Genomic DNA, 144,179 nt, shown 5'->3' with positions numbered 1-144,179 from the left:
CGTTGCATAGGGCTATAGGGAATTAAAAAAAAAAACCAATCCTCTGTCTATATTGAAGTGAAATTTGATGTTTACAGGAGAAGTTTTGGTGATGTCAAATATCTGTAGCCACTAGACACAAAGCATTCAAATTACCTCCCATCTCCAATAAAAACAATTTATTTGCCAGATTCTCAGTAATTCTGAATGGAGAAATATATTGCAGCACATTGAATGCACAACCTGAATTAAATTTATCTTATATGTACAGTAAGTTCATAACAACACAATTGAGACATGGACACGCCAGGACCATCTCAACAGCATCATTGGTCTCCAAACAAAGTAATGTTTTTGGGCCCCATACCGGCTGGAAGTATCAGCCCATTAATGTACATACTTAATCTCAAAAATCACAGTACCAGACTTCTATCACAGGGCGCCCTATGGATCTAAGGCCCCCGGCCGTGCCAAATTATCAAGACCACCCTGAGCCATATATATGCAAGGGTAAAGCAAGGTGAGAAAAATATATCTCGATCTCCTCTCTCTCTCTCATAACATTCATTTATAAAATCTTAAATAATTTTCAAGCAACAAAAAAAATTAATAACACCCTAATCAAATGAAATTTACTAAAAAATCCCAATCAAATTACATTCAATTAAAATTACAATTAAACGAAAAAAATCAAAATTTCCAATTAAATTAAACAATCAAAATATTATTAACTAAACTATAATTAAAATATTTTCAAACACCTCAAAGACAACAATTATCCGTAAAAAAAATTAGTACCAATTTCAATTTATTTTTTTAAATGACGTCCTCGTTTCATTCCATTTTTCTCCCACGCCTTTGAAAAATCTAGTCTCAAAAATAAACGCTAAAATGAACACAAGCACAGTCTAAAAATTCAAAAACAACAATACATTATTTCCAGAAAAAATGTTGTTACGTTACGACTAGAAAACACAATTACATTTACGGAAAAATTTCGTTTCCAGAAAACAAAAGGGCAGAGGAAAAAAATCTTTCCAAAACTCGACGAAACGCGTTTACAGGTATTTATAACAATAAAAATTTTGTTTCTTAAAAAGATTCAGAAAACAGAGTTAAGTTTTAAATAAGAATATATAAAAAGTACAAAAAAACAAAACTTCCAGTCTCTCTAAAATAAAAATTTTTAAGGTTACGGTTCCGAAATTTCTTTTTATACATTACGTAACATCAGGAAAGAGAGTTCTTCCTCCCAAAAGATCAAAATATCAACATTTTGATGATGAAAAATGTTCTTTTCCCTTATCTAGTAGTAGATGATGATACAACTTTCCTTACCAAATCCATTGTCTTATACATCTTGAAAAAAGAATTATTTCGAGAAGAAAGAAGAGAAATTGTATCTAATGTTATTTCGAGTTGGTTTATTTTTTATTTCTTATTTTTCCCGGGATTTACGTATCCGCTGTTCGTTTCGAATGAGAAATGAAAATTCCGAATTTATTTTTTCACACAATACCTCGAGGATATCAATCTATTCCTTTCTGTCGTTTTTTATTCTATTTTTTTGTAAATGCGTTCGAGTATGAAGTAAAATCCGTATGTAATAATATCACTGTGTTCAACATGTGATTTTTTTCTTTATACTAAAATAAATTATATTTTTGAATTTAAAATTTTCCTGATTTTTTTTGTTCTACTTTTAAGATATGGAGAATTTCGTTGCATATGTATAGTATGATATTTATATTTATTAGAATGCATGTGTGTCTCATATAATATAGAACGTGAAATTTCAAATATTTTTCGCTTGTTTTTTTTCGTGAGTTTAATCTAGTTTCTTTCCGGAATATGATGTTTTATGAAGAGCCATAAACTCGCTGTACAGCGTGTCTAGACAGTATTAACTACTTCTCAATTAATGATTGTAGATAAAAAAATTTTCTTATTGTAAAAATCTTTTAATTCTTTCAGTACCACAGTATGGGAAAAAAATGGAATAATTATATCTTGAAGTTTTTTCGTAAGTCATTTCAGTTCTAATTAAAGCCTAAAACAAGAAAAACATATTTTTTTCCCAAAAAAATATTAGGTACACAATGATTTAATCAACCTGGTACTTGAAAGTTTCGTCAGCTTTTTTCGCTTACGACAAAAATAAAAAAATACTATTCAAATGCGTTGAATAATGAACAACAATGAATATATTTATTTATTTTACCACGAAAGAGAAAGGCATAATTTGTTTTATACATTCATTGGGGGAACATTTTGTGAAGTCAGTGTTATTATCTGTGTGATGCAGTGAACACTTTTTCAGGGGGGCGAAACATCCAACTGGATTTTTGGTAATTAACATATTTAAAAAGCTAACGATCCTACACTTGCGCTGTCATCTGGTAATCGTAAAGGTTATGTATCTTTTATAATTCAAAATACCAATATTCAACAACGTTTGTAAGGTATGTTACGGGACAGAAGCGTCGACATGAAGAATACATTGGGGAGGTGGGGAGGGCTGCTAGTTGTCCCGTATATGCGGGACTCAAGCACGTACGCAGGACGGGAAGGTGAATTGCACTGTTTTTCAGAATACATTGGGAGGAGGGGCTCAAAAATAGCCTCAGCCCCTAGGTTCTGACACCTATGTTACGGGGATTAAAAAGTTAGTGGTACTTTAAAGCAGTGTTTCTTAACCTTTTTAAGCTCATGGCCCCCATGCATCACATTTTTTTCTCGTGGCCCCCCTGTCCTATCCAGGCCCCCCCCCCCCCTACCCTCATCCAAGAGTGAGATACTTTCTATTTTTTTATTATGAATATGGAACTTTAATAAATCAAATCAATCTCTGGAATCCTGGCTAAGCACGGATTCAAATGGTGGATTATCATCTCTCCCAGGAGTCAAATTATAAGGCAAAAAATGGTAAGTGTAAAATACGGTACGATCCAACGAACATGCAGGATAATTCGACCTACACATCAACCGTTGCTCTGGCGGCCCTCCATACTTAGCTGGAAGTAACATCTTACATATGAAAATCATAGTACCAGATCCCATATAGTGCGGTCCCCCTCCCTCCACTATAGACATGAAGACCCGGGTCATGCCCACGTAGACCCAAGGGTTAAGATGCCCCTGGTTCTATGGACGGATCTGATGATTTCTGAAAGTAGTAATATTTTTCAACCATGTTTCACTTTTAAAGCTTTTTCTCTTCACAGCTCTCTATGACTCCCTTCACCACCTGTCGTGGATCAACTTTCTTCTGATTTCCTCCTGTGCCCCCCCCCCCCCCTAGAATATCCCAGGACCACAAGGGGGCCATATGGCCCCAGGTTGAGAACCACTGCTTTAAAGTACCGTCAGTACTGAAAGGGTTGAATGAGGTAAATGTCCATACATGTAATTATGACACTTTTACGCAAAAAAAAGAAATTACAAAATCACACATTTCATATTTACCCCAAGGCCAGTTTGTGCTTTCAAAAGTTTTATTACCGTACGAGAGAAATATATATTTTGACCGAGGTATTAAATTTTTAATGTTCGAGAGTGTGTGTGTGTGTTTCCCTTTTTTTTAAACTTCGTTTCCTAATCTGTCTTCACCAATATACAAACGGCACAGGTGGCTTTCGACCTTTGTTACTTCCATAGACTACGGTCATCTTTCACTGCCGGGGTAGATCTATTTACTATTCTATTATTACATATTTTACCGCACATTCACTCCGGCCACATCGCTATACGGCACATCTGTCTACTGCTGCCACTAAACTCCACATGAACCTCGTAAATATTCCACTGAGAGACTTCTAAAATGTTGAACTTCTAACGTATGTTGGAATGTACCGCGTATGTGTTCTGTACCTAACGTGAAGTTAGTTTCTGAAGGATGCCTGTTATGTGTTCAAGAAGTTTTGTCATCTACCTTCCGCATTCGGAAGCAAATAACTCGGGAGTTATTTAATTTAATTTTTTGTTATGACCATCTCTATGCCATCAGGGAAGGGTACGACGTGCATTCTTGCGATGCGAGTCCATCACGATTCCCGCACGAACGCATACGAGTCCATGAGGTAATGGAATGGAATAACGAGATAATAATTGAGAATTTTAATTGTTCGTCGGTGAGCCAAATCGTTTTGAGAATATGGAATATGAAACTCTATGTAAAAATGTTTTGGAGAGCCAACTGCTGTAAGCCAAAAACTTATTTTATGACTGGAATCTGCTTAATTGACCATTATCAGAATAAAACGATCTAATGCAGGTAAAGCAACACAAAGTTTTTCCACAGTTTTTTTTGAGCAAAATATTTAAGTTCACTAATACAACAATAAGTCCTTTATAATAAAAAATGTTCCAATGACTGTCAGCGGTTTTTTTAACCCACTTTTACTGTATTATTAATTAGCATGTATATTTTTAAATTCATTAGTTGTGTGTTCCATAGTTTATAGGTAAGGATTAAAAACAATGTTCTCACGAATTGTTTAGTCGTTTCGACAATTCCTAGTTCTCGCCTACTTACGTGAGTCTATTGTTTTCCGATACTTGCAGCAGGGACTCGCACCGAATGGTCCAAAAGATACGGGCTCCTTGCATCTGATGAATATAGTGTTGCTACTAGAACAGGAACCTCATTGTTAAACGAAGCTTGCAAGAGTATCGTCCGCTTACCAACGAAGAATCCTCTTTAATGAAGTGAGAGAAGCTCTTATAACACTGCAGTGAATTTCATTAGCTCTCGCTTGATAATAGCTCGGGTCTTTTTCCCGCTCCTTTGATGTTGTTAGACATGGTTGTTGTTTCAATCGCGACTCCGTCTTCATTTAATTCTTCTCGGATTTAAATCTCAGCTAAAACACCATCCACAGGAATATAATGCATTTTCTCATTTTATTAGAGAAGTTTTAAAACGAGAAATATATCTTAACAGAAGATTTATGTACGGTCATGACTAGAAGTTTCATCGTAGAGTTCTGCAAAAAATAATCTTTAAATATGTCATTTCCATGCATTTTGCTAAGAGCAGAAACTTTATAGCAGTGGTTGACTACTTTTTTTTTTTCAAACCGAGCACAACTCAGGTCTATTGCCATAGGCAATTTACTACCTAGTGAGTTGTGCCGGAAGTGTAAGTGCGTGTACCCAACAGTCCGAGTGCCTATCCAGTGCCGTGCACGACCCCCAGCACCGCCATCCACATCCCAGAAGCGAAGTGAGCGATGCGCAGCGACTGAACACCTGCATTGTTTGTAGGACTGTTGCTCTCTGTGGAGAGACTTTTTAACGAGGAGATCTGCTCGCATTTGCGCCTCGAAGTTGGGAACCACAGAAAACCAACTTCAACTGACCACCACTGTGGTGACGGTGGGGCTCGAACCCGGGTCCCCGCGATCCGAGTCCGTCACTATGACCACTCGATCACCACAGCGGCTAGTGGTTGACTACTGCCATAAATGTTCAAAACTTTTTTTGCGAGTAAAAACTTTTTTGACACGTGGACGTGGAGCCCTTTTTAGTCTATAATTTGAATGGCGCAGCCCCGTAGGACTTTTTAAAAAAAAATTTGTTTATCAAATTTAGTGATTTGTTTTACGGTCTTTGGGTGGCCCTGGGGGCTCTGGGAAGTGCACAAGGAACCCTAGTGGCTAAGGTTAAGACCCCCCCTCTCTGTTTTATAGGCAGTGATTTACGTCAATCGTTAGTGCTCCCGTAATTTTTGGCGGTCTGACTTTTTTATGAAATGTCTTGATTTTCAACAAAGCGTGCATTTTTATGCTTTACTGAAATCAAGAATTGGGATTATTTTCATACAAATAAATATAAATTATATTATGATAAATACGACACTAATATCATCATAATTAATTATAGCAATACAATACGTTCACCTCACATACTTGTTAAAACACACATACATTAGGTTTTGGTGAATCACATTTTAATCTACTGCGACTTGCAATAGCCCCTCTATTACTCACCGTTGGTGATTTTTCAGAATTTTTAGTGATAGTGGGGCCGTTCAAGTATTACGTCATCATCGAGGGGGTGAGGTTTCCGATTTGCTGACTTTTGATGACAAGGGGGGAGGGGGGGGGTTTGGATAATGCTTACGTCATCAACCACCCTTTATGAAAATATGAGTTAGGATTCAGAGAGGCAGAGCTGATGACGAAATTTTGCTGACAGGGGGAGGTCAAAAATGGCTAAAAATTTGCTTACGTAATACTTGAACGGCCCAGTGGGCAACTTTACTTACCTGTGACAATTGTTTTGGCTACAATTGGCACCTTTACTTACCTTTGATAGTTTTATGATGGTAATTGGCAATGTCCCATATGGCTCCTAATTTTCCGTACTTTTAAGAAGAGAATAGGGTCAATCTTTTACTGCTGATACTTTTCCACTGAAATATCTTTCTCGGGCCGGATGGAGTCCCTTGACGGGCCACATTTGTCCGGGCCAAAAATTGTGCAACCCTGTTGTAAATATAGACATCTTATATGATTATAAACAGATAAATATCCCCAAAATGTTTTGAAGTTTTAAATGTCATTCTCGAATTTATAGCGTTAATTTTATATTTCAGTAGCATTAACAGGATATAACTATTACCACTATATCGCATCCATCTCCCTGACTGATGGATGGATAAATATCTTCGCCTGAGAATTTATCGATATGGAAAATAAGTAGAATGTATGCATATATATATAGGGATTACATCAGAATCAACGTTATATATTAAGTTTAACGCTAAAACGAGTTCTTAAATCATCGCGGGATTCTCAAGTTATTCGAAACCATCGGCATGAACTTTGAACGAGAGGCCATCTCTTGTTCTGTACTAGCGTACCTAAATTAATTGCTCTCAAAGTTTCTCACCCATCATCCGGTCTCGGCATCTTAATTATGATTAAGCGGAGGCTAAGCTTTTCGGGAACGAAAGTGTAACTTAATAAACTCGAGAATTGTTCAAAAGGCCATTTCGTGGCTATTATGCACCAGGAAGGAACTTCGTGCGTGGTAAGCGTAATGGAAGCGCACCAAAAGGTCGGATTTATACTGATTTTCTTCCGTCCGTTTTCCATCGCGGTTCTTATCTCTTGTTAAATGCGTACTCGTAACCTGATATGTCATGATATCTATTCGAACTACGCAGTAGTGTAGCTAAGATGCGGACAACACATTGATCCCATCAAAAACATTTCATGTAAAAAGTGAAGCCAAGTCTCGAGATTCTTTAGCCGTAAAAATTTGTGATGTCTGTGTAAAGACACTCTAATGCTGTGACACTTCGATTCACAAATCACCCTAAGCCTGCATAGCCTTTAGTTGAAGAACATTTTGGGACTGGCAATTACGCTGCACATATTACATCTTACTATGTTATGTAAAATTAAGTCAACGCTAAAAGTACACATATCCTTACATAAACAGTATTTGATGGAATTTGATTAATGGCATGAATAATAAAACTTAACCGCGGCCGACACATTCTCGTGCTGTGTAATTGCCAAGTTCCAAAATGTTCTTCGACTAAAGGTGTACCGGCTTGGGGAGATTTGTGAATAGAGAAGTGTCACCGTTGATAACAACATTAGACTTGGCTTTACATCAGATATCACAACTTTTTACGGCTAAAGAATCTCGAGACTTCAGTTTTTACACGAAATGTTTCTGATGGGATTGCACTTCTTTTTGTAAGAATCGTAGTCCTTCCTCTCTTTTGACGTTGCGTGCTTTATATGGACACCGTTTTATTAATTTTTTAAATTATATTTTGTACATTGCTTCACAATACAATGCAAAGTACACGAGTTGGAAGACGCTCTCACTATGGTGACCGCATGATCCGCATTTTAAAGGATATTCGAGTAAATTTTCTGTCCCTACCCTACTTTTAAAAATGCGCGTTCAGGTTTTTCCAGAGGAGCATTTATGGTTTTGACGCCTGTGGACTAAACGAATTCAGTCGTCCTTCTCTCATTCTAGTCTAATTTTCTTGACTTTTCTTCCCTCGAATTCGCCACCTTGTCCGATAACTCGCTTACCCACCCCACTTCAGCAAGTACAACTGTGTCTCACGAGTTCGGCTGGTGAACACACTCACCTGTCAAAGCAACTAGCACTGAAATTAAATGGCGCTGAAGCGTCGTTCCTACACCCAGCCGAGGCAGTAGAGAGCGAAGGAGTGATTCACACTGGCCCAGAGTAAGAGGGTTACTTTATACTAGTCTGATATAGAGTGTCCTGTAAGTGCTAATGCTTCTTTTACCTCATCAACCACCCGTCACAGAGGTATGGTTTCACGGAGAAAAGTTGGGAAACACCAGCAAAAACTTACGGACAAACGCTCCTTTCTCTCATTTATGCTGTGCTTTACCAAATTTACTCCGATTTTTGAATCCAAACACTACGTAAGAGCAATTAAAAACATAGGGTCTCTTTTGTTGGACTTACAAAAGACAGGGCAACAACTTTCTATTTAGAGGACAGGATTCTCCGTATAAAAATTTAGAGTTTTTATTTTGTGACACACTGTATTTCCACTCTCAAAACTTGTGCAGAGTAATGTTGAACATATTCTGAGCATTTTCTAAATTGAAATCATACTTCTACGACAAACGGTTGATGAGATAAAGGCCGTAAAGGCACTCGCAGGACACCCTGTATGAGGGATGATTCGGGAACATCCATAACGAAAATATGCAGAAATTCCCTTCCTGGTAGTATTTTATTGACTTCTTCTCCTCTAAAAGATTCGCCATAACTTAGTCTTAAGTAGCCATTTGTTATGCTTGGAGATCGTATTACTCGAGATAAACTATGAAAAATGTTTCGTTTTGACGCGATGATGCTTATTCTTCGAAGTTGTATATAAGTAAGGGAAAAGTAATGATATGTATACTTTATTTGAGTGTTTCTGGTCTGGCTCAAACTCTTCCATGATGTGGATGCATACATTTTTAAAACCACTTACAAAGTTGCAAAGTGGTTTGCTTTTCCTTCATTCTTCAATTTGACTCTTAATATGACATGAATGTCGCTCTCCACTTGTTAATACAAGAATTACAGAAGACTGGATGTTGTGAAGATATTTGTTACTTGAGATGTTAATTTTTTAAGGAAGGAAAAAACTCATCTCTGCCTCTACCGGGAGTCGAACCCGGGTCCCTCGATTGCCGGACGAGTGCTCTGACCACTAAGCTACAGAGGAGATAGAGATTTTCCTTCGCTAGAGCGTATATATGCCGAACGGAACCGTGCAATGGACGGTGAAACCGATCAGCTAATAGCTCATGGACGACGAGCCACCAGAGGGCTATATATATGACATGAATGTCGCTCTCCACTTGTTAATACAAGAATTACAGAAGACTGGATGTTGTGAAGATATTTGTTACTTGAGATGTTAATTTTTTAAGGAAGGAAAAAACTCATCTCTGCCTCTACCGGGAGTCGAACCCGGGTCCCTCGATTGCCGGACGAGTGCTCTGACCACTAAGCTACAGAGGAGATAGAGATTTTCCTTCGCTAGAGCGTATATATGCCGAACGGAACCGTGCAATGGACGGTGAAACCGATCAGCTAATAGCTCATGGACGACGAGCCACCAGAGGGCTATATATATGACATGAATGTCGCTCTCCACTTGTTAATACAAGAATTACAGAAGACTGGATGTTGTGAAGATATTTGTTACTTGAGATGTTAATTTTTTAAGGAAGGAAAAAACTCATCTCTGCCTCTACCGGGAGTCGAACCCGGGTCCCTCGATTGCCGGACGAGTGCTCTGACCACTAAGCTACAGAGGAGATAGAGATTTTCCTTCGCTAGAGCGTATATATGCCGAACGGAACCGTGCAATGGACGGTGAAACCGATCAGCTAATAGCTCATGGACGACGAGCCACCAGAGGGCTATATATATGACATGAATGTCGCTCTCCACTTGTTAATACAAGAATTACAGAAGACTGGATGTTGTGAAGATATTTGTTACTTGAGATGTTAATTTTTTAAGGAAGGAAAAAACTCATCTCTGCCTCTACCGTCAGAGCACTCGTCCGGCAATCGAGGGACCCGGGTTCGACTCCCGGTAGAGGCAGAGATGAGTTTTTTCCTTCCTTAAAAAATTAACATCTCAAGTAACAAATATCTTCACAACATCCAGTCTTCTGTAATTCTTGTATTAACAAGTGGAGAGCGACATTCATGTCATATATATAGCCCTCTGGTGGCTCGTCGTCCATGAGCTATTAGCTGATCGGTTTCACCGTCCATTGCACGGTTCCGTTCGGCATATATACGCTCTAGCGAAGGAAAATCTCTATCTCCTCTGTAGCTTAGTGGTCAGAGCACTCGTCCGGCAATCGAGGGACCCGGGTTCGACTCCCGGTAGAGGCAGAGATGAGTTTTTTCCTTCCTTAAAAAATTAACATCTCAAGTAACAAATATCTTCACAACATCCAGTCTTCTGTAATTCTTGTATTAACAAGTGGAGAGCGACATTCATGTCATATATATAGCCCTCTGGTGGCTCGTCGTCCATGAGCTATTAGCTGATCGGTTTCACCGTCCATTGCACGGTTCCGTTCGGCATATATACGCTCTAGCGAAGGAAAATCTCTATCTCCTCTGTAGCTTAGTGGTCAGAGCACTCGTCCGGCAATCGAGGGACCCGGGTTCGACTCCCGGTAGAGGCAGAGATGAGTTTTTTCCTTCCTTAAAAAATTAACATCTCAAGTAACAAATATCTTCACAACATCCAGTCTTCTGTAATTCTTGTATTAACAAGTGGAGAGCGACATTCATGTCATATATATAGCCCTCTGGTGGCTCGTCGTCCATGAGCTATTAGCTGATCGGTTTCACCGTCCATTGCACGGTTCCGTTCGGCATATATACGCTCTAGCGAAGGAAAATCTCTATCTCCTCTGTAGCTTAGTGGTCAGAGCACTCGTCCGGCAATCGAGGGACCCGGGTTCGACTCCCGGTAGAGGCAGAGATGAGTTTTTTCCTTCCTTAAAAAATTAACATCTCAAGTAACAAATATCTTCACAACATCCAGTCTTCTGTAATTCTTGACTCTTAATAATTTTCTTACAGAAACATGTACGCGGTACTTCGATAACAATCCACTCGTAAAAGCGAAAGTTCCGACGCCTGGTCTGTGTAGTGATTCCCATTCTATACAGAGTGGTTGTGTTAAAGGTATACGGAAGTTATTGTTTATAGCGAGGGAATATTGCTTCGAGGCACGAATGCGAGCCGGTCTCCAATTTGAAAAAGTCTCTCCGCAGAGAACAGGCAGACCTACAACATGATACTGACATGACACGAAAATTCAAGCCTTTACCATCTTTATTTCAGAAAATGGATGACAGATGGCAGCATGAATGCGAAACAAGCGCAACTCGACAACATAATTACGTTAGGGCCACACATACACTAAGAACACACATTCCGGCATGTGCCGATTCGTTAGAAATTCCGTTGAGCAGCGGTTCTCAACATTTTTCTGACTCGCGGAGCCCTTTTTAGTGTATAATTTCTATGGTGGAGCCCTGTTTAACTCGAGGAGCCCTTTTTAGTATATTATTTATATGGCGGTACCCTTCTGGCCCTTTTGTTTGTTTATCAAATTTATTGATTTATTTTATTATCCTCGAGTGGCTGCAGAGCCCCTCGGAAGTGCACATGGAGTCCCAAGGGCTCTGCGGAGCACTGGTTGAGAACCGCTGCCGTAGAGAAATGGGTACGAGGTGCATGTACGGTTAAAAGTAGTATTAGTAGTAGTAGTGAGAGAACAATCAGTGATTAATTGCAAAATACTCGCTAATTTTAAAATGAAATAACTTGAATAGGGTGATTGATAGAAGAATAAAACAAGTAGTATGTTTATTAAGAAAGCTCATAAAAAAATAATGATGCAGAAGCTTCAAATTTAGTTACAAATATCGCAGACAGATGATGCTGCACACCGAAGTTTCAGTTCGGAGTCCGAGAAATAAGCTTTATTTTATTCAAATCAAGCAAAACTCCGGTCTGTCTTTACCGATTGACTTGAGCTGGAATTTTGAGGATAAGTTCCTATCAGTCTGAGTACGTATATAGTGTTCTGTGTGAATGTTTTGGAGTGCCATCTATATCACAAATTCTGATTGAAGTGTGATGCTTGAATATTTGTGCTGTTTTAGTCCTGTTGCTCTCTGTGGCGAGACTTTTTAACGTGAGATCGGCTTTCATTCGTGCTTCGAAAATGGGCACCACAGAAAACGAGAGATAGGCTATATACTGTCCTTTGTAAGCAGTCGTTACAATTATATCACGATCGATTAAAAATGTGTGCCTTTCGCAGCACAGTTGCCAAACGATCACTACTGAACAGTACGTTGTATTTTTCGGAAACATTTGTCGCCAACGTTGGAGGATCAACGAGGTACACATTCCGGCACTTGTTCGCAACGTTTCCTTCCTCACGTTTGGCAAGAACTTTACGGTAGTTGTGCGTTAAGTATGGACCAAGTTTTTTGAAATTTTGTAATCATCACCACGACCGCTGCGTATTACAGTGGTGGCCAGAAATCTCTAGCGCATGCTGAAAAAAACAAAACAGATTTCTCAATCGATTCGAATCAATCCATTCGTTACGTCATTTCGCAGTGTCCTTCGAACCATCGAAGGAATTTTCTGACCACCCTGTTTATTTTATTATAAACAATGCGGAAATGAATGAAAGCGAGTGAAATATGGAAAGACTATTTTTCGATTATGCGACCAGTGGTCAGCTAATGTACGTACGTAGATATTTATAGCACAGGAATGCCAGTTTTGGAGAAGAAAAGTATAGAAAATGACATCTATCAGTCGGGTTCAACTGAAGCAGAACCAACGGCTCTCTCTTGGGCGGACGAAGGGTCATCACTTGAAAATGTGTCCATAATGGCAAAGGCTTGTCCGAACGTATAGCGTAACAAATTGTTATTGCTTTTCGCCTTGAGACGGTGGGGAGAACTTCGATGCATCTTAAAGGAGAAATGACTTCCTCGTCCGGACGGACATCGCTTTTCCCCGCAGTGAGAAATAACTATCAAGTCGATTTCTCTCAAAAGTGAAAATAGGTGCAAAATGAACAACAAACAACAAAATAATTCTGCTTGGTTTCTTTATTTTTTGAATATTTCTTGTAGTTTTATATGTAAAACCACTGGTTTTTCAAAATAAATATTTTTCGTTTTTCAGTAATAAATGGTCTCGGACAAACTTTACAAACACTCGAACTTGGTTAAGTCCAGTCACAAAAAAGACTACAAATTACAACTTAATCATTAACATCCACATAGGATGATAATTATCAATTACTATAATTTTATCATCAGTTACAAAACTGTTTCCCAAATTTTAATAGTTTATTAATTATAATATATAATTTATCTTAATTGCTGCATAATTCCTCTGTTTTGAAATCGGCATCGCTGCAGAATTAACCATGCTCAAAGCCTAATTTACGGAACCGGTTCAAGATGATCCATTGTGAAACTGTTTCCCAAATTTTGCTTATGCTATTAAGGAAATATATTTTCACTGAAGTATTACACAATCTGAACTTTCCGATACTTTCTATACTCTTAATGACGAGAAAGAAGATTCAGATTTTGAATGTTAAACCTTGATGAATAGGTTGAAAAGCACTATCGATATAAAATGGTACACATTCACGATGCACTCCAGCTGAACAATATTAAAATGGGTATCGAATTATTAAAAAACGAGCCCTAGTGTAGAGAGAAACAGAATTTTCAATCTTTTATAATATTAATTTTTAAAAAATTTTTCCTTCCACTTTGAATTAATCAAAAAATTTGAAAAAAAAAACGGAATTAAACAACAAATTTGAACATTAAATTAGATAGAAAACTCTCTTAAGGTGAATTCGTAAAAGTTCGAATCATCCAAATTCGAATTAACCAAGTTCGAATTGACCAGGTTCTAGCGTAATCATTCAAAGAACTGCTTTATGTGCATGCATTTGTTATGAAATATACTTCAAACTACTCTTCTGAAAATCAGCTCATAAATCAGTGGAATATTAAAATGGTCAAAGGATTTCTTATCTAAAACGGGAGCCATTTGTTGAAAACTAACGTTAGTTCTAGGCATCCTGGAAATACCCTAAAATATCTTTGATCAAATGATAATTTCTTTTTTTTTGTTGAGTAGTATTGCTATAAATCTTTTTAATTTTCTTCCTTAATAATATGACTCCCTAAATCTATTGACAAAGTACATAAAAAATAAAAATGAGACAAATTTTAATCCTCTTTTTTTGTTTGACTAATGCAATCTTTGGAGAGTTTCACGAGTGTTTGGATCATAGCGGAGACATTAATGACCCGAATAAAACACAACACAACAGCAAAACACTAACATGACCGGTAAATTATTAGATTTATTGCATCTCATTAGACTTATATAGAGACTGTATCTTTAGAGATTAGTAAGCACATATGTATGTATCCATTTATGGTCTCATTATCACTCGATTCTGGTAGAAAAACATAATACATATATACATTTCTCCATAGAAGCTTTTGATGTAATTAACAAGACAAACCACATATCGTCAATCGATGCGATTATCACAACACTGTGAATACCAAGCATTACCGTAAAAAAAAAAAAATTAACATTACTCTCAGTAATTGCTAACGAGCTTTTTTCGTGTTAGTGTAGATTTTCAGTTAATGTTCGGCACAAGTTTTTCATCTTTTTTTTTTGTCCATTATACTTGTTCTTTATGTATGTAAGTATTTTTAGTTACTTCGGATAGGGGGAAAAAAACCCTACTTTTTCTCGTCCTCAAGGTATCATTCATTATTATTTTTTATATATACGTAGCAAATTTTTTTTTTAAATTTCTTCAAAGTGCATGAGTTAATGAGATAGTTATCCAGTGGAGAAAGGATGAGAGAGAGGGGGAAAAAAAAGAAACATGTCTCCGGATAAATGCCTAGATAATGGGTACAGATAATTGGATCTTATCCTTTATTTTTTAATCATCTATGTAGGATATTATGCGGACGAAAGAATTATCAAAAGACTTGAAAAAAAATTATTATTTTATTTTTTTAGAAATTTATGGGACTTGGTTGAAGGTACTTAAGAAATGTCTCTTTTTCCCTCGGATGGTTTTTCGTGAGATATCGCGTGATTATGAAATATCAATTTCAATATCGTAGGTTTCTCGCGCCTGTGTTGCTTCGGATTATAATTGTTCGAGTTTTTGTGAGTATTAGTATTTAATTTGTATTGTTGAGAGATAATAAATTTAGAAAGATCTTCATATATGTACAATCTCTGACAATAAAGTTCGATGAATGAAGTCAGACCGGCCGATCTGGCAACACTGGCGGAGCAAAACGCTACACATGCATAGTGGCAGGTATTGACCATCTGCCGCCACCGTTGCTCAGTTGAGCGTCGTTTGTGTTCCGTGAAAGACTTGTTTTACAAAGTGCTTGTTTAGTGCGTTGGTTCTCAACTGAGAATAGGTAAATGAACGAACAAAAGATCAATTTAAAGTTTTGTTTTAAGCTTGACAAGACACCGAAAGAAACTCACGCGATGCTGATACGTGTTTATGAAGATCAAGCACTGTACATGAAGTGTGTGTACGAGTGGTTCGCCCGTTTCAGAGAAGGCCGGGAAAGTGTTTCTGACAACCCCCGTAGCGGAAGGCCGGCGACCTCCGTCAGTGACGAAAACTTTGAGAAAGTGATGAAAATGATCACGAACGATCGTCGATTAACTGTGCGCATGATAGTTGAACTGCAGATTAACCGTGAATCCGTGCGACAAATCGCCCTCACACAGCCAATATCGTCAAACAGTTCCTGGCAAAAAAGGGGGTGGTGCAAATTGAACATCCACTATACTCGCCAGATCTCAATCCTCCAGACTTCTTTCTATTCCCACGACTCAAACTGGCTTTGAAAGGAAACAGATTTGACGATATTCCTGACATCCAACGAAACGTGACGAGGCTTTTGAACCCCATCCCAAAAGAAGATTTCTTGCAAAATTTCCAGGACATGTATAGGAGATCTCAGCGCAGCGGTGCATAGTAATGGGAGGTGACTATTTCGAAGGACAGTAAGGTAACTTTCGTTAATATTTCATCTACGTTAATGTTACAGGACTATCCACCGAACTTTATTGTCAGAGGTTGTATGTCATATGGGACGCCAAAATGCTTTTCAAGAACAATGTGATGAGTTTGAAGGACGAAACACACTACACTGACGTGACGTGTAATCACATCACGTCGGAGACTTTGCGAATTCTGATTCGTGGAAAATTCCCGCGGCACATAATCAGAATTCATGACGACTCTGACATGACGTGAAATCACGTAACGTCAGTGTAGTGTTTCAGCCTGTAGGCATTGATATAACATATTTTAGATTAACGGTGGGTTTTACAAATAGACTGCATGAAAACATGAGATTTCTTAGGGTTGTTATGCCGTACATGAGCCACTTTGTAGTAATTAGATAGGAATATATATATATACCTTCCTATCTATTTACTATATATATATATATATTTATATATTTATATATATTGTATATGACTTGTGATATATATATATATATATATATATATATGTGTGTATATGACTACGATGTCCATGAAGATCTACGAAAGACCAAGGTTAGAGATATTATCTAGAACTCTGAGACACGCATCTGCAACCAGTGTTACATGGAACACCACAGCTGTTATTGAAGCACAATGAAGCTCGATGCCGATGTCTAATTTCACACTTGTGATATATATACTTATATATTAATCGCTCTCTCTCCCTCTGTCTCTTTTGATTCAACAAGTAAACCCCCTCATTCAAATGTTGGGATGGGTAGCTCAGGTCGATAAGACACTCCCATGAAGTGCCAGAGGATGTTTAGAGGTGTCGCTAGTTCGATACCCGATTCGTTGTCAGAAACTTCTCTGACGCGGCGAAAAGGATATAACAGAAACTGTGACAACATGACCACGGAAAACAATTTCTACCGCAGGGAGTCCCACACCGAAGGGATAGCACACCAAACTCTCGGTGAGTATAGAAAAAGATAAATGTCTAGCGCTGCCGTTCCGAATCGGCAATAAATTGTGGGTCCCGGTCTTATTAACCCTCGTAAGTAGAAAAAGACCGTGATGCTACAAAAATGGTCAATCATTGAAATGCTATTAAATGATTAGCTTTACTTTCAATAGTCATTGCCAGAGTCACGTTTTAGGTGCTCTTTTTCCTCATGGACATAGACGGTGACACATGTATCGCAAAAGATTGAAGACCCCGGCCTAAGCTATAACCAACCAATCAGAAGGCACTACGTCACATTAATACTAATACGAAACTCGTCCCACGTCACGCTAGCAGTACAAATTCAACCACAGTTCCAGATGAAGCGTTAGATAGTCATTATTTTCCGAGAGGGAAGACGGCATTGTCTTTTGCCTACCGTCATCTTCACTGAAGTAGTGGACAAAATGTTTCAATGAAAATTGGCTTGACCTCGTTATATCTGTCTGCAAGAGTGCACTCCCATCCTCTATTTAACAACATGTAACTTAACTGCATATCTGAAGCACATGGTTATGCTCGTTGATAAAAATATCACACAGGATCAGAGAGATTTTTGAAAAAAAAAGTAGAGTAAATAAAATAAAGAAAATAATTAGACGGATATAGATGACAATGAAGACAAAGTAATTCCACAGACGCCCTTTCCACCAATAGTACAAGTACGGACTACTTCACCAAACACCAACTCTGGCCATATCGCTATACTGCAATTTACTGCCATTAGTGAGATGGGTTGGAAGTGAAGGCGCTGTCTATCGGTGGTCGCCTCGAGTTCGTTAGGGAAAATATCTTATCTATATCCTCCCTTGGGTTCGAACCCGGGACCCAGACAACAACCTTCACGATGGTAGACGAGTATCTTACCACCATTTCACTCGGGCACTACAAGTACGGACTGGACTGCACCACCTCGCCGTTCACAAAGAAAATAGAAAGTGATCAACTATAAAGAAGACTGACTGATGACACAAGAACAGTACAATGCTGTGGAAATCGAACAATTTGAATTGAAGATGAAACCGATTATGAATTTTATTTCCGATTCATTATTGACTTCCGTAATGAATGATCATGCGATTTAAGATTTTATATTCGAATTAATATTTAATATGCGATATAGGATTATATGTTTGATTTGCGATTGTATACGTAGACTGTGATCTTGCAACTGATTTTTTATACTTATGTTGTGACTTTATACTTAGATTATGATTACATATAATGTATGCTTTCTATCAATAAACTGCCAGAGATATCCAGCATAGGCGGAGATAGACTTGGAAGTCTGGGGGGCACGATGATGATGATGATGATGATGATGTCAATTCATATATACATATATACATTAGATCAGTCGACTCCACCTTTGACGCTGGGGGGCAATGCCCCCCCCCCCCATATCCCCGCCCATGATATCCAGTCCAACGAGACGATATTGCCATATGGTAATGTGACCTGGCTATCTTTCGGTTTGATGTTTGCAAGAGTTCCATGGTCTCATATTAAGACATAGCATTGTTGTGGAAGTATTCTACAATAGGAGTGGGGGGTGGGCAAAAACTTTTGTTCTTTTAATCATTATTATTTTTTAAAATTATTATTAATTATTATTCATTATTATTTTTTCTTTTTGATCATTAATATAAAATTTATAGGTACACAAGTACTGTGATGTCAGCGTGTGACTCGAAGCAACTTTCACGAGCTTTGGTGATAGACGCTAGATGTCATAAGTCACATCGAGAGTTTTTTCTAAATGGTGGGTGACAAATGATTGCCGTGTCCCCAGCACCTGTCAAAACAAAAAATGAACGGCGAATGGTAACAAGGTTGCATAGAATACATACCTTCAATTTCAAAACATTCCTCGATTTTCTTCTAGTTTCTGACAAAATTTCAGGCGACAATGTGTATTTTCAGCCCGATAGACAAAAGTATTCGATGGATAGGGGATCTCGAGGTTGAGCTTCTGTTTCGTGGGGGAATCGCCTTGGAGCAATATGGTCGCAGTTGTTGTGCGATCAAGAAAGAAAGTGAATTTATAGCCGACCATCACCGATGTAATCAAAAGTAAACATTAGCTTTTTGAGAGATCGCTCTTCTATCCCCATCTGAGTTTCTCAGAAACAAAAAAATTTAAACATTTTTAGAAAAGATCTCGGACTCGAATCTCATTCAAAAAAAACACAAGCAGTTGAGAATCACGGTTCTAACACTTGATTCGATGACGAAGACTTGAGGGGGACTCGCATCTTCTAACATTGCGGAAAACTGTGCTCTAGTAGAAATATCATTGAAAATACAATAGAGCAGCGGTTCTCAACCTTTCTGACTTGGGGAGCCCTTTTCAGTACATAATTTCTGTGGCGGAGCCCTTTTTTGTACGTAATTTTTTATGGCAGAACCTTGTAGGCCTCTCTTGTTTATTTTTCTATCAGATTTACTGATTCATTTTATCTTCCTCGAGTCGCCGAGGAGCCCCTGGGAGGTGCACAACCCTTGGGGGCTCCGCGGAGCACCGGTTGAGAACCGCTGCCGTAGAATAAGACTTTAATGTATTTCATTCCCCGTTGGCGGACAGTCTTGATAGCGGACAGTAAAATGAGGCAAACTGTCATTTATTAATTTTTGATCATTATCTGACAATTCATCTTACTGAACTAATATTATGTATAATCCCAAGCTCGTGTTAGTGAATATGATAAATCATCAATTAACAACTTAATTAACTGAACATAACTCTAGTCCAGGATGGTGAATTCAAATGGTATATGATACATTTGAAGAAAGCCAACATTACAAGACTATTGATGTTTTTATCTTCTTCACACTTATTTTTATTTAATTTTTGTTGCAAAAGGCAAAATATTTGTAGTGCACAAATCATCACTGTACGGGTAAAAATATATAGTTTAATGAAGGGAAGAAAGGTTATGAATTTTTCCCCCAGGGCCGTCATTTCAACTTTTTCTAGGGGGGGGGGGGGAGTCACAAAGAACATGTACTCAATGTAGATAAATATATATATTTGTATATATATACCATTTTTAGTGTATTTTCAAAAGCCGGGGGAGGGGCAACGACCCCCCTGGACCCCCCCCCCCCCGAAATAACGGGACTGAATTTTTCCATATTTATCGGACTTCCCAACTTTATTTCGGAACTATGCATAATCGCTGGCAAAAGTGATTAATGTAGTGAAATTTAATGAAACTTTCTTTATGGAGGCGATTGGGGATTATTACCATCGGTGTACAAATTTTACACGTATACATTTTAAAGGAACCAATTGCAACCGAAGGGAAGTGTCGTGTAAATGCGAAAGTCGTATAAACAAGGATCCACTGTATATTGTACGTCCCCATTCGCAGGCACTCTCCGTTAGCGGACAAGATTTTTGGTCCCATGGATGTCCGTTATTGAGAAGTTCTAATATATGAAAACGCTGATTAACTTTTTTACAAATATTACTGATTTTATGTGCTATCCTATGTTAGTATCAAGAGAGTTCTATACATCTCTTATAGTTAATTTTCTGAAAATTTTCAAAAAATGCATTAAAAACACCTTGCGCATGATAAAATAGTATGACATCTCAATGTAACTGAATAAAAAATAATTCAAAATAAAATTAACTGTCCAGTTCATGAAATAAGGCAAAATGATGAGATTTCAATTGACTCAGTCTCATTTTAAATTAAACTTTAAACTAAATATTTTTGCAAAATTTAATTATGTTTGAAAATTTTCAAAAAATTAAATATCTAAAATATGTGAAAGTTTATACCAGCATAAGATACCACATACAAGCAAGAACATGTGTAAAGAATTTGAAATAAGTCAATGGCTAATTAATACTTTTCAGTGATATTTCTACTAGAGAAACTTTACACCATGTTAAGGCATCAGAACCAAATCAAAACCGTCCTCTCTAAGAAAAGAATTAGATATTACCTTTGACTAGAGTTTTGGTTTTTAATGACACAAAGTATGATACGATCTCCGAAAAGCATGGTTTATTTTAGAATAATCCATAGAATATGACGCGGTATCGCAACATATTCATAACCGAGAGCAACAGCATGAGTAAGTTGATTCTATATAAGCCTATTAACCTTGGAAGAGACGACGCTGTTGAAATTCCCACGAAAAATCTGTTGCACCAAGAGTTAGAGAGAGAGAGAGACATGTTTCAGAAGTTCACGGGCATTTCCGAGTATAATAGTCCCTGTCTTAACACGACACATCACTTAATTGAATTTCTGAAAACATGGAAACTAAACCCGGAGCTCTTCATATATCTCGGCGTTAAACAAATTTTAGATTTCAAGAATTAGGAACCTAATTTCTAAACCATGCTTTCTCTGCGGTGGAGAACGTATGAATTAAATCCGTGGTATTTCAGTTAAGCACAACATTCGCAGATGAACACAGCAGTGGTTTAAATATGGCCTGGAATTTCAGCCAAGTTGAAAACTCCTCGCGTGATTTACACGAATGTGGAAGCATTTGAATAAATTTCCTCCCAAGAATTGATAGAATTCTTCGTATATGAAAAATTCAGTTCAGGGACGTGAAGGACACTAGAAAGCTTGGAAAAATAAAACTGAAATAAATCAGAATCGGAGAAGTTTCCGTCAGATGTAAGATAATTACTTTATCGATTATCATTTCAGAGAAATAACTTTTATTTTTTTAGGAGCGAATCTCTTTGAACTTGACTCGTGAATCCCTTTATCCAATTTTAACTTCTTTATTTCGACTTGTTTTTAATTTAATTTCGGAAAGGAAATCGAATAAGAAAAACAGAAATGGAGAAATTAAATTTTTCCGATTCCTTCTCCAATGATTTATCTCCTCGTTTTAGCGCCTTAATAATTATGTTATATGTGAATTTCTTCCCTTCTTCTTTTTTTGGTTGATAGTGGAACATTCAGACGAAATGTTCGATTTTTTACTGACGTAGTGTTCTAGGTCCGGATTCACATGATTCGGAGAATTTCCCGAAATTATTTTTTGTTACCTTTGCTTTCTCAAACCTTATTAACTAATTTATCTTGTCAATACCGTTTTAGTAACAGATGGGGATTGTTTAGTCATGCTTTCTAGCAGAAGGGGGGGGGAATCCTCCTTTCATAATATAGACACACAGAAATAAGGACATAGTTTTTGTTGCACTACTCGTATGTTACAGCCCACGGCTATGGTCATTTACTTGATGCGTCGGTAAAACTTGAAAAACATGAATATACGCAATAAAATAATTTAGTATATTTTGTACAGTGCGTGATATTATTATGCAGTAGCCAACGATGTTTATGATAAGTAATGTAGAAAATTAAGATCAAAGGTGACTCACAGCAGCAAAACGAGCAAGTGAAAAAAGAATCGGAAATGACATCCAAAAATATGTCTTGTACAATATTTATTTCTGGAGAAACGAATACGTTTGACAAACAGGTTTCGAACTCACAATGTACACACGCATCTCACATTGATTTCCATTAGTTGGGGACTAACAATAAAATTATTCATCATTACTAGGAACAAAATAGAATCTTACCAGGCAAAATTTCACCAATTCAGGAATCAAAAACTGATTGCATGGCAAATCAACGCATATCTATCTCGTTTTGTTTTACATTTTGCCGTACGAAGTTGTAATTTGAATAGCAATAAAAGATTTTTCTCATTTGAAATCATTTAGTGCCTCTAGAATGTATTCGAGAAATACGAAAACATTTTTGAAATTAATTTCGTAAAAAATTGGTACGAACACGGTGTCTGATAATATCAAGGCTGCATTAATGAAAAATCCTAACGCATTTCACCCCTTTTTAAAAAGAGACTTAATTCCAGTGTGGTGATAGACTGGAGATAAATGAAGTTTAATCCTCTAAAAACCTCTAATGATCTCTCGTGGATCTGGTAGTGCAAGTAGCGTATTCTTTAAAATAAAGGGTATCCGGGCTAAACGTATCCGAAAGAAAGGGTTATAGCGAGAGAACCACACGTGATTAGTTTTACACTAAGTTGTATATGCTATAGAACTTCTCCAGTTTATTTCCAAGTTGATAAAATACAATGTGCGTAACATTAGTGGCTCTGCAGATGTCCAAACGGTACTATATCTCCTGCCAATACAAGTGTTTATACAAATACAAATACAAACAAAACGCCACGGCAGGCAAAATGCCCGATGGCTGAGAGCATATAGTGAATAAATCGCTGCAGAGATAAGCAGTTTGAAATCATGTGAGAGGCTTCCAATTCCACTCAGATCATATACGACATCAACACGTCACTGATTTGAATTACGTAACCACTCATTACAGGGTTGGACGAATCTATTCTCCGACATGACCGGGGTATGTTAACATTTCGACCGCGCACATCTTTCTATCATATACCTGACCTGGACATATAAAAAAATAAATTTAAACACTTCCATTTTTTTTTTTAATTTTCTCATTGAATATGATGCAAGTGTTCCCACATACATGAGTGAGTTTCTACAGAAATGCTTTCTCCCTCTTTTACACCCATGATGCCAAATTTGTAGTAAACCTATTTTTTTCTATTTTCACGGTCGTAATATGTAGCAGGCCAGGTGCGGTCATGGGCCCTGATATACTGCCACTGGGCTGTTCTGGAAAACAGAAAAACTCACTTCCAGCGGAATAGTATGACATGACGGTATTCAAGGAAGAAGAGAAAATACTTCTTGGTTCATATATAAACAGTATGTAAAGTGCCCAAAAGGTATACAATTTCTGTGACTGATTCTAAAATTCTAGAAAATATTTACGCTCATTTATCTTTCACACAAAAATATCAAAAATATCTGAAAAGTAACCAATCATCAATCACAAAAATATAGGATTCTTACTGCTATCTATCAAATAAAAATTAAACTATCTGTTATAATTTAATCAGTGAAGTTTCTTGTTAGTTTTAAATCAGTATGCAGCATAAAATCGAATAAATTTTTGCTATGATGGCATTTATTATTCATTTTATTCTGTTTCGGTGTGAGATTTATATTCCGAAATACCGGTTAATATGTTTTCATGTTTACCGCTAAATGAGTTTTTGTACACATAAAAAGAAATACAGTAATCGGTATTCTGGCGCATAAAATTTACACCGGTATGCACCATAAAAATTAAACAATATATATATTGTTTCATACCATATGTTGGTCATTTTCACTCCCCACATCGGTTTAAAACTAACAACCATTTTATTTTAAGAATTACAACACGATAGTTCCGTTTCTATTCAATAGGTGACAGCAGGCGTCCAAGCTTAACGCGGTTTCTCGTATTTATAATAGCTAAGTACAAATATGAAATGCAATAAGTCAAAAAAGTTAGGAAATTTTTACTCCAAATGTAAGTTTTTTTTTTTACCAGTTCACAATGCATTTCTTCCAGTTATGATGGTTCGTGAAATTTTTCACCTAGTTTGAGCGGTATGCTGTCGAAGGGTATGCTGTATTGAGTGGAAATGTCGAAGAACACTGAACTACACCACAGAAGGCACCGACTCTTTTATTACCAATAGGTGATTTTATTCACACATTGCCTTACATTTCAACACCACATAATGCTCTCTGAAAATTCTTTTCAAGATGTCCCGGATTCTACCAGTGAATTTGCTTTATGTCCCGGTTTTTCAGTCACATCATCTGGCCCACAAATCCCAGGCCCACGCCTGCCGTAGTCCACGTCCCGTACCGAAAATCGGTTATGACTTTCTAAACAAGGTGCATTCCAACTTTTGGCAGAAAACCCAAATTAATGGTTTGACTAATTTTAGATTACTAATTCGGGACGGCGCGGCGTCCGAGTGAAGTAGTGGTAAATGTTCGTCTACCACCTTGAAGGTGGCTGTCGCTTGTCCCAGATTCATACCCAGGAAAGACTATACAGAGGATATTTTCCCTAGCGAACTTGAGGCGACAACCGATAGTTGACACCTTCATTTGCAACCCAACTTATTAATGGCAGTAAATTTCTAATATATTGGGATGGGCAGAGAGTGTTTGGTGAAGTAAGTATTTCGGGACCACATTTAAATATTCTAATTTCTTGAAAATTTTGCTCAAAAAAAAAAAATCCACTCTTTCGATATTTTTTATGAAAATAAATATAAATTTTTAAATGAATTGAGAATTCAAGGCGTAAAATTTTTTCGGACATGCAAAATATTGATTCGAGCAACTATTATTGCAAGTTACATGATGGACCGGGAATGTAAATTTTTGGAGATGCGAGTCCAGGCCTGACTCACCTCTGACACATGCCCTTCCCCCAACATCCGGGAGCATTGCCCCTAGGATGCGATCTTTTGGGGCCAGCCATACTGAACTTTCACGGGCCCCTTAATGATGAATTTATGGCGTGAAAAAACAAAACATGATGAGAATCGTCCCGGGCCCCAGAGCTGGACCCCTGCCAGCCCAGCCCTTGTGGTGGGAGGGCGCATTCATGGTCCCACCGTCGCCACAGTTATTGTCCGCTGAAGTTGGCTTTCTGTGGTTCTCAACTTCGAGGCGCGAGTGCGAGCCGATCTCCCCGTTTAAAAGTCTCGCCACAGAGAGCATCAGACCAATAACGATACAATTATTCAATCGTCACACTACACTCATAGTTAAAAAATAGATGGCAGATGGAAGCACTACACATAACAAGCATTACACAGAACCAAACTTTACGTCAGGTTCACAACGCGTACACGGACATTCCCACATGTAGCAAGTTCCCCACGGTAATATGAACGAGGTGCATTTATGGTTTAGCTGGCAGTCCGCGCGCTACTGCTACGAAAAGCGTCCCAAAGCAGCTGTTGGCAGTGCACAAGTGTGCAAGGTCGCTGTGTAGTCATGCTGGACTCTCGACCTGAGGATCTAGGTTCGAATCCCGCTGGCATTCTGCGGTTTTCCAGCTTCGAGTCGCGAATGCGAGCAGGTCTCCCTTTTGAAAAAGCCTGTCCGCAGAGAACAGGCAGACCTACAACATGATACTGACATAACATGAAAATTCAACCATTTCCACCTTTACTTCAGAAAATGAAAAATAGATGGCAGTATGTACACGAAATAAACGTAACTCGACCACATAAATACATTAGGGCCACACATACACTCAGAACACATATTTTTCGGCATGTTCCGATTCGTTAGAAATTCCGTAGAGGAATGTGTACAATGTGCATGTATGGAGTGGTTCCATCAGTAAAAACCATTGCGTATGGATATCTTTTATCCTTGATACCTTGTATTAGGGCTCGTGGGGCTTACACTGCTGCAGCCCCCCTTACGTTGATTTTGTTTTGAAAAACATTATTTTTAAGAAATAATTCAAAATATTGGTTCATTAACATTTCAACGGTTGAGGATTGTTTATGGACATTAGTAACGATTTTTTAAACAAATACTGTATTTGTTTACAGAATACGAAAACAAAAAATATCAACCTACACATTTCATCTTGAATGAGAGCTAGTGGGTACTCAGATGTGGTGCTTATATGCTATCTACGGTAAATGTTATGCATCGGTTATTATGAATAATTCGTCAATAGTCTCGGTAAGTTTGATATATTCATCACTTTTACCGGCGAATATGCGTAATACCCAAATGTAGCTGGTGATCGTGGTAAATTCTGAAAAAGTTATCACTTATTGATTATAGTCAAAGCCTCCTAGATACTAGTCTGTCCAGGAGGCTTTGTTATAGTGCGTAATACCGAAGCGTACCTGGTAAGTTTGATAAATATCAAAGAAATTCTCAAGTGAGTTTCGGTGCTGTTTAATAAATATAGTCGGACCCCGATCCGATGTAATGAACTCTGTCCGATGAATTTCACGAGTTAATGATTTTTTCGGAAATTCTCTGCTTGTGCGAATCTGTTGAATGAGAACATGAAAAAATTCGTTAAATCAAAGAATTCGTTGAATGAGAGTTTGTTATTTCGGGATGTGAGCGACCATAAAATTTGTTTAAATAGGAGTTTATTGTAACGGGGTACGATTTCATAATTCGTCGAATTGGAGATTTTCGGGGATGTTAAAAAAAATCCGTTAAATCAGAGATCACTATATACGGTTCACACTAAATAATAAATTCATCTAAATAATAAATTTTATCTCGGCAATGATAAATTTAAGGTCTTTTTACGAAAAAAAAATGCTGATTATGATTCGTCATGTTTACCAACGATGCACGGGTATTATGCATAAGAACCGTTAAAAGAAATACATTCAGGGAAATTTATTGAAACCTATAAAAATGGTCGGCGATTATGCATAACTACCGGTTTCATCACATTTTAGCATAACTGTTACATCAAAAAATTTTCAATGGATTTTTTTTCCCAACTGCAGCGTGCAAGTCAAGAAATACGTAGCTATACGTATCTATATGATTGTCATGTGTCGAATACGTACGAATAAGATAACTTAAAAAAAAGGAATATTAAGTGTTTCAAGAAGATATGTCTTGAATAATTCAGTTTTCGGTAAAAAGAAATTGATTGGAATCTCAATGATATTTTTCCCACGAATCAAAATGACAAAAAAAGTCCATATCATTGAGATTGTGATTGATTATTTCATATCATGGAATTGATATGCAAATGACTAGGTATTTGAGACGCACTGGTTTCATATTAAGGAAGAAAACGTGAATAAATTCAACGCTTAAAATACCGATATCGAGGGGGGGGATTCAAAGCGGAATAAGATTTCTCCTCTCACGCATGAACCACCCAATCATATGCCATTCCTATGGTTATTCATTCCGCCCATAAAAAATAATAATTCTTTCAGGAAAACGGAGTGATAGCGAAGGATGGATATATATACTATCCAGAAAAATTTGCATGTGTTACCCTGTTCAGGAAGAGAGAACTCTCCAGTACTTTTCAGTATAATCCAATAATATTCGGGGAGGAAATCGCTTTATTCCCTTCCCCCCAAGTGAAATTAATCCCTGTTATTTCCTGACTTTCTTTTCCTGTTTCTGTTCTGAGAAAAATAGCTAAAAGAATCAGAAACTTTATATCGAATGACTCTTCCGATACATCTTCCCATTCCTCTCCTATAATCCCTGTCTTTTTCGCAGGTCAAATTACAAAGGCGTTTGGGATATTTCCGAATATTACGTGCCTGAAATTTTGTTTTTTTCCGTTGTAAAGCGCAGTTTCGGAATGAAAATTTGATTATTTTTTTAGCGTGATTATAATTTTTTGGATGTAGTTGAGAAGAAGGTGTTAGGAATTCGGATGGATATGGGATGTTACATCCCAAAAAATTGTACATCATATACAATTTGTTTATAATTTTATGGTTGAGATGCAGATTGTAACTTCAAAAAAATTTTCATTACTTTTTTGTAACAAAGAGATATAGAAAAGTTAATAATTTAAAAAGATGTTGATTGATATATAGAAGATATATGGATGGAGTTCCATCACACACATCTGTATGCAGTATGTTAATTTGTTTTGTACAACTTCTGGAACTTCTCAGCAAAATATATTCATGGTACCAGATTTTTTGTTCTAAGGTGTCTCTTATTAAACGGAGATATGACTGTACTTTTTGTTAAGCTTTTAGTCAAATTTTCTATTTTTTCACCCAAAAGTCTGTAGTGTGATCTCAACACGCTTTTCAATTTCCTTTTATGTTCGTCTCTTCCGTCATCCTAGGCAAAAATTTCTCTGGTTTTAAATTTTTAGACTTCTTTTAAGAAAAAAATAATACTTTTTCAAAAAATGTGAAATATAATGCAATAATCACCCCCCCCCCCACCAACTATCGTAATCAGTTAAAGAATGGATTGTCGTTTCATATGCTATGGGGCCATTCAAGTATTACGTAAGCAGATTTTCAGCCATTTTTGACCCCCATCCACCCGTCAACAAAAGTCAGCAAAACACTGACTCCCCTCCCCCTGTCAGGAAAATTTCGTCAGCAGCTTAGAATATTTCATATCTTCAAAAAAGGGTGGTTGATGACGTAACAACCTTTAAACCCTCCTCCTCCCCCTTGCCATCAAAAGTCAGCAAATCTGAAACCTCCCCCCCCCCCCCGATCCTGAAGTAATACTTGAATGACCCCTATGTACGTGAATCGCAAATGTTTTTTTTTTACATTAATAAAACTACCTCTCCCAATAACTGTCACCTCCCAATAGCGGACAAATTTTCACGGTCCCGTTAATGGCCGTTGTTGGGAGATTTTACTGTATCTCTCTTCTTAAGTCATCAGAATTCAATGAATTTAGAACCGCAATTTAGTCAAAAAATCACAGGAGATGGGAATTACTTAATTTTCACCGATTTCCTTAACAAAGCATTAATCAATAAGACAACGACAAAATACATTTTTTATCTAATGAATTCCGATATCACTAATGATAACACATCAAGATGAAAAAAAAAATCATTCAAACGAGAGAAACTAATTGGGATATAGCATTATGTGTGGAATTTTGACGCATTTTTATCAGTTATTCGAGATAAAAACTCGGATTTACGACACCACCTCATTCTCCATCACCTGTACCTTGTACTAAAGGAGAAAAGTTATCGTATCCGAAACTTATCATGTTTCAATTTCCTTTTTTCCCCCTCAAAATCCTGTAATGAGATCTAAACACGCTCTTCAATTTCCCTTCATCCTCGTCTCTTCTGTCATCCTGGACAAAAATTTCTCCAGTTTCAAAGCCTGAAAAATAAAAATCCCAACTAATTTAGAAGTAAAATGACTCGCTTTTCTCCACATCGTTTTCGGCCGCAATCCGCGGCGGGTCGCTGCTGATGCTGCGATGTGTGTGTGTGAGGGATGTCCGGGAGTTTCGGGATTATTTTCCCAGTGGCAATTCTGCCACCAATAGCTACTGTTGGTTTCACTTTTTTGGAGTAATAAAAAAAAACGAGAATAAAACTTTTTTTTCTCGCTCTTTCGTTGGACCAAAGAGTGGAATCAGAACATGGATCTAGACGAGTTCTTACAAGAAGTCGGTGACCGCGGCAAGTACCAGAACCTTATGCTGTGGCTGGTGTTCTTGCCGGCACAGTTGTCATTCGGATGCCACGCTTACAGTATCTTGTTCATGACGTGGGCACCGCAACACTGGTGTCGTGTACAGGAATTAGCTAGTGTGAACATGAGTGACAGCTTGATCAAACACTTGACCATTCCCAAGTCGAGTGATGATGTCGATAGTTATAGTCAGTGTGAAATGTATGATCTACAGTACGACGTTCGCGCTTCGACGAACGATACCGTAATAAGACTTCAGGAACCGAACTCTTCGTGGAAGAGTGTTCAGTGCCCAGATGGATGGACGTACAACAGGTCCATGATACTGGACAGGGAGACTGCCGTCACAAAAGTAAGCACCTCATACATCTATCAATCCTTGAAATCCATGTGAAAGCAAAATAATTGATGACTGGTCAACATATTTTTAGATTAGCCATCTATGGTCACTTGTACACTTGAAACTACATGAAATATACGTAGTCAAAGAACATCATTATACTGATTTTTTCTCACGATGTTTCTGGTATTTTAGAGAGCACATCCTTAAGTATCATTCCAGTACAAAATATGGCTATATGAGTGGGATACGTTTTGCATCGACGCTGCTCAAAATAATTAGGGGGATATATATTATTTGTTTAAATTTGCTAAATTAATTTATTTAAATTTGCTAAATTAATTTATTTAAATTTGCTAAATTAATTTATTTAAATTTGCTAAATTAATTTATTTAAATCTTTTAAATTAATTTATTTAAATCTTTTAAATTAATTTATTTAAATTTGTTAAATTATTTTATTTAAATTGATTTTTAGTTTAATTGAATTTTAGTTGATGACCAATTCTTTGGTAACACAAGACTGTGTCCGAATAAAGTTCTCTGTCAATATTTTATGAATGAAAATGCTTAAAAATCACAATTTCATTTTCTCTAATTGGTTTTGAGCAGTGTAGAGAGAGTTGATACGTTGTTGGTGGCATATTTTGAGAGATGCTGAAGATTTTCGCGATCAAAGATTTATAAAATTGCACTAAATTGAGGGAATTGGAAATAAAATTCAAGGTAAAACCACTTGTAGCAGGAATATTCACCTTTCCTATGTAATTTTATGTTTATAGATAACACTAAAATCAACGCAAACTGATACTAAACCCTTAATTAACTTCTTCAGCTAATAATAAATCCACCCTAGTTAATAAAATTGTTGTCGATGTATCGTGTCAATTGAAAATATGCCAACAGCACAAATTTACATCCATTTTTGTAATTTTGTATTCAATACGCTTTTCTGGGGGTGAACCATAGAGTGTTCAAATATCTCTGATGAAAAATATTTCTGAGAAGTTTTGTAAAGTAGTCAAAATATCTATATTACTCTGACATATAATCGGTTTACGTCAGATTACGTCGGTTAAATTTATTAAATTAATTTATTTAAATTAATTGAATTTTAGTTAAAAATTCAAATTCCTTAAAAACTCCACCGGCCACTTAACAATCTTTATAACAAGGTTGTTATTTAAAGTGTTTTTTTATTCTTTCTGCTTGGTCCTCAGCTTTTATACAATCCTCAAGAAATATTCAGTTTATTTGAGACGTTCGGAGAAATATTATTCAGGTATCACACGACCTTGAAAGAAATGCATTCAGCTTTTATACACGACAATATAAAACATTCAGTTTTTATATGACTCTAGAGAGATATTCAGCTTCCGAAACACCCTGAAAAGAAATTTCAACTCTTTCCTAAAAACCTCGAAAATCATTAAGATTTTATATGACCCTAACGCAATATTTAGCTTTTACACGAGTAAATTTTGTAAAAATGTTATATTCATAAAAGTTATATGTTGAATGTTTCTTCCCTTTCATATTTTCTTAAAAAAATATTAAGTCACTATAGCACCCTGGAAAGCATTCAGCTTTTACATGCAATTTATACAACCCTAAAAAATCAGTTTCTATAGTAATAAAAAAAATCTGTTTTTCTTATGACCTTAGGAAAAAAGTCAGCTCTATACAACCATCAAAATCATTTAGCTTCTCTTTGACCTTATAAATTAAAGGATTGTTTTTGACTCTCGAAAAATTCAGCCTCTACAGGACGCTCAAAGAAAAATTAAGCGTCTGTAGTTCAGCTTATTCAGCTTTCATGCGAAATCGAAGAAGGAATTCGGCAATTATACGGGTCCCTCGAAGAGATTAAGCTTTCATAAGGCCATCAAATTTGTTATTGGGACAAAAGCCGAGTTATTTATGCATTTCGTAATTTAAAATCTTCTCGTTCATAAGTCCTTGTACACTTAGTCATTGAACATTACGTACCAAAGAATACATGGATGAAATAGAGGTTTGAGAAGACGTTGTTAAAATAAACAACAGCGAGCATATATTTCCAACTGGTATTCTGTGGAACTCTGGGGCTCGGTGATAGCTTTCTTGGGGTTCCACGGAATCAACCGTCACGAAAAGCTTAAAAATTTCGGAAATTGGAGAGATTTATGAAAAAAAAAAAAATAAAAGCAAACTTGTTACAAATAATATTCTTCATTTTGAATTTTGACGGAAAAGTGGCATTTAAACAAATTCAGCCTTATTCGATGACCAAACAACAGAGAAAGATAGCAGTAATAGTAGCTTTTCCGACTTCTCCGGATTTCATCGGTCAAAAACATTTTAACTATAGAAAGGATATTAAACAAAAATATTCGATTGAAATTTTTTTTTCCAAATCATTATTTTGTTTAATGTTGAAAGCTGTTAATCTTTTTTTCCAAATATTGAATTTTCGAACAAGGAAACGTTTCAAACTCCATGCGATGGTAAGACACCATAAATATTATTTTCTATTTCATCTGTAAATCATCGGGGGGGGGGTCACCATATGACCAGTATTTTAAGAGACATTCCAGTATAAAGAGAGAGATATAGACGGCTTTTTTCTCAGCCCACGATATCAAGGAAACGTATATTATTTTCCAAATATTATGCTGAGGTGAACTCGGAAAGAAAAATGATCTTGTCTTGCATACCATGCAAGCATATGCAAGAAAACAAGAGCGCCTGGGTTCGAATTCCGGCGGAGATGGCTTTTCTTTCCGAGTTCACCTCAGTATAATATTCTGAAAATATCTGTTTTCTTGATTCCCGTATAAGTCGTAAAAACGATTAATATAAAAAAAAAATTCGCCACAAATAAGTCTTCATGAATCACAAACTTACGGGACACAATTTATATACGACGGTGGTTCTTATCCTTATTCAGTCATGACACAAAATCAGCAGTACGATAAGCTCCGCGACCCACGGGACTTTGTTTTTCGAAAATAGTGAGACTAGTGACTCAATAAATCCATTTATAGCAAGTCTCTAAGTAAATTTATATCGTAACGACTTATATAGGAAGCTTCTGCGAATTAAGTTTAGGTCGTGACCCGTAGCTCAAGAATCCCTGGCTGTAAGTGTATATATGTGCAACCCTTCCAGGAAGATTTGAGAATAAAGTTTGGCTCGTGATGCGTAGCTCCAGAATTCTCGGCTGTAAGTGGATTTGAATGACCCATTTTAGAATCTCCTGCGACCCACGTTTGGGTCACGACCAATATTTTAAGAACTTTTTAAGTAAGAGGTTCGGGCTCTGCGCAACAGCTTCATAACCGTCATGGGTTCCACGAGAGATTTTACGTTGGAAACCTCTGGCGTAGGTAATCATTCTTAAATAATGAATCGAATAAAATATATATAACATGATATTTTCCAGTCCCATAAAATTTCGCAAAATGCTAATGTTTGTTTATGCAATAATTCGGTTGGCCATAGTTTAATTAGATCTGTATAAGCGAATTAGTTCACTAAGATGTACGGACTTACACTTCGAAAGATGACTTGAAGCTCGTCTCATCTATCCAGATGCATATGAATAATGAATATTTAATAACATTACATGAATATTGAACGAGGTCATCTGTCTCATGTTGACTTCGAATTAATGGAGATATAGCTTTAATATCTGAGACCGGTCTCTGAGAGAGAGAGAGAGAGAGACCAGGACTGTCCAGGTTTGTTCGATCTAATGGGATTGTAGACAAGTACCAACTACCGTAAAATCGAAGCTTTCGAAACCTCTAGGCATTAATTGCCCGAATCGCGTCTCAATTCACGTGTAAACCTGTCGGAAATTGTTACATCGGTATCAGTTCTCTCCCAGTGGCAATGATGATGATGATCAGGGAGTGTAAATACGCCCATCATATATAGCGTCATTCACATATGCCGGTGTTGTGAATTTAATGAGATTTGCTAAGTGTGGTGGATGTGATGTGAAATCTCGCTATGAGTGATTACAAACTATCCAATGTATTTGATCCAATTACACATGAGATATGATATTGATTGAGTCTCAATGTTAGTTCATTGCATCATAATGCATCTTGTCTATTGTGTGTCATGTTCAATCATCGGTTATGTGTGGAATCTTTAACCTTATGAACAATATTGATGAGCTTTCAACTTATGATAGTAGAAGTGTTTGTTCCTGATTTTCTCAAAAATTTCTCTGCTGGGAAATTGAATTTCTACCATGTCGCAAGTAAAAACCAGCTGAAGCCATGTGGCTACTTCGTGAGTCGTGTAGTTACCGCAACAACGTCCGTACCAATAATTCAATGGAACAGGATTTGAATCCCGTTTTAGGTATGAAAGCTATCAAATAACTATTGAGGACGGGGTTTGAAATTCATATTTCTTGCCTAATTCGTTTTCCTCTTTATGCATTGCATGTTGGAAGGGAAAAAAAATCAACGAATGAATTGTATAAACGGTGATGCATAAAGAATTATACAATTTCCAGTTTCAATGATTGCGGATGCGGTCCGTGTCTTCAATGGTTTCGCAGCATCTGGACACTACACTTCGCTATGAATCATCGTGCATAATTTCAATGAAGGGTTTCAATATTCAGTCAATAGTCAATGTTCGAATGAAATTATTTATTCTATTTTTAATGAATTTCAATGAAATTTGAATTAATTTAAAATTAATTACTAGATAATCTTCATATTTCAGATCAAAATATTCCCATAAATTTCTTATATATAGGGTGATTACTTAATTCACCTTACCGGAAAACCGTAGATCCTAGAGGAATACTTCCAGTTAGAAAAATAACTCAAACAACGTGTAGAATTCAGCACATATATTGCACTTGTAAACGTGGATTTTTTTTTTGTTGGCCTCAGGAGAGACAGGCCAAAAACTTTGTTACTGGGGTTTTGAGAACAGGGCGTCCGTATAAAAAGTTAATTTTTTTTTTGTGATACTATAATTTTTCCAACTGGAAGTATCCCTCTAGAATCAACGGTTTGCCGGTAAAGATGCGGTATCCCCGTTAAAAAGTCTAGCCGTAGAGAGCAACGGGTCTACAACGGCATAATTATTCATTCAATATGACTTGAGAAAAAAACTCCATAGTTAAAAACAATGATTGCAGATGGCAGCATTACAGATAACAAGCATTACACAGAAACAAACTTCAGAAGGCTCATTACACACGCGCGCGCGCACGCACACACATTCCAACATGTACCAATTCGTTAGAGGTTACGCAGAGGAATATGGACGAGGTGCATGTCTGGTTTAGTAGTGGTAAAAATGCGGTAAGGTGAACTAAGTAATCGCTCTGCATATTAGCAATTTATGGAATATTTTGATCTGAAATACGAAGGTTAACTAGTAATGAATTTGAATTAATTCAAATTTCATTAAAATTCATCAAAATGAAAGTAAATATTTTCATTTGTATATGGAATACCAATTAAATACTGAAAGTTGTCGGTATGTGGAAACTTTTTATATTTTAATAGTTTTATAACCCTTTGCAACATGAATGACGCGTCTGACTTTTACGCGCTATTTGGATATTTTTTCTAATTGGAAGTATACGTCTAGAATCAACGATTCGCAAGTAAAATGCAGCAAGGGGAATCAAGTAATAACCATGTATATATGATTTATATTGTTTTTTGGATAAAAATAATAGACTTGGGGTATAATTATAGTATGAATTTATGAGAAGTAACATCCATCGTACACACACTTTCTTACGTATAATCCATGGATTATGTGGGAATTGTATAAAATGTCATTAGAATTTCTGAGTGATGGTTATAATTTATACCGATGCATATTATTTGCTGCTTTTTTTTTTCTGAGAAGTTTGAAATAGAGAAACGAATATTTAAAAAATTGATTTGTAAAAATATTTTGTAAGGATTCATAAATGGTGCATTCATATGTGTGGGTTAAAAATTGACAGTTTTTCTACAGGAACTTGATAAAAAACAATTTCCATTCCTTATGCTTTCATTATTCATGAATGAAATTTGCATATATGCTAATGCCCGAAATTGACCAATTCGCGAAGTGGTTGGAGATCCCTACTCAAAGCCCGATAACAAAGGATATGATCGCCATTTGGCATATTTTTTCGTGATAATTATGTCAATGTTAGCAATGACCAACCATCAAACTGCAGTCATCATGCGGCATTCATTTTTTTTCAAAATTTGACAAAAATTTTTTTTTTTCTCTCGTCAAATGAAGCTAATGAACCATATATCAACCGTTGGCGATGAAAAAATTGATTTGGCGCTCACCGGACTGTCTTACATCAGCACATCGGACTTTGTCAAGGGATCTCTGATACTTCGCGAATTGGCTGACCAAAGCTCAAGTCATTTCTGAAAATCGGACTTTGGCCAAAACTCTCGGCCAATTCGCAAAGTGGCCGGCTATATCAAGAATTGGTCGAAGATGATTCATTCCGGAATTGCGTTCGTTAGCCGAAATCTTCGTAAACCGAAACGTGATTTTCCACAGGTTTCTATGGAAAATCATTTTATTCGTTTCAGGTTCTGAACAAAATTTAAAGAAAAGTGTTTTGAAACACCAAGGAAAACGCTGTACAAAAACTGACTGGAGGCTAAAATGAACAGCTTCAAAATTGGTTGAATGAGAATCAACTGGAAGATGAGAAATATTGAAGACACTTTTATTTTATACGCATACTCATACAACCACACAGTCGCATAGTTGACACAACCCAGTCGAGTTCACAAATGCCTCATTCATTTGTGATTTAATCAGCTCATTTTTGTGTATGATACATGCAGATACAAAAGATAAAATCCCAGAATATCTAGACTGTTGAGTTTGACGCTCAGTGTTGCACTGAAAGAAAGCGTACTCTGAAATCATAGGCTACTTTCTGCTTTCAATAAATTTTCCAATGGCTTTATCTTTTATATGAAATGGTCCGAAAACTTTCAGAAAGAGAAGTGTAGGAAGAACGTACATCTGTAAAAGATTCGGGTGCGGTAGCCCAGGTCGATAAGATACTGGACTAAAGTACCAAGGGATGTTTAGAGGTGTCGCGAGTTCGATGCCCGATTCGTCCTTGTAAAAAACTTCTCTGACACAGGGGTACAACAGACAAGGCGACATTACCACGGAAAAAGATTGCTAACGCAGGGAGTCCCTTATCTAGGGGTTAGCGCACCAACCTCTCGATGAGTATACAAAACAGTCTGCCGTTCGGAATCGACAATAAATTGTAGGCCCCGGTCTAATTAGCCCTCGTGTGCAGAAAATGACCGTGGTGCGACAAAAATGATCAAATGATCATGGAAAAGATTCCAAGGGGGACATGAGCCAATCAGGCACAAGCGAAATTAATTCTGATGATTAACACCAAAATCCAGCTCCCGACACGGATGTATAACCTTGGCAGGTGTATCCACATCAAACAAAATGTTCGTTAGCCGAATCCACATTCGTTAGCCAAGGAAGAAAGATCACGAAAGAAACGTTCGTTAGCCGGAAATTCAGTAGGTCGAGGCGTTTGTTAACCGAGGTATTACTGTATTCTGAACTTGATAAAAGAACAAATGTACAATAACGAATTCACATAACAGTTAGTTCCATCAAATTAAACCACAGAAACCATATACATATTTCTGAATGATGCTTGTGCAATGTTAGCGCCCTTTATCGAATTTTTTATAACAAAATCATCCCGTATAAAAAACCATTTTTGCAATATAAACCGCCCTCTCATATAATATTGTTAGAAAGTGCAACAGAAACTATTGTCCCCTGCTCCCACATTCTCACACAATATTCAACACATTTATTTTGTATCTAATTTTGCAATCATTACGAACTTATGGCACATCTAGCACAGCAATATATACGAAAAACAAAGATCGGTGGAAGCTATACTTTTTAAATTAAAAAATAGAAAATAAACATTATTAGAATATTTCTGAAGAATTTCGTGACTTTTATCAGTTTTCCGTAGAATAACAATCCAGCAAACACTAGAAAAGAAACCGAGTGCACACATACTTGTGAAAACATTTCCATCTAGCAAACAAATTTAATAACTGTATTTGCAAACAGTGTTTTTTCAAAGTATATTTTTTTCCATACCAAAACCGTGCGTATTAACATACAGTTTAAACCTGAAATCCCGTTTATTCGAATATCTAAGAATTTCTAAATAGAAGCTATCAATGTGGATATTTATTCAATGTTCTTTTCTAAGGTGAAACCCTAAAAGAAACAAACAATTCATGTTATCTTTGAACGATTCGACCTGATAAATTTAGCAACGTGCAATAACGATTTCCTACCGAAGTTCCCATTTGGGAGATTTTTCCTCTCTTAATTTTGCTGTTGCCCATAAAGATTAACCAGGCTATATCTTCTCGTAAGCATCTTCTAGATGTTGTTCTTGAAGGGGTGATTTGTTACCGAAGAATTCCCAAAAAGAAAATTTATTCTAATTTATCTGTATTTACTTTCGTCGATTTAAACTTTGACTCCTGGAAAAGAAAAAAAAAATTAATGAAAGGATCTTTCTCTCTTCATAGTGAAAAATAATTGTCAATTGTAAAGCTGTTTCAATTTTTTGTAATTTCAAACCTCGGGTTTTTTTTTTTGTAAATTTCCAAGATACTGTTCGAATAATTTCGTTTCCGAATGTTTAAAACGTAAATTATGTTTCGCTGTTTTATCGAAAATCTAGATGCTTTCAAGATTTTGAGTAAATCTTAAACTTCAAGTTTGATAATGAGTAAAATAATTTAGATAAATAATTTAATCTTTCAATTAAGTCTTTTCCAATGAATTTAAACAATCATACATAAACATGGTGCTATAAGTGCATGGAGCAGTAAGCTACACTCTTTACTATTTATATAAAAATATTATATGAAAAGTAAATATATTTCGATGCGAAGTCCCATAAATGTAATTATAGGGTGATTAAGTATCAGTTGAATATAATCAGATTAATTAAAATTTCAAGGATTTATTGCCATGGCTGTATAATGGCTGTCACGTGGCCGGTTTATGTATTTTATGGCCCTTGCCATTAAATAGACATTATCTTTTCAGTCACCATCTGCATGTAACGTCGTAAAGGATGAAATTATAGGATTATAAGGCATAATTCCATTGTACTCAAGTTATTTGTGGTAATGTAATATTTAGGAATTTTTAAACCTTGGTCGTTAAAATAAATTAACACGAAATAACAAAATTGACGAATTTTGAACGAGGGAAGCAACAACGAATCGAATCATGGACATTTAATTATTCTAAAAGAAAATGTAATTGGATAAAATTCAACATCAACATATTTTTTCCACATAATTGTTCATTGGCTAGTTCCGAATCATTTTTTTCCCCTTTCCAAGAAATCAGTATTGTGATACAAATGATATTTTAATCAATTTATTTCGTAATGAAGAAAAATGATAGATTTCATTACTTCAGTACTGACGGTACTTTTTAAGTGCCATTAATTTTTAACCCCCGTAACATCCCTTGCATTTGAGTGTTAATATTTTGAAGTACAAAATGCTGCATAACTTTCTTACGATCATCAGTTGTTAGCACGATTGTGGGACAACTAGTTTTGTTTTTAAATATGTTAATTAATAAAATTCAATTAGATGTTTCTCACTTATAAAAGTGTTACAAAGACAAAAGTATTACACTTCAACGCTACGCAGTAAAATGTTTTTATTTCTTAAATTTTATAAAATGTATCATAACAAATGTATAAAACAAAAAGTGGCTTTTTTGTGATAACATAAACAAATATTCATTATTATGTATTGTTAAACATATTTGAATTGGTATTTTTTTATTGTAAGCGTATAGTACCCACTAATTTTTCAAGTACAATTTAGTACACGACTTTCGTTGTGTACTAAATTGTTTTTTGAATTTTTTCTGAATTCCCATTTCAAATTTATTAATTTCATTCCTTACAAAAATACAAAATGAGAAAAAAATCTGCCAAGGGGTAAGAGAACCTTACTGTTTGACACATTGTAAATTTATAACTTATAGAACGAACAAAAATCAACATCTGAAATAATAAATATCTTCACAACATCCAGTTTCCTGTATATGTTGCATTAACAAGCGGAGAGCGACATCACGTCATATAACACGTTTTGTTTGTTTCCATGCTGCGCACCGGTTTGAAACTAACAAAGAACTTCACTTGGAAAGTCATAACATATAGTTTAATTTTTTTCATAGGTGGCAGCAGAGGTCCAATATTTTTGTGATGGATATTTTTCCGTTATGTTTGTGTGGAATGGAAATGTCCATAAATATTCCTACAATTTTAGAATCGATGGCAGAATTTTTATTTCTTACAATTATACTATCTTTATACTGGATAATATGATCATATATTATATAATTTTTTTGGAAAGATATGTTTTTACGTTTTCGTGCGAACCGTGAGGTACTTCCTATTTTTTGCATGTACCATCAGGGATTTACTATTTCGCTGGAAGTGAAAGTTTTCAAAACAGCCCAGAAGCAGTATACAAGGATCCATGACTGCACTGGGCTGCTAAATATTAGGACCGTGAAAACTGAATGAATATGCTTACAATTGCATCATGCCTCACGGAATTTCACGCGTGTGTGTGTGTGTATAGGAGCACATGCATCATAGTCGATGAAAAAATTAAAAAAAAACCGCCAAGTGTTTAAATAATTTCAAATTTATTGTATTTTAAAAACGAAATCACGGGAATTTAACATCCTCGTATCATTAAGAAATGAACATGATGCTTTTTGGACCACATCGTGCAAAGTGGACTTTTGACCTTTCAAGTCTACCACAAGAACAGAACTGCTAGATGGTCGTGTTGGAAGCATTTGGATTTTCGGTCACCCAACTTCCCCTTGGACCTTTACACTTTCTACCACCCTCATCTTTCAAAATCGATTTATCATCATATCGATTTATTATGCACTAGCTGATACCCGGCGACGTTGCCCACCCCATAAAAAACTTTATATATGTATAGCTTATTAATTATTTCTTAATCAAAAAAATATCTGCATCAAGTAAGAAGAAATTACTTTTGTTTTTTAATATTTCAATTAAAAACTTCAGGCAATCGCTTGTGGCTAATAAACGATATTTTTTGTTTTTCCATCTGGTGTGTGTGTAGACGTATAAATTTTTGAGATTACCAACACGCGAACAGGCGACGAAAAGCTGTCCGTGTGAAAAACAGGGCTCAAGTAGGTTGATACCTGCCACAGCTAACGACTGGCCTTGCGCTGTGTTGATTGTCATGGCAAAAGCTATACGAATTGGAATTTTGCATGTTGGTGGATAATGATGGCGTTGAACATTTTTATTCTCAGTTTTGTCGTCGTAGTTGTTGTTCTCTGTTGTTAGTGACGTCATATGTCCAGCTTGAGCAGCGAATATTATTCAAACGACTTTAAGCATTTTTTAAATTGAATTGAATTGCTTTTTAATCTCTTATTTTGCTTGTGTAAACGGATAAAACATAATTCTTATAGGCTTCCTGGAAGGACAATTGTCCCTTGGGGCCACACAGATGTCTTTATTGTTTGTGTGCGCGCTTAGCGCTCAATTTCATATGTATATTTGTGTATTGTTAAATTAATAAAAAAAAAAAAAAAAAAAAAAAAAAACTATACCTCTACGATGGGCGGTTGATGAGATAAAGGCTAGCCTATATACAGAATACCCTGTATATATGTTAGCAAAAAATACCCGGCGCTACCCGGGTTTTCCTCAATTACTGGGAGGATTGGAAAAGTGACAAACCATTATAAAGGAATATAACTGTTATAATGGCAGCATTAAAGATGTGACAAACCATTGTAAAGACATATATTCGTCTGAAATGCATTGTTGGGAACCACGCTAACCAAAGTAAACGTTCCGAAAGTGATTGTTGAGGCCCCAAAACCATTGTCGCTCGACAGTTTTTCGCCCATTTCGGGCATTTGCCCAGCTCTGACGAACTTTTAAAGTAGCCTATGGTTCATTCCCGGTCCTGTTTGGTATATATGCAAAATCTGGGGACGATCGGCCTAAAACTGTAGATTTGTATAAAGAGCATACATACATACTTTCACATTTATATATAAGACTAGCTGATACCCGGCGACGCGCTGCCCACCCCGTAAAAAATGTATAGCTTATTAATTATTTCTTAATAAAATATTTCGGCATTAAGTAAGAAAAAATTACTTTCATTTTTAAATATTTTAATTAAAAACTTCAGGCAATTGCTTGTGGATACACAGTATTTTTGTTTGTCCATCTGGTGTGTAGATGTACAAATTTTTAGGATTACCAACACTCGAACAGGCGACAAAAAGCTGTCCGTGTGAAAAACAGGGCTCAAGTAGGTTGATACCTGCCACTGCTAACAACTGGCTTTGCGCTTTGTTGATTGTCATGGCAAAAGTTAAATGAATCGGGAACTGTAATCGCTTGAAAGTGAATGGCATTTCTTCAGTGATAATTGTTATACTTGGAATGAAGACGTCTTCTCCTTTGGCACATCCAGTTAGAATCGTTGCTTCAATGATGTAAGTGTGGAATTTCTTCACGCAGAGTCTGTTGCCATTGCAGAGTATCGGTGTCTCCAAATTTCTTAAAAGCATTATAGGTGCTCCGACTTTGAGGGTCAAGTTGTGTGGTGGCACACCCGGAATATCCAGAGTTCAGAAACTCTGCAGGATACATACACATCTGCGCTGTGTCTGTGACAGTGTCAACCGATTTGTAAGATGTGGAGTGTCATGGGATAACTTTTAGGATTTTTTCGTTGATCTTGTTCACACTGTGATTTTTCCGTGCCAGAATCACTCTCTCACAAAGCCACTCATGGTTTCGGTGATTTTGTTGAATGTTTGGGAAGACTTTTGTCTGCAAGTTCTTGAACTGAATTCAACAACTGACAAAATCCATTTGGGAACGTAATCAGTCCAGTGCATGGGTCTACGGGAATTCTTCCATTGCCAAGTTTGATCAACTGACGTGAAAATGATAGCAGTGCTGAGTCATTTTGCAGTTGAACTCGCATGTTGGTGGATAATGATAACTTTTTAACTTCGCACCAGAGTGTTGACTTTGTGCCAGAGTTTTTTAAATTGAAACTATACCTATACGATGGGCGGTTGATAAGATAAAGGCCGCATTATCACTTACAGAACACCCTGTATATAGGCTAGCTGAAATACCCGGCGCTTCCCGGGTTTTCTTCAATTACTGGGAGAATTGGAAAAGTGACAAACCGTTATAAAGGAAGAAACTGTTATAATAACAGAATTAAAGGTGTGACAAACCATTGTAAAGGCATATATTCACGTCTCAAAACCAATTGTTGGAAACCATGGTAACCAAAGTAAACTTTCCGAAAGTGATTGTTGAGGCCCCAAAACCATTGTTGCCCGACAGTTTTTCGCCTATTTCGGGCATTTGCCCAGCTCTGACGAACTTTTAAAGTAGCCCACGGTTCAATCCCGGACCTGTTTGGTATATATGCAAAATCTGGCGACGATCGGTCTAAAACTGTAGATTTGTATAAAGAACATACATACTTTCACATTTATATATAAGATATTCACGCAAGCTATGAACTTGCAGCTGTTTCCTTAAAATAAAAACTGTAAAAGAGGCTTGTACTTGTATATTTTTCGTGACAATGATCGTGAAAAGGTTACTCTCAGCTGAAAATTCATCATCCCCGTCTTGGGACCAATTACTTGTATAATATACGAGGACAAGACATGGAAACAAAGCCTATAGATAAGAAACTAATGGTCGTCGAGTGAAAATTCAATGGCCCAATATTTCACTTGAAAATGTTCATGAGTAGATTTCTCCATAGGAGAATCAACTAATGTCTAAAAAGCCATTTACTGACCTTTCTCGTGTGAATCATATGCTTACATCATGCAGAGAGTTTGGGGATGCATGTATATAAAAATTTAAAAACGTGCATAATTTTCTGATGCTATGAGGACGGTATTCAAAGTGTCTCTAACTATGCAGGTCAATACTTTACACTCATACTCAATCTGAATTCACGAAATTTTATACTGGTGCAGATTGAGTTCGGTTTTAATCAAAAATTTAATGCATATTTTACTCCTTCGCAGCTGCACATATACTGATAAACTGCCCAATCGAAACAATTTCAGATAAACAACAGTAAATAACTTGTCGGGATTAGTGGAAATGATTGAATATCGAATAAGGAAAGAGATACATGATAACTCATTTTTAAATCGATCATACTTCTTATTAGAAAGTCAAACAATGATGCATCAAGGATCAATGTATCGCATTATAATGAGATGTCTGGGAAAAACCTTTGTTATCCAATCGGAAAATACAGCTCCTTCCGCATCATTAAAATACGAAAAAGATGTTCAAAAGAGATTCATGATGGATGTTACACACCTAAAAATCCGACAGGCGTATAAATAGGAAAAAAAAAAACCATCGATGTGGGGAAACACACAGTTTCACTGGTGAAGTTAAGACGCAAGAATTTTCGAGTTTTCTCGTTGAGAAAAGTATAGAAGAGGATGGATTTATACGCGCGAGATGTTTCTCAGAGAAAACTCGAGATTTGCACGGAAATGTTTCTTTGATGGATAGTCCCGTAATGATCGATGGGAATTCTCCCGTTGTTACACCATCCGTGTTATTAAATATTCCAATAACAAAATAATGATGGCAATAATGCAAAGATAAAAAAGGGTAGGAGAGAAACACCACTTGTGTGGTAGAAACAAAATTCATAAGTCTAGTGTAGTTTGAAATTGATAATCTTAGAATAACTTCCCTTGTTACGGATTTTAAACTGTACTTGAAGCATTAAAAAAAAAATACTTTTGAAGGGTAACTAAATGGATGATGGATAGAGTTTCACCGAAGAAAATTATTTGTGGTTTTTAAATGCGAAATTCCAGAAAGAAAATTTCTTATCTTTATATGCTTTTTAAAGAATCTTTTTAATTATTTTGGGCAGTTTTTGAAAAACAAAATCATGTCAGTATTTATTATTAATGATTTTATTTGTTTTCAAAGAATGTTAGGAATCGAAAAAAACGTGTCATAATAACTCTTTTGGAGGGCTATACGGGGACAGGAAGATATGGTTTACCTCAGTGTCATGAACTAACTAAGAGTTGAGGAGTGGATTTTATAAAATAACGGGATGATATAGATAAGGTGCCTGGATTACATAGAATTACGCACTATAGTCAAGCTCTAGTGCACCAAAATAAAGAATTTTCAGAAATGAAGAATTCATAAAGTGAGGTCATATTATTTCCATTTTATGTTTTGATTTGTTTGTCGCAGAGCATGTGTGGCTAGCGTAACACTAATTTGTTGAAATGTTTTGTTTCAATTTCCTTTTTTTTACCTTAAAGTTTGCAATCTGAATTTTGTTTTGTTACTATAATGATTTGAATCATAAAGAATGTAGTTCTATATATTTGGAAAGAAATATCACTTCAATACAATTCATTTTATATGCGATGTTTGTTGCTTTGGACGTCTTCAATAAGACCCTATATAAGCAGGACAATTCGAAATAGATTCTTTTGTGTGATTTTACCGGTTTTAAATACGCGTCGTTAACTATTAAAAAAATTATTAGCTGGAAAAAAAAATTGAGAATTTATGAGTTAAGATGCATTTAAATATTTCCATTTAATAATTCTCATTTCTGCAAGATATTTCAAAACCCTAAGGTGTGAAATCCGAATGAAGAAAAATATTCACCCCTAGAATCTGTTTCAGAGCATAAATTACTGATACTTGAAGTCAATGTAAATGATGGATTTCTTGAAAACTTAAAACCTTGATTGATGATAGGAATCTTGATTGATGATAGGAATCTTGATTGATCACGAGGAATCCTTGTTGAGTGATAATGATAGTGATAAATCTCGTAAAATTGATGAAAGTGACAAATTTCGTAATATGTATGAAGTGATAAATCTTGTAACAAGCAAAAGAATCTTAAATTACTGTGACAAAAACTACCACTGCAATATAACGTAATGTATTAGAAAAATGTATGAGTAAATACTTATTAGAACAAAATCCATAATAATTTCCATGAAGCGTAAATGCATTAAATTTAATATGGTTCGAATACTTTAAAAGCACATATTCTGATATCTATTGCACATTTTCAATTTCGGTATTATGTGTTTGATTTACTAGTAATACCGTTATATGGGATTTTCTAATACATACACAAAATTTTTGGTAATTTCTAAGGCTTTAGATTTTGTGTGTGACAAAGCTTTTAAATTTTCCATAAGTATGGACTCGTTTACACTGCTATTAAATTTGGGGGGGGGGATTCTTGGGTGTTTATTACTCTCGTTACGACATTCAGTTAATGTTGGAATAAAAGATTATCGGTATAAAATGGCTATTCCAAAGTTACATTCTCGAGTGGAATGCAATCACGCAGAAACGTATGCAATTCCATTGGCGATTCATTCGAAATTGCCTGCAGTAATATTTATCATTCCAAAACTCCCGTATTCACAAATATAATCAAACTAACGGAAGTACCCCGACAATGATCGGGTTCTCTCTCTCTTTTACATACGATCGATACTTGAAGAATTTAAAAAGCAATATAAACCAACCTGGAGGATCGAAATTCCCTCTTCATCGTTGAAGAAAGCATTGTATAAGGATGACAGTACTCAAATTACACAAACGCAATTCGAAGTCACGAAACCATTGTTGTCGGACAAACTTTGAAAATTTCGGACATTTCTCAAACGGTATGAAATTGCCTGTATGGGCAATAATGCGGGATCGTGTATGGTTAGCAAAGGGGAAAAACACCCCTCGTGCTATCTGGGTTTCTCTCCTACCGGATGCGACAAAAATTTGTTGAAATTTTAAAAATTAATAAAAAGGAACAGATGATGTAATAAAGTATTATGCTGGACTGAGATCTGAGATAGATAACGGAAAGTGCTGCCTGAATCCACATTCCCTCTCTAATTTGTGTACAGAGCTGTTATCTTGCAAAAGTGTCAATGAAACTCCTCAGAACCCTTCGACTAACGGGAAACTAACAACCTGACGCAGTTGCACGCACGCACACACACACACACACATTATAATACAAATAGTTTTTGCTATAACTTGTGGCAGTGCGAAATCAACTTTGGGCAGTAAATATTTGCACCTTAAGGACAGCTTTTTTAATCAGTTAGCGATTGATAATTATCTATCGCTATTTGAATTATTTCGTTACACAGTCGTCATAAATTGTGTAGCTGCATTAGTTTAGTCAGGAGCAGTCACAATTTTTTCTATACCAGACTTCCTAAATTCGTCCCCCTATGTATTTGAAGGTAAACTCATCATTAATATTCTTGTGATATATCGTCATTATCATCATCAATAACCATTTTCAATCCACTGTTGGATGAAGGTCTCCTCTAAATTTTTCCATTTTGTTCTGTCTGATGCTTTAGCCATTCAGTTGACTCCTGCCACTTTCCTGATCTCGTCAATCCATCTTGCGTGGGGACGCCTTCTCGGCCTTTAACACCACGGGGGTACCACTCTAGAGTACTTGTGGATCATCTGTTGTCCTGTCTTCTTGCAATATATCTAGCCCATTTTCATTTCAAAAGTTTAATTCTTTCTATGATATCATACACCTTTGTGTGGTTCCTTATCCAAGTGATTCGTTTTCTGTCTCTCCTTGTGATGCCTAGCATACATCTTTCCATGCTCCCTTGTGATATATATGAATATATATATATATTTCCTTGAAGTGACGACAAACTCAGAGGGGTGCTATTAGGCATTGAGAAGAATAAAAAATTGCCATAGAACATGGTATCGCAAACTACGTTTAGTCGGTAAAAATCACAAAAATACATATGAAGGGTGTGACGTCGAGGGCGACAAAGAAATCCAATAATAAGTAGAGAAAACATTTATTTGTGACAGCATGATTACACACACAGCCTGTAATGTGTAAATAAAGTACAATAATAATTACAAAATAAATAAAAAATAGTACAAAAAAGAAAAATAAATGAGTGGAAAACCATTTACTTGATAAACAGCGTGATTGAAACACAGCATGTGCAGCACAGCTCAATACCAGAAAGTAGAAGAGAAATGATTATACAGGGAGTTGTTGACACCACAGGCTGTGTTGTAATCATGCTGCAAAAAATGTTTTTTCTATTTATTATTGGCCTTCTAGTCACACACTTAATAAGTATTCTGGTGATTTTCCCTGATTAAACGTGGTTTGCGATACCATGCTCTTTGGCAATTTTTGTTCCTCTTGGTGCCTAACATCCCCCATAACATGCCTAACACCCCATCTAAGTTTGTTGCCACATCAAGGCAACATCCTCTGTATTTTTTTCCTGACTACTTACTGCAACTAGATTCATTTTGATCGATATATAATCAGTTGTGGACTAAAATAAATGTGTAAATAATAGCTTGAAAAGGGAGATGGTATTGGGACACCTTTGATGAAAACCCAAAATTTGCGTTGTTTCGATTATTTATTTATTTTGGTTAGGAAAAAAATTATTTGGTACATTGCACAGCACTATTAGGTATAGAGTTGAGTTACTTAAATCACTTTTAAAATTATTTCTCAACTCTAAACAACTTTTCAGAATTAATTATTTTGCTTGTGGGGGTGGTATATGGGCACTTTCCCTGACTATAAATATTTTTTGAGGAAAAAGAAGAGTTACAGTTTATAAAGTTTGTTACAGTTTTTACCAACAGGTGCACTGACACGTGATATATGAAGCGTATCATGCAAATCACGCAACTATTGCTTGACTGTACAATCACCCGGAATACATTCCTCTGTGGAATTTCTAACGAATTGCAACATGCAAGAACGTCTTGCGTGAGTTTGTAAATGCGTCACACTCTAACGTATTCGTGTCGTCAAAATCACATTTGTTTCTTGTTCTCCCGTTTGGTGTCACGTGTTTTTCATATTTTGATGTGTAACATGCATATTGAATTGGCTTGAATTTTTCTCATGTTATCTAAGTATCATGTTCGAGGTCTGCCTGCTCTATGTGGAGAGATTTTTTTCAATCGGGAGCTCGCATTCGCGCCTCAAAGGGAAGGCCAACATAATCCAGCTACCAATGCGATGCGAACCTTAATCCTCAAGATGAGAATTCAGTACGACGTCCACATGACCACACAGCTGCTTGTCGGTCTGGTTGCCGTCATCGAATGCAGAATGCTCATGGTGTATCCATACATTTTATTGACTGATTTGTATAAATCGGCTTCGATTCTTGCAGCTACCAGTAAATTTTGCTACTTTCAGTGACCTTTTTAACTTTCAGTGACAGTTACTTTTGTAATATTTAGTGATGTTTCTGTGACTTTTGGTGTCGGTATTTTTTGTAACTTTTAGTAGCGTTTCCATTGATTTGTAATTGTTTTATTTATTTATTCAATGTTGGTTGGCCGAGGGCTATAGAAGGGTATGCGGGGTGAAGTTTGACAGACACGATTGATGTTACGAAGGAAATCAGAAACTGTTGCACAATCACTAATGTTTGACGGGAGGTTGTTCCAGTCGGTTATTGTTCGAGGAAAGAAACTAAATTTGAAACAATCTGTGGATGCAAAGATGGGTTTAAATTTTTGTGAATGGTTAATTCTTTTTGAAAAATATGAAGCTGGAGTTAGAAAATTCGAATTGTCGATATGAAAATGACCGTGAAGGACTTTGAAAAGGAAAGATAATCGAGAGCTATATTTACGGGTAAAAAGTGGTTGCACATTGAGTTGGCGCTTGAGTTCAGTGATAGAGGCAGAGGATGACCAACAGTTAAGAATGAAGCGTGCGGATTTATTTTGAATAGATTCTAATTTGTCTGTATTGGAGAGAGTATGGGGGTCCCAGATTTCACAGGTATATGAGAGTACAGGAAGAATGTAGGTTTGGAAGCAGAGATGTCTGAGGTGACCGGTGAAATTTTTGAGGTTTCGACGAAGAAAAAAGAGTTTTTGGAGGCACTTATGTGAAAGACGTAATCAAAATAAAGATTCCAATGAAGGTCGGAAAAAATAATTACACCCAGATGTTTATAATTAGAAACTTCAGTGATTAAGGAGTTATTGATAGTGTAAAAAGAATGGAGGGGAAGTCTTTTGTGAGTAATTTTCGTAAAAAACTGTTTTTGATAAATTAAGGGATAATTTGACAGGACGAACATCATTCAGAGACAATGTTGAGGTTATTTTAGAGAGATGCTTAGTTAGATTCGCTGTGCATTGTTTGGTAGATGACGCAATCATTTTCAACGGGTCTAATATGACAATTGATGGAATTTGGGAGATCGTTAATATTAATCAAAAACAATAATAGTGAGAGGACTGAACCCTGGAGCATGCCAGACTCAACTTGGAGTCAATTTCTGTTACTTTCAGTGACATTTCGGTGACTTTTGAAATCTCCAGTGACTTTTGCTATTTTCAGTGACTTTTCAGTTACTTTTGAAACTTTCCATGACGTTTCAGTAATTTTTGCATGTTTCAGTTTCATTGAACTTTTAACGTACCTTGTATTCGGAATGTACAAAATAACAGACATAAAAGAATCATTGTCAATGACAGCTATCTTTCTTCATGATCAAAAAGTAATTGTACTGAATGGTGTATTGTTGAACACAAGTGTAAATAAATCATTATAATAGAATAATAAAAGTTGTTTAATTTTTACAGTCAGTGTACATATTTTGAGTGAAGAGCGAGATAATCATATATAATCATCATCTGACTTTATAAACGGCCATAAACTTAAACTGGACTTTCGTTTGAAATTCGTTTACTTTTCAAGATAGTGCCAGGATCAGATGATATCTATCCCAGGGTCCTCAGGGAATGTGCTAATGAATTGTTGGGGCCGGTCGCGCAGATATACAGGAGTAGTGTTGCTGAGGGTATCGTCCCAAGGGATTGGAAACTTGCTAATGTTGTTCCGATATTTAAGAAGGGTAGTAGAGATGCTGTGTCCAATTATCGTCCAGTGAGTTTGACGAGTTCCCTCTCGAAAATTTTGGAAATGATCATCAAAAGCCAGTTTGTGAAGTGGATAGACGAGAATAATGTATTTTCGGATAATCAGCATGGGTTCAGGAAGGAGAAGTCACGTGTAACTAACCTTCTTTGCTTCTATGATCACGTGACGAAGGCTTTGGGTAAGGGCGAAAACGTATATGTTGTTTACCTTGATTTCCAGGAGGCATTCGATGGTGTCCAACATGGTAAACTGTTGAAGCGTTTACACGAGATTGGAATTGGGGGCAGCTTGCTGAATTGGATAGAATCGTGGTTAAGAGATAGATCGCAACGAGTTATGGTGAACGGGGAATTCTCTGGTTGGACAGACGTCACAAGTGGAGTTCCTCAAGGAAGTGTCCTTGGCCCCATAATTTTTTCACTTTTTATCGATACACTCGATCAGGGTATCGATGGGATTACTAGCAAATTCTCAGATGATGTGAAGCTAATGGGGGTAATCGGGAATCAAAACGATAGGGAGTTGCTCCAGACCAACTTAAACAGGATTGCAGCATGGGCAAATGAATGGAAGTTTAGTGTTGATAAGTGCCTGGTCGCTCATTTTGGTTCGAACAACCCACGGTTCTCTTACGAGTTGAATGGTGTCACTATCCCGGATGCCACTAGGGTCACCGATGGGAATTCTCATTGACGAGCGGCTTAGGTTTTCTGAACATTGTTCAGCAGTGGTCAAAAAATCGAATAGAATGCTTGGTCTCATTTTCAAAAAGGTCTCTTCGCGTTCTCCTAAAGTCATTCTTCCGCTTTTTCGAGATTTAGTTCATTCTGGACTGGAGTATGCTGTAAGGTTTTGGAGACCATACCTACAGAGGGACATAGACTTGGTTAAAGGGGTGCAGAGAAGAGCTACGCGTGTCCTTATTGGCACACAGGGCTTGAGTTATGAAGAGAGACTTCATTTTTTGAATATGTTTACATTGGATGAACGCAGGTGTCGAGGAAATATGATCAAAGTGTTCAAAAGTTTCAATGGGATGGATAGGATGGACCATGAACTTTTAGTACACCGCCAATCGATTGCTTTTACAAGAGGACACCAGTATCGATTGGTGAGGGACAATGCAAGGCTATGGTGTCGCACGGAATTTTTCTCTAATAGAGTTGTTAATAAATGGAATAGCTTACCCCCGGAGCTAGTAAATTGTAACACAATTGACACGTTTAAAAAATAAATACGATAAACATGTTGGGGTAAATCGAGAAGCGATCCATACTTAGAATAAGACAACCATAAGTATTCTTTATGGGCATTGTATAATATTTTATCATGTGTATATATTGTTTAAAATTTTTGCTAATTGCATTTTAATTGGGTTGCTGTATTTTTGAAATATATGACATCCATATTTTTATGGACATCTTTTTATCAACCACCTCGTTGGGCGTTTTGCCTGTTGTGGCGTTGTATTTGTGTTTGTATTTGCATGAAAGTTCAAGAAATGTCCTCCAGGGGGTGTTGACGTTCACAACTTGTAGCGCATGCCTGACTTGGTATACCTGGAACTTTATTCCATTTCTATATCTCTATTTGTTCAAGAGATATGAAGGCATATATTATATATATGCCCAGTGATGTGACACATACGCAGTCTCTTACAATGATTTCTACCTCTCCGAATCATTTTGGAATGCCTGGGAGCAAACAAGGATAAGCATTTAGAGAAACATAGAACATGGGAAATCTCACAAAAACTTGAATATCTCTTAAAATAATGCACACATTGCCACCGGAGTCGTGTAATGATATAGTAACATAATGGTGCTGGTCAAAACGCCATCTGGTGACTATTTTGGCAACTTTTGTGTACTATCTCGAAATGTGAGCAAGATAACTGAAAATTTCAACCACCATGTCAAAAAACTAACAAAAATACGTAGTTATGTACCACCCCTGAGTGGTTCTTTGAGAGGTTTCAAGGGGACCGTGAACACTATAGGATGGGTAAAGAAATAACTTATTATTCAATAATTACTCTAATTCATTTTCATAAATACATGAAGAAAATTATTTTGTAAATAGTTCTTTGTCAATCGGGGGGGGGGGGAGCTCATGTCCATCATATTATAGGCGCAAAGCGTCCAACATAAACGGTTACGAATCCCTGTGTCCTATATGTATTATTTCAAAACACAAACACAAAACGGCAAGATGTGTCTGCAGTGTCATCTGTTCGTGAGATTTTGTACTAAATTATTTTTGTATGAATTTTGAAGCATGTTCTAATAAACTATTTTGTCAGAGTTACATTTTCAACATCAAACGCTTTCTTGATACTGCATTTCTTTTTGAAAACAAGCATATTTTTCATACACCCTGTAATTGCAGTCGTTAAAAATCACCTTTTTTTCCAACGTAAAAAGATACTATTCTAAATAACAATACTATTTTAACAGTACGGATTTGTTTTTAAAGTAATCTTCTACAAATAAAATATTATACGGTTAAAACTTCGCACAAAGAATTATAAAGATTTATTCTTGCATATGTTTTAAGAACTTTCTACAAAACGTTAAGTTCCTCCTAAACTTATACGTATATTTGCTTCATCTTTCATATTTCGTCTCGTGGAATTACGCAGAATTAGTTAATGAAATATTTCTTTTATTTTTATTCTTGACGTTGTATTCATTCATGAGAGCACTTTGAATCAAATGTTAATTATGCTAAAAATAGAAAGCGGGAGAGAGAGAGAGAGAGAGAAAACAATACAAAGTACAAAGAGCAACAGAAGAGTTTCCAAGGATTAAAATATAAATACTTAATTCAATTTTGAATTAGAGATGAAACAGAGATGACGAAATTAATGCACGAGCTTCTCCATTCGCTCCACGTGATTTTTTTCCCATTAATAAATTTAATTAAAGCTTCGGTTGTGTTTACAATTCATTAACCAAAAATCTTGGTTACTTTTTTTTAATGACATTATATATTTTTAATTAAAATGGAAACTGCAACTTTAATTGTTTCCTTTTGTTTAGATAAACACAACGGGGTTATCCTTTGTTATTGCGTTGATGATAGTTTAAATTGAATTTCTAAGGATCGCGAAAATAATATTAAAATTTTTACGAGCGTAATAAAATAATAAATCAGCGATACATATGCGGGTGGTATGACAAAAGAAATGTGACAGCTTGATCGAGTGCCGCACTTATTATTATTTTTCTAGGCACCGGTATCTAGTAATAAAGTATATTTAAAAAAAAAATAGAAAAATTGGGGAATTAAAATTTTCTTCAGAGAAATTTCGTTTTTTTTTGTTCTTTTCATAATACAAATTTTTTTTTGGCATACCAAACAGTCTCTCCGAATCTGCATATAAAAGATTGTTATACTTTCTTTTTCCTCTCTTCCATCAATATGCAATTTTTTTTTTTCGGTTACCATAAGAAACAACACGAGATTTCCATCACAAAATATATATAGTACCTTTTTCCTTTTATGCATTTTTTTTCCCTCCTCCTGAAACAAGCGGATGGAATTTATATATGGAAACCCCCCCGTAGATGGCTTTCGGCGTCTGGAAACTTCGAGTGGAAAAACTTTATGCCCCTGATGTATGACTCTTTCTTATTTTCTTGGCAGCAAATACTGGAAGCCCTGCTTCTATAAGTCATATATCTCGTCGTGATGGAATTCTCTACATTTCATATTGTCCATATGCATCATCATGCGAATGGATTCGACGCCATTATTACGCCATCAAGTTAAAAGCAACCAAAAAGTTTCATCTTTGCTCTTTTTATTTATTTTTATTTTTAAAGTAATATAAGGAGGATGTTACGTAGTGCCGTTATTTTTTTCCTATAAACTCGGACGCGTTGTATAGTCTTCATACCTGCGTATTAAAGTGCTTCGTACTTAAAATTGAAGAGTATAAGTGATCATTTAAGTGCTGCGTTAGGCCAATTCATCATTTCAGGGCTATTTAATGTCTGGAATCCTTAGGGAACTTGTCTTCTCGAATTTGAAAGGGACAGGATTATTGCAAGGATGCTTCGATGGTGGGAAAAAGAACGAGTGCTCAAACAGACTTCAACCTTGAGGGGTGGTGGTTCAGCCTAATATGCATGCTTCACCATCGAGGCCAGTAATTAGCGCCGATTATTTCTCAGATGGATGATGAACGGAGACTTTCCGTCAATCTATTGACTGTACATCGGACAGTTAATATATGGACTATTCTTCAGACAATTAATAGATGGACTATTCTTCAGACAATTAATAGATGGACTATTCTTCAGACAATTAATAGATGGACCTTGTAATTTTCACTTATCCGGGCGGATTTTTGGATCCACGGACTCATGAGAGTACCATTAATTTATGCGTATGTACCATCAAACTTATCTAGTCTTGTCTAGGATAAAAAGACAGACAATGAATCATGCATGATTAGAATGCAGCAGATGGAAGTCATCAGTCTTTTCCTAACAGCTGTACAACACGTCGACTGACAACATGGTGTCAGCCTCATCCTGCTAGTTGGAACTGTACAATGGCTCAATAATACCATAGAGTGTTTGAAACTTTCTGTACTTGTACCAACGACTTGCGATGCATCCTGGTACGTGCAGCTGTCTGCCAATCACCTATATCCATTTATGTCTGTCATTTGCCTCAGTGGACGTGGTGACAGATTTCCTTACTCTGCTTGGGTCTAGGAAATCTATTGGGATTCTCTCCAACTAGAAGTCCCACATTGAATCCCATCGAGCACATTTTTGTCACAAAAGAGAAAAGATTACACTAGGAGCGTTCACAGGATCGACTTTTGGAGGAAGCACAAAGTATTCGGAGTAGGACACAAGAAATCGTTTCAACTGAAAATTTGGTTTACCAACCTGTAAAGAATCATATAAATCGGTTATTAAAGTGATTTCAATATTTTATATTTTTACATAAATATATAATTTTATTTTTTTAATTTTTATTCATTTTCTTTGGGAGGGTGTTTTAACAATAGACCTAAAACGATACAAATATTCAATCATTACAACTCATTCATGGTTTGAATGATATATAGTGGCACTAAAAATACGCGCACGGCACTAAATACTTCCTCGGAACACATAACCATTGGGAACTTATGCACACTTCTGGCATAACTCATTCGGTAATAAATGGCTCATGGCGATAGACTGAATTTGCGCTCGGTATGAAAGAAACAAAACTGATATTTGGGTAATACCAGTACGCTGTAAATACCAGTAAAACATTGCAGCATGGTGGTTAAATTCATACTTTATCGTGTATTATCCGTTATGAAGACAAGAGGTGCTTCCGTCTCACCCCGTTACTGGGAAGGTAAATGCAATTCAGTGGTCCCTAAACTGTGAGTCGCCTATCTCTGGGGTCACGTTAATGGGCAAATAGAGGGGCCACGAAAGATTTCCTTAACCAAAGCGTTTCAATAAGAAATTTGTTTTTATGTTCCGCAATGTGAACAAAATTTTTCAAATCTGAAAACACATTTAACTAGTAGCTGAGCTACTTATTATCCATGTAGGTCTACTAGGTCTACGCACTAAGTAGTCAACAGTAAAGCACACAACGGATAGAACTAATTAGAAACGGGGGAGAGCTAGTTGGAAATGGGCACGCCAACTTTGAAATCATCGAATAACTTGGGAACGGTAAAAATTAATTATTTTCTCATGTTTTTATCAGACAGAGTGTAAAATTTTAATTAACACGTTTGACGAAATCAGTAGTTACACAGATGACACTTTAGCATTTAACTTTCATGCACACAGGTTGATCTATTATCTGAAAGCAACAAAAAGGCGCAGACACGGAATGGAGGGGGGCCCACCAATAAAAATCTTATCAAAAGCGGGTCGTGCTTCGAATAGTTTGGGAATCTCACTGCTGTAATTCATTCACACTCTTCTTGCATTTCAGTGAATAAGTATTGCACATATATATGCAGTCAAATCTCGATAAGTCGAATGTGTAGCAGCCGACAAAAAAACTTCGTGTTATCGTTATTAATTTCTACTTTTCAGAAATTCCAATTCCAGAACGGGAAAAACATATATATTCATTAAAATAACAGTGCTATTTACGAATACCCTTTCGGTAAAGCATGCCAAACTACTGGAGATGAAGAAATTAGAAAAGATAAGTTATTCTATTTTAATCGTAGCTAATTAGTGAATGAAAATATTTAGAAATAAACTAGAAGTATATATTGTATCATGGAAACGGACGGGTACATGATACTGGTACAAATGAAACGAACTATAGAAATAAATTGCATGCAAGATTATTTCCTGTCAAAAAATGCAATGATTTTTGACTGTTTTTCTTTTCTTTATTGAGGAAAGCCACTCACATTTTTCATTTGCAAGCAGATAAATGAATCCGTTACATGAATCTTCCAAATTATATTGCTAACTGCTAAATTTTTTTGCTAAATGCTATTTTTTTTTAAATTTCTCTCATTTTGAAAACTTTGACATAAAGGAAGAAAACTTCGAGTTAAGGGGAAAATTTTAACTCTAAAATACGGAAAAAGTTCTAGGGCTAATTGAAAACTTTGACTTAAAGAGATATTCAAGCTATCGAAGCTTGAGTTACCGCGAATCGACTGAATGTTAGTATTAACTACCACCGATGTAGGACTTTCATGCAGAGAACGAAATAAACACAAATAAATTAACAGGATTCACGGTAAAAACCAAAAATCGAGCTCTATCCTAAAACCAGACAAGGTTTCGTTCCTGAAATGAACTAAACAAGACAGTCGTGAGTGTGACAAGCAGGTGCAATAAAAAAGTTATCTATTGATCAAGACATTGATTGGTGTGTATTCCTACGGCAATGACTAATTAGTTTTGCTTCCTCCTCCCTCACACGAGAACAAAAAATTAGTTTCTCGAGATCAATCAATTCCCGTCCATTTTTTTTTCTTCTTGTCCAGGCCAATTCGATGGCAATGAATGAATCGTTTCAGGATTCTTAATTAACTCTTGCTTGACATGGACATGGTATCGTCATCACTGTTCTTTAGACTCTACTGCGACGAAACTTTCTTTTCTATCTCTTTCCTAATGCGTGTTCAAACGTCTGTTTCCTTAGTTGGATACTTTTGATCTGTCGGATTAACGATGGCTTCTTCATTCCCCGCTTTTTCTTTCGGTATTAATGGCTTGACTCGTTCATTAGCGATAAGTCAGTAAAGTTATACGCTTCGATACTTAGTCTCATAAAATTGTTTCGTATGAAATAACTGTGCCGTATTCACGATTAGGCATAAAAGTATTCAAAAACCTCATTTTACGAGAATCAGAGAATTTTTTTTTTCAGCATTGAAGTTACTACAGTTCAAGCTACTTGATGTGATCACATTGAGACTCGGGGTTTCTGATAACAATATCCGAAAATCCAAGTACAGTGGCATATATTCCGTTTGGTCAAATGGGAAATGGGACATGTAATAAACGGGTATTAGTGGAACGAGAGACAACTCTGTTTTTCTTTCCTGCATAATTGGTTACAAAATGTTTAATCTCTTGTTCTGTTTTTTTAATTCTAAAACGGGGTTTTTTTTTTTCCTTTAAGCTAAAATCCTGAATTTTTAATTCCGCCATTGTGAGGCGTTAGAATGAAATTGTCTAATGAATGTCATGAGCTAAATTTTTCAATGTGCAATAGGTTTCATAGATTCCTTGGGAAAGCCTCTCGGAAAAAAGAAATTTGAAGCTGGTCAACTGAAAGAAACCAATCAACAACTTGAAGGAAGGGCTTTACTTATTTTGTCATACATTTGCTTTCACAATAGGAAAGACGTTTCTAAAGCAGCTCCATACGTATATGAATCACAAATAATACTACGGGCCAATTACGGAGATTTTTGTCAACAAGAAAGGGAGGAGAGAACACCTTCTAGCCTCATGCATAGTCTTGCAGCCTTATAAAGATAACTTACAGGGAAAAATATGTTTGATAACGTTAGCTTCAGAATGCGCAAAAAAAAAAATATTGAAGGAAAAAAATTGATAACGTTATGAGAAGTCCCGATTATACAATTTTTTTTCCATATCATGATATTGGTCCCTTTCGTTCTTTGGAAAAGTCATAACAATACCCAAATGATAACAGTATCCATGATGATTTTAATAAGTGGTACATTGACTGTATTTCCATTCCTCAGTATATAGCAATAAATATCGATATTTGATGAATAGCTATGATGAATGGCATTGATGGAACGCAAAGAATTTGGAAAATAAGATCCATGTAACATACTAAAGACTGCAAAAATTTGAACTATTTCTTCTGGCTATAAATGTTGATGTTATTTTCAATCATATGGAAAACTAGCTGTTACGTTGATTTGGTAATCTGAAAACTAATCGGCGATGATTCCCCCATATAACATTTGAACTCATGACCCCTTGGGGGATGAATTTTCAGAAATCCAGTCTTAGTGGGTTGCGACATTATACAATATAATGCTAACTTAATTTCATATTTATATCTTCAGCGATTTCGACTCAACGAAGATTGTTCCAAATAACCTTTGAACGCCATCCCCCCCCCCCCCACAGGTGGTTGAATTTTGAAAAATCCTTCCTTTCTCAGTGAGTTCCTGAATTACAATATAAAAATGCTGACCAAATTTCATGTTTATACCTTCAGCGGTTTCAGTTCGGCGTGATTGCTATATAGTGCTTTTGAACCCCCTTATGACCCCCTTAAGGGTCGAAGTTTGAAAAAGAAACCCTTCTTAGTGAGACTGTACGTCATGAAATAAAAGTACTGACCGAATTTCATGAATGTTTTGTTGAACCATCTTAGAGGTCTAATTTCAAAAACCCCTTCTTAACGAGTTTTTATGTCATGAAATAAAACTACTGGCCGAATTTCATGAATATAGCTTAACGAGTGGTTCGTGATTTCTTCATGTCCCCTTTGCATCCTCTTATGACCCCTCTTAAAGGTTGAATTTCTAAAATTCCCTTCTCAGTGAGCGTTTAAGTCATGAAATAAAACTATAGACCAAATTTCACATTTACAGTTTCGGTGGTATCGGCTGGGTAATGATCAATCAGTAAGTCAGTCAGGACATGTTATTTTATATATATCATCATCAACAACCATTTTCAATCCACTGCTGGATGAGGTCTTCTCTCAATTTTTCCATTATAGTCTGTCTGATGCTTTAGCCATCCAGTTGACTCCTGCCACTTTCCTGATCTCTTCAATCCATCTTGCTTGGTACACCTTCTCGGATGTTTAACACCCCAGGGGTACCAATCTAGAATACTTGTAATTCATCTGTTGTCCTGTCTTCTTGCAATATGTCCAGCCCATTTCCATTTCAAATATTTAATTCTTTCCATGATATCATATACCTTTGTGTGGTTCCTTATCCAAGCGATTCGTTTTCTGTCTCTCCTTGTGATGCCTAGCATGCATCTTTGCAGGCTCCTTTGTCTTATCTGTAGCATTTGTAAATCAAGGAAAGCTGCATATTTTACCCTTATAATCAACCATTTTATCTAATTAGAAGTCCACACTAATTACTAATACTGCGGTGTTGCTGCATTGTTTTAATTAAAAATATGTTAGTAGCACTAATTTACAACTGTTTTTGTGAAAAAACAACTTTCAATACGATTTTATGTAGGGGAATCACCATCATCATCATAAATGATTTGCTATCCACTGCTGGATGAAGATCTTCCACAAACTTTTCCATTTTACTCTGTCTGATGCTTTTGCCATCCAGTTGACTCCAACCAATTTTCTGATCTCATCGATCCATCTTGTGTGGGGACGCCTTCTCGAACGTTTAACACCGCTGGGGGTTCCAACCCAGAATACTCGTGGCCCATCTGTTGTCCTGTCTTCCTGCAATATGCCCAGCCCATTTCTATTTTAAACGTTTAAATCTTTCCATGATATCAGATACCTTCGTGTGGCTTCTTATCCAAGTGATTCATTTTCTGTCTCTCCTCGTGATGTCTGTAGCATAAATCTTTCCATGCTCTTTTGTGTTGTCTGTAGCCCTTATATCTATCGTCTTGCTTGTGAGTGTCCATGTTTCAGCTCCATAAGTCAGTGCTGGTAGCACACACTGGTTAAACACTTTTCTTTTCAGGCATAATGGCATGTGGCTCTTCAGAATTACACAGTTTTTGCCAAAAGTGCTCCATCCAATCCTGATCCTTCTGTTTATTTCATTAATGATTTCGTTGTCCATGGTAATTTCTTGTACCAGGTATACATAGCTTTCTACTTCTCCTATCTCTGTGTTGTTGAGCAAGTTTGTCCTCTTCAACGCAAAGGGGTTGAACATAACTTTAGTCTTTTGCAAATTCATTTTCAAGCCCACCTGAATACTTGCCTCCGCCAATTCTTGTATCATTTCCTCTAGTTCGTCTGGATTACTGCTGATAACAACAATGTCGTCTGTAAAACGCAAATGGTTGAGAAATTCTCCATTTAATTTAATTCCTTTTTTATCCCAATCCAGTTTTCTGAATATTTCTCCTAAAACAGCGGTAAAGAGATAGTATCGAGATAGTATCATCCTGTCTGACTCCTTTTCTGAGTTTAATCTTTGGTTTTCCTTTATCCAAACGAATCGTTGCAGTTGCTTTGTCATATATTTTCATGATGATGATGTAAGTCTTCTTTACCCCAATTATATCTAGAGCTTTAACAACAGCAAATGTCAAGACAGAGTCAAACGCCTTCTTAAAATCAATGAAGGCCATACACAATGGTAATTCGTATTCCTTGTGCCTCTCTGTAAGTTCTCTAGTTGTTTGGATGTGATCCATTGCACTGAATCCACTTCGAAATCCTGCCTGTCCTTTCATATATGTTTCGAGAGTTCGTGATAAAATACATCCAAAGAATCAGAGGACACTAATTTGGGTCTAGAGGTTCAGATTCGATTGTTTCGGAGAGAGAGAAGCCCGGAATTACTCTTCCTCACAGAAAGACTTGTCGTGAGAGTCTCTTGAGAAACTCTTGACGATGTCTTTCAAATCGGTGTTTGGAGCGGACCGATTTTCAATTGTATGCTTTTTGAGGATTATGATGGTGGGGGAATCCAAATGAGGTCGCAGTTTTCTGCAACACCCGTCCGCGAGTCTGGATTGTAGTACTGGCGTTCCAGTGCTTCCCATTGGAAGTTTGCGAGAAGATTGATTATTTTCTGTGAAACACATGGATGGGAATAACAAACATTCCAGAACATTCATTCTTTACAGCATGACCCAAACATTGCCTATGCCTTAGCGGCAGTGGCTCCGTGTTCAAAGAATTAAATCTTTAGTGGTCTTAGTCATTGAAGAAGATAAAAATGTTGAAGCTGTGAGAGTGAACTTAATGGCTCGGTTAATCGCCCTGGTTTTTATCAGACTCATCTGTCCGAACGCGTAATGTCAAGCTAATGCAATTTTCCCTGGAAACATCATCCACACTGCGCGATGTGAAACACCACAGATTTTACATAATGTGCAATAGATTTTTATTTCACCCCTCATCATCATTTCATTTGATCGCTTCTGATACAGATATACCCCTACTTACGCTACCTCGAGTAACGCCTCTTTCTGCCTTCAATCACTATTTTGCAGGTGATTGTGGATTCGAACTCAGATTCTTTGCTGGTATTACAACTTTTTTTTTCGATTATATTGTACTACTGTATTTAAAACATATGAGTTTGAGTGTCATCTATCTTTCGCAAAAGACAACTGAAAAATTGAGATAATTTTTTCGGACTGTTCTCGCAGCCTTGGGGTTGAAATATGTATTGTGAAGGTACAACTGCATTTTAAATTTTATTTCCTACCAAAAAATAGAGATTTTTCTTACAAATTTTGGCCCCAATTAACTGATATTTGTCTTTTATGCAAAATCGTACTATGCGCGACTCACGCGGTTATCGGTCCCACCTATCGTGTAACTTCAGGGTATTACTGTAGTTTTAAACCCGTTGGTAAACATATGAACTCACCTACATATGATTCCCTACCACGATTCATACATTAAGAAAAGATACAATAAAAAAAAAAAACTCTCAGTTTCCGGAAAGTAATTCACAAAATAAATACGTATAACAGACGAAAAAAATCTGGTAAAAAGATGAATGTTATGTTTCCATTCGAAATTGGTAGTTAATCTTGACAGAAATCTCCTAATGAGCGTATGATGAACGTAATAGCGGGATTCATCTCCAACAAGACCCAGCTTCACGATTTCGATGGACATTTATTAAGACGTTGTTGGCGAAGAACCACGTCTGGTGTACGTAAATGACACGCTGAGCCAACAACCAACTACCGCTGCTGCTAGATTCGGCTAGTTGCCAAGTTGAAGCAGCAGCAAGGCAAAGTCGTTAACGGGCCGACGAGTATAAATCATGCGGCACGTGGAGCAGTTGACATAATATTATGCGTGTAGTAGTCGTTCTCTCTTAAGTCAAACTCCCCCCATTTCTCTTGAACTCGAGTTAAAAACTTTCCGCATATCGTATGGAGACAACAGCTTGATATGTTTCGAGTAGAGCCTCAATTTCTTCAAAAATAAGCTAATAAACAAAACAAAAAACTGGCAAATAAATACTAATAAATAAAATTTTAAAGTAGAGTGAAAAGTTCGTAATAACGAGTACGGCATGTAACAAGAATTTCGCTATAACGAGTGATTGTCAAGTGACTAATGCTAAAGATACAAAATATATTCTGTTATAGCGAGTTGAAAATGAAGAAACATTCTCTATAACGTCGAAAGAATTCTCACAGAAAATGTTTTTCTTTTTTTCCCCTCAAAAGTGCTAGTTTTCTCTCATTTTAGAATTGAACATAATGGCTCTTATGACATGGTACACTCCTCGAAAAATCTCTTTGGGGTACTTCGAACAAAGAATGGACACAGAAACATCTCAAATTGGTTTTACTCCCCAACCCTTTATTAATAATTTTGTTCCTCCTCATTATACACATGGTTTTTTTTGTGATTATTTTATTCGACTTTAGTCCCGTTCAGTCAAACTGAAAAAATCGTGATAAAAAATGGCGGGAAAATGTTGACATTTCCATGAAGCCACGGAAGTGAGTAGTGATATAATAATTGAGACTTTTAATTATTCAGTTGGTCAACAATCGCTTTGATGATACGATATTCTATGCAAAAAATATAGAAAATATATAAAATTAATTGCTGTGGAACCGAAAATTCAATTTCATCACTGGAGTTCTGTTTACATGTAAATATTACAGCGAAATGATCTAAAAGACATTTTAATGCAGAAAAACAGTTGCATGTTTACAATTTTTATAACTTGACAGGGCGAAAATCGGAAATTCGCTTATAACGAGAAGTCCGTTAAAACGACAATTTTTCTCGTGGTTATGGATTGCCTTTATAATGACCTTTTATTGTACTTGGAAATTATTTAATGGTGATTAGTGCCCCGTAGCAGTTTTCTCCTCAATATTCATATTTTACAATGGTAACCAAATCAGGTACTAAAGAATCTATACCAGTGTTTCTAATACATTTTCCTATACATAGCGTATGGCCCTCTTTGGTCCGTATTTCCTCCTCGTTGCTTACCCCGTTTTATCAGAGTTCCCCTTATTTTCATCCAGGACAGAGACCCTTTCTACTTATTCAGCTGAATTAGGTCAAAACGAAATTCATCATCAACACAAATTTTATAAATAAGGTCGATCTCTGGAACCCTGTACGAATACAAAAGGGGAAGGGGGTGTTGATAATCATCCCTCCAAGAGCTGAAATATATTGGAACCATAGTTCTACGTGAAAGACGGAATGATCCAACACGAACCTAAGTAATAAATCGCCCCAACCGACACATCACCCTGAGCCAATTGCTCACTCTGGGCTAGAGCTCTGTGAGCTTCATTCTTTTGTCGGTTCTGTCGTTTCAACATCATGGGCGAATCAAGTTTGTGTCGTGGTTATCTTGAAAGTTCCCCCCCCCCCCGCACAACAACTTTAGGACGTGACTCATAGCTCAAGAATCTCTGGCTGAAAGTGAATTTGTACGGATACATCTCGGAAGCCCCTGGCAAACAAATATGGTTACGGACCCATAGCTGAGGATACCCTTGCTTACAGCGGAATTCCGTGACCCATCTCGGAAGCCCCTACGAATCAAGTCTGTGTTGTATGACCCCATAACTCGAGTCTCTGGCTTAGTGGATTTTTACGACGAACCTCTTAAGCCCAAACAAATGAAGGTTAGCTCGTGATCCATACCTCAAGAATCCCTGGCTGTAAGTTGATTTTTATGACCCTTCTCCGAAGCCCCTGTGAATCACGTTTGAGTCGGGATCCCGCAGCTCAAAGTCCCAGGTTGTTAGTGGATTTAGATAACGACCTGTCTCTGGAGCCCCGGTGCCCCAAGTTTGGGTCGCGTCCCGTAGGTTAAGAACCCCTAATCTATACAACTTATACTTTCTTTAAAGCAATTGAACGCGGAAGAAAATGAAACCGATGACATTTTGTTAACCTTTATATATTGAAAAAAAAAATTCTTCAAAGAATTCAACAGAAAAGAATGAAAAAAAGAAAGAAATTGTGCTTCTGAACAAAACTGAAAGGAAGAAGATGATATTTTTTTATTTCTGAAAAAAGAGGGGGGAGGGGAAAATATGATTTACAGCTTTAAGGTATAAAATACAGCATTTTCTGACAGTTCTGTAGCCACCATGGGATGAACGGAGGTGTTGAAAATACCATAAGTTATTCGCGTGGGTAACCATTTTTCTTGCTCAGTGAGCAAAAATGCCGAAGTAGAAAGGAAAAGAAGAAAATTCCTAACATTTATTCTTGTTTTCTTTAAAAGATCCATTTTGATATAGGAAAGGTTTTTTTTTTTTTTTTTTTTTGGTCACGTGACAGCCGAAACTTTAGCTTACACGCGTCTCCAAAAATGTAATTGAAACATTTTATCTACGCTTAAGGCTTGTTTTTGGCGTTGTTTCTTGGAATTATAAGTTTCTGAAAGAATTTCACCTTTTCTTTCGACATTTGATCCTGCTGAAGTCAGGAAAAAAAAGGATATATAGAGATTTGAAGGAAATTGATTTAGTATTGCAATTTTTTGCACTTTAGATTACTTCAGTTTTTGTGAGTTATAGTTACACGAACCAGAGTAAATTAGTTAATGTAACTAAATTGAATATGTTTTAAGCATAATATATAATTATTCAAAAATCAGTTATTCATGTTTTTCTATGTATTTTTGGGTAATTTTATATTTTTCTGCCTGTAAATATGTCTTCACTGCAGTAAGATATCTTAGAAGGAGAAGCCACTGGGAATTATACGATATTTAGAAGGCTTTACAAGAAACTCGGAAGAATTTATAAGAAAATCTGCCATTCATTGATCTCAATCCGACCCTGTTTTCTTTTAGTTAGTTTTGGGTCAATCCTTGTGGAATCATCCAGACCATGGTTTTCGATGTTTTTAAAATTTTTGATTTCTTGTCTTTTAAAACCAGCATTTCAAGTATTGAAAACGAAGATAAACAATTTTTTAAAATCTCTGGGTTTTCTTTGGTGACTAGTTTTAGAAATATCATCAAATTATTCTTTATTTCTTGATAAATATAGTGTTTGACTCAAACCCTGAGTTTTTAAATTTTGAAGGCATTGAAAGGATGACAGAAAACATCATATTCAAAGTAATTTATCGCAATCTACTATCGGCGATGTCCGTAGAAGTCATCTATCGTTTAGGCAATAGTTGTTTTTATGTTAACGGCAAAATATATAAATCAGCGTTCTGCAGAATGTCCTGATAAAAGCATTCTTTGCAATGATCATTCGTATGAAAATCTCGTCTATGGAAATTTCTATATACAATAGGAATCTCTCTCTCTCTCTGCTCTCTGTATTCGTCTTCTGATTTCAGCTGTATTAGCAACAGCTTGAACATTTATACCCTAATTATGATGTTCACGAACGTTCGTCTTTTGCTTTTCTTCTTTATGTGCTACGTGATGCGCAGGTAGCCAAGTGAAATGCCAAAGACGCTCTTAATCACGATCCTTCTAATATATACTCCATGACCTTCCCAATACTCCCCGACCGGTGCCCCTCTGGCACCGGCAATCCCGTTAAGAAGATCGCAGGGTCTTCATCACCCTGGCAGCGCGTTGGTGGCATTGTTTGCGAGCGAGGATCCTAGTGCATCCAAAATAGACTGAAGCTCGGAGGAATTATGATGGTCTTGTCAGTGAATTGGAGTCGTGATCTGAACCACTCGTGCAAAACAAGGTACTATGACATTTGTGTCATGCATAGGTTTACGAACCTTGATGGATCAAGTCTTGATTGCGTCTTTTGCGTTTTTATTTTATGCACACACTCTTTTCTGTACCTGTCTAATACCCATAGCACTTTGATTTTCACATGATTTTTTGCTTTACATAATTTTTATAACGATGCACTACATGTAATCTTCGACATGGCAATACATTTTTGCCATTGGTTTTTCCAATACTCCCTGAAAAACAGAGATAGAAACAAAAACATCAAATGTGTCGTGAGAGTGACATGACTACGGGAGCTGGTCAGGAATAATGCTGAAGCAAGGAAAAAAGGCCGCCGTTTGGAATTGGCAATAAATTGTAGGTCCCGGTCTAATTAGTCCTCTTGCGCAAAAAATGGTCGTAGAGCGACAAAAATGATCAATATATCTAGCAGAAATTTTCTGTGAAGTAATCTAATTTTCACCAATACATGAAACTAAAATTTTATTGCTTGCATATGGAGATTTTTCGAATTTCCAAGATGTCTAAATCCCCGTCTTGATTATGAATTCGGAACTTTCAAAATTCATCTCTCTTAAAGCCTTTCTGTAGGAGATGACTGAGCGTTCCTTTAGACCTAACAAGTTCAGTCTCAGTGCATCATAGTATCACAGAGGGTGAATATTCATCTCAGCGTCATATTGATGGATTTTCGAATTTTTCTGTATTCTAGGATACTGCAGTTGATGGATTCGCGATTATTTGACAGCGCGTGAAGAGCTGGAATTGAGTCTGAGAAAATGAGTGCTTGGAAATACGACGATTTTTGAATAAAACCGAATAGAAGCACTGAAAATCTAGGAAGATGCTATTTTGAATAAATTGGTTGGATGGATATCTGATCCGACAAATTTTTTTTCTCACATAAAAACGATATACTTCTTAGTAATAAAACATAAGACCATTTCATAACAGAAAATATTATTATTCCTTTTTTTGAACATGCTTAAAATGGCACTTCCGAAAATTTTCAGTGCAGCAATGAAATTCATATCGCTTCTAAAATAAAATATGTGTTTTCACAAACAAGTAAAATCAATCTCTCGATTTAAATATTGTCACAATGCAAAACTACATTTTAATAGTTTTTCTCAGATGAAAAATAATACTTCGCGAACACACTGAGATGAATCGATAGAAAGAAACAGTTTCATTCTTACGAAATCTATACGAATTCCATACTCTTGGGTAAGTTGGATACAGTATTTTATAGTGAATAATCCTTTTTATACACAACGTGATTGTATCGGTCTCCCCGTTCCCGTTTTTAGACAAAGGAACTGAAAATGCCACAAGAGATGAAGAAATTCTTTAAAAAAATTTTTTTTGTCGGCATTTTTTATTTTTCGTTTATTTTATGAATTGGACTCATAATCATGTCAACAATTGGAATCGTTGTAAGAAAATAAGGAGAGATGTACTTTCCTCATTAAGTGATATTTCATGTACCCGATCATTTTTCTCTTCCTCGTCTACTAAATGTAGAAACCAAGTTTAGATGTTTACGACAGAGAAACGGAAAAACGTGCATAATCAGAATAAGAATAGCATACGATAGAGTTACTTTAGTAACACAGCACATAAAATTATTTCATAGCTGAAAATATTATTCATTATGACTTTTTGGAAATTATTAAAACATGGTAAGTGGAAATTTTCAGTGCAAGCAATCAAATTCACGATGATTCTAAAGTATGATATTCATAGTCTTGGGATTGATTAATTTTAGGGAATCGATTAAAATTTTCAACTGATTAATCAAAATAGTTTGAATCGATTAATCGAATTTTCATGGAATTTTTTGTCGTAACTATATAATATTAACTGATGCTGTATATAAATATTTTTTATTCATTTCATTCACTTATCTGCCAGGTTTATACAAATGCAGGAATACGTAGACTAAAAAATTAATTAACTGCCTACCTGAAGCAATTTGAAATTCTTATTATATTTCGTAGAATTCTGGAGTTTCTAACCTTGGATATTGTCGTTTTTGTTTTTTAAATCGGTTATTTTGGATGAGTCACTTATTTCGAAACTACTTCCGATTATACTTTTTTGCTTGTTTTATAGTACAGAAACTTCCTCAACTTAAATGAAACATATGAGCAGAGCTAATGCTGCCAAGAATAGGAAAAACTACTGTTCATAATGGAGACAATAAATTTTAGCCTTTGAACTCAATCTGAAACTGAAATGATCACAATTTTCGTTAAATGGACTTGTATTTCCTAATGGCGAAAAGTTTGATCAAAATATTGACTTAAATATTTTTAAATATGCACACTTATCCAAAATACTATACGTAGGTACATAATTTTAGACATTCAATCAGTTTCCTTGAACAAATCGAGTTAAATATCAAACTTTTAGCAGATTTTAATCAAATTGATCGAGTGGATTGACTCAACTAAAATTTTTAACCGCGATCAACAATTAATCGATTAACTGACCTGATTAATCGATTAATAGGACCGGCCTAGTTATTTTTATGTGTCTGTGTAAATATCATACTTTAGAATGATATTCATAGACAAATAAAAACAAACAATCATAAGACTATCACGATATAAACTAAATTCTTTACTAATATACTCTAATGAAAAAAAGCTTCACAAAGATACTGGGATGAATCGATAGAAAAACACAGAGTTTCAGCTCACAAAATCTTTACGAGTTCCATACTCTTTAGTAAGTATGATATAATATAGCTAATAATCTTTTTATACACAACGTTATAGTATCGGTTTTATTTTTAGTGAAATAGAATAGTTTTTAGACAAAGAAATTGGAAATGGCATCGAAGATGATAAAATTCTTTAAAAAAGGATATTCTTTTTGCGTTTATTCGATGCTGTTGGAATTCTTGTAAGAAAATAAAGAGAGATGTACTCTCTCATTAAGTGACATTTCTTGTATCCGATATCTCTTTTTTTTTCTCTTCTACTAAATGAAGAAACCAGGTTGAAATGTTTACGACTCGAAATAGGAAAAACTCGCATAATCAGAATAAGAAATAAGATGGATGAAATGGAATTTTTTTTTTAGTGTGGGAATTAAATGCCCCGGAAGAAGAATCTACGACCTTTTCATTAATTTCATCGTCTTGGGAAACTGCCAAGAATTTTTACTAAGATTCAGGATGAGAAAATAATAATAATAATAATAAAATAATAAGTATTAAATGTCTCCGCGAAAGATGAGAGATTATTACGTAGTAAGAGTTTAGTTACTTATTGCCTTGCATAAGCGATGAGGTCACACAGAGAGAGTTTTCTCGTTTAATATTTATTCACTGATTTTGGGACAAGCATCAACATCGTTAGGGATTCATAGGTGATAACATAAACTTACACTTGATTTTTCATCAGAAAATAAAGACGATTGGATTTTTTTTTATTATGCTATCAGTTTATGTGACATAGTATACGTTATCACTCCATTTTTAATTGCTTCAGTTGCACATTCTTTTTAATGATGAATTTTTTCTTCATGATCCGTTCGTTTTATCGGTGTATTCGGGAAAACTTCTTCTATGTGAAATAACTTCTATCTCGGTATAATATTACTGTAAATCCTACTAAAATTTAGAAGAAAATCAGATAGATCGTATATAACAGAAAACATGTTTCGTATTTCCAATCATTTTTACAATATAAAAGTGCGTATCAGCGTATGCATCTAGATTCGAGCATTTTTGCTACTTTTAATAAAAGCTTAAATACCGAATTAGCGAGAAATCAGTTTCCCACTTTAGAGAGTTTCGAAGTGCGTTCTACTGCTCCGCAAATGAGACTAAATTTGCACTAAGATTATTCAAAAGATACTCTTTTCATTTATCATATTAAACAAAATCGTTCAAAAATTCATCGATAGGTGGTACTGGAGCACAGATATGGTTATTGAAATGCTTACACGAGTAAATGTTCAATATGTGGCACCAAAATCACCCAATATCTCTGCCCTTCTATATTTTGGACAATGTGCTCTAATTGCAAAACCATATCTAACCATATTTTACACATCTGAACTCAGTGAGAGCCAGCCGAAACATCCAACCTATTTACAGAATAATGTTCAGCACATGGCAATGCCAAACCAATGTAAGTTAAATGCTTTCTCATGTGCTGCTCATAGTAATGTAAGGTCTTATCCTTTAACGCCTTATCCTCGACAAGTAAGTTTCATTAATGTAGTCAACATAAAAAGCAGAGATTCAGAAGATTTTTTTGAGAGGGAGAGACTACATTAATCAGAGAGAAAATATTTATTTCTGTTTCAAACAACTTCAGTTTCCGAGTAGTTTGACGAATAATTTTGGAAACCACTGTTTCTCAAGTTCTCAGATTGTTTGATTTTCTTCTGCAACAATTTGATACCGATCGTTTTGTTTAGCGTACTCTTAATTTTCATACATGGATTTACATGATTCCTAGAAGAATACTTCCATTTGGAAAAAGGAGTGAAACTACCTTTTTTTATTCTTCCTCTCTATCCTAAAAATACCAAATTAGAGAGAAAATTGTTGCTCTGTCTTTCCTGAGCACGAAAATTCCATTTTTTTAACTGTGTGCAATATCGGCTGAGATGTTTGAATTAGAAAATTACCGAAAATGAGGAAGTAACAGTATATATGAAGCGTAGAATGAGCGTGTCCATTAGTTTATGTGGTTCTTTCACCTTATTGTTAGTGATTTTGGAATTCAAATATTTAAGCGTATATTGGGTTTTTAATTTTTTTTTGGTTGGTCTTAGAAGAGACAGGAAAATAACTTTCTTATTTGGTCAGGATAACCAAAATAAATAGATATCTTTTTTATTTCAATAAATATACAATCCCTTGCAATATGAATGAAGTATGTGCGGCTTACTCGTTATTTGCATACTTTCTCCAAGTGGAGGTACGTTCCTAAAATGTCAACGGTTTACGAGTTATTCTAGGATAAAGAAACTTTACTATGCGATCTATATAATCGATTTCGGAATATTTATTTCAAACTTTTCACGACCAATCGATGAAAAGTGAATCACATTCCCCAAGAAATTCACTTCATTCAACAGATTGTTATTCTTAGTATAATCCGAAACTTTTTTTGAATATTTATCATCATCTGTTCGAATAATTGATTTATTATAAAACCGAACAAAGGAAGGAAAGAATGTTTCATAGTTAACTATTTAACTGCACAAGGTATCTTGCAACTAACAAAGACAGCTTGCAAGCTCCTGGCGGTTTCTGTAATGGACCATCAAATACTGTCAACAGGCTCAAACGAGGTAAAAATAAGTGTACCTGACGTTACACGACAAAAAAAGTGTCGTTGTGTTGTTCTACGCGTTCAATGTCTCTGTTGTAAAATGCCAGCTGGAGGCGTAAATGTCGGTGAGAAGTAACATGAGAAAAGAAGTTTTTCGATAAAGTATGTGAAGAAAAAAAATTGGAAAATGAAATTATGGAAAGTTGAAGATTTATTGGTGATGAATGTGATTGCGGACTTTCCATTAATTAGGTTTTATTTACAAATTGTTCTTAGAAAATGACTCTAACTAAGGAAATATTCGGAAATTTTTCTCTTATCTTTTTCTTTGTACTAAATTTTGATTATATTTACCGTCCACAATGAACAAACAACACGAAATGAGATGACTGTTGCAGATAGAAAATAAAGTTAAGATCATGTTGTCATTTCGTTGATCGATCGATAGACAATGATCGACGAGATTTTCTCAACAAGTTGCAAATGATTGGAAAAAATCCATAACACGACTTTCCAGAAATTCTCTAAAACTTTGGAAAACTTTAAAGCTGCAAAAAAAGACATCGTGCCCCCTGGGATATAAGTTACCGACTGAGGTTCCGTGTATCAAAAGTTGTATAAGTTTCCATTGGTGTTAAAATAAATTTATCTACAGTGGAAATTGGTTAATGCGAACGTATTTAATTAAAATTTTGGGTGATTCGAACTTTCATGAACTTCACCCTCTTAAGTTTTCTATCTAATTTAATGTTAAAATTTCTTATTTATTTTGATTTTTTTTCTCGATTATTTTGGATAATTCGGATTCGGAGCTTCGGGGGGGGGGGGGGAGTTAGGGGAAATCGGAATTTTATTATGAGCAAATTCAGTTGGAGGGAAATCTACAAGCAGCCAAATGTTGCTTCTCTCGAGCAATTTGTTCAGTATTCATTGTTAAAGTCTATTGGCTGCTGATCAATCTGCATCACAGCAAAAATCACTAAACCTCTTTCAAAGTGTCATATCTTCCTTTTAATAAAGTACGCATTCTTTCGATTTTAAGCAGGTGCAAACTAAAGGGAATAAGGAAAAGTTTTCCATTGAGAAATCAACTTTACAAAATGCGTGCGCTTACATAATGTTAAAGACTTTTGCCTGTATCCGGCCTAAATAATAAAAACTCTCAGTGATAAGAATGAGGAATAATTTACTTTGCCAAGCGTTCCAAGAGTTGCCAATTTGTGTAATCATTTCTGTAATTTTGTAAGATTAAGTCTACATTAAAATTTTGTTTATTCTAAAAGTTTACGTATTCATAATGTACACTTAACATGCTTTTATAATCCCTGCAATTAAATAAGACTTTATGAAATGTCTTAAATGTGTGTAATATTTTTATTCTTAGACTTCCTTTTCCTGTAATGAATTGTTAAAACATATAATACCATTGGCATACTCCAGGGAAAGGGGAGGGGGCTAGAGCCGAGATTATGATGCATTTTTGCAGTAAAAACGAAACACTGGGAAACAATGAAAAAAAAACTGATCCCTCCCCCCAAGAAACTAATTAAACTTCATTCAACAGATTGTTATTGGTAGTATAATCCGGAACTTTTTTTTGAATATTTATCATCATCTGTTCGAATAATTGATTTATTATAAAACTGAACAAAGGAAGGAAAGAATGTTTCATAGTTAACTATTTAACTACACATGTGTGGTATCTTTCAACTAACAAAGACAGTTTGCAAGCTCCTGGCGGTTTTTGTTTATGGACCATCAAATACTGTCAACAGGCTCAAACGAGGTAAAAATAAGTGTACCTGACGTTACACGACAAAAAAAAGTGTCGTTGTGTTGTTCTACGCGTTCAATGTCTTTGTTGTAAAATGCCAGCTGGAGGCGTAAATGTCAGTGAGAAGTAACATGAGAAAAGAAGTTTTTCGATAACCTATGTGAAGAAAAAAAATTGGAAAATGAAATTATGGAAAGTTGAAGATTTATTGGTGATGAATGTGATTGCGGACTTTCCATTAATTAGGTTTTATTTACAAATTGTTCTTAGAAAATGACTCTAACTAAGGAAATATTCGGAAATTTTTCTCTTATCTTTTTCTTTGTACTAAATTTTGATTATATTTACCGTCCACAATGAACAAACAACACGAAATGAGATGACTGTTGCAGATAGAAAATAAAGTTAAGATCATGTTGTCATTTCGTTGATCGATCGATAGACAATGATCGACGAGATTTTCTCAACAAGTTGCAAATGATTGGAAAAAATCCATAACACGACTTTCCAGAAATTCTCTAAAACTTTGGAAAACTTTAAAGCTGCAAAAAAAGACATCGTGCCCCCTGGGATATAAGTTACCGACTGAGGTTCCGTGTATCAAAAGTTGTATAAGTTTCCATTGGTGTTAAAATAAATTTATCTACAGTGGAAATTGGTTAATGCGAACGTATTTAATTAAAATTTTGGGTGATTCGAACTTTCATGAACTTCACCCTCTTAAGTTTTCTATCTAATTTAATGTTAAAATTTCTTATTTATTTTGATTTTTTTTCTCGATTATTTTGGATAATTCGGATTCGGAGCTTCGGGGGGGGGGGGGAGTTAGGGGAAATCGGAATTTTATTATGAGCAAATTCAGTTGGAGGTAATTGGTGATGAATATGAAAACTTATTCAAAAAAGTACCGGCCTGTACTACTTGGCGCTTAGAAAATATGAATGAGAGAGGGTTTTTGGTGTAAAAAGGGATGCTTTTAATGGTATGGGTGTGGTAGGAGAAGTGAGCATTTACAGAATCCCGGTCTATCCGGCTTTTTTGACATCTCTGTTTTCCCTCCTAAGTTGGGCCGGATAGTCCAGAGTCTACTGTATATGAGAACACTACATATATCTATACTGAAATTAGAATTGAATACGGATGAATGTGAAAACTATAAAGCTTGAACCATCTCATCGCATTTGAGTCACAGTGCTGATTTATGCAAGATCTGAATTATTTTAAATTGCGTATCCCACAATCAACATATTTCTTGCGAGAACCACATTGCAAAAGTTCACGACAAACTAGTGAATGTGATGTTGGAAATAATTTTCCTTTTTGAGGAAAGCATTATCGAGTTTATGCATCACATACCCCTAACTACAACTCCAGAGTGTACTGTAAAACGTGTTAAAGCTCTCAAAAAAAGTTATCGCTTACCCTTACTTCATTCAACTAAAACCATTAATCTTGTTGAGCACCTCTTGAAATTACTTTACCTCATCGCAGGGAAATTTCTCCGTTTACCCAAATGGGCTGAAGCATCGTGTTTAACCTCGAAAGCACGTGAGAGATACGATCTTTGAAGACTAGGTGGAAAGTTGTTACTACATCTTCTCGGTTATGCGTTTAGCGTTGTTCGCAATATTAATTGAGGTTTTATCCACTGTGATTTTATACACTTGTGTGCGAAATTCAAGTTACTAAAATAAAAATATTAACTGTTGTCTCTAAAATTATATTTGGCTTATCATGGTGAAATATTCACCTAGCAACACAAATGCTTCATAGTTTGAGACAACAAATAGTAACAGAATAAATAAACAGGAGTAAATTTATGTAGAAAAAGATGTTATCTCCACTTGTTACTACAAGATGTTCTGAACACTAGTAATATCTAGAGATGAGACGATGATTTAAGAAGAAAATTCATCTCTGCCTTGACGAGAACTCAAATCCCCGGCCTTTCGTATGCCGGACAAGTACTCTACGTCTAAGCTATGGAAACAGATGCAATATGCAGGTTCGCAGCTTACATATGTAGAATGGCTCAGTGCAATGGATGAAGACAACAGTCAACTAACAGCTTGTAAATGAAATCAGTGCCACAAGATTTCTATATATATATCTGTTTCTATAGCTTAGAGTTAGAGCACTCATCTGACATGCAAGAAAACGGGGTTAGAGTCCTCGTAGAGGCAGAGATTCATCTCTTTCCTAAATCATTATCAGATATAACCAGTCTTTCGAAAGTCTCGTATTCACAAGTGGGAAGGACATCTTTCTCGGTGCGACCCTGTTGTCACATTTACGGGCTGTTAGTTGGTTGCCACCGCCATTCATTGCACGCAGTCATTCAGTATATACATGCGCCAAAAAGAAAGCATTCTACCTGTTCCCATAGCTTACACGTAGAGCACTCATCCGGCGTACGAGTGACTGGGGGTTCGAGTCCACGTGGGAGGCAGGAACGTGAATTTTTTTCCCTCCCCTCCTAAATAATAAAAACCATCATCATCTATAGATATAACTAGTCTTCCGAAAAAATCTTGTATGTAAATTTTTCTGCGATATAAAGAGGGAACCAAAAACAACCAGCTTTACCAGTCACGAAACAGGCCTCGTAAGATAAATCAGGTTGTTTGACATCTCACTCTTCTCTGAAAACGAGAATTTAAATGTCTGGAAGGTCCTGAAGTTTCACTTAACAAACATACCTTTTTCAACAGTTTAGCAGACACTCGATGCTTATATCATACATTCGCCCCCCCCCCTTTACAGTATCTATGACATGGAAATATTCAGTACATTTGTGAAAAATGGATTATTGCACACAGTAAGATTTTTTTATACCAGTTTTTCTTTGATTATAAATACCTCAGTATGAGTTGGTGGCCCGCTGGCTTCTTGAGCAATTTCATTGTGACCCGCGGTATTAGAAAGGTTGAAGACCCCCTACGTTTACCGATTGAAATGCTTGGTTAATTCAAATATATAATATATTTTTGAATTAATCAAATATATAATATATTTTTGAATTAATCAAATAACACCAAATATTTTTTTTTGTCATGCACTCTCATTCAAACGTTAGAAATATCTCTTGAATAAGATTACTTTCCATCTTTTCCTGAGATAATATACAATTGATCCGACTTTTGAAAAAGTGATCGGATATTTCCGAAATATGAATCATTTCAAATTTTTCAAGTGATGACAGACGATAACTATGGGCAAAAAAAGTAGACTCGTGGTGAAATCTGATTGGGCATGTCGCCAAAAGGAGTCGAACACCTTGTGTCGGTTAATTTCTCGGAAAATTCCATACCATGGAGAGATATGATCGATTATCATCAATACCACGTCAGGAACAGCCTCCGAAGAACATGGTTAGGTGCTTTTGTTTTAATGCTTCTACGTCCATTACTCATCATTGGAAGGAGAAGCACTCTTTTCTCTTTTTCTTTGTAGTAATTTTTGCTTATGTCCACCGTCCACGCTAAACGAACAACACGAAATGAGATGGCTGTTGACAGATAGAAAAAAAAAGTTAAGTTCATGCACGTTAAGAGCAATTTCGTTGATCGATCGATAAGCAGATGATCGACGTGATTTTCTCAACAAGATGCAAATGATCGGAAAATCCATAACACGACTCTCCAAAAAAATCTCTAAAACTTTGGAAAACTTTAAAGCTGTATGAGAGACTTCGAGTTCTCTGGGATATGAGTTCCCGACAGGGGTTCCGTAATATCAAAAGTTGTATGTATAAATTTTCTTTGGTGGTACAACAAATCTATCTACAGTCGACATTGGCTAATTCGATAATAATTGGTGATTCAACCTTTCATGAACTCCTCTTGAGCTTTATATCTAATATAATGTTAACATTTCTTGTTTAAGGAAACATTTTATTTTCTGGATATTACGCTGAGGTGAACTCGAAAAGAAAAGTCATGTTGTCTCCGCCGGGACACGAACCCAGGCCCTCTTGCATACCGGGCAAGCATGCTAGCATCTACACCACTGGAGACACGACCCTGCCTTCCTTATTTCACGCACAGTGGCGTGAGGCACTGGAGTAGAGACATTAGTATCCTCTCTTAACTTCAGGAATTGGCCCCCAGGTGGGACGGTTTAGAGAGATAGATGGCTTTTTCTCAGCCTAGGATTTTCTGGATATTATGCTGAGGTGAACTCGGAAAGAAAAGCCATCCCCGAGTTCACCTCAGCATAATATCCAGAAAATAAAATGTTTCCTTGATATCTTGGGCTGAGAAAAAAAGATATCTATTTCTTGTTTAATTCGAGTTTTTTTCGAATATTTTCGGCAGTTTGAAGTTTGGGGAGGGAGGGAATGATTTTAGTACGAACAAATGTAGACCATGTGTTTCCAAGTGGTGTACCGCGCTGCCCTGAAATTTCGTAACCGCTTTTTTGGGGTTCCGCCTGATTAAACGCCACGGAACCCTTAAAAATCATGGAACCTGGAAAGCTTTCAAAGAAGAAAGAAGAAACTTATCTTGTTACTGAGACTCGCAAAGATGTACTTTTTATTTTGAAATTTAACGAGATAGTGTATAAGAAAAATCAAACCACTTGGATGACTAAACAACTTGGAAGCAGTAACATTAGAATTTTTCACATCGAATTTTCGAACAAAAAGCTTCATGAATGCCGCATTTCATCAGAAAATTCTTCGTTAAAATGATGATTTCTTTTCAAAAAAAATTTTATCCGCAAGAACTGAAGATTATTGAATTGGAAAATTTACGTCTACTTTACGAAACACCAAGTGAGTACGTGACTGTGAGTAGCCAAATGTGTATGTTTTGGTGAGTGACTGTATGAGTGACTGAGTGTATGAATGTCCAAGTGAGTGTGTTATGTACTGTGTGAGTGAGAGACCAAGTGAGTGATCGCATGAGCATGGGCGGAGGTACGACTGGCGTGGCGGGCATTGCCCCCCCCCCACCACTCCCAGTGTCAAAGGTGGAATCTAATGTATATATGAATTGCCTCATCATCATTGTGCCCCCCCCCCCCACGACTTCCAAATCTATCTCCGCCTATGCGCATGAGCAAGTGAATGCTAGTGATTGTATAGGTGAGGGAATGACCATATGAGTGATTTAGTGAATCACCGTTTTTTGTTCAAGTTGGTAACCCCCTCATCTGGCCACTCACATGCTCACTCACCCACTCACTTGGTCACTCATACACTCACACCATGCAAGTCATCTACTTTATCCACACCAACTTCGGTCATACATATGGCAATTTCCAACCAGTGGAGTTGGGTGGGAAATGAGGTGCCTTATATCGGTTGTCACCCCAGGCTAAGAACCTGCTCCTAATGTTCTTGCCTGGATTCGAACCCGTGGATCTTGACGGTAACCTTCACAGTGGAAAACGAGTATCTTACCACTGCACCACTCGGGCGCCCTGCAGTCATCTGGCCACTCACTTACTCGCTTGGTCACTCATAGACTCACTCACACAGTCACTCGCACAATCTCACTTGGTCTCTCATACAGTCACGCACGATAGTCATCTGGCCACTCACATGGTCACGCACGATAGTCATCTGGCCACTCACATGGTCACGCACGCCACTCATCTTGTCACTCACTCACTCACTCACTCACTCACTCACTCACTCACTCACTCACTCACTCACTCACTCACTCACTCACTCACTCACACGTGTTCATTCGTACAGCCACTTATCCCTTCATTTGGGCAGTCATACAGTCACTCATGCTTTCACTCAGTCTCTCATATGGTCGCTACCGGACATAATCTCACATATGATCGCTTATCCACTCACTTCCACGCATATGGTCACTCAGCCACTCACCCGCTCACTTCGTCACAACCACGGTCAGGGCAGGCGAAATGCACCGGGAACAGAACATTGGGGGCGAAATTTCCGTAAAACCAGTGTTTCATAGTTTTCATGGGTGCCATAATTTTCATAGTACCATCGATGTTTAATAAATTCTGAGAAACAAACATAAACCACAAAAACGTGAGCCCGGAAACAAACTGTACAGATGTGTTAATTAATACTGTCTGTCGTCTCCTTACTCATCCCATATGCGTCCCATATGTGTGTGCGTCCATAACATTTATTACCCTTTCTATTCAAAAAACGATATTTCTGGTTTTAGGAACGTTATATAAATAGAATAGTTGGTTTCCGAATAGTAACGTGTCACATGTGCTAAACACATTCCATTTACTTTCCCCTGAAATAAGATTTCTTCAGCGGAAAATTTCAGTCCCGTCAAAATTCCTCAGTTATAAAATATTACATTGGTTTCAGCTCAACCGAACGTGTCAAATGTAGATAGGACGTGTTTTCTCCACTGCAGCTTTTAAACGCTTGAAATATTGAAAGATTCTACTATCGGGAAAAAATTCACTAGTTTTTTCCTCTTTTATACACTTTCCTGATGAAAAAAATAGTTCTTTCCTTACACGGAAAAGCAGCTTCAGTGTTTCTCAAAAACACACACACGCACATATACCCACTTGATAGTTTCACTGTCGATGGAACTGAAGTTATTCGCTCGAGTTGCCGACAGGAACCTGCTCTGGTGTTGAAAAATATGTTCCGACGAGTAGAAATGAAATGGAACTGCAAATAAACCAGGCATTTGTTTGTCACTCACGTAGATGTCTTTCATTTATTTACGATGGATCCAGTTTTTCCAGTTTTCTTATTTTTACTGTGGGAATGCCGGCCGGAATGGGGGAAAAGGGGAAAAAAAGAACAGCCATAAAAAAAAAAAATCCCGTATTTTGAAATTACGTTGAAACATCCGAAACTGCGTTAAATTTCTACAAAGAAACGTGTGCGGGTAATAAAATTGTTTTATTATTCTGATGGTTTTTTTCTACTAGATGTTTTGGAAATGATTCTGCGATTGAATGAGATTTTACGAGTAGTCGCAGGAAGTATGATTATACTGTGATTCAATATACGCCAAATTCCATTTATCCGTAAAATAAATTTTGATTTAGATTCTCTTTCAGTTGCTATGTGCTGAGCTTGGGCAGCTGTAAAAAGAGAATCCGTACAAGGACGTGAAAAATTGGCGCCCGTGAAAAACCATAGTCGGTGGTAGCAGGGTTCTAATGGGCAGTTATAACCTATGTGAAAAACCTCCTTCTTCATTATTCTGCCGATTCAGTATCAGAGTAGGGCACGTGACACCATAAGGGCTTCTTTTTTTTCACAGATGAAAATAATTAAACAAGTACGTGCCCAACCAGGTCTCGTGGATAGATAATATTGTCATTAATCCTAAGGGGGACAAGAAAAATGTCATTAAATAATTATAAATGCGATTAGATATGTATAAATGCGATTAGATATGTATAAATGCGATTAGATATGTATAAATGCGATTAGATATGTATAAATGCGATTAAATATGAAGAAATGTTATTAAATGTATGAACAATATTTACATTAGCTAGAATCATCACCAGCCCCGAAAATGCAAAAGAAATCCATAGCAGGTTGATGCATCTCTTTCGTTTGGAAAAATGGAATATTATAATGGCCAGTGTATTGTCGAACCCCCCCCCCCCCTTTGAGTCACAATCAAGTGCATTTCTAAATAATCATATTATTTAGTGGAACCCGCGTGCACCGTTATTCGAAGTACCGAACACTCTGTGCTCTAATCTTTCCCGTTATAGGCACTGCATTTAATGGAGTATTACATTTCAAAGATGGAAAGGCCTCTTGCTTATCGGCAAGCATCTACGAGAAGTACAAGAAATGCAAAAGCTAGACACTAAAGCAGAAAATACTAAAAAAGGCCATTATCAGGCCCTCCCCCCCCATATTTTTCTTATTTTAATCCCTTAAACTCGTCCAATATTGTGGAATTCTATTCAAATCATATTTTTTCTTTAAAAATCTTTCATCTCACCCATAACTGGTGATTTATGTTGTATTCCACGATGTTTTACGTAAATAAAATAGAAGCTTCCTGACCAATTACAAATCAAACCCTCTGTTATTGATTTTCATAGCACTTAACACAATTCATATAAGAAACATTGATGCAATCAGTACTATGCTAAATCATAAATAACAACTCTGCCACTGTTACTCTATGCCTTGAGCAACTTTAGTGATACAATAAAACATCACAGTTAGGACCGACTGTCCTTTATATGTATTGCTAACATTTCTGATACATTATACAAGTTCGATTAAGCTGATACAAAAAATATATATATATATATATATATATATATATATATATATTTAATGCATTTTTTCATTCTGTTTACATATTGCAGAAGAACATAACTGGCTAAATTGTTTGATTATACACATTCAAAGAAACATAAAGGTTTGAGAAAAGTTCAAAATATTGTAATTAGGCTCCTATATTGCCCTTCAATAAAATAAATAATAATAATAATAATAAATAAATAAAAGAAATTTACTATCACAGGTGCAAAAAAATTGATACGAATAAAAAAAATCCTTACATCTATAATACATAAATGACAATTTATGCATGATAACTAATTATTTATTATACTCGTGTACCGTTGCTAGTTGGTGCGAAGTACCGAGCACTGAGCTCTCGTCTTCCCCGTCTTGGTTTCTTTACTTAGGTAGAGATATTGATCAGCCAATGGCAAAATGGTTGCTTAAAACAACCATCGGTGACTTTTTTTTATTATATAAAACCTTTATATGCATAAAATATTCTCACTACCACAACACAATATTAGTATACTCATTTATATTGCCAACAGTTTTCAGGGGTTATAAAACATCTTTTACCACATCAAATTACACATACCTTTAAAAAAAAAATTTCGAAAATTGCAGATATATTCTAAATATCTACGATATTAAACAATTCAATTTCACTGAAGTAAGCCTCCTTGCCAGAAAATTAAAAATATTACATAATTAAAATAAATATTATATTACAATTAAAAAACACATAAGTTCCTTTGAGTGATATTGAAAAAGAAACTGAATAATTTTCTTTATTTCCATGTATCACAGATTATATTATGTGTTTTGAAAATATATATATTTTTTTAATCGTGTCATTCATTTGTGCAAACGCTGTAAAATTTTACAGCGTATTTAATAACAAATACCAAATAATTCAGACCAGTGATTGCTGCTCGCTTCCAACTCTACTTAGGATGTTTTAATGTCATAGTGCTTTTTACATATTTTAAATCATATAATTTTCTAACCTTTTTTGTCCCATCGCCCGCTTCTTCAGAAATTTTTTCCCATCGCCCCGAACGCAATCTAACCCATGGGATCCTATGTTATACCCGTAGCTTCTACCGCCACCACCCCGGAACATTCCATCTCCCCAAGGGGGCTTTAACGCCCACGTTGGGAATCATTGCTTTGAATCTTTAAGGGGCTCTGGGTACTTTTTCCTTTGCTACAAAAGACTGTTACCCGGCTCTATATTTAAACTACAGTCAGAAAAGACTGCTTTTTTTATTATCTATCTCTGTAACCTTAGCGAAAAGTTAGAAAAAAATAGCGTAATCGTCTGCGTTTATCCGCGGACCACTCATTCAAAACTCACGCATTATACAAGCAATGACCTGCAGATTTTCATTCGCTTCGGACTTAAGAAGGCAGGTAGCAGCACTTCTCGTTTATCCACCATAGCAATCAGTCTTACGTTAGGTTTTCGGGGTGAGTGAAAAGTGGAACTTTAAAAATTAATTAATTAGAAAGGAACAAATGATAATAGAAATTGCAAATTTTACGAATGGGATCACAGCAAGATTGTAATTATTTTCAATAATAAAGATATCAGTTCCAAAATGCACCGATTGATGGCACTGGATCGCATGAACGAAGTGGTTACGCAAATCAGGCTGCCGGCTTCGAATGAAAGATCAACGTACATCCTTCTGTTTTATTGTCGGTCGGATTTGCATAAATTTGCTTGTGATAGTGTCTGTGCTATCTATCGGTACAATTTGGAACTGATTCTGTTTTCTTATAAATGGCAAATCCTATTTTTCTCTACCCCCGTGATTTCATTCGTGCCACAATTTTTCTCTTTATTCATTTACTCGTTTTTAATTGGCTTCTACGTACTTTTTGACGTAACCCTGCACATTAGTGTTCTTCAACAGCTGGTCCGCGGACCACTGCAAGCCTGCCAAACATTTCAACTAATTTACATTGCCACTATATATTTTTAGATTTGTGTGTGTGATATTACTATAATCTTCGCCGAGTCCGCAAATTATCTATCATGCTTAATTTTCTCCGGTCCGCAAATTATTTCTCTCCGGCCCGCATATTTCTCTTACTTCTTACTATATTCTTCACTCAGTCCGCAAATTATCTATCACCCTTAATTTATCCGGTCCGCATTCTCTTACGTCTTGCTATATTATTCGCCCAGGCCGTAAGTTATTTATCATGCTTAATTTCCTCCGCGCGCGGTCCGCATTCTCTTACTTCTTACTGTATTCTTCGCTGTGTCCGCAAATTATCTATCCGCAAATTATTTCTTTCCGGCTCGCATATTACTCTTATTTCTTACTATAATCTTCACCCAGTCCGCAAATTATCTCTCATGCTTATTTATTTTTGCAGTTCCTAAAATAATTTCTCCCATTCCGCTGATCAAGCCATACTTGTCTTACTACTTTCACCAGTTGCAATAAGGTTGTAGGACACAGTATACACAGAATTTTCTGGAAATGTAAATTCGAAATTTTTTGGAGAAATTTCAAAGACGTGCCTGTGGGAAATAATAGTGCGTATTTGTGTGTTGACCGAATATTAACTATTGGAGAAGCCAAACATTGATTTTATTTGTTAGCGGTTTCAGGTGAAATGGTGAGGAGATCGGCTATTCAATATTCGGTGAAACATTGGATTGAATGTCAACGCGCAATGCTAACTTGGGAGAGCGTTCAGTGGTTCACTCGCTCTCAAGTCAATAGTGCAATCCAAGTCCAAGTCAATAATGCGCTCGCATAATTACATTAAATCAACTCCAGTGGTCTCGTACAAACCAGGATCATCCCAAGTGGATGAAACACGTTCCATTTGATAATTTGAGGATTGGCGATAGCATTAGTCTAATATTTAGTTACGAAACATAGTTTCACCAAGGGGTGTCTAAAGTCACACGTCCACAATTTATTACCACTATTTCAGTTACAAACGAAAAAGAATAACAATCTAATATAAGTTTAGGTGCTGTGTTGTCACTAGAATGTTAATCCTATTCGGTGAATGCTAAAGCGGGAACTAAAGGTATAATCATGTCGATAGTTCACCACGAAACATGTTTACCGCGCGTACTAGGGAATATAATTTTCTATCCCAATTATATGTTACAGATTTAATTACCTACTCGCATAAATTAGTTTATCAGTCACTAAACCCTACTTATCCTACATAACATTATGTAAATTAATCTTATTTTGAAACAGTATATAGTTTTTATTACATAATTAATTGAGTAATTAGAACAAAATCTACTCTATAAGATAAAATCACAAACTCGAAATGGGTCCGTTTCTGTGCAACGGAAATTAGTGACGAATTTATGTAACGGAAGTCGATGACGTTTTTGTGTTACGAAAATCGGTTAAGGATTTTGGGCCAACTTTTAATTTAATTCCTGAACATATCGGAACATTGCGCATTGGGCTGTATTGCTTACTGTGGTGCACTGCAAATGATGGTGTATTGGTCATTGTAGTGCATTGCGTGCTATATTGCTCATTGTAGTGCATTGCGTGCTATATTGCTCATTGTAGTGCATTGCGTGCTATATTGCTCATTGTAGTGCATTGCGTGCTATATTGCTCACTGTAGTGCATTGCGTGCTATATTGCTCATTGTAGTGCATTGCGTGCTATATTGCTCATTGTAGTGCATTGTGTGCTATATTGCTCATTGTAATGCAGCGTTATTGCGAATGTAGTGCATTGCGTACTATGCAGCATTGCTTAGTGTGGTGTACTATATTACTGATTACACACATTACTGATTGTGATGCTTTACGTGTGGTAGTGCACCGAGTGATGTATTGCTTATTGTAATGCAATGCATATGGCTTATTATGGCTCATTGCGTATTATGGTGCTTTGCTTATTGGAATGCCTCGCGTATTGTGCTGTATTGAGGTGCATGAAGTATTTATTGAGATGCATTGCTTATTGTGGTGCACTGTAAATATTGGTCAATTGCACATTGTTATGCATTACGTATTTTAGTGAATCACGTACCATATTGCTTATTCTAATGCAGTGCCTTTTTAGTCCTAATGGCTTTGGTACTCTCAGAAACGTTCTGTATTTAGTCAATGCTGGGGGTGGTCCCCCCGATGAGGGCCCTGACATTGGCTTTGATAATTTCTGTTTCATATTTTGGAGAAATTCAGTGCTCCATTTTATTGCATTTATATTATTTTTCAGTCATCGTTAATTTCGCTTTCAGTCTTATTGTTTTTCATGTTTGCCATTATTTTAATTTGGATTTCAACTCACTTACAATGGGAGCGATGACCCCTTTCTGTATCGGGGTTACTGAGATGGATCTTATTTATAAAAGTTTCTTCATTATGAATTTAGTTTTTATTAAATTCAATTCGATAAGTAGGGAGCGCCTCGCTCTTTAGTGAGGGCAGGCGACCCTAGTTAAGACGAGGAAGCCACGAGAAGAAAATACGGCCCAAAGGAGGCACTGAGAAATTTGAGAAACATTGAGCTAATATATGTATTGGTACCGTCACCAGAATATTAAAACTATTTGGCAAATGCAAAAAATTAAAGGTATAATCACTCCGATAATTCACCACGAGATATGTTTACCGCATCAGAATATAACTTTCTATCACCAGTCAATAACGTTAACGATTTAATTAACTAATCGCATAAATTTGTTTATCGGTCAGTAAACCTTACCCATCCAACGCGGCATTATGTAAATTAACCTGATTTTAAAGCAATCCACAAAATTCACGACGCAATTAACTAATTAGAGCAATACACAAAGTAAAGAAAAATACTTTGAAAAAATTAATTATTCTGTTAATACATACTTAAAACTGTTTTTAAAACCTATTAAAAATTCAGAGCTTGTTTTGGAACAAGAGCTTGTTGTGAAGTAATTTTTTTTCAAAATGGCGGAATATTTTGCATATTATGTGATTATGAGTAAGATGTGGGGGGAAAAAAATGATCAAAGAGCCTTCCTGCAACTGAATCGGTGTCAAGAAGAAAAAAAAACTAACGTGATGAAGTAATTACTTTGATGGAAAGAAATACCTGAGAAGAAGATAAGCTTCAGGTATAGAAAAAGATGCCGAGATGGGGAAAAAATAATCATAATCATAAAAATCTCATTTACATAATCAGCGCATCACCTGATGTTGACGCTTGACATTTTTCTTTCCGACGTCATCATGAAACAAAATCATGGAATTATTCATAGATTTTTCCTCTCTATACTTTTTATCGAATGATATTAACCGACCGTAATTGTTTGAAGCCTTCAGATATCTTTCAAGAATTTCAAAATCAAGTTGCTAATTACAAAATGAAATAAATTAGAATATTTTAGAAGGCTCATTATCACTTATGTAAGTTGATGGTTGAGAGATGAGTCATTCGTGATTGTTTTTGAATATCAATGACCATAATTTGACGTTTTAAGCTGCGTAGCCGAAATCATTAAAATAAAATGACATAATTTTTCTTTTATGAATTATAAGCGTTCTTGCTGGAGAAGGTACAAATTTAAAGGGTATAGGAAAGTAAGTTCCTTCAAGAAATCACCTTAACAAATACCTGCGCTTGTCATTGCTAAAGTAGCAAACTTCTATGGAGGCGAAATACCTCGTTAATACCGGTGAGAGGATTGAGAAAAAGTTGAGTTCATAATAATTGAATCAGATAGAAAATTGATTTGTGACATATCATGGAGGGATCAGATTGACACACGAGTTTAAAAACAAAATTAATAAAAGGGAAATTAGGTACAAATTTCTCAAAACAATTGAGGTTTCTGGTTATAATATGATTGTTGTTATATGGAATACAAATACAAACACAAAGGCAGCAACACACGAATTTCCCAACGAGGTAGCTAAAACAATATGCCAATAAGAAATATGGATGTCAAATATAATCAAATCAAAATACAGCAACCCCATATAAAATCATATAACACGAAAGGGAAAAAAAAGCTGTAATCATTTATAATATACAATACACTGTACACAAAAAAAGATTATGGTTGTCTCATCTAAGTATGGATAACATCTCAATTTATCCCAATATGTTTATCCTACTTCTTTTTAAACATGTCAATTGTATTAGAATTCACCACCTATGGAGGTAAGCTATTCCATTCATTAATAACTCCCTATTACAGAAAAACTCCCTATGACATCACAACCAAGGATTATATTTTACTAAACGATATCAACTCTCAATCGGGAGTCACTATCATCTCATCATGCGCTACCAAATTTCTCTTTTGGACATCTTTTCTGACTCGTCGTTGTTAGTGCCACCAGAAAATAAGCTTTTAAGTACTTATCCACTGCGAAAAATTACAATTGATTAGATGAGTAATAAAATTCAAATTGATACATTGCTCTTGTTAAGTGGTTTACCGCAATGCACTTTTGTGCCATACACAAAAAGTAACAATGTTATCAAGTTTATCAACACTTTTCGGTGATCAGAGAGAAATACCGATATTATTAGATAACATCGGGAGAACGAAAGCAAGTGACGAGGTCATCATTGAATTCAACACGATTTTGGGAGAAATATAAAAATGAAATACCGATTTTTATATACATAGCGCTTGCAAAATCTGTTAAAAATATTGTTACAGAGGGATTTATCATAGTGAATGATATCGTTGTATCAAGAGGAATATAACATTAGACTATAGAAAATTCCAAACAAGATTTGAAAAAATAAAAAAAATTGGTTGCTGAGAGATTTGTCACTATATTGAATATCGTTGTAGCGAATTTTAACTGGAATTAGTTTCGATTGTTACAATTATTTTAATGTTAAATATTTTAGTACCAAGATTAAATGCAACTAGGATCACCGTTCTGGGTGTGCTCAAAAAATCGAATAGAATGCTCGGTTTCATTCTCCAACGGATCTCTTCACGTTCTCCTAAACTGATCGGAAAAATGACGTTTAGACACGGCTCTTTGGACATGAGACAATTGTTTCGAGAGACCGTTTAGACACCAGCTGACAGGACGCCACCGTTTCTGCGTACTGTTTCGACATGAGGAGAAAGGGCGAGGCATTCATATCATTACAACCATCGGTTATTGTAACACGTGTTTCCATTGTTTATATCAACATTGCCGAAGCAGTAGTATCAAAGCGCAACAAATAAATTTTTGCACATAACGCGTCATGTCTTATGGATACGGAGTCTCTTATAAGTCGCCGTACTGACGGTCAGCTTTATTGGTTCAATAGATATGCTGCTAACTAAGGACATCCTCACACGGGGATGCTAAATTCTGGCGTAGACGCTAGATTCCGTATTCATAAGATGAACACGTATATTTCAATATGTTAAAAAGGATGTGTATATATATATATATATATATACATTCAAACAAGAGAATATTAGCGTATTGCCAACGAAATATCCAACGCGCCGGAGTCACTTGGCGACTGACATGTTAGTCTAACGCCAACAGTTGTTGCGCAACCGTATAGCATTCCTTCATAGGTATTTTCGCTGACTAGGTCGTTCAACGGGGTGACCACGCGTTAGATTTAAGGTATTTTTAAAAGAAATGCTCCCATTGATGCGCCCCCCTCCCCAAAATCTAACCTATATAGACTGTATATATTAAATATGTCACGTACACACGTACATAGCATTCCTTCGAATTTTCGTCATTGGAGTTTGGACGATGGACGACCCAGCACTAGACTTAACATTTATTTTGGAAGTTGGAAAACAGTCTGAATTATACAATTAACAGTGAAATTGCCACAGAATTTCAGCTTACACGTAAATACACAATTTATTTATTTAAATTGGTATCATTTTGGAATAATAAAATAATAAAATGGTAAACACAGTGCCATCTCATCGCATAGGCCCATCCAGACACTGCGGGGGGGGGGGGGTGAATTTGCTAGGTAGCGCCTCAGAAAAGACAGGTGGCCTGGTGCCCATGCTATTCTTAGGAAGGCCCTGGGTAAACATCTATGAATTTAAAAAATACACGTTACTTTTGTTTGTTTTTTTCAAATATTCCATATTTGCATTTCAGTCTTTAAATTTAATCAATCATTTTGAATTTTAATCTTTCAAATATTTCATAATACTCTGATATTTTTCTCCTCTTTCCTATTGTTTTTAAGTATTTTATTGCTAGGCAATGAATGCGTCATTATATGATGTGTATGGGCTACTAATGCTTGAATGCCTTGGCTAAATTATTCAAACAGTTTAGCGTATGATGGAAGATTCACACGCACTAACGATTACCAAGGAATAAAAGAACTGCAAAGAGAAATTTGTGTTATTTTCTTTCTCGTTCCATAAAATACTCCTCGATACAAATTGAATCATAAATGAGCACACGTGAACCATATGGGAAGGAATAGTGCGCAAGAAATAGAAAGAGTTACTCTCGAAGAAGAATGAGCTGAAGTTGTAGCGAAGAGCCAATAATCGAATCAGTTACTACCTACTTACTGTTATTCGCCCACGAGAACAAGTCTTCGCAGTTGGTTATCTTCGGAATGAACTAGAATTACTAAGCGAACAGTTACAGTAGCCAGTTGAACAGGAAATATTTCCATCACATTGAATATCACCTACGAATCTATTCGTATTCGTGTAGTTTGGACAAACCGAGGTTGTTGCGTTCAAGATTTCGTAGAATTTCTGAAATAAAAAATTTCGAAAGCTTCATTATAGATATCTCGAATTTCGGTGCGTAGTTTCCCGAGTAAAAAGAATAAAAAAAGAATTTTTATTCATTTTTACAGCACGAACGCGTGATCTTTACATCGATCTTAAAAGTATCATGACCCCTAAAATCGATTTTTCAGAAAAGACTGAAAAAAAAAAAATTAAATGCAAATATTTTGGAACAATCCGCCAACTTTATGTTTTAAAATGTAAAAGTAAACAAATCAATTATAGTGTAAATGTATACAAGATCACAACATTTTAAACGAAATTTCCTCATAGTGACGTCTTTGGGCTTGTCCACAAGAATTGAAATTAACAACCGCGCCAAAAGTTCTGCCATTTTTTTAAAGAATATCTTTACTACAGGTGTCTGCAAAATGAACCTGAAATGTGAATAACTTACAAATCTTTAAAATTTTATGAATTTTAAGAGTGAAAAAAAAAATTCTAAAATTCAAAAATCTGTGAAACTTAGGCTATTTTTGTAAAGAATTCCCCCATTAGTAAGTTGCTAAATTGGAGGGGTTCATTTGTTCATTTCTCTAACATATTTTAAATAATGATAATTATACTACATAACTTTTAGTGTAGTAGTTTCTTTTCTTTTTTTTAAATCTTACACAGATGAACTCCAAATACTACAGAAGTTCGATCTAAGTAAAAACACGATCAAAGTTTCTTTCTTCGATACTTACACGCTGTCATTCATATTTGTTTCTTTTATTTTGAAAGAGACAATTAATCGATTGTCACAAAATATTTTGCTTTCGATTCGAAATCAAATGCAATATTATATTTACGACTTTTTTTTTTTGTTGTTGAAAAATCGACATTTTGGAGCCTCAGAGGTCGTGACAGCCCTCAATCGTTGAACTCATTCGGAAACACTTCAGATTACATGTCAGGTGAAATTCGATTAGACTTGATAAACTGTGAAGTTAAATAAATTTCAAATGAGGATGGTATCAGTATCAAGACTGAACAAATCCCTTTCCCGACACGAAAAGGACACGTAAAAATTTTTATCAGGCATACATTTTTTTCAATTCCGTGCCCGACCTAAGCAGCAAATTACTGAATTAACGGTAAATCCAATAATAATATTTAATAATATTCCTTCAGCATGTAGAACTTTGATTCGGACATTCAATTCGGGAATGCAATTATATGCCTGACCGGGCACGTGAGTTCTTTGCGATTTGTCGAGCCCTAATCCGTATTATATATGCCAAGAATTTACGGATTTTTTTCTTCAAAATAGTATCGAATCAAACTTTGCCTTTAAACCCTTTATCCACTTACGACCGTCTCAATGTTATCCTGGGCCCCTGGACCAACGTATTTTTTTGAGGGCCTTACCTAGCAAGTTTACATTTTACCAGGTCTCATTTTTGTGAGGCCTCCTGGCCGAGTCCTGGTGAACCCATGCGTTAAGATGGCACTGTATCTACCAAATTATCAAAAGTGGAATAAGAAAATGATAATAAATATAAACAAAAATAAAAAAACTGTAATGATAATAATAAATAATTATCATGTAAATTATTTAGATAGTAGGTCATTTTGGTTCCAATCAAAGATAAAAAAAATGAAAAAAATATACTGTTTTTTTTATAGAAATAAGTCAGAACAGGAATTATCCATTCTGGTGCTTTGTATTACCGTCACTAGGTAAAAGGTTAAAATAATAGTTTAAAACACGTTTAGTAGAAGTTTGTATGTATTCCAAAGGGTCACAAATATTTGAATTGACGTTTGTAGTCTAGTGACATACATACAGGATAAATTTAAATCCAGATCTGTCCATCACAAATCCGAGAGTCTGTCAAAGTGAGCTCCATAATCTCCAGTCTTAATATTATGATTCCGTTTCCAGGCCACCAGAACCCCTCAAATATATCATATACTGATTACACGTATAGTTGTTTGCTAATCAGATCAAAGATCTAAAGCATATGTTCAAGGGTCGTATTCCGAATCCATGCATCACATTAATGTTATCTGTTATAAGCAAAGGATCGAATTGATATTTTGGTTTCATTAGTAGTATAACAACGCACTTATATACCTAGGTAGTACATTCACGAGATGCCACTTAAGGACAGCTGTTGCATTCCCATTCAGTATTCATTCGTTTATGATGCTTATGATGATGATCACGCAGCATAGAAAGGGGAAAAATACGATTTTGCATATTATGCAATCATAAGCTTATTTATATTTTTCTGAAAAACTATAAACAGAAAAAAATATTTCTTATTATACACATAAAAAATAATATATTCCCCATTTATATTTTAATATTAATAAATCCGGTTTATCATCTCTTTAATGTTTTTACGGCTCCAAATTTCATCCAGTTTGTTTAACATCTGTCATGTCTTGTTGTTTCATGAGTTTATATTTGAATTAGTTTACTTTTTGCTTCGGGGCAAATGGAATCGGTGGAAAGTTATACAATCGAATCCCGTTATAACGAACTCCAAGAGACCGGAGAAATCACTTCGTTACAACGAATTTTCCTTATAAAGGAATTCCAGGTTTTTGCATTGTTTATATGTAGACTTATCTGGGGAATTAGAAATGTCTTCGTTAAAACGAGATTTTTGCTACAACGGTATTCGTTTAACGGGATTCGACTGTACATCTACTTAAACTCCAACTCCGGCCATATCACTATATCGCAATTTACTGCCATTAATGAGATGGGTTGGAAATGAAGGCGCTGTCTATAGGTGGTAGCCTTACGCTCGTTAGGGAAAAAATGTTATCTATATCCTCCGTTGATTTCGAACCCCGGGGCCGTGACCTTCACGGTGATAGACGAGCATCTTACCACCACCCCATTCGGGCGCTGGAAGGATATACAGTCAAACCTTGTTAGCTGGTCACCCAGATAACGCGTCACTGCTTACCTGGTCACTGTTTGAAACTCCAGATTGTTCTCCATGGCGTTCATGTTATTAAACTCTTGATAATGCGACCACACTCCACTTAAGGTTTCAGTTTTGTGGAAGTACGACTTCAACAATTTTCATAGGAATCGGGAACTCTTCATACCATGTACAGAACTAACCGAGTTCGAACAGGCTCTGTCGCTTACGCAATATAAGAGCAATGTCCCAGAGGGCGTGGTCGCACCGAAGAAAATTCTGAGTTACAAAGAGAACAAGAAATATAAATAATTAGGTTCCCTCTATCATGGTTCCAAAGGACCCCTAGTCACGTATGAGCATTCATATACAATTACAAAAAACATGAGCGAGGTCAGACATATAACGAAGAGAATCAGATTATACAATAAGATCGGGGGGTGCCCTATTTTAGGGTACCTAGATTACTCCTTGACAATATGTATTCAAATACGAGATTCAAAGTAACATGTACCAGTATAAATGTATACACAAATGTGCGATACTGGACAAAACAAACAAGTAAAAATGAAAAATATATCTGGGGCCCTGGTGTGAGACCTAAAGGACCCTGTGTCATGTACAATCAGACACAGTTTCAAAAAGCATGTGCGAGGATATCCAAATACGAAAATAATCAGGTTATACAAGGAGTTAGCCCCCGCCCCCCGCGCCTTCTTCGCACAATAATATGCATTGAAATACTAATACAATGTACACGAAATGTTATTAACCAAATAAGTACGAGGTAAAAAAAACAAAAAAAAAAAACGTACATACCACGTTTTTTCGCATATAAGTTTTAAAAATCAAACTTGACCTTATTTTCGCCGTTCGGTTAGTAAGTAATTCTTGAAGAAAAAACGAGATATTTTTGTGCCATTATTAACGTAATATCGAGTTACACGTTATTTATTCGATCAAATTTCGGTTCCCTGACGGCATATTAACAATAATTGCCGCGTTGTTTCCAAAGGCACGTAGATATATTATTATTTTCTCGTGTTTCAAACAAATATCCAATCGAATAATTTATCGTGTTATCGGGTTTCTTGTAATCAAAATATTTTTCCCTCAGGCTCTTTGTATTCTACTTTTTTTTGGCCTCAAAAAATCAACTGAACTTTCAACAAAACGCTCCGTTGAATTTCGTCGTAGGTAGAAATTAAAAAAATGAATAAAATAAGATGATATTTTCATAATAAAAGAAATATTTCTATAAGAGAGAAAATATTTTATTTACTCATAAAATACGAAAAATACATTCCATTTCTGGCTTCTATTGTCTTATAGCCTCCGATTCATGTTTTTTCCCCCTCAAAAAATTCTAATTTTTTTCGCATTCTTCAGATTCTTCGGATTTTTGTCACTAACTCTGCTGTCACGAATGAAGCCATTCAAATTTCGAACAAAAAAAAAACTAAGAACTTAGAAATGTGAAAATATACTAAAAATAAGAGCGAAAAAAGATAGTTTGCGCCATTTACAAAAGCCGTCTCTCCAACTTCATTAGCATTTCTTCTTCATTTTTTAAGGGTAAATATGCCGTGTTTTAAACACGAACTTTTCGTCCATAACCTATACTTTTCTACTTTAATTTAGTTTTCTCTATGTTTTTTTTTTTTCTGCAACGCCTTCAAAACATCAGTTAAATACCACAGATGTGGAGTAACATCGAAAGCATTAGAGTTTTGTGATTCTTTTTATCTGGCGACTTGAAATATGTATTTTTGAAATAGAAATAAAACAAAACCACACAATGGCTTTTGAATCGCATTCACTGAAATGAATATTATTGTTAATAAATGTCATGTCGTCAATGTTTGAAAGATTATTATATGTTATATTATAGAAAGAAGAACATGATATAAAAAATAAACTATTAATATAATGATAATATTAAATAATTACCATTTTAGTTCTAATTAAAGACAAGAAAAATACTATTTTTTTAGCAATTAGTACGTAACAAATTATCTGACCTGGAAATTTAAATTACGACCGGTAGATACAGGGTTAAAGAATTATTATTAAAATTTCGATTTATGTTCATCGTAAATAAATACGTAACAGTAAAGTAGAGCAAAATTAATTCAAAATAAATTAAAATATTAACTATTCGAAGAAATCGTTATAAGTAAGTCAACAGAGATTATTAAATTTGGAAATACACAAGAAATGTTTAATTATATTAATCCTCAATTAATTAATTAAACATGGTGACTAAATTGTTTATCATTCTATCCCAATTTATTGAATTCTATTGAATTTGTCGATTCGAGGCAAAGTTTTCGTGACTTCAGTGTGACTTCAGTGAAAACTTCAGTGAGACGGAAAATTTATATAAAATTCTCCAATAGCTGGAATTTTTCAAATTATAATATAATTTAGTTCTTTATGTAAATAAGGACATCAGCCAACATACAAACAGCTGTGAATTTTTCCTCCAAGAAGAATAACGTATGTCTTTTTTTCTTTTTTTGCTATGTACGTGACATTTCGATGATTTGACCACTTGTGATGTAGCTTTCCGTAGTTCTTTTGTGACTTCCAAATAATCATGAGGGAGGGAAACGTGATAGACATCTCCATTTCAATCAATACGTAGTTTATATATATATTTGTTTTTCTCTTTCCAAGTTATTTATTGTTTTATTTTTGCTATTTTATTTCTGCCCTTATTTTGAAAACCGCGACTTTGCACAAACTCAAAACTACTTTAACGGACTTCGATTTCCAAGGTTTTTCTTTTCTTTTGTATTTACGGACCATTTATTTCAAAATATATTCTTTATAAACTTCAGTACAAACATATATATATATTTTTTTTTTCGAATTTTATAAATGTTTTTTCGGTTCTTACATTTCAGTTTTCTCCACAAACTGTTCTTTTTTTGGCCGAAAAATTCTCTTGGAATGTGTGTATATGTGTTTTTTTCCATTTAAGTTGAAATAAAAAACCGTTTGTCTTTTCAATTTCATGCCTCATTTGTTCTTTGGTTTAAAGATACAATTTGTTACTTGTTGTTTTTCTTTCCTATCTCAAAGATAAAAGAGCACGCTCCTAGCTAAAATAATAGTTTTGTTATCAAAATGCTTTTATTGAACCTGTTATAATTTTATAAAATGTATGTTGTTTTTTTAAATAATCATAAGAGAAAAATAAAACTCACTCAAAATGAAATCAGCGCTAGTTTCTTTAATTTTTCTCAAAATAGAAAGAAAGAAATACACGATCAATTAAAGTTAAATGACATTGAGGGAATGAATTTCTTTTTCTGATATGATGATTTTTTTAAGGAAAAATTAATTAAAAATCAAAAATATCGGGAAGTTTATTGGGATTAAAATATATTGTTTGATTTCTTGAGGAACATCTCCCATTATTTGTAATTGTGTTAGATTATGTTCCTTGCATGTTGGATACGTCACGTCACTGAGTGCCACTTTGTTTACTCCTCATTTCATTCAACTACATTTGAGGATTTCTTATTTTTTCTCTATTATTTATTACATTCGAATCTCTTTTAACGAACTCCAAGAGACTGGAGAAATCACTTCGTTTTAACAAAATTTTGTATTAAAAGAATTCTTATCTGGAGAGATTAGAAAGTGTTCGTTGAAACGAGATTTTCACTATAACGGTATTCGTTGAAACAGGATTCGACTGTATTACTAAGGATACATATTTTCAACAGGGATAGAATGTCATTTGTTAGTATTACGTTATGTTAAAAACTAGGGCTGTTCCAATTAATCGAGTTTATTAATCGATCAATTGTTAATCGCAGTTAAAAAGTTTAGTTGCGTTTAATGACTCGATCAATTTGTATGAAGTTCGATTAAAATTTGGGTAAAAAGTTAGTAATTTACTTGATTTATTTAACGTAATTATCTAATTATATAGTACGAAACCGATTAGATATATTTAATTATGTACCTATCAGGGCTGGACAAATATTGCCCGACATGACAGGGGCATGTAAAAATTTTGACCTGGCACGTATTTTTCTCGACTACAATCGATGCGTCGTATATATTTAAAAAAAATAAACACTTTCGTTTCTTTAATTGTAAGAATACTGCTGAACATTTGATGTGTGAAAATAATAAATTATATTGTCATTTGAACATTTGTGAACGAGTGCGATTTCTATTCGCTTTCCCGTACCGAAAAAATATTTTATGGCCTATAAAGGAGAATATTGTGCGTGAATTAGGGTTACCAGATTCACAAACTGAGAAAAAGGAGGACGCCTGCGCACTCACCCTTAGCGACGTGGTATTAAGGTTACGCTTATTAAGGTTACTCTTATCCTAATTTTTTGAAAAGAAGTAGTGACAATTCTAAATAATAAAACCAGCTACAACAATGTTTCCCAACTCCTAAAGAAAAAAAAAAAATGCTAAAAACAGCAGAAACAGAAAAAAATCTTTGAATTTCGACGGCTACTGGTAAATTATCTGTTGGGAAGAGGAAAAAAAAACTGTTTCAGACTCTGCCACGGAGCTGGGCTGGAAGAGATCTCGGCAACGGGATAAGTCCAGTGGCAAAGTTCTGGCGTTCATTCATTCATTTTTGGGAAAAAAACCCCTCAAAAGCACTCATATCAATGAAGAAATGTATTTCACAATGGAGGAAAAAAAAATAATTCCGGAAACTAAAAAAGAAGATAAAAAGGCGAGTTCTCCCTGAAACGTTTGGAGGACGCTTGAAATGACATTAAAAAGGGGGACTGCTGGTAACCCTAGCGTAAATATCGCTTGAATAGAGAACCTTTGGGTAAGGAGCTCCGCTGCTACCCATTGAATGAACGTAAAACAAAGGAAACCATTGAATATGAAAGTAAAAAATGTTTGTTATAAACCAATGTGCAACATAAAAATCAATAATATACGTTATGAAATGATTGATTGTTTATGATTCTTATTTTTATTTTTATGCGCTAAAATACTGGTTACTATGTTTATTGAAATTTCTTGCACAATTTCTGAAAACCTAGAATAACATATAAACGGTATTTGGCACATAAAACTTATACCAGTATGCCGCGTTAAAAATAAAATAGTTTCATACCACATCTTGTGTAGTTCATGCCGCACGTGGATTTGACACCAACAATCATTTTACATTAAGAACTATAATAGATAGTTCTTTTTTTTAACCAATAGCTGACAACAGGGTCCTAGTTTAACACGATTTATATGACATGATGTCGCTCTCCACTTGTTAATGCAAGATATACCGAAAACTGGATGTTGTAAAGATATTTATTATTTGAGATGTTGATTTTGAAAGGAAAAAAACTCATCTCTGCCTCTACGGGAGTCGAATCCGGGTGAGGACGGGTGAGGAATGCCGGACGAGTGCTCTCATCACTAAGCTACAGAGGAGATTTTCCTTCAGTGGAGCTTATATATGCCGAACGGGACCTTGCAATGGACAATCTGACACGATCAGCTAATAGCTCGTGGATGACAAGCCATCAGATGGTTATATATATATATATGACATGATGTCGCTCTCCACTTGTTAATGCAAGATATACAGAAAACTGGATGTTGTGAAGATATTAATATATGGCATGATTTATATATGTGGCATAATTTATATATATAAATATAGCCATCTGGGGGCTTGTCGTCCATGAGATATTAGCTGATCGTGTCCATTGCACGGTCCCGTTCGGTATATATACGTTCCAATTAAGGAAAATCTCTATCTCCTGTGTAGCTGAGTGATGAGATCGCTCTTCCGGCAAACTATGGACCTGGGTTCGACCCCCCCGTAGAGACAGAGAGGAGTTTTTTCCTGCCTAAAAAAAATCAACATCTCAAAAAGTAAATATCTTCACAACACACACACCCAGTTTTCTGTATATCTTGCATTAACGTGATTTCTCATATTTCTAATAGCAATTTATAAATAAGTAATATAACACGTCAGACGGTTAGGAAATATTTCTCCTATAATTTTTTTTCGTCAGTTTCCAAATTGTTTCTTCCATTTATGTCGGTTCGCTAGAATGTCCACTTAATTTCAGTGGTTTCGGTGACGCCAACAGAGAGGGAAATGATAATTAGCAGCTTGACTATTTTAGATTTCTAATTGACGACTACATTCGTTTTAAATTTTCTTATTTCTCTAAACGTTTCGCTTTATATCTAGTGTAAATAACCTATAGAATGAATAATTAAAGTATTTTCAGCATCTGGCTCGATGGTCTGGTACATAAGCTTACTTGCCTAAACTTAACAATCTTCATTATTAAATTTGTTAAACAATATCTTGATTCACGTATTTTTCGAGTCCACATGAACGATCTAATCCTAGACAAATCAGGTGTCTCAATTGCTCAGGGCAGTGTCCTTGGCCCTCACTACTTTATAATTTATACGTTCATGATTTCCCGTAGCAAAATTCGGAGGCGTAATACAGTCCAATACCATTATAGCTAAAAAAATCTCGTTTTACTGTGATCACTTTACTAATCCCCCCCCCCAGGCCAGTTTACATAGGAACAATGCAAAAACCTGGAATTTTTTTCTAACGAAATTTATTTATAGCTAAGTGATTTTTCTAGTTTCTTGGCATTCGTTATAACGGGATTCGACTATACGGCCATTTCTATCAACAACAAACTTATTTTCTATAAATTAATCATATGTCTTATATTACTTTACGCAGCTCCTGCCTAGATGTGTGCTAGAAATCGTAATATTATTGCTCCCTTGAATTTTTCCAAAGCGTAACATTCCAAATTTTTATCAGTGCCTCTTGGTTCATCAGAAATGAATATGTACAGAGTTACCAAGATGAAAACAATCATGCCTTATGTCAAAAGGCTCTCCAGAAACTGCCATGAATCTCTTCTCAATGACTACTTTACCGCACACCAACTCCTGTCATATACCGCCATTTTTCCAACTAGTCGAGTTGGGTGGGAAGTGAAGTAGTCATCTATCGCGGTCACCCTACCGCTCGGTAGGTAAAGAACCTGTTTGTGATGTTCTTGCCCGAATTCAAATCCGTGGACCTTGAAGGTAACCTTCACAGTGGAAGACGAGCATTTTACCACTGCGCCACTTCTCAATGGCACCTTCGTGAAAATCTCCAATTATATTAGCATTGATATTTTTAGATTCAAATACTAACAATTTTCTTGAGATGAACAGACCCAATTCCAGTTGTGGCTGGAATTCTTTTTTTATTCCGCTGCAACCCACCTTTCAAAGGTAGCAAGGCGTGAATTGCCCCAAGGCGATATTCCCGAGTTTTGTCGGCTATAAGATAATATAAGATAAGAGTAAAGTTGTAGAGTCATAAGAATAATCTAACAAAAGAAAAGATAACATAAAAATCTATTTGAATCTGACTCGAAATGTGCGATTCTTCTAAATTAAAAATATTCAGAAATAGAAAATCTTCCTCGAGGTGTATAGATAATTCTGAACATAAAGAATCACCGGTTATAATTTCAAACTCCAGTTCCATGACCTGTAACCTTTTCACCAAGAGACAAATTGAACTTATTCCTCATTGCATACCCGACAGAAATATATCTCACGATATTATTCTCTTGAGTACGTTCCAAGATTTTTCCATTCTCAAAAGATAGCGTTAATTCTTGAAATCATCTCAAATACATATTAAAAACGTGAGATACTTTTGTGACTTTCCGAGTCCCCGAATCAACGCCATACAAAGCCTAGTTCATCTTATAGATATACATAACTGAGAAAATTCTCAATTTAATTAAAAATTATTTTTTCCCATGCTTTTTATCAGTCTTATATTTTTCTACCACACCTGAACTGATTCTAATTCAATTATTTTCCGTTTCAAAATTTCTTTATCGTTTCAAAATTCATAGAAAATTTCAATGCTTCGAGGAATTAAATTCTTTCCAGTACTGGTGATTATTTCAATCTCTATGTAGTGTACGAATTTCTTTCTTTACAATTTACATTAACGTAATGAGAAAGTAATGTTGTTGTTTTTTTCTGTTTATAAACGAAAGAAATCAATCTCTCATTGAAACTGCTTATGGAATTGAATTTCGGGTTAATGCACGTGAAACTAATTGCTGTTTGTGAGTTCCATTTCACGACAGCTGAATGAAAAATTGCATTCCGTTCGTTTCTCCCGCGAAATTTTTTGATTAATTCGTTCTCATTAGAATGGATTCGACGATGTTGCTTTTTGATCAATTTACGGCAAGATTGCGCGGATGAGCAGATTATGATTGTATCGATTCCCTCCTCTTTATATCTCTCCGTGATTTCTTTCTTATTACTATTATCATCGTGGTCCGCATAATTTAGTTTCCTTAAGTTGATTTCATTTTCTACCGCAAGTAATTCGATAACAAATGGTCGGTCCGAGATGAAATTAATCTTTGTTATGGGTTCCTGCATAAAAAACAGATTATTATTGTCTTTTTTTCATTTACTTAATGAAGTAAATTCTTTTAAGTATTTGATAATTTTATCTAAGAGAGTCTATATAAATATCGTTTGATTTATTACTTCGATCAAATTGAGATTTAATTCTTCCTTAGGATTTCGAAAAAAATATGATCGTACGGAGAAAAGGAGTTCATTATTTTGGAGAATGCGAGTCACTTCGTTGGTTTGGAAACATTTCGAAGGGCCACTCAAGTGGTCTGTAAATGTGTCTCGAATCACTTTAGTGATCTGTAACTGTGCCTAGAATCACTTGAGTGATCTGTAACTGTGCCTTGAATCACTTAAGTGATCTGTAAATATACCAATGGCCTAGGAATGTGCGCTGTGGGCAACTTGAATGATGTGGAACTTCAGCGATGGTAATTTGAGTGATCTATAAATGTGCCGTACAGTTCATTTTTATAAAATTAGGTTTGAGGAAGCGACTCCGAGGGCCACACTTGGATCGCAGAGCGTGGGTTGAGCATGTAAGTTAGAGAAAGAAAATTTACCAAAGTTTGTCTTGTAATTAAAATTGCTGCAAATAAGTAATGTTATGCTACAGTAATGATAAAAATATAATATACATGATAAGAAGTGTGTATCGGTAGTACTTTAAAGGGCTAGGTAAAGGGTCTCGTATGATAACTATAATTTTATTGCTTTCTCTACTGTAGTTAAAATGGAGATCATTAAGATTTCTTCAGTCCTACCTCAATGCAGAACTCTTCGACTGATCGATTAATTTCTCACTAATGGAGAAATCCAGTCACTAGCTTCAATCGGCTATAAAATGATTTTATAGAAAATTAAAGATTTTATAGATTTTAATGAAAAAAAGAAATTTTCTATTTATTGCATGTTGTTGATGCTTTTCAAGTTAGCTTTTGATTCTTTAAATATTCAAATATTGAGAGGTTCTACGTATATATAAAATATTTCATATTCAAATTGAAAATTGATAAATACAAAATACTCTGAGGCATAAATTGTCTTTATATGCTGAATTTTATTTTTAAGCTTGATAGAAAATCCAACGCACTACTGTGATGTAAATTGTCGAAAATCAATCGTAAAGCGTTATTCGTGAAACAGTCATATCGGCATTCATTTCTACAGTGAGCATTTTTGATTTTGAAATTAGGAGAGCTGTTATGCATTTTTATGAGCTTTGACTTTTGTCTACATTGGAATAGAAAGGCTGTGTGGAGTTCTGGTGTAAATACATGATGATTTGCTCGTTTTTTTACTTCTTTTCTAATGTGATTTAGCATATACAGGAAGTTTCAGTGAGTATCAAAACTAAAAAAATTTAATATAGCCTATTCTGAAATTAAAATAAAATATGAAAACCATAAGCAAAAACACATAAAGTCAGCTGTGTTAGTTGCACTTCGTAGCAAAATAACTTAAATAAACAGAAAAATTATAAAGTTTTTACGTGTGAAAATACCAAAATGGCAAACACTGAAAAGTCGTGAAATTGTCAGAAGTGAAGAAATTCAAACACTCAGAGATACTTGTGGGGAAAAAATGTTTTTTTTCCTGCGGATTATGATACTTATGTATAAAAATTTCAATTCTTATATTTTCTCTCGGTTTACTTTTTACGGAGATGCCACCATCACAGGTGAATTCGTCATCATTTCGTTCACCATCTCACTTTCTGGTTATCATACTTCGTATTTTAATTTGAGAATAAACCGTGGAACTTTTCTGACACTCTTCGTAAAACACCCAGAATATTGTTTTCACCAACATCAAACCCATGATAACTCTCAATTACAGGATCGACAGCGATCAAGAATGGAAGATTTAAAAAACATCCTTCTTGATCATTGTCATTGCATTTTTTGATTTTTCTATAGATGATTTTTCTCTTTCTTTCAGTGGGACCTCGTGTGTTCAAGAAGCATTTACGTAACAATCTTACTTTCCACCTTCACCACATCGATATTCGTAGGACAATGCATCTGCCACGTTTTAACTGCCAAGTGAGACATCTTATCAATATTTGATCATGCTATAATATAATGTGCAGTAAGCATTCAATATTAGTTTTAACAGAACAGCACCCAGGGCCGTCATTTCAACTTTTTCCAGAGGGGGGGGGGAGGGGCAAAGCACATGTACTCAATGTATTTTTAGTGTGTTTTCGAAAGCCAGGGAGGGCAACGCCCCCTTGCCCCCCCCCCCCAAATGACGGGCCTGACAGCACCGTGCATATTCTGGGATAAAACAAACTTCCATTCAAACTACACAATATGCCGTATTTCACAAAATTAATTATTGAAATATTGTATGCCATAATGGACCTTTAACTAAGAGCATTTGTTTTATATTTTTTCCTGAAAGGATCGGCAAAAGAGCTTGTTTCTTCATCTTCCTATTCGTACAATGCATCAGTGGCATCTCAACTGCCTTTTCACCGGACTTCATCAGTTTCGCTGTGTTCAGATGCCTGGTTGGCCTAACGGTCGCTGCACTCATTGTTCCAGCTCATTCTATGGGTGAGTTTGACCATTCAATCGTCCCAGTTTCCACCTTCGACAACATTAACATCGAAATATTATGCTACATAAGTAGTAACATTAATCAACTTGAAAATCATACCGCTGCATATAGGGTGATCACTCAAATACAAATACGCAACAACAGGCAAAATGACCAACGAGGTGGCTGAGAAAAAGGTGCCCATAACAAATATGGATGTCATATATTTCTAAAATACAGCAACTCTTGGGTGTTTGAGGACAGAGTATTCGTGTAAAAAGCTATTTTTTTTTTAATTTTAATAACTATAAATCCCATTTGCAACATGAATGACGTGTCTGAGTTCCACGCTATGTTAATAGGATAATATTTCTAACGGGAACTGTGCCTCTAGGATCGAATCAACAGTTCGTCATTGAAATGCGACAAGAGGAGTTAAATAATCACCCTGTATAATAATTATTGTGAACCGGTTGAGTATAATTTCCTCTGCTCTGAGCCGTCTTTAACCTCAACTACCCTAACGAAAATTGATGGAACGTCTAATTGAAAGAAAAGAATGGAAGGAATTTTCGAAGCGCCTTGAAAGAAGTAAGATTTCATCATATCTTCTTATGCAGAATCACCGTGTTCACAAAAAAGTTCACCAGTGAAGCAGGTTCTTGTAAAGTCATAATCTTTGGTGGAGAAATGAGAATGTAAATGGTTTTGCTATAGAGATGATTGGGTACCTGCCACGAAGCTTTAGCAGTTTGGTCACATGTTTGCAAAAAATTAGCATGTCCACTACTATTTGCATGAAAAATGCCCTCTGGTAGACACCATCATATTTTACATTCAATATCTTTCTCGTATCTCCCTAAAGTTCCAAATACAAATGCCACAATAGCGGAACTTCACAATGAAGTGGCTAAAAAATGTCCGTAAAAAAATATTGATGCCATTTATAACCCAATATAAGAACATATATCACGAGAAAAATAGCAATTAAAAATATATAATACACTGTCCCCAAGAAAGTTTATGGATGCCTTATCTGCGTATGGATTGCTTCACGTTTCCTCCCATTATAAGTATTTCGTGGCATTTTCTTGAATAGTTACGGCTGTCTACATGTCAGAATAGAAGAACATTAATTGTGTACACCCAAAAATACTTATTTGCATTTACGTGAGTGGAAAACTTTTTTGGAAAGAATCAAATTTGCTGACTGGCAAACGAACATCAGGTATTGCTGCTTTATTTACAAGTCACACATCAAGTAATTTATGCATAATTTTTAAACAGAATACATGCTCAATAGTTTCATATTTATTTGTTCTGTGTTTACGTTTTCAGCATTCGAAATCATTGGTATAGACTTACATAGTTTCGTGACAGTTTTGTGCTTCGTAGCCAGGAGCATAGGCGTGTGTATGCTAGCCGGAGTTACTTTCTTCGTCCAAGATTACTCGAATCTTGCCTTAGCTGTTACAGTGCCTTTTCTAGCATTCTTCCTTTATGGCTGGTAAGTCTCCAAAAATGTTATTCATCTTTTCAGCTTGATAAACTTCTCCCCTCATCCGAAGTCTAAATTGAATGTCTGTAGGCATTTGTGGATAGAGTCCTCACAAATAAGATTCTTCCACACACCCCGAGACATGGCTGGGAATAAAACATGGATATTCATAGGAAATAATAACGGAAACAAAAACGTGCAAATGAGTACATTCATGTTGAAGAAAACATGGGTATTATTATTTCAAGGATTTTCTAGAATGGGGCATCACTTGAATGGTTCCATAATACGTAGATACGGTATTTCAAGGGTATTCTAGAATGGGGCATCACTTGAATGGTTCCATAAAACGCAGATACGGTATTTCAAGAGTTCTTCAGAACATTGATACTGCTTCAGTAGGTACCTAAATAATGGGGTTTATTTCGAGGACTGTCGAAAACGTGAAAGTTACTTCAAGGGTTCTGCAAATGCACCAGGAAATTTAGAAACAATGCTCTGAAGTTTTGAATTTGTTCCACGATTTCAAAAGTATCCATTACTTTTGCTATTATTTTTGTCCATTACAAACACCGGAAAAACGGTAATAAGAAACAGCTATGAATCTATTACTATTCGTCTCAGTCGCTATTATGATAAACTCGATGGCGATCATATATGAGCCGTCCAATTTCACAACTAGAAAGATCACTTTTGAGAAATTTTTCAGGAGTAACAAAACAACTAATTGAATTATTTATCGAAGTTTTCTTTTTCAAATTGGTGTTAGATAAACACAGGTCTTCACCAAATTTTAGCTCTGTATAAACATTACTTTCAGGAAAAAAAACTTTTAGATCTATCTTGATTTGCAACCTAGCTATGCTATCACAATCTATGCCTACGCACATTTTGATATATCCGCTTTTGAAACGCTGATTTCTTTACTTATCTGGTTCGTAATCAATCACTGTTTCCACACACCAAAATTTAGCTGCTTTTTAGGTATTATGACTACTGATAGATGTATAGCAAAACTGAAAATAACTGTCATAATCTTTTAATAAAATAAAAAACTAAAAGAAAATGGATCCCTCTTGTTTTGAAATTACACGGCCCATATATCTGACATGCAACATTATACCATTTAATGTCATGCAAAAATCTACACGATTCAATACACATACAAAATGGGGTCACTCACTCGCGATATAGAAGTTATATTAGAGACATTATTATATATGAGAAAGGTTGAAACTTGATAGTAGAGAATAGTTTTGCATCAAGATGCCATACAATGGATTCAGACAGGTGGAAAATAATCATTTTTGAAAAGACAGAATTCAATTTCTGCCATCTTGAAGTATTTTTTCCCCTCACAAATATTAGATAAGATAAATGTGTTTTCTACACAAATTCAATGAAATTCATAAAAAAAAAATGTCTCAAATTGATCTTCCCGTGACTTTTCATTCGTGAGAAAATGAACAGAAAGCAAATATTATTTGGAATAACCTTTAGCTCACTGCAGGTTTTCTCCAAAGAAAAATTGAATGGGAAATTATTTGGCTTGAATCTCGGTTCAAAAATTCTGTTCCGGTAAAAGATAATCAATTTTCGTTCGTACTGCAGTGGCATCCATTTTATTTTTCATTAATGTGCAACGAAATGTATTATTCACTATTTATATTTCTTTTTTTTTTTACACTCTCCGTTTTCTAGTACGTCTTCATTCACATATGATGGAAAATTGAATTTAGCATGATACAGTAATTTTTCCTTCTTCGGAAATGGATACGCTCCTTGAGTTAACACAAATAAACTGAAAATATTAAGGTAATGCGATGCGATTCCTGGAAGAAAAAAATGACTAGCAACAAACTAGAAATAAATTTAGAAAAATAAATACTATAATTTATTGCTAGAATCTCATCTTCCCGTGTTCATTCGTGAAAATAATGCTCTTTTATTGAGAAATCTCACGGATTTATAATATACTTCCGTCTTCGAACTTGAGCAGATTTTGACTTCAATTACTCAATCAAAAAAGTTAGTAATTTCAATAATCCTTATATAGGGTGGATACTACGCCCAATAATCGCACTCGTGATTATTTGTGAAGAACTAATATGGTAAAGTGTTTGAAGTTTATCTTTTGACTTGACCAATAATTATGGAGTTAAAACACATTAAAAATTTATGACGTCACTTTCGAATCCTGCGAAATTCACCGAACGTGCACCAACCGCATAACTTTGCGTTTTTAAGCTGACAGCAATGTTATAAGCCCGAGAATAATCAAAGAAGTTAAAACAATGCAATCCAGTTTTTTTCCCCTGTTCTTTCGATCAAAAAATTTCACGTAATAGTGACAAAAATAATCACATTTTGGCAAAGAAGTGTTGATTTTTTGGAGAAAAAGTTTTCTAATAGAGCTCGTTTGGCTTACGTTTTATAAATCTGGTAATAAATTAGCCAATATGGTTGGGCGAAGGTAACAGGTAATTACAAGGTTAACATCACTCTACACGAAGAGGCAAAAGCGCCAATCGTGAAAGAAAATAACTGAACTTGGCTTCTCACGCGGGATTGAATGTTTCAGTTCATTTTGAGTTAGCGGCAACCTGCTTTGTGAGGAAATATATATATATGGCGAAGAGCGTAACTAGCGGTTAAAAAACTGACACGTCACAAAATTTCGAAATGTTATAACTCCCTTAATATTTGTCCGATTTTAAAACGAAAAACTTTTTTCGATATTGGTTTTTCACAAGGAATCACGTGTGTAATTATTGGGTGGTCGATAGCATCCACCCTGTATACAGGGTTTCTATATAAACGGAGTCCTTATTTTCCCAGCTGTCCACATCCGTAACAATACATGAGAAAACTGAAATCATCCATCATGTTTTTATGAGGCTATAAAGAGAATTTTCAAGGCCCTCTTAAAAGACCGAAAAACGAAAAAACATCTGATGCTGAGTCATACACAGTAATGATAAGAGAGCAGTGCATTTTTGTATCGAAAAACCAGTGGAGTCAATTTCGCCATTATATTGATTCATTAGTGAAGAAGTTAGAATGCGAAGGTTACATTGAGGTGCTTAGTAATCTGTCAAAAAAATTAAGAAAATTTGTCTCATTTATTCGGAAATTAGCTACCATATCTGTAAGAGAAATAACTCCGAATTGATTTTTTTTCTCCATCTCATCAATATTCCTAAAGCCTCTTGGTTTGACGACAAACATTAACGGCTTTTCAGACAGCTAAGAGCATATCTATTGCTAAGTGTCATGCAACGAATGTTTAGTAAAGGGTTGCCAAAATATTTTACAAGTGTTACAAACTTCTCGTTCCGAATACCCCAGTGCTCAGAAATTGACACGTGCTATTTATTTATTTATTTTATTTATTCAATATTGGTTGGCCGAGGCCTATACAAGAGAGTGGAAATTTGCAAGGGAGGAGAAAATTTGCATGGATCTCCCCACATCTTATTACTAGCTTACATAAATAGTGTCTTGGGCCGGGATTACATTATGAACGTTTTATTAAAGTTCTTTTATGAAACTTGAAAAATGCAATCAATACAAGTATCGGTCACATTTGTAACCAACAGGCTTACTGGTTGTTTATATCAAGTTTTGTAAAATATATTTTATCAAACTTTTATGATGTAATCCTGACTTTAAAGAAACTATCACAGGGTAGTTTAACACTTTTACTGCTCAATCAAATGTCAGTCAAAAAATACATTTTTAAATTTTTTCACCGACATTGCATTAGCTCAGCGCTTTGTTTGATTTTTTTAAATTAGTTTTCCTACAAGTTTTTGAACGAAATTAACATTTTTGGAAATTGGAAGGTCTTACAAGAGAGTGTGCCAGAGCATCTTTTAAATTTTGTTCACAAAAAAAATTCTTCTTTTTATAACTCCTCAAAAACGAAATTTCATCTCATGATTTTCGATCTAAAACTTTTTTTCTTACGACCATAAACAGAAATAAATAAATAAATAAATATATAAATAAATATGTATATATATATATATATTCATTCCTTTTTTTATTTTTTTTCACATCGCACATATAAAGCTTTACAAATTTCTGTTTACTTCACATTTGAATTATGCAGACTTAATTAATTTCTATTGATCAAAATTTGTTAATTAAAAATTTACAAAAGAAAACATGATAAATTAATATCCAATTTTTTGGAACTTCTTAGATACCTTTTTTAAGTAACCAGTAACAAAATTGCGCAATTCTGTCACGAGTTAGAACAAGGGTTAAAAAAATGGGTCAAAGAGAAAAATATAAGATGAGTCTTTTCTAATAAAATATGTACTGCAATTCACAAAGAGATAATGATTCCTCAGAAATATGTTTCGAATAAACTTAAATATGCCATTGTTAGACCTATTCACAAAACTGGAAATATTAATAATTATAATAATTATCGCCCAATATCGATACTTCCAATTATGTCTAAAGTCATAGAACGGGTTATGAAAATGAAAATTATGGATTTCCTCAACTCTAACTCTTACTTTGCAAAAAACCAATTTGGATTTCTTGAAAATAAAAACACAGAAATGGCAGTTCTAAAACTCACTGAATACATTTACAAGAATGTCAATAACAATAAAAAAACCCTTGCTGTTTTTTTGGATTTACGTAAAGCATTTGACAGCGTTGACCATAAAATACTTCTGGATAAAATTAATAAGGCTGGTATAAGAGGAAAAATACACGACTGGTTTAAAAGCTACTTAACGAACAGAAAACAGGCAATTAAAATTAAAAATGAAATAGGATCTTTTAAGCAAATAGTAAGCGGTGTCCCACAAGGATCGGTACTCGGAGCGATACTCTTTTTGATTTATGTAAATGATATACAACACCTACAAATGAATGGAAATATTATTAGTTATGCAGATGACACAGTGCTCTTCATTTCCGATAATGATAACCTAAACCTTAAATATAAAGCTGAAAATGATATGACAATAATTTCACAATGGCTAAAATATAATAAATTGACCCTTAATTTAAATAAAACTAAATTTATGCATTTTCAATTATATAATAACAGAAATATAGAACCAATAACAATACAATATCATGTAGGTCATTGCTCACGCAATGAGTGTCGCTGTACTGAAATTAAGGAGTCCGATGAAATAAACTATCTTGGAATCGTTTTTAATAAAAACCTTAAATGGAAAACTCAAGCGGTGACAGTAAGCAATAAACTAAAATACATCAATACCAGGATTTACTGCTTGAAAAATATTATATCCCCTAAATTTCTTCGTACTATTTACTTCGCATGGATTTTACCAGTCATACAATATGGTATATCGGTATGGGGCGGTGATTATGACTCAAATATAAATATAATAAGAAACACTCTGAGAAAAGTTGTGAATAATATATCTGAAAAAATAAATATAATCCAAGACTGTCACAATGATTATAGATTTAACATCAATAAACTCTATCTTTACAAAATATTATTCTTTATTCAGAAAAATCCCGATTGGTTCAGAATTAAACACCAGCAGAGACAAACAAGACAACACGGAATTCAATACGCCATAATTAAACCAAACAAAACCATAATACAAAAACAATTCATATACATAGCACCTAAAGAATATAATAGATTGAATAACGAAATAAAGGCGGAAAAATCACTGCACAAATTCGGAAAACTACTCATAAACAAAATCAACACAATTGAATATTAATCCCATGCATCTTTTTTTCTCTCTTTACGAATGTAATGTGAGGACAATATTATATTTTAATTATATACACCATTGGTCTGTTGTCAACCCCAATATATACTACACTATCAATATGCCCTGGACGGATTATGTAATCCCTTGGGCTAATATATAAATGGTAATATATATGTTTTTTTTTGTTTTTTTTTTTGTATATTGCGTCTGTATTATATGTTGTAATATGTGTGTGTGTAATAAATTTCAAATTTCAAAAAAAATAAGTTTTTATTAGTTAAAAAAATGAAACGAGAATCGAAACCGCGGATGAAATTTTGTTTGTGTGCAGTAAAAGACTTAAAATTTCGTGAGTTTTCACGCTTCTCAAAGACACTTCTCCAGACTTGTCGGGAACCACTACTTCAGACATGTATCGTAAGCATAATAAAAATATATTTGTCACGGTTGTGAAATATTGAGCACACACAGTTGTTTTCATTAAGTTTTACTCATATTTCTTTCATTCGCATCATCATCTAATATTTCTGCAATTAGTTAATGTGAATCAACCTACTAAAATATATGATGATATGTTCGCATTAGATATTTTACAACAGGCATTTTCAAAAAGAATTATTTGAAGTTATTTCAGGAAAAGGAACAAACAATGAATTGTATAATAATTTTTTACAGAAAATATGATGATGGGAGTAAGGTATTTTTCGTGTTGTGATTGTTATATACTTCCGAGTGTCACTCAGTGTCGTTTTTGATTCAGCCACGTGAATGGTAGATATAATTAATGTACTCGAGTCGCATCCGTTACGCTCTTTTTACCTGTCGGGTTGTCAGAAAAAAGTGAAGAGACCATATTGAATCCGACCTTGTCAGAAAATCAGAAATAACTGAATAAAAATTGGCTTCATTTCTTCTCAAGTAACAATCGCAGTCAACGTCTGGATCCATTCACAAAACTTTCGACAGTGTCATTTTTGACATTCAGCGATTTTTATGCGAGTTCTCTTTCCCAGCGCGTTACAAGACGCTTTTACAATTTTTCGAGAAGAAGAGCAATGTTTCATTCCGAATACATAATATTGGCGATATTCATTATTCGAGAAAATTCTAAAACAACCCATTCCGGAGTAATCTGAGTTTATATACGTATGCGACCTTTTCCACCAACGGGAACTTATTCCGAAAGACAAAAGACAAGGTAATTTAAATCGGCACTCGATAGAGCAGCTCCTAATAAGTCTCACGGTAACTACTTCTTCGAGGTTCTTTGATGTTTTGGATCCACGCAGCGACATTTGAACTCTTGTTGCTGAAGATGGTGGCTTAATTGAAAGGAGTGCATTCGATCCCTGGGAGTCGTTCGCGCCATGTACAACTCCTCCTAACATTTCCACTACTCTTTTTCGCAAATAAAACTGGGATGCTACCAAGAAAATTGATCGTGACTCTAGAATAGAAATACTTCTCTCTTTGCATCTCGCTTTTCGAATAATCACCAAAAAAAAAAAAATTCCTTTTCTGTATAAAAATGCTCAAAATTAAATTCCTGTAGGCGTGTGCCGTTTCTCGAAATGCAACATGAATACAAAAATGCTAAATTGAATATTCATTTGTATTGATAAAAAGTATATTTTTGACCAAAAATTTTGTATGCATAATTCATTTATAATTCTAATTTTAAAATTGATTTTTCTCGCTTCTGAAATTTCCATAGTATTTATTCTTGTATTCACTTGAGAATGCAAATAAAACTTTGTGGGATGGGTGGAGATATATATGTTGAGAAGAACATTTATTAAATACTGATTTAAAATACTTTGGTCTTTGGAATTAAAGTTTCACTTTGAAATGGTCATAAGAGGAAAACTACAGGACTAAATAATATCAAACTTGGTACTAGTTTACAGGAGGACATGGGAGCCAATTTTCGGCAAAAAAAAGTTCAAAAACTCACCACCAGCGGATAATGGCACTGTATGCATTTTTGTTAAACGAAATAAGACATGAAGTCCTCAAAAGCGCTGTTTATGGTGATAACATAAACAATTTGGCGGAATTGAAAAATGCGATACACACCGACATGTCTGTAACATTCCTCCTGATATACTAAAAGCTACTGTTGAACGTAGTAATGCGTTTTAACTTGCTTTCAGAAAATGGTGGACGCCACATTGAACATGCTTTGTAACACGTTTTAGAAACGATTAAAAGCATTTTAAACCGATGTCTTCATGTCTTATTTCTTTCAACAATATTGCATACAGCACCATTCCCCATTAGCGGTGAGTTTTTAAACTTTTTTTGCGGAAAATTGAATCCCACGACCTCCTGTAAACTATTACCAAATTTGATAACATTTTGTCCAGTACTTTTCCTTTTATGGCCATTTCCAACTGTGGAACATTTAATTATAAAGACCCTGAAAAAGACTACTACTCAATCGTACATGCAACTCATATTTATTCCTTAGCGGAATTTAAAACGAATCGGTGCATGCCCAGATGTGTATTTTCGGTGTATGTGTGGACCCCTAACGCATTGATGTCAGATTTGGGGTTGTTTCGTGGTCTGGTAGTGCTGACATTTGTCCTATAAATTTCGAAGTTAAGATAGTAAATGCTTGAATTTTCATGTTATGTAAGTATCATGTTGAATAATAAAGAGTTCACAACCTTTTTAATCTACGGGCCAGATATGCAGTAATTATTCCACTCGCGAGCCAGGAAATTGCATATACACGGTGACAATATGACCTGTATTTTAGGGGTTATTATCGTAATTTTTGTCGTCCCAGCTTTTTCATAAAAAAAAGTCTCGTTTTTTTTTATCTTACTTTCAGCAAGAGTTACTGGAACATTTTAAATTAAAAGTTGGGAATATTTTCATGACATGAATATATTAGCCTTTAACAATTTTTTTTTGGCAGTTTGACAGCCATCGACAGTTTTTTCGGCAATAATTGGCAACATAATATATAGATCCCGATTTCCCATTGTATCATGAAGAAACTATGGTCAGTCTAGGCATTTATCGTGTTGTGTATATTCATACTTTTCTAAAGGAACGACCTTTCGCCGACCGGATGGAATCTCTTGACGAGCTGAATTCGTTCCGGTGGTTGTGCACCCCCTGGTGATGAAGGTCTATTTGCTCTCTGTGGAGAGGCTTTTCTTCAGGGCCGCAACTAGATGCTTGGTTACCCGGGACAAGAGCGCATTTTGATGCCCGCTTATAATATTGAAGGAGAGGTTTCAGAATGAAATTTACGCCTCCTCGGGTTTAGCGCCCGGGGCACGACACCCGCCTGCTCCGCCCTAGTTGCGGCGCTGCTTTTCTTCACAAATGAGGAACTAACTTGTAATTTCAGCCGACCAGCACTGTGCCGCCAATGGGATTTGAATCTGAATCCTCACAATGAGAGTCCAGCAGGATTATCACACTACCACACAGTGGCCGAAAATGAAAATTCAGAATGGGTGATGTTGAGAAGAGTGCTAGTAAAATACTAATTCAAAATCGGCCATTTGTTGTAGAGATCTTTCCATTAACTATTGAAGAAAATATATGTTATTTAAGTGGAATATATCCTTCCCGATTATTTTTTTTAACGAATGCCAACTTTTTGAACGTCTCACGTTCACGGAGAGAAAGACAAAAAAACTGAAAAAAACCAACACAAACACGCGAATCCGTAAGAGATGAAACCATCAATTGCGAATGTTTTTACTGTATCTGACACTTTTCACAAAGGGTTCAAAAAGCGGTAAGTATTTCAACTAGAGATATATATCTATCCATCTTTGTGTACAGTCGTATACGAAGCAAACGATCTATTAGTGTATATGTGTCTGTGTGTATGTGTTGGCTCTCTGGCCATATTTCCGAGAAGTGTCCGAGAGTTCGATATGTTACGATAGTTTTGTCTGTGCCGCTGCCTTGTTTCGTGAAAAGTGACTTTCTATGAGCTCATTGAAAACTTGTCTGCATCAGCTGTGAGCGAACAAAACCACTAAAGAATTATGATTTACCCGGTTTCTCTCTCTCCCTTTATATATATATTTTTATTATTCTGTTGATGATTTCGATCAAAAAGCAACATTACGTAGCAGAAAAACCTTAAATTGGCCATCACTGGATGAAATAAAAAATGGAACTCTCACTAATTTGGGAATTTTGAGTCAAAGGATCTGACGTCTCTAACAAAAGAGGTTAAAGGCCTGAGAAAGAGTCGGTTTTTCAGAATATTATCGTTTCAATTCAATGGCGAAAGCGTCGATTTTCTTCAAAATTCTCTAAAATGTGAACTTGAAGTGGTAAAGTTCGGAACTCTTAATATTGAATTGAACTTTCTGTCAAAACGTATCCGAGTCATATCACCTGCCATTTTGATATGGATTTAAATGGGTTATGAATCATCATGTATAATGTAAGAAAATATTTATTGTATAGGAAAGTATTGGCGCAAGTGAAATTAACAATTGAGGAGCAAAAGCAAGAAATTCATGGACCCATAGTTCAAAGTTAATTTTAAACAAACGTGTTGATATAAAATCATGCTATTTTAGTTAAAGTGGTTGATTATCAATTTTTGGCAATTGGCAACTTACATTCGGTTATATTGCATTTAAGGTTGTGGTGATGATTTATAAAAATAAATAAATACTGGAATTAAGTACGTGTTTCAATGGAAATAATGCCGATCGTTAATTATCCATGCGATTATTCGGAATTTTGAATGAAATGCAGCGTTATATTGCAATCTGAAAAACACATTCAGAAACAAAAGTCCCATGAGGTATAAAATTTTGATTAGTGCTGAAGTTAAATTGGTGAAAATTTCTTTTTCCTATTTATATATATCTTGTATATAAATTTAATTTAAACATATCCGAAACTGGATTTATTATGAACAATTTTTTTTCACATACTCTTGTGTATATCTTGATATCACTCACACCATAATCCAGCAGATGGTTAGGGTCTTTCCAGAATCTCCTGGTTGGTTGCTGTCCACTGGTCGATACGAAGAAGCCGGTCGATTACTGAGGAACATCGCGACAACGAACGGTACGAGGCTTTCCCCAGATTATGTCGTTAGCATGCAGGTAACTTCTGATACCAAAATTTTGAAATTTAACCACTTATTTTAAGATTTATGTATATAAATTCAAACAGATACGTTCACGACTTCAGTACATTTCATTTTTCATATGAAATTTAAAAAAAAAAAACAACTCCATAATCAAGAAGTTACTGCATGTTATTAATTGATACTTACCACCATCATTGAGATCCATATAAATTATGATTTACATTAGGAATATGAATTATTTATTATTAATAAAAAAATAATAGGAACTGGATTCGTGTGCGTTTGTAGTAGTTGTTTACCGAATGAGTATCTAGACTCTGGCTTATTTCCAGATCTCATGCGGTCCTCTTTTTTGCCTTTGATTTATTACAGAGGCGGTTTCGCATTGAAATGGCTTTGCAAGAAGAAAGACAAAAAGAGACCGGAGGACATACAGTTTGCGATCTCTTGAGTACTCCTAATATGAGACGGAAATTCGTCTTATTGATCTTCATATGGTGAGTTCTTCCATACACATTACTTCCTTGATATGCCACTTAATCCCGCGAGTCATGGAGCTTATGGAATGCTTATGAAAACTTCATTTTCTTTGTGGTTGCTGCTGCTGCTGCTACTGCTGTTCTCTGCATTAATAATTGACGACTTAGAAATAAAGGAAATAATTGTACTTAGAAAGGTCTGCAGAGTACGTAAGCAAAGAAAAAAAGTTTTTCAGTTTTATCTTAGTTCTTTGTAATTGAGGAGGGAATTATTTTCAAAAGGGAAAATTCACATTCTTTTTCCGAAATTCATTTTACAACGGTTTCTGAATATTTGGGATGAGATCTATCGGATTATGCAACAGGATTTATTACAATGGAGATAATTTTTTGCTAAAAATTATAATGTAAAGTTAGTCGTTTCTGCCAAAAGGGAACATATCCAAATCGTTCATTCACTTCGGCATTTTTTGGTAGAACCTCTTCATAACAGTCACCCACGTAACCAAAGGTTTTGTCCGCTAACGAACGTGTCCGTTAATATATAGTAAAGTACATTGAGTCCCGTCGATATAATTCAAAAAAATTTACGTTAGTGCAGGTGCCCGCTAACGGGAGTGTCCGTTATCGGAGGTCTCACTGTAGAATGATCGTGTTTCTTATGTTAATGACGAGACGGTAGTAAGGGGTGCCTTCGTGGGCTACATAAAACATTCTGGTACCAACAGGTGAAAGAGAAATTTCTCATTTTTCAGACTTGAACACCTCGAATTTTAAAATCATAAGGTAGCATTTCCACTTTCAAAAAGGAACATTTCCAAAACCAAAAACATAGGTAGCTGCCTTGAATGCTTATCAAGAGAAACATAGTATTTAAATATTCTTCAACTATTTCTATATGTTACCTGTTGGGATATTTTCTACGTTTCTAGAGCAAACGCATGTAGCAAAAGTGTAAACGTTATTTTTGAAAATTAGTTCCTCAATTAATGATTGTTCAGTATCTTCAAATATTCAAAACTCATGTTGTTTTATCCCATAGTCACTGGGTCCACTTGAAAAATTCAGATTTGAATATAAAAGTTGCTGAAGCTTCTTTTCTTAGTTAACTTAGTTGAGATGGGAAATGAATTTTGCATTCAAGAATAATATGAAAGCCAGTTTTTTTAAATATGTTCCAGGTCGTTTTCATCGACTTCGGTTGTAGGCCTTTCGTATTTTGCTTTCCACGTGCAACCGGGTGAAGAGGTGCAGCTGAGGTTCACCGCGTGCGCACTAGCCGAACTCATGGCAATAGTCGTGGCCGTGGGTATTTTATACTGTGTGGGAAGGCGATGCGCGGCATTCATCACTTGTGCCTTCAGTGCTTCGATGTGCCTTTTCACGATATTCTGCTCTACGAGGATGGGTAAGTTCCTTAGAATTCCTCTAATATCTCGTGAACAGCAATACCTCTGCGCTTGAAAACATTAAAACCGAAATTAATGTATTTCATTTTCATGTGAATACGCTTTTTCATTCAGCTTCCAAATCGTAAGTTTTAGTTTCCAAATCCCAATTAGCACAATCTCCTAAATGTAACTAGGAATTTTCAAGATGATTTTTGCAGTTTTGATACTCAAAAATGCATTAAAAACATAAATGCCACCAAATCCTTATTTTTTTTTAAATTCTCAATTTCTTTTGTGAAGAAATAATTCACTTCGCTCAGTTTTATTTCAACCAAGTTAGTGCAGGGCATATTAATCTCCACATACTATTTGTTCAAAAGCAACGCTGGCACGATCGTGGCGAAAACTTTTCTGAAAAATATCATTTCATGTGAACAAGCAGGAGATGGTAGCTTTTTCAGTGTTGTCAAATAAAACTAGAATAATTAATCTTTCACATTATGGTGATAATGTATGTGTGAATAAAAATAATTACAGCAGTCGCAGTCATGTTTTCTTTTTGTACCATTTATTTTGAATTACTCTGCATTGGTAGAGGATTGTCATCTGAACCACACGTGGAACTCTTCCCCATTCCTCTGTGGAACTTCTGACGAATCGGTATATGTTGCAATATGTGTGAGTGTACGTGTCGTGAACGTAACGTGAAGTTTGTTTCTGTGTAATGCTTGTTATAGTGCTGCCATCTATTTTTCGAAACACGATTGAAGATTTTTATCGTGAATTGTCGTGATTGCAGAATTAATATGTTTAATTTTCACAATTAGGTTGGCTTATACCAATCATATCACATGCATCAGCGAAACTCTTCTCGCAGGCGGCGTTCATTGTTCTCAATATATGGACGAGGGAGCAGTTACCAGTCGTCGTGAGGGAGGCCGGATTCCGTTTCATCGAATCTTCGAGTCTTTTATTCCCCATCATCGTTCCTTACATTCATTACCAGGTAAGTAAAAAGCCAGAAAACCACACATTATTTAAGAGGCCTTAACTGAGTTACAAACATATTTAGGGCGAATACTCACAAATTAGACAAAAAAAGCACACTTGCATAGCCATAACGCTAAATGAATGAATCCACCGGATTCCCAAGGGTGGTGGATAATTTTGAGGAAATGGCAGATCATTGATGAGAGAATCGAAAACTCTTTAAAAAATAAGTTCTTCAAAGATTTCCTCGAAGCTTTTTTCTACTACGTTGCGAAATTAGCCAGTAATGAATTGTACCCACATTGCTTTGAATGTATTTACATTGATGAGGATGAACGTCGATAATACGTGCAATCCAGGTTTTTTCCCCCGTAACGTAACGTGAATTATTAATCAACTCTCTTAAAACAATTCAAGATATAACACAAATAGGATGATCACGCACTTCTCTTAGGCATTTGAATTGCAAAAAAGCACTTCACACTTCTCAGCGAAAAATTTATACGTAGCATTAAACCAGCAGGAAAATTCTCGGCTAAACATCTCATTTCCAGCTGAATTGAGTCCGTAAATCGATGTCTTGAAGATGTTTTTCATTGCTGCTACAAAAGGGTAGGGAGTCATAAATTATTTATGCGTTTCGTCTTTGCTTATTACACTAACTTGTCTTCAGGCTATTAAACGCATGGCTAATATCTCTCCTAGGTTTTCACGAAAAAGCGGCAGAGTGGATAAACATTGGATTTGCTTGTTCCAGAGTCCTATAATGAAAGTTTTAATCTACATATGTCAACGAAGATCGTATTTATATGTATAGTGAATAGGCCATGTGGGAGCGATTTACAACAAAATACAAATGGCTTTGTCGTTCTATCCCACAGAAGTATTGCATGTTCAACGGGTGATTAAATATTTAAGCACAACTTTTCATGTCAGTTTTGCTAGTTACAGCTATTTTGCGAGCAAGGTTTGAAAAGCTTATCTTTTTTGGTCTATATGATCGAGCCAACAAACCCCCACCCACGACCCAATTAAATGGATGAAATGGACACCTTGTGCCAATTGAATAAAAGACAAAAATCCTTTTACAGAACAATATTCAGTGCAGTAAAAGTCCGTTATATAATGAGTATGGCATTTAACGAGAATCTCGTTATTATGAGTAATTCGCAAGTGATCGTCAAAAATCTCATGTTTAAGATACAGAGAATATTCCCTTATAGTGAGTTATTTATGAATAAAAATCACAACTTGCTTGAAATTCTTTAAAAAAACAATGTTTTTCTTTCCCTTTCTTAAAGAATTGTACATAAAATGGACCGTAAAAGAATGGCATTTCTTTTTAATATTTTCAACCACTTTATAGATACTTATAAATAGGGCCACGGAGCATATCAGTACCTCCCCATAGACAAGAAGACATGTTGTATATCGTCGTATTGTTATATACATGGTGTCATGTAAGTGCTAGCACGGCCTTTAATATCATCAACCGTCCATCGTAGAGATATGATTCCAATTTATAAAATGCTCAACAGGCGTTCAAAAATTATCCTGTAGCAGTTTAGGGAGGTGAAATACAGCGTCACAAAATAGAAAATTTAATTTCAATACGGTTCCCGTGTTCTCAACAATCCGATTAGAAAGTTATTACTCTGTCTCTCCTGATGGCATCAAAAGAAATCATGCTTCTAAGTGCAATATTCAGATAGATATTCGAATTCGAAAAACGGAGGAAAAAACAGCGTTAAATGCGGGTAAAATGGTTTTTCCACATAAAAGAGCGTGAGCAGTAAACTCTAGATGTATATTTCAGCAAGTATAGTTCGAAATGAAAGATAAATTTATCTCGTTTGTTTTCTTTTTTCAAATGTATATGTTTCCACAATGAAAAAAAACTGAAATTCGTTTATAACGATAAGCCCGTTATAACGACATTTTTCTCTCTGATTGGGAACTGTCGTTATAAATGACTTTTACTGTATGTATATTATGACGTAAGATTAAAAATTTTATAACTTTCTCATTCAAGCTAACGGATCTCTTCATGGAGCTCCAAGCGGTGCGTGTACCCCTAACATAGTTGAATAGATAAATAATAATATGGTGACCTTTGTTTTTCCCAACATGTTCAGGCATGGCCACATGAAGTGTTTACTTCGTCACTATTAGTCACTGATAGTTAATTCAGTGATCAACGCATTTACATCACGACTCTAAAGTGGCAAGTGGCAACGAAAATATATGGTTTATTGCACTTTTCGGTGATGAAGGACAGTAAAAATTCTTCAAGGATCACTGCTTTCAGTGATAATAAATAATTCATGGATAATATTCTGCTTTTTTGATGAAACTTCAACGAAACTTCATGAATTTTTCTGATTTTTGTTGGTGAGAGAAAATAAAAGTTCACGGATAATCCCTTAATTATATTGATGAAAGATGTTTATTAATTATTCTACTTTTTTGTGATGACGGACGATAAAAATTCAAGGATTGTTCCTCTTTCTGTGCTAAGGGACCTTAAAAAAATCCACGGATTATTTGGCATTCGGTCATGAGACAAAATAAAAATTCATCATGGATTACTCCACTTTCGGTGTGTGTGTGTGGGATTAAGGAGAAACAGAATTCTATTTAATCATTTTTCAATTTCGATGATGAATGACGGTAAAAATTCAAGGATTACTCCGCTTTCAGTTTGGGAGACAATAAAAAAAATTCACGGGTTATTCCGTTGATGTAGGGAAAATAAAAATTTATGGATTATTCTGATTTACGGGCCAATAAAAATTGACGTAATAGGCGTCTTGGGGATTCAAATGAGTTGAATCAAAGGGGAGCACAAATTGTCAAACTTTAAAAACCTCTGATTTTTAATCGGCAAAAGATATATTAGAGAGATATAGATGGCTTTTTTCTCAGCCCGAGATACCAAGGAAACAGTTATTTTCCGGATATTATGCTGAGGTGAGCTCGGAAAGAAAAGTCATCACGTCTCCGCCGGGACTCGGACCCAGGCCCTCTTGCATACCGGGCAAGCATGCTACCATCTACACCACTGGAGATACATGAATCTGCCTTCCTAATTTCACGCACTGTGTCGTGAGGCGCTGAAGTAGAGGCATTAGAAGCCTCTCTTAACTTCAGGAAATGGCCCCCGGTCGGGACGGTTTAGAGAGATATAGATGGCTTTTTTCTCAGCCAGAGATATCAAGGAAACAGTAATTTTCCGGATATTATGCTGAGGTGAGCTTGGAAAGAAAAGCCATCACGTCTCCGCCGGGACTCGAACCCAGGCCCTCTTGCACACCGGGCAAGCATGCTACCATCTACACCACTGGAGACACATGAATCTGCCTTCCTAATTTCACGCACTGTGTCGTGAGGCGCTGAAGTATGACGGCGGAGACGTGATGACTTTTCTTTCCGAGCTCACCTCAGCATAATATCCGGAAAATAACTGTTTCCTTGATATCTCTGGCTGAGAAAAAAGCCATCTATATCTCTCTAAACCGTCCCACCCGGGGGCCATTTCCTGAAGTTAAGAGAGGCTACTGCCTCTACTTCAGCGCCTCACGACACAGTGCGTGAAATTAGAATGGCAGATTCATGTGTCTCCAGTGGTATAGATGGTAGCATGCTTGCCCGGTATGCAAGAGGGCCTGGGTTCGAGTCCCGGCGGAGACGTGATGACTTTTCTTTCCGAGCTCACCTCAGCGTAATATCCGGAAAATAACTGTTTCCTTAAAAGATATATTTTCACTGATTTTTGAAGCACAAAACACTTTTTCAAAGGATATAATCCTTTTTTTTTTTAAAGTAAATTTATCTCAGGTATATTTCTTGTAGAACTTACCGAAGGATCACGGATAAAAGTAATGAATGATTAAGAAACCTATCAATCGAAAAACATCGCAGTGATATTTGGCGAAATGGATGGGGAGGAAACAGTAACCGGAATGGCTTAATTTTCAGGGTTCATGGGGTTCTATATGAGAAAGAGAAGACGCGCGATCGAGTAGAGAAAACTCTTTCCATCCCTTCAGGGCAGACAATTTCTATTAATGAAAACAAAAATACTTGTATTCCAGTATAAGATTTTACTGTTGTTTTTTTTGTTCCATTTCAAATCAAGGACGGGAAAAACATCTGCGACAGTTCTTTTCTTTCCATTTCTGTTCATCGGGCCGTTATGAATTCGACAAGCTGTTTCACAATTGAAAATTTCTGAGCTTATTTGTTTTTGTTTTTTTTCTGTTTTTGTCATTATACTCTTTTTACTCGTACTGTATATAGTTGTTTCCTTTGATCTGAAAAAAAAGGGGGAAAACGATAAAAATCAAAAAAGCGAGGAATGGAAAAAGATTTTGAATGGAAAACAAGTGAAATCTGGAAAAATGCTGTTGAACTAGTATATTAAAAATTGATCTGATCGAGATAGAGAGTAATTTATATTATTGTTTTTATATCTAATTTTTCCTGATTTTCTGTGAATCCTGGATAATCTATGATTGATGTATAGGATGTCCCATAAATTCCTAAATTATTCAAAAATTCATAAGAATTGAAGGAATTTGAAGCTATATTTGAATGCGTTTTGTGATAAGTTGTTCTCACGCTCACACGACGGGGGAATATTTTTTGGTACGGGAAAAAATGAAACAAAAAAGGCCAGTTCAAAATATTGTTCACTGAGAGCGCTGTTACAAAAGCAAATCACAGGAAATATGCAAATCAGAGTCCTATAAAATGAATTAAACTTTAATGTACTGTTGAGCTGGTAGATTGAAAATTAAACTAATCGAGAGAGAGAGAAATTTATTTATTTTTTCATATAGAATTTTTTCCTAATTTTTATTTTCTGTAAATTCTGGATATTCATGGTTGATATACAGGATGTCCCATTAGTTCATTTTATTATACTCAAAAATTATAAATATCCAAGGAATTTGAAGTGAATGCTTTTTGTGAAAAAGTAATTCTCACTCACGAAGGGGGAATTCCTTTTTTTTAATACATGAAAAAATCCAGTTCCAAATTTAGTCAACAGAGAGCGCTGCATAGAAGCAAATCACTTTAAATATGCGAATCGGAGTCCTATAAAATGCAGCTCATTCCTGAATTTTTCAGTTTCTAACACTTGCATAAGGATTTCATTGTGATGTTGGCATTGGCGGACACAGCCTATTGCTGAAGTTGCACCTCAGCCTTGGATTGCCTGTTGCAGCTTTACGAACGTTTCGGACGCAGAAAAGGTCGAAGGAAAAAAATATCGACATTCATAAATCATATTGCGGTTTCCTTACCATGAAATTTATCTTACCTCAATGCAGTTCACAATGGACATGGAGAAGACGTAGTTTTTCAGTCATTCCAAACTAATCCAATGTTCAGTCCAAAACTAATGTCCTAGAAAAAAGCATGGGAAATTGTTATTTATATATACAACGTATTTACACTTCATAATTTTTCTAGAGAAAAAAACACCCAGAATGTTTTATTTGTTTCTTAATCCTAATTCAACAACACGCTCATGCCATATTCGCTTGGTTTCTATTCGTTTTGCGGCAAAATTTTAACTAATAACACACAGTTAAACAATAGAATGAAAGAAATAAAACTGATTCTCAAACTGTCTGTTGACCAAACCTTGATCGAATCTAAACAACTGAATCCTTTTCTTCCAACAATGAATGCAATCAGTACCAACTTCTTGAGAGTCTTTGGAGCAATTGTTAGTCATATGGGGATTCCACTTTCACCGAATTTCCACTTACCGCAGTGTACCTCACATTATTATAATTTAATAATAATAATAATGTCTTCTCTGTAAAGTCTGACCATATAGGGTATTATTGCGTGCTTAGAATAGTCATATACTGCAGTTCTGTTCGCAGGGCTGAAATTGATGAATGGGGGTCTTTTATTGACAATTTTTAGTGACACTTGTTGGGTTGCGACGTGATTGGTACTTATTACACGCAATACTATGTCTGAGACGACCTATGTCTGTACGAATGTATTTCCGACAGTAATTTCCATGTCTGTGTGATGGTGATAAATGCGTTTGCCTTCACTCCTGATTAACGTGCTCGACAGCTATTCAATGGCCAGCAATTTCATAGAATACATTCACGCCCTGTCCTTATGAGAAGGTCTTAAAGCAATCATTCCTTTAATGCTAAACATCGACTTGGTATTTGAGACTCGTCCTGTGCAACAGGCACACATTCGCGTAAACTATACGCTCTAGACATTTTGAGTGTTGACCAATAATTACCCGAAGGTAGGAAAACTTGTTAATGGGATCCCTATAATTTTTGTCCGATGACTGTATATGTATGCATATAAAATAAATTTCCGATGTCAAATTTCTGTTTATTTGATTCAAGTACAATTCACGGGATTCTTGACATTGCTAATGATATTGTTATAGCTTCTCAATTACTTTACAAACGTGTTCTCTGAGAGCCGTGATTTCGCAAGAGTGATTATTGAGATGTTTGAAGCATCGATGAACAAGCAAGTATTCAAGTACTTGAGTTATACAATCTCTCGAGGTCACGTGAAAAAATGTCTTAATTTTTCTTAGATTTTATAGTTTCTATTTTATTTTTATTTTTGTGTTCAGCCGATTGTATTAAAAATTCATGAGAATCATTTGTAAGACTGGATCAGACATATTAAGAAAAAGTTGTGGTAGTTAATACTGGAGAAACTACTCAAAACATCAAAAAGCGAAAAATCCATGAAAAAACCCAAGAGATCTTAATTTTTTTCTCAGAAAAGCGTGTTTAATTTATGCCCGGTCTCGAAAGAATCCATAAACTTTACTTGTGTTTGTTTGAGTAAATAACAATATTTTTTTACTATTTCATGATGGCAAGTTTTCTTTCCCATTGAAAAATCTTATTCAACACTTTGTGACTACGAACTTCATATTTCATTATGGTGGAATTTATTATTCATTAGTTGTCTATTAGGATTGTGATTTATTATTTAGTCATGATATAGTCCGTTATCTGATTAAACAGAATCCTGTTAAGGAGAATAAGAAACACACAAGTACCGAGCAAACACTTTAAGAGGCAATAATTAATTGCAATGGAAAAGATGAAGATCTATGTTAGCCAAAATAAAAGGGAAAAAAATTGAAAAATTTCGGAAGAAATGAGTAAAAATATGATAAAGAAATAAATGAAATATTTAATGAAAAGGGCTTCAAAAGAAGTACTAATGTGCATATTTAATTTAATTAATTGCGATGTTGATCCATTACGAGCTTAGTTCTGAAAATGAATTGGTAAATGTGAAAAATTTATAATGAAATAATACGTTAATACGTACTTTAATGGTTTTTCATGTGAAGTATCCGACAGGAAAAGAAGGATAAATAATTGAATAACTTTATTACGTAGGTACGGAGCTGTGAACAACTAGTTTAAAACACTTTCACTTAAACTATTCATCGCTCCTGAAAAATTCCTAACTGGTATGCGGGGGAAAACACACGCATTCGAATTTGCCTCTCTCAATTATAATTGCTTGATTACACAATAGTAGCACATAGAGAATTTTTGATCAATTGAAATACTTCCAAAAGTGATGCCTCTGAATACGAAGAATTTTGTGAATTCATAAACACGTAGGATGCAAAGGCCGGGGGTGGGGGGGGGGAAGTAAATGCTTAGATATAAGTAACTCAAAATAAATTATTAAGTGATTTGTAATGCAATAATAACAATGATACAAAGTGCTTTTTTGACCTCACAACAGAAACAATATCGTATCTTGTAAGTGCTTGAGACATCCGCATGAGTATTGCAATTCACAATTTGATTTTAAATTCTCATATTTTGACATAACATTTGAAAATTGGTAACTATGCATAATCACCGTTTACTAAACATTATCACGTATCGTCTCAACATGTTTCATAGGTTTCATTATATTTGTCACTTTTATAGACGATTTTGCAAAATTCTCTAGATAAGTTGGTAATTTGGTTAAATATGGAAAAATGTATGTATATCACCTCTCTCGCTTCATTCAGTCAGTTTACTAATCGTTCTTTTACTTTATAGGCATAAAACTACCATATTTAGTCATAAAAATCAATTAAATTAAAACAGATGTGTGTGGGAAAGAGGTTAAAAGCAGGAAAAATTATCATCAGTCTTGTAATGTTGGCTTTTTTGCATTGATACCCACGTGCAAACGAAACCAACGTTGCTGATCGAAGTCATCATATTTTACCGAATTTTACGCACAACTCTGTTTGAATGATTTCGTTTATGATTTATCATATTTACCAGTATGACCTAGGGTATTATTCATCATTACCAGTAAATGTGATAAATTCACAATATATAAACAAAACTCATAAAACTAACTGAAGTGACCAGTGATTATGCATAATAATCTGCAATTTATTAATCGGTCGAATATTATGCATAATTACCTCTTAGTCTCCATGGCATAATAGTCAGTGTGCGTTCTCGGTTAACAAGAGTTGATTATGCATAACCGTGCACAGTCACCAGATATATTCCATTTGCAGTAATATATTGTCACTGATGCTTGAATCAAATGTGTAAATTTTGCAAAAATTATCGAAAATATGAATGTTTTCTGAAATATTCCAATTCTCCTCGCACGGGTTTTGCTTATAACACGCGGAGTTTTGAACCAAAAGCATTTTACAGAAAAAAATGACGCTATGCGTGTAACATGCTCTATGAAAATTTAAAATGTGATAAATTATTAGTGATGTGAGTATTTTCATAAAATGATCATTGATTGCGCATACGTGAAAAATATAAATTTAATTTCTTATAATTTGGCTGCCAGATATATAGTGCAACTTATATAGAAATTCTAGCTGAATGTCGTGAAAATTCAGGAAGAGGTCACTATATAGTGAGAAGTAATTTCAAAACTTGTTGTTTCATTATTGACTTCAGTTTGCTCATTTCGACATCATACACACGTGTTATGCAAAAACACTTCTCTTACATAGTATGAGATACTCGTCTTCGCTCATTCGCATAATTCTGTGGGCTTATTCTCCAAATAATCAAGTAAAATAAAATAATCGTATACATATTTGTGGAAAATGCCTTATTTTTTCAGTTACGTTCAGCAAGTTTCGAAATTACTGCTCACTGCATCACCGATACCACGACATTCAGCTGGAAGTTTCGCATAAGATGCACTACATACCTGTCAGTCAAATTATAAAAAAAAAAAAATTATCTAACTCGCGTGTATTATATGCGCAATTAATGAACATTTACTATGAATAATGGTATATCATTGAGTAATAATTTGTCACGTTTTAAATTTCTAAACGGTATGTGTTCTGTATAGCTTCATTTTTTTTTGTAAATTCCGTGAATATTCGTTGAAAGCTCTGCATGTCATAAGCAAAATATACACAGGAGATAGAAATTGGAATTTTTATAGGAAACATTTATATTTTCATAAATATACGTGCGAATGCACCCACGAAAATGCACAGACATATACCCCAAAGTCAGTAGAACATTTTGATAAAGTTACAAGTCATTTGCTGCTTTTTCTGGTACAAGGTTAATCAAAAACATTTTTTCTTATTTAATTATTTGTCGGTCCCCTAAACGCACTCGTGACCAAATTTTCATTCAAAATAGTGAGTACTAACATAGGATATATATATATATATATATATGACTGAAATTTCAGAGCTATTCGTTTAGTATTTTTCTCGAGTTTCCAGTGGACAGACTTTTGACTATATAGTCTATACAACATAATATCTAGATACAGTTTCTACAATTAATTTCAAATTATAGTTACCAAAATCATCAAGACATCTACCATGTGGCATAAAGTCTGTTACAGATTCATTACGACTTCAAGAAATTTTCCACGACCTGAAATAACTTCGGAATGAAGCTGAACGCATCGCCTAATTTCTTTAAATAGTCTAAAAAAAAGCGAAAATAAAAATTAAATGGAAATTCCATGTCATTGAGTTTTTGTCTTTTGTGGAGAGGAATGAGGGAGAAATCGATTTACTCCGATGGCTCTGAAGAAGGGGAAAAGAATCAAAGAGTTGACATTGACAAAATGAGAGAAAAACGGAATTTTTCTTACTTGTTTTCCCGAAAACCACAGAGAAAACTGTAGTTATGTTTCGATTTTTCTTCGACGAATTTACCCTCCCAGAAAAGTTTTACCGAATGAGCGAAACATATGGTTCCGAGAATGACTAATGCATCTTGGATATACTATACTAAAACTTCTTTTCCTTTTCCTTATTTTTGTTTTCCTCCTGGAACTTTCTGGCGTCACAAACACATACACACATGAATCTTGCATGCAATCGGTAAGTTGGTGGCGCCTGATGATGAAGCATTTTCTTTGAGGTTAAGGTCGTATTTGTAAAAGAAAGAAATGGGAGATTTTCCTTGAAGAACTTACTCTCTCTCTCTCTCTCTCTCTCTCTCTTCAAAAAAGTAAATCGAATTCCGTTTGAGTCTGTTGAACCGGTTGGCAAAAGACCAACTATGTTTTCATCCATCGAATGTTTGTTTATGGTGTCCCACGGAGCAGAAGCTCTTTCGCCATCGACGGAACGAGAACAAAATGTCAAGAACGTCACGATTTTTCAATGTCCAAACGATATTTAAAAGAAAAATTAATGAATATATATTCTTTTTAAAAAATTTTCTATCAACCTCGAAACATATTTTATTTAAGAAAATTGCAAATTCTTCTTAGATTCTTTTGCATGCTCAAACTTTATTACTGTTACCGTAACTGTGATAAACGGGTGATTTTGTGTAATCACCATTAATCTCGGTAAGTTTTAAGAATTTTTGTTAATTTATCAGTTTTACCGGTGATTTTGAGTAATTCCCAAATAAAGTTGTTAAATTGTATAAATATAGAAAAATTAGGCGGAGATATCACTTGCGTTCAATCCAGGGTCATATAAGAAGGGCTGTGTCTCATGAAGCGATGGAGTCCGTAGCAACAGACGTCAAGTCATTGATCAAGCAGAACCAAGAGTGCACCCGCTTTGCTACCTTGTTAATTACGGTACTTAAAACAATGGAAGATTTTACCTTAAAAATTAAATTAAATGTGAAGAGAAGTCAGAAACACACGCGCACGCACACAAACTCACGCGCACGCGCACGCGCACACACGCACGCGCACACACACAAAATTTCTTATCAATCTTGCATCGTTGGTTTTATTCGCATTTAACTGACGTTACAATTAGTTCAAAATTGATGTGTAACACGAATTATTCCTACAGACTAAAGTTTAACCATAATGTCCGGTAAAATTCGGTACATAGTTCATTGACGATTTATCATACTGACTGATAGAATGGGAATACACTTAATCACGGATAAATGAGATGAATTCTCAAAATTTATCAAACTCACCAAAATGGTCTGCGATTATGTATAATCACCGGATGCATCACATGTACCGTAACATTTTCAGCCATTAAATGATCAAATATATAATCGAGTTTTTATCAACACAAATAAGCAATACAATATCCCACCAAAATAATTATTATTCCATTCCGTTTTGAAAAAGCTTTAAAGTGTTCCGCGTTTCTTCAAACTTAATTTGCATCATTCTTTTATCAGCACCGATCTTAAGCAGCTTCTTTATGGTTTCCTCTCAAATGTTTTCATAAGTCTAGTCTTTTATATCCATCTTGATTACTGCTGAATTAGAGTAAAAGTGGGATGATTTATATCTTTGACAACAGTTGTCACACGTGAGGAGTGTATTCAACTGGAGTAATGAAATTTGTAGGTGATATTGCTGTCACAAAATACTTTATTTCAACGCAGGTACCTGCACATACAGGTAAATCGTAAGATATAAACATGATGTTACTACTCTGCCCAACTAAAAATAAAATGTGCGTTTCGCAAAGTAATTACAACGGTTTTGGTGCATAATGGGGCTGCTAATTTTGAAACTGCTGCGGATTTTACCCAATTGGCTCTAGTTTTTGTTACAATAGCCCCAACATTTCAATATAGTCTGCAGCGACTAATTTTTGCGTATAATTTTTATTTTCAATATTTTTCATTTATTTTTCTTTTCATAGACTTAGTAGTAGTCTTTATTTATTGATATTAAATTTATTATTGGTTTACATTTCGCACAGTTCGAATGTGATTTGTATGCTGCTTATGTATTAGTATTAAAATTTGATTTTCCCTTTATCACAAGAAGCAGAGCCAATTTGAGAGAATCAATACCAGATTCGGAATCAGCGCCCCAAAATCACCCCAAACATACGGAAAAATCTTTCAGAACAAAATCAGAGATCTTCTTCATATGCCTCCAATTAAAATGGTTCAAATCCTTCACACACATGTTTTTCAAGTCATTATCTTATAAAACGTTATCATTTTATTCAACAACAGTTAGTTTGTTACGACTGTTGAACAAACCCAACAATTTGTTTTCAATCTGATTCTTCTATGTTGAGGTGTTTATTGAAAGAAAACGTTTTACTTAAATGAGAAAAAAAAATACCCCAAAAAACACCAATAAAAATTGTAGTTGGGAAGGTAATTCTCATTCACGTGTTCCAAAATCTGTCTAATAAAACAAGTATTGTGATGGAAAAACAACAAAAAAATGCATTCGATGCATTTCGAGAAGAAAAAAATGAGAGTTATTCCCGCCAATACTTTCGCAAAGTTTATTGCATAAAAAAATGAAAGAGAAAAATATATTTTCCTACTCGTTTCGTTGCATGTATATATATTTTTTATGTTTTTATTGCTCAGGGGAAGAGATACGATTTCCTGCCTCTTTCGGTGTTTGGAATTTCTCAGCTGACGTGTGCACTACTTGCTCTTTGTCTTCCCGAGACAAGGCATATGAAAGCTCTTCAAACTCTCCACGACGGAGAAGTTTTCGGAAAATATTGGAAATGGCAAGATTGCTTCCGCAGCGGCAAACCCAAGTGAATATTTGTTGCTTTTCTTTGGTGTATCCTTCCATTCGCTCCTCGTGACAACAGCCACTCGAATCGCTACGAATTATTTCTACTTCGTGACACTTATTGAATAATTTACAAATACAAAGGGCACAACAGGCAAAATGCCCAACGAGATGACTGAAAAAAGGTGCCCATAAATAAATAAATAAATATATATATAAATATATAAGAGCTCTTATATATATATATATAAGAGCAATTTTCACGAAAAACTAATACACACTAAAATTAAAAAAAACAAACTAATGATTATGATACAAAACAAAATACGCTATCCATAAAAACGATTCCGGTTCTCTTATCTAAGTATGGATAGGTTCTCGATTTATCCCAACAATCGTCCTTCTTTGTACGTGTAGATTGCGTGAGAATTCTCTACCTCCGGGGGTAAGCTATTCCATTTACTCGCGATCTTGTTAGAGCATAGTTTCCCAACCTTTTTTGTCCCATCGCCCCCTTCTTCAGAATTTTTTTTCTCTCATTGCCCCCCAATGAAATCTAACCCATAGAATCCTATGTTATACCCGTAGCTTCTACCACCCCCCCGGAACTTTCCATCGCCCCCGTTGGGAATCACTGTGTTAGAGGAAACTTCCCTGTCACACCATAACGTGGAATTGTCCCTTAACAATCGATATAACGTCGAAATACTCGATTGACGACAAAGGAACAACTTTATAGATTAGTAAAGGCAAATCCAGGTTGTGGCGTCGCAGGGAATTTTCACGTGATATGATCAATATATAGATATTGTTAGTAAATTTTCTTACCATCTTACAGAATAAATGACTACACAACTTTTTCTAATGATTTAATTATACGCGGAAAGGCCGAAAATATAGCAAAAGGTGAAAATTCAATGATACAGATGCTGAGGTTTACTAAGAATGAATTCTGACATTTTTACGAAGCGTAAGTAACGACATTTATGAAGTGTGATACACCGGTACTTTGAATAACACCTTTACTGTTAAAGACCGACTTGAAAAAGTCACTGAAAGCACTACACATGCTGACATTGCTCTCTACCCTAGACTCTCCTAAGAGGGCGAATTGTCCACTTACATCTGTTATTGACGTACCTGAAAAATGATTTTGCGTCAGAGCCAATGCTATCTGACAACCTTGATTGAACTTCCTTTTTACTATCCCTTATATCGCTTTCTTCAACGCCCTTCTTTTTTCAGTAAATGTTAACAGATCACCTCTTTTACTTTTGTATTCCCTGAATGCCCTCCTCTTTTCCAGATTTCTTACGTTATCCGTGTACCAGGGGGATCGCGATGAACAAACCCGCTTTTTACGAACAAAGGGTATGACATCGTGCAAAACAGAGGAGAGTTTTGTTCTGAATTGCTCCAGTCTGACTTACCACACCCACTGATATCAACGGGTCTGTGAAAATTAACCCTAACCTTTTCCTCGAAAGTTCGAATTTGGTTCTTTGAAACATGGAACCATTCTTTTATTGTTCGGTTTCTCCACGAAGAAGCTACAAAAAAAAGTTAATATCCCGATGGTCACTAGGAGAAAAGTTGTCTCCAACCGAAACATGTTCAACAAGATCCTCGGAACTAGTGAGAATCAAATCCGAAATAAAAGTACCTCTAGTAGCTCCTGATAGCTGTTGATACAAGGAATTATAGAGCACCAACTTAGGAAAATCTCTCTCATATTGATCCCTAGCCGATAGTATCTCCCAATCGATACCCGGATAATTAAAATCTCCTAATATTACTACCCTCTTACGCTTACACATGTACGAAATTTCTTCATGATGCTTGGAATAAAATAGTAAATTATTTTCACTTTTTAAATATTTATAAAATATAACTTAAATTGATGTTTTTAGTTCCTTGTCATTTTGAAGTTTATGTAATATTTAAAATTATACGGTCAAATAATTTTTTAAAATAAATTAATACCCTCAACTACTTTCTATGGCATAATGTGAACAAACTCGATAAGTTGTTAGGATGATTTTTCAAAAGTGTTCAAGTGTAGAGCTAGAGTGATTTATAAAGTCCCTGCCTGGATTTATTCCCAGACAAAGTCAAAGTTTGTGTGCAGTATTTAGGATAAGCAATACATATACTAGTTTATTTGATTTTAAATTTTTCTTCTTTTCCAGAACAGACCAGAAAAATGGCATCGTGAAATCGTTGGATAAGCGACCTCAATCACCAATTCTTGGGTAAATACATAAAGCTATTATTTACACTAAATCAAGAAAATAAGGTTTGGAATCCATACGGATAAGTTTTTAAGGTTATAATAAAACAAGAAAAACATAGTAAATACAACTGACCTATCTGAAATTCACGTATCAACCCTCTTAACCAGGGTTGCACAAGCTCCGGCTAGCGAGCCAAATGCGGCTTGCCCGGGGGGGGGGGGGGTTCATCCATCCCACGAAAGATGTTCTGGTAAAAATGTTTCTATAGAGTAAAAAGCTGATATTTTTTTTCATAGAAAATACAGGGAATAGGGATTGTCAATTATCGCCAAAAATTGTCAGAGATAAGTGAAGTTGCCAATTACAGCCAAAAAAAAAAAAAAAGAAAAGAAAATTAAGTTGCTAATTGCAGGCAAAAAATCGTCAAAGGGAAGTAACGTTGCTAATTATATCCAATAAATTATCAAGAGAAAGTAAAGCTGCTGTAAAATGAATATATTATCTGACTATAAAAGTTATAATAATTAAAGTCATAATTGCCATCATATAATTGATAATCTTCCTTGATTTCAGTAAAGAACAGAAATTCGAATGAGATGCGCTGAAAATAAAGCTGGAAAAAACGGGACCTTTATAGAAATGTCGGGACGGCTAAAATTACGGGAATGTCCCGTAAAATATGGGATATATGGTCACCTTTATTTCACCATACAGTTTCTGGCCCGTGAAAAAGGTTTTGCACTCCTGGTCTAGACTAAGACTATTTGAAGACATGTAATATTTTAACGACTTTTCTTAAAACCCTATTTTATTTTCCCACCTTGAATTTTTACGCATCATTTAAAAAGCAATCATCTGAGCATTTTGATATATCTCGGTAAGATGCCATTATAAAGTAAAAGTCGTGCAGGAAAAAAAGAAATGTATGGAAAGTTTCAGATAAATTCTCTTAACGCCACATCAGTGACTTCAGGGAATTCGAGATGTGAGGAAAAGGGGAAAAAAGGGATTAAATTCTTTATCATGTAAAACTTTTGGAGAAAGTTCACAGCCAACCGCTAAAACATTTTGTTTTTATTTTTAATACCATGTATGCATTTTTTTATGAATAGATTCTATGTGTTTTATCGTACAGGGTGATAATAAAATAAATAGAACTTATGTAGAGAAAGACGCCCTTTCCATGTTGTTAACATGGAGTTACAAAACTGACTGTTGATGAAAAGATATTGGTGTTTATGGGAAAATTAATTATTATAAAAAATTAATCTCCGGCGTTGAGAGGACTTGAACCCTGGTCTCGTATGATGGACGAGTGCTCTACCTCTGAGCTATGAAAGCAGATAGAACGTTCCATCCTTGGAGCGTATATATATGTGCTGAATGGCCCCATGCAATGAACGGTGGCAACATTCGACTAATAGCTCGAAAATGACACTAAGGCCACCAGATGGCAACGTATGTGTAGAGAAAGACGTCCTCTCCCTTGTTAATGTGATATATAGGGGGAAAACTGGCTGTATGTGAAGAGATATAGATGTTTAGGAAAAAAAGTAAAATTAATTTCCGCCATCACGGTAACTTGAACCCCGGGCTTTCCGATATTAACAAGGGAGCAAAATGTTGCCACACTAAACCACACATGTACCTCGTCCATATTCCCCAACTACCAACGAATTGGTGCATGTTGGAATGTGCGCGTACGTGTTCGGAAACTAACGTGAAGTTTGTTACTGTGTAATGCCATACAGCTAATCCTTATACAGGGTGTTGCTTTGAATTGGCAACAAACTTAGAGGGATGATATTAGGCATCAAGGGGAACAAAAATTGCCGTAGAACCGGGTATCGCAAATCAAGTTTCGACGGTGAAAATCGCAAAAATACTTACGAAGGGCGTGGAATCGTGTGGGAAAGGAAGGCTACTAATAAGTAGAAACACCATTTATTTGGCAGCATGGCTTCAATACAGCCTGTGGAGCACAGTTCAGTGTCGGAAAGTAGACGAAGAGAAATGATTATAGTTGTTCGAAGTTGCAGCCGCGAGCTGGCGATATTTGTCACTTCATAAGTATTTTTTCACGATTTTCACCGACACAACGTGGTTTACGACATCATGCTCTATGGAAATTTAGCCTTGCATCACCCCTCTGAGTTTGTCACCACTTCAAGGCAACACCCAGCATATCAAATAGAACTTATTAAACATAAGAATTGGAATTCCGATAAAAATGATTTATACTAGATAAAAGAAAATACATTTTTACAATTCAAATGTAATACGTAAATGTATTCATATATTTGAGTATAAGCAATGACGGTGTGTGTGCATGAAAAATATTTCTGCATTGATAAATTCATTAGCTCGGCTAAAATCAATCAACCAAGTGAAACATCAATGGAAATGAAATTATACTTACACGGAATTACTCTCTTGATTATGATGCAAAAAAAACCACGTTGATTTATCTAAAAAAAGAAAACATATCACAATAGTATAAGTTGATTTGTAACTACTTGTTATACTTCTACCAGTTCTTGTTATTTGCAATTCAGAAAATTATATGAAGAATGTAATAAAGGAAAACTTCAAATATCTCTCCGAGAATCGATTAATTAATCTAGTTTCGTGTTAGTCGAGTTAATTTTCATAAATTCAGTTCAAAATTTAGGTGTAGTTAAATGAATTGCGATACGGCGTACATTGGCACAAACTATTCCACAGAATGGTCACAGCGTGTAAAGAGAGCTAAACGGCTTTTATAAATGTGAAAACTAGACAACTTTTTTCTCCAAAAAACAGCAATATTACCCCTGAATCGCCCACATCGGACCAGGATGGCTACAAATGCCACGTGGTTTCAAATCGGTGTGCTTAGTATTGAGAGGGGAGTGAGAGAAAGAGAAATTTAATTTTTTAGAGAGAAGTTGACGCAATATGCGACAAATAAATTTGGGAGAATGAGGATTAAACAAGAATCTTGAGCTGTTGCTGAAGCGTTTAATAGTTCTCGGTGACTAACAATGCACCAAAGAAACGACATGTAATCTTCGAAATGTTTTTAACTAACACGCAACTAGTAAATGTTCACTAACGAATCGGAATGTCTAAATGCGCCGTATATGTGTCCCGTACCTATAAAGTGAAGTTTGATTTTGAGGAATGCTCGTTAGAGAAGTGCTGCCACCTGTGTTTTCAATTCGGAAGTAAAGAACCCGGCAGGTTATTTTGCCTGTTGCAATATGCGTGGATATTATCAATGCTGTTGGCTTGAATGCTCTCTATACCTTTTTTATGGTGGATCGGCTCGCATTCACTACTTTTTCGAAGTAAAACCACAGAAAATCAACTATAGCCGATCACCACCGAGAGTGGAGTTTGAATCTAGATTGTCGTTAATCCAAAGCCATCATTATCGCAAAGCAGTGAAATTTTTCAAATTGTAAATATATAACAGTCCTCATCTGAACTGTGCACTTTCATTTGATCTTTTTATTGCATTTTAATGTATATTAATTAAAAATAACTTCTTCCTAAACGTAACTTCCTTCATTTTATATCTGTTATGTTTTAGGATTAATATTTCAGTTAAACACGATTGATTTTTTTAAGACAATTATTCGTTATTTTTTCCTTGTAGTCTTTTGAGAAAACGAGATAGTTTCCATCGTGCGAACGCAGAAGGTGAAATCGAAGTCCTGGAATGTCACTCGGACGCTTGTTCAGCTGAGGAAGCCGTAAAAGTGACTGTCTTATGAGAACAAAGTCCTAAAATAAATATATATCCTCATGCATATGAGGATATGTCATCACACAAAACTGGTTGTAAATACTGCCATATTACATGTGGATAATAAAAACACTTTTTCTCGTTTTTTTTTACATTTATACGATGGTTTTTATTCGAGTTATCAACAATTTTATCGCGAGTAATAAACAAATGCAGTTATATCTGATACATCAATTGACATAATGTAGTCGAATTCGCTTATAGTGAACTCGGACATTACAAAGTATCGGTTATAGCGTATTTTTTTGGTCCCGGTGAACCTTCAATACCAAAACGGTGTTAAAAATATCGCTTATAAAAAATTGGCGAAGTTGTGAATAGCGGATATAACGAAGTTTTTCGAAGAATGGGATTTTTTTTCTAGTATTAAGTTTCATAAAATTAGCAATTCTCTTTCAGGAACAAAGTTGGAAATGTGAATTAGCTGTTACTGTATAATTCCTGAAAAGGCTGTAGGTGTGTTCTGACAGCTTGATCTATAGATAAGATCAAATTAAGATCTCTTGCTATAGATATCACTGTGTGAACACCAGGATTCGATCATATTTCGCTGCCCAGATTTCTTCCAGTCTACTTCGCAGAATCTGGAACAAATTGTTCATACCTAACAGTCGGAGTGCGTATCTAACGTTGCACTTGGTTTTTGTGTGTTGTGTTTGGTTTTTCAGTGCACAGCGATCTATAGCTATAGATAGCACTGGTTCTGTTAATTTGTAGAATCACTGCAACAAAGAGGCTAGACATTAACACAGTTTTTCTTACATCAGCGTTTCTCAGTTTTTGTGAACCTCGGAACCATTAAAATGTCCGTAACTGTTCAACAGGCTAAGGAAACATATTTTCTGGATATTATGCCGGGCGACCTCGGAAAAAAATTTTATTTGGTTTCATCCGGGTCTCGAAACCAAGCCTTTTTTGCAAACCGGGCGAGCATGCTATCATCGACATCACTGGAGAGACACGACCCCGCCTCCCTTATTTCACGCACTGTGGCGTGAAGCGCTAAAGTATAGGCATTAGTAGCCTCCATTGACTTCAGAAAATTGCCCCCAGGTGGGACGGTAGGGAGCGATACAGCTTTTTTTTCTCAACCCAAGATATAAATGGAATAAAAACAGGTTCGTGTCTCCAGTGATGTAGATGGTAGCATGATTGACCGCTTTGCAAGCGGGTCTCAGTTCGAGTCCTGGTGGAGACCAGATGGCTTTTCTTTCCGAGTTCACCTCGATATAATATCCTGAAAATATCTGTTTTCTTTATATCTTGGGCTGGGAAAAAAACCCCATCTATCTCTCAGTTCGACAGACCATTTACAGTAATGATTCTTTTAGTTTCTACCAAGTATGACTACCTTGCCTCAGTCAACGTTTATGCACGGCTCGAGTCTGATAAACAACAAAGTTGAAGCACCCTCAACAGGCACACCATTATCGGCAGATTGCTTATGATACAGATTGATGACGCCCTCAAAAAGTCACGATGCACACATTGTGAACTACTACTACCTTACATAGTATTTTCCTTTCAAGATATGTATGGGTCTGATATTCTCTATACAGACCTATGTCAAAGGCCTCGAGCACGGCATAACAGACCGAAAAGCCTGGATGCTCTTTTTAATTTAGGTCGTGATACCTTCTCTTATGTGAATATCGTCAATATCAATGACGCCCGTGAATATACTTTTCATTTTAACTATAATTAAATTGTCAACACTATCTGAGGACAACTTCGAGTCAGTGGACTCGAAGTTGAGCATCCAGGCTTTTCGGTCTGTTGAGGAACGCTGCTTCAAGTGGGATCCCCCTCATTAAACTCAAGTATTTATCATCTATCGGTTATAATGCAGATCAGATATTGTGAATTTTCTTTAGATTTCCTTAAGACTTCGTTATATCCGGGCTCGATTGTAATCGGGCTCGCTGTTTGTACATCACACCCTCTATGGTTCACGGATAGCGTGCGGAACCTTTATCTTGAAAAGAAAAGAGCATTCAGAGAGTATAAAAGTGGACGAGGTGACCTATCATTGTTTACTGATAAAAGAAGACTGTTGAAGAAAGCGATAAGGGATAGTAAAAAGCAAGTTGAATCTAGGTTGGCAGATAACATTGGCTCTGACCCAAAATCATTTTTTCGATACGTCAATAATGGATGTAAGGGGACAGTTGGCCCCCTCTCGATAGGAGGCTCAAAAGTAGAGAGCAATGTAGGCATGTGTAGTGCTTTCAATGACTTTTTCGCGTCGGTTTTTAATGGAGATAATGATATTCGATATACGGGTGTTGCATGGGGTAATAAAACGCTCAACGATATTCAAGTGGAAGACGTGGAGGTCCTAAATCTTCTAAGAAATGTATGTGCAAGCAAAGCACCAGGACCAGATGATGTCTATCCCAGGGTTCTCAGGGAAGGTGCTAATGAATTGTTGGGGCCAGTCGCACAGATATACAGGAGTAGTGTTGCTGAGGGTATCGTCCCGAGAGATTGGAAACTGGCTAACGTTGTTCCGATATTTAAGAAGGGTAGTAGAGAAGTGGTGTCTAATTATCGTCCAGTGAGTTTGACGAGCTCCCTCTCGAAAATTTTGGAAATTATCATCAAAAGGCAGTTTGTGAAGTGGATAGACGAGAATAATGTATTGTCGGATAATCAGCATGGGTTCAGGAAGGGGAAGTCATGTGTAACTAACCTCCTTTGCTTCTATGATTACGTGACTAAGGCTTTGGGTAAGAGCAAAAATGTCGACGTTGTTTACCTTGATTTCCAGAAGGCATTCGATCGGGTCCAACATGGCAAACTCTTGAAGCGTTTACACGAGATTGGAATAGGGGGCAACTTGCTGAATTGGATAGAATCGTGGTTAAGAGATAGGTCGCAACGAGTTATGGTGAACGGGGAATTCTCTGGTTGGACAGGCGTCACAAGTGGAGTTCCTCAGGGAAGTGTCATTGGCCCCATACTTTTTTCACTTTTTATCGACAAACTCGATCAGGGTATCGATGGAATTACTAGCAAATTCGCAGATGATGTGAAGCTAATGGGGGTAATCGGAAATGAAAGCGATAGGGAGTTGCTCCAGACCAACTTAAACAAGATTGCAGCATGGGCAAATGAATGGAGCATGACGTTTAGCGTAGATAAGTGCATGGTCGCTCATTTTGGTTCGAACAACCCACGGTTCTCTTACGAGTTGAATGGTGTCACTATCCCGGATGCAACTAGAGTCACCGATTTGGGAATTCTCATTGACGAGCGACTTAAGTTTTCTGAACATTGTTCAGCGGTTGTCAAAAAATCGAATAGAATGCTTGGTCTCATTTTCAAAAAGGTCTCTTCGCGTTCTCCTAAAGTCATTCTTCCGCTTTTTCGAGGCTTAGTTCGTCCTGGACTGGAGTATGCTGTAAGGTTTTGGAGACCATACCTACGGAGGGACATAGACTTGATTGAAGGGGTGCAGAGAAGAGCTACGCGTGTCCTTATTGGCACACAGGGCTTGAGTTATGAAGAGAGACTTCATTTTTTGAATATGTTTACATTGGATGAACGTAGGTGTCGAGGAGATATGATCGAAGTGTTCAAAATTTTCAATGGGATGGATAGGATGGACCATGAACTTTTAGTACACCGCCAATCAACTGCTTGTACAAGGGGACACCAGTATCGATTGGTGAGGGACAATGCAAGGTTATGGTGTCGCAGGGAATTTTTCTCTAATAGGGTTGTTAATAAATGGAATAGCTTACCCCCAGAGGTAGTAAATTGTAACACAATTGACACGTTTAAAAAGAAATACGATAAACATGTTGGGGTAAATCGAGAAGCTATCCATTCTTAGAATAAGACAACCATAAGTATTCTTTATGGGCATTGTATAATATTTTATCATGTGTATATATTGTTTATAATTTGTGTTAATTGCATTTTTAATGGGGTTGCTGTATTTTTGAAACATATGACATCCATATTTTTATGGGCATCTTTTTATCAGCCACCTCGTTGGGCATTTTGCCTGTTGTGGCGTTGTATTTGTATTTGTATTTGTATTTGTATTTGTAATATCCACATCAACACTATTTAACTTGTTTTCATCAATTAAAATGCAAATTAACCAGTTCAAT

At 35.5% G+C, this 144,179-nt stretch overlaps 1 protein-coding gene across 1 annotated transcript; it reads left to right on the top strand.

Annotated features, from left to right (window-relative positions):
• Positions 1-30,043: 30,043 nt before the first annotated feature.
• On the top strand, positions 30,044-140,102 carry LOC149089828 (beta-alanine transporter-like). The gene is made up of 11 exons (XM_089235428.1): positions 30,044-30,547; positions 105,278-105,381; positions 105,743-105,897; positions 107,219-107,387; positions 118,083-118,209; positions 118,569-118,693; positions 119,857-120,083; positions 120,894-121,072; positions 133,878-134,056; positions 136,224-136,286; positions 139,909-140,102. The coding sequence occupies exons 1-11, from the start codon at positions 30,143-30,145 to the stop codon at positions 140,024-140,026; spliced, it is 1,851 nt and encodes a 616-aa protein (XP_089091554.1). The 5' UTR covers positions 30,044-30,142; the 3' UTR covers positions 140,027-140,102.
• The last annotated feature ends 4,077 nt before the right edge of the window (positions 140,103-144,179 follow it).

This window comes from Pholcus phalangioides, unplaced genomic scaffold (genome assembly GCF_987345545.1).
Source record: "Pholcus phalangioides strain wild (caught in Gottingen) unplaced genomic scaffold, Ppha-v1.0 ptg000001l_1, whole genome shotgun sequence".
Lineage (NCBI taxonomy): Eukaryota > Metazoa > Arthropoda > Arachnida > Araneae > Pholcidae > Pholcus > Pholcus phalangioides.
Note: the sequence above shows the minus strand (reverse complement) of the source record. Positions and strands in the feature narration are given on the sequence as shown.

Coding starts and splice junctions, on each gene's coding strand:
- LOC149089828 (XM_089235428.1), top strand. CDS start 30,143: ATGGATCTAGACGAGTTCTTACAAGAAGTCGGTGACCGCGGCAAGTAC. Junction 118,210..118,568: donor ATTATGTCGTTAGCATGCAG/GTAACTTCTGAT, acceptor GATTTATTACAG/AGGCGGTTTCGCATTGAAAT. Junction 136,287..139,908: donor CCTCAATCACCAATTCTTGG/GTAAATACATAA, acceptor TTTTCCTTGTAG/TCTTTTGAGAAAACGAGATA.